Below are 144179 nucleotides of genomic sequence, written 5' to 3'. Positions count from 1 at the left end.
TATGTGAAAGCAAAGACAGGATATTTGGGATTATGCAGCCAGGAAGACAAGATGTTTGAGCAGGAGCGGAAGATGGATTATGCAGCCAGGAGGAAGATGGGACCCGTTCAGGTAGTGTGTGTGTGTGTGTGTGTGTGTGTGAAATGCCCTTAGACAGGTGTACATGGAGAGAATAAGGCTTGAACTCTGTACCTTGGGCCCAAGTGGCAAGAGCCTGAATTCCCTACCCACCACCATTTGTAAAAATATTTCAGGATTTTCCTCATACCTTTTCTGTTCCTCATAAAATCTGTGGTTTCTGCATTTGTGTCCTTGTTGCCTGACAGCTAAGTGTTATTATTTGGTTATATTCTTGGATGTCTGGAGTGTTTCTCCTGGGCCTCTGCTAAAAAAATTGCTTTTTTGTTTTCAAAGTCAGACTTTCCTGGTTAATAAATGTAAATGGACACATTTCAATATTGGACTTCTTTTCTTCAGAAAGTGTATGGTAACAAAAGCAAGCTTTTATTCTAGCAATTTTCTAAGTGTACAAGATGGATATTTGAAATGTATCCCTGTGTTTGGGACTGTATTCCCATTATTTGCTTCATCCAGGGTTTGTGCTAGGGTTGAGAGTTATGGTAAGAATTGAATTCACTGAATATGTTTGGGGCTGTATTCACCCAGTATTGACTTTGTTCAGGTATTTATTGGCTTCATCCAGGTATTTATTGGCTTCATCCAGGTTTTTGCTAATGTTGAGAGCTATGGTAAGAACTGATTTCACTGAAAATGTTTGGGGCTATATTCTCTCATTACTGGCTTTGTCCGGTGTTATTTGCTAAGAGGTTGAGAGCTATGGTGAGAACTGAATTCACTGAATGTTTGGTGGTTGTAGTCACCCATTATTGGCTTTGTTCAGGTCTTTTGTGCTAAGAGGTTGACAGCTGTGCTATGGTGACAACTGAATTCACTAAATGGTAAAGTTTCAGTCTTCCTCTTTCACAAAACAGCTGATTTGGCGTAGTGGTATGTTGCTTTGACCCTGGGTTCAAGTCGTGGCAGTGAAATGTATGGTGGTAATGCAGCATTTTATTCTAGCAATTTTCGAACATTATACAAGCAATGTTTAAAATGTGTCCCTGTTGTTTGGCCTTTAACCCCCCCCCCAATAAATTTCGACTTTTTCCAGATTTCTTGTGCTGCAAAGTTCAGAGATACAGCTGAGTGTTTACAAGGAGCTGAGAGCTGCAGGGGAGCAAAAGTTTAGTGCTGATTATGTTTAGTCTGCTTACATTAATAGCACAACAGATAGTGTACTTAGATGCTGAAGGCTGTGGGTTCTAAGGTAAATGCATTGCTGATGCTGTATTGTGTTGTAAAGGGGTGGATGCTGCAGTCTTTTTTGGCATACCTAGTAGTACTATGAACCCTGTTACAGTTTGCTATCCATTCTCTATGCGGTATTACTAGCTTTTCATTTTACTGCATGCAACAAAGGCAATTTATTCTCTTTATTTGTAGATTAAACAATGACATATAAAGTGTTTGCTAGCAGCAACCTCTATTAGTTACAAATTTCTTCAATGTGGATTTTACTACAGAGATTGTGTATTTTGACTTTATGATGGAAATGTTTTGTCATTGGTGGTGTTTTGTTTACTAAATTTAAAATGCCCTTTAACAACTGTATTGTACAAGAATATAATGTAATACAGTCAGGAAGGTGTATCAAAGAGCATGTGTATGTTATGTTCGAGGGCCTATGATTTTGAAGCCCAGAGTTAAAATGTATTTTCTCTGAAAGTGGGTTTCTGTTTCAATGCATGTGAGTTTCTATTAATGTTAGTCTATTCATTGAGACTGCATTGCTTTAACAGATGTGTATTAGGGTTTGTGCTGAAATGCAAAATAACTTTCAAATGAAATCCTAAATCATCATTAGTGTTTATGGTAAATGGCAAAATAAAGGAATGGGACATTGGAATGGCTGCAGGGGAGGCTCCATTTGACCTTGATTTTGGGATAGCAAACTCAGACAGCCCGGTTGAACTATACCTCTCAGTTGTCCATATCTTTGTTTCTCAAAATTTGTGGTTTTCTAGCAAATCATTTAGGAATGAAGCCATTAAATGACAGACATTGAGTTTCAGATGTCATAACCTTCAGAAAAGCATGCTAATGCAAGACTATTATACAAGAGCAATTTTTCTATGTTCCCCATATTTGGCCTTGTTCAGATTTCCTGCATTAAGAGGTTGAGAGGCACGTACGCAAATCACTTTGTAGATTAGGAATATCCAAACATCTCAATTGTCCCCAATTCTGGCTCAAAATGTTGCTCTTGCTCTCCCTAATAATGCCTCCTCCAAAATGGCAATTTTGGAAGAAAATGTGGAGGGTTTACAATTATAACTGTAATGATCAGTTGTAGATTACCTTTATTTCAGAAATGCATGTGGATGCTCTTATTTTGTTAGCTGCTTCAAGTTAACTAAAGGTGTCCCTTTATTTTGCATCCCATTTCATAAAATTGTGGTTTCTGGCAAATTGGCAAGTCATTAAAGATTGAAGTTAGAAAATAATGGCAGACATTTGAGTTTCAGATTTTATACCCTTCAGAAAATTTGTACTAATGCAAGATCTACCTGTTCTAATATTTAAAATTGCTTGGCCTTTTTCTTCTAGTTCTATGTATTTGTCCAGATTTCTTGAGCCTTCAAATTATGACATACTTATTGCACCCCAGCCCCCATTGTAGTGGCTCGGGATGTGTCCAAGGAAGGCAAGATGCAGTTATGCAGTATGTGCAGAGTATTCCCCCATCCAAGGTAGATCACAAATATGACCGTGGCTTTTCATCTGTCCTTGATTTTGCAAAATGTTCTGGTTTTCTATCAGATTTTTATACTGTTGATTTATGCTTCTTATTATTCAGGAACTGCATGCTATCACTGTGTCCTGTTGCTCTGTTTAAGTAGCCATGGTTTAATGAACATCAGGTAAGCTTGTCGGAGATTGTAAGATGCAAGTAAGCTTTAGTAAGCATATTGTTAAAGAATTGCTAGCATTGAAAGCCATGCAGAGAATATTTACATAGCTAGATAATGTATAAGCCTTGGGTATTGAAATGCATATGACAGTATTTGTAATAAGGACAGGATTACAGTATTTTCAGAAGCTCATTACATTTTGGAGACCAGTGTCTTATAGCAGTGTGTGTTAGTACACTTGTAGTTGGGTGGCTTTAATGGTATATGGTAAATAAGCCCCTGCACAACTAGCTCCACAATGAAGTCAAAACACAATAGCTCTGGTGGGTAAATGTACTCTGTAGTAATCAAAAAAAAAATTGAAATGACTACAGCTTGCAAACACAATAGGTAGTGATGAAACAATGCTCTGCTAAAAATGCTTTAATGCTTGAGCTGCAATCACTAGCTACCAGGATTTCACCCACTTCAGATCAAGAGTGCAACCTTCCCAGAACTCTGACCAGGTGTGTATCCTCTTAAAAGGATTGAAGTTGCTAAATAATGAGACATTTCAGTTTTAGATGTCATGTCATTTAGACAAATCCTGTTACTCTTGCAATTTTCTGAGAGCTTTATTTTAGGCTTTGTCAAGATTTCTTGCACTATTTTCAAGACTGTGAGTTTTAAGGGAGCAAAGTTCACTGCTGCTCAAATACTTGCATCTTAATGTAAAGGCTTCCATGCTGCAGTCCTCAGGAACCTGTTTTTCAGCTTGTCATCCATTTTCTATTGCAATATACCAGCTTTAATTTTTTAATTTAACATAGGCAATTTATTCTTTGATGGCAGCAGGCAAATTTGTAGATGAAACACTGAAATATACAAGTGTTGCTGTATAATTCAATTATAACAGTTCAATTTGAATGTGGGTTTCAATGCCGTTTCATAGCTTTAATGCCAAGTCTGTTTTCATTTTATAATGTTTGAAATAAAAGTTGTAAATTTAAATCCAACTGCCTGTAATCATTGTAGAACTAACACAGTATGCACACCTACAGTAAATGGGGAGTGACCAGTACTACTGTACAGTACAGAAACCTGGGCAGTAAAGGCAGAGCAGATGAAGAAGCTAGAGGTGATGGAAATGAAGTGCCTGAGAAGGGTGGTAGGATGCACACTGTGGGACAGATGAAGAAATGAGGACATAAGAGCAAAAGCCAAAGTAGCTCCAATTGCAGAAAAGATCAAATAGAACAGATTCTGGTGGTTTGAATATGTGCAGAAATGCAGAAGACAATCTGGTGAAAAAGATGTGAGACAGACAGGTAGAAGGTAAGAGGAAGTGAGGACATCCAGCAAAGAGATGGATGGATTGTGTGAAAGAAGATCTACGACAGTCAGGCATGAGTGTTGAAGAAGGCAGGAGTATGGCACTGAATCAAGAGAGTTGGCAACAGTTGACATGATATCCCGACCCCCCTGTAGTAGAAAAACTGGGAAAAGGGGGGCTGATGATGATGTTGACATACTTAGATTAGAGAAAATTATAACAAGAAATTCAAATCAAGCAACAGCACAAAATGTTCTGGATTATTATTAGTACATGCCCTAGGATCAATAATTTTTCTACCAACATGGGAATTCTACTCATATGACTCTTGTAAAGATGATGTTGTTTAACTCTTATATGATAAATGGAATAAAGATCTACACAACAAATATACATAAAAGTTTTGATGTAACAAACAACACAAAATTGTCATCCAGGCTTAATATTAAAAGAATGTATGGGGAAATCCTATAATATGATGACATTTCTGTTTAAAATCTCAAGGGGAAGTTAATATCAGTTATGATGCCAATATACGTTATGTATACTAGCTTAAAAATACTGCATCTAGAATATGTAGCCTTTCTTTTATCTCCAACGAAAAAAATCATCTAGTTGAATTTATCCAAAGTAAGTAAACAAAACAAACTTAAAGTTTCTTTCATTTTTCATAGAAAAACAGGGCTTCAGAAGCTGAAGCTGTTCTCACGGTCCTACTGTAGAACATACTGAAGGTTGATCTTAATCTTCTTTGTAATGCAACATGGAGAAGCAGTTTTATTTTCAAAACAATAGTGATTGAAGCTCAATGAAGCAATCATTAGTGTGTGACCATTTGTCTTTTTCCCCTGAAAGGACAAATTTATGGTATACCGTGGATTACCCCTTTCCCAATGATGATGATGATGATGATGATGATGCAGCCTCACAGTTGATATATATACTTGTATATCTATTTTGAATTTATATGTCTCACATAGCTGATTGTAGCAAGACATCAAATTCCTTATTAGACTTCATCCTAGTATCATATCCTAGCAAATACAACATCACAGGTTCAGTGTCACTTTCTCAGTGACCATCTCCCAATCTATACAACTAGACATCCCAAATATCCACTTAAAAGCGTGTTCATAAAACAACACACAATCTGCCCAAGTTTAACTTAGAAATATTCATTACTGCCCTATCATCTATTAGCTGGAAAAACCTATAAACCGTCCCCTTAGATGATGCTGTAAATCAACTCAATACTATTTTCTTAAATATTTCAAACAACCTTGCACCTCCTAAAAGGAAGAGACTAAACCAAATAATGAAATTTGGCTATCCAAAAAGAGTAGAATGCTAATCCAGGATAGAGAAAAAAAGCATGGAAATAATGATAAAAAACATAAAACACCACAATGTCTCAAAAACATCAGAATGCTCCATAACAATACTTAAAAGTAAATAAATGAAGAACAAAAAGCTGTACTATAACATCATTCAGAACAGCAGTAAGCAAAATCGTAAAAAAAAAATCTGGTCAATCTGTGAAGATAGATGAAGGCTGCCAGCCTAGCCAGATATAATTTTGTAGATAATTCTGTCATTTGTAAATATTAATATAAGAAACATGCTTGTTCTCTTAAATGGGAAACTAGTGTTAAATATGGAACTGCAAAAATGTGACAACAGTGCACTGTAACAAAGCTGACAAGTCAATTCTTTGATGACAAAACTCTGAGCCGATATGTCTGGATGAAGGAATTCTGCCTATTGTTTTGAGGCCAGAGTTAATGGCTAGAATTTGCATGTATAATTTCTTATATTGCACTGGTTCCTGACCAGCTGCAAGATTAAAGGGGCTATTAACCTCTGAGAGTCAGTTAGCCTGAGAACCAGAAAGAAATGATGTAATCTGAAATGAGTCAGTAGTACTGTGTTAGCTTAAGGAGAGAAAGAATGAAAGCATTAGAGCAGTTGTCTTGAGAACATCCAACATCACCAGCACTGCCTGTATCTATATGCAAGTAAGATTTTAGAACTGTGTTTCTCTTAGATAAAGATAGGAAATAGGAAAATTAGACTAGTTTGTTTTTCAGTGATGTCAGAACTTTTCTACACTTTTATTTTAAACATTTCTCAGTGATCTCTGAACTCTTGACTAGCACTGTGTAGTAAGAAATATTATCTTGTGTTGTTAGTATTTATTATAAAATATTTTAAAACCTTTCAACTGCGTCTGTTTTGTGTAGCGATAATTTAATCTCTACAGTACATTGCACGTATATAGTGATACTGTACCAAGTCACTCCAAATAAGCTTTGATGTTCAGTCACACTTACCTTTTGGATAATAATATTGCACAGTAATAATTGGACACCATTTAATAAGGGTCTTTGAGTAGCTGATAAATATTAGCTGGGTGGTGGCAGTGATTTCTACTGTATAATCTGGGTAAAAGAGGCACAGCTGAAGAACTTGTGCCAGCCTTCCCCAGTAGTGTCTGTGTGGTTGTATATAACTCTTATCTCAAAGTGTGTGTGACAGCTTCTTTGGCAGGGACACGAAGCATTGGTTGGACAGAGAGGGTGATGGAGGTTTAAGCTTGCCCACTAGGTTGAGATCTGGACCCTATAGCTGTGCCAGTGGGGAGTCTTATTGGGGACCTGGAGAGAAAGGGAGAAACCAGCCCCAGACTGACTGTGACCACTGTGTGTTCATAGGGGAAATTGTACTTTACTGTGTCTGCATTTATTATCCTTTCCCTAAATGGACGCCCCTCACTGGTGTTAGTGGTGAGGATTGAGGCTCCTTGATTGCTGGGCCAGTGCACGGGCATCACACAGTCATTAAAGACATCTTACAACTCATCCAAACATTCAACCCTAACTACTCTCCTGATAACCCACCACTCAAAACTGCTTTATTATTCATTACTTATTTATATAGATACCCTATCCACTCTAACTGAGGATTCCCCAGCATCTAATCCCAACCCTGCAGAACAGCCACATATCTCCACATCCTCTTCCACCTTCAAACCTGTGTCCTCATCTAATATAAAACTACTCTTAATGCTCAAACCCTGCTCTACTTCAGCTGATGACCTTCCAAGTGAGTACCTTAATATAGCAGCCAAAAACTTTCCCTATCCTGTCTCAATCCTTACAGATCGGTCAATCTAGGAATTCCACATTTACTCTCTCAGAAAAAATCACACATTATCCTTCTACACAAATGAATAAATTCAACAGTCATTATTAACTTCAGACCTATAGCAATCTCACCCCCTCTCCTAAATACTTGAAAAATGTAAGAAACAATTGCTAAGATATGAATGCCTTGTGGTTGTCTTTGGAATCTTTGGCAATTTTATTTTCATAACTAGCTTTTGAGGATTTTATGAGGGATCTCAGCTTCTTACTGAGGCTGGTGAGGGAGTTTTTTGCATCCTGGGATTTTCTTCTTTTCTGCAACAGTTTCTTCCTTCTGTTGTATAGTTTGTTTATAGCAGGAGACCACCAGATTGGCTTCCTTTTTTTGGAGAAGAGCATCTTGGTTCTATTTGGGATGGCATGATTCATGCATGAGTGGATGTGCTTGTACAGTGCCTTAGTGTAGGATTCTGCAGTCGAACTTCCAGATCCCGTCTGTGTGGGTGTTGTGAAGTTTGTCACTTCTGACTTCAGTAGCATGAAGTTGGCTTTGGAGAAGTTTTTTAAGGAGGTTTCCTTACTGGAGGGTGGGGATGGGATGTGGATGTCAAAGTTGATTTGCTTATGGCCAGACCTGACCAATGAAGGAGAGACCACTGGTGTGGAGCATCTATCTCCCATGTTGGGAATGACCAGGTCTAGGCTATTGGCTCCCCTGGTGGGACAATGGATTAGTTGATCCAGGGCATTGGAATTTATGAATTCCAAGAACTGTTGGGAAAAAGAGTTGGTACCCGAGTAGTTTTCTCAATTAATGGCAGAGTAGTTGAAATTTCCCAGTATTAGGGTGTTTGGTTGTATCTCAATATTTTCCAGTATGTTTAGAAAGGTGTAGTGAGAATCTTGGGGCATGGTGGGGGACATGTAGCAAGCTACAATTTGGATTGCAATCTTACCTAGTGTTAGTTCCTTGGTGAATATGGACACTCCTCCACCTTTAGTGTTTCGGTCTTGGTTTTGTGGCCGAAAAGTGTGGTAAGAATTGTAGCCTGGTATTGCACGGTTGCTCTCTGGAGCCTTGAACCAGGTCTCAGTTACTGCACAGATATTGATGTTCTCCATTTTTAGGAGTGCCTCGAGAGAGTGCATTTTGAGGTTTAGACTTCTAGCATTGAGTAGCATTACCTTCAGATTTTACATGCTTGTATCTGTTACAGTAGTGGTTTTATCCTTTGAACCTTGCCTAAAAAAGGCACTATAGGGGTGGCAAGAGCTTTAGCCAGTAACCTGAATCCCAGGGGTGATAGGTGCAGACCATCTCTGGCAAAGCATTGTGGTTTGTCGATCATGTCTTCCCATGCAGACAAATACTGGATCCCTTTTGAATGACACCAGAAGCTTAGCCAATTCCAAAGACAACCACAAGGCATTCTATAGTTATGTCAAGAATCTAAATGGCAATGCTCAGATCTGCTCTGAGCTACAACAGAATGGAATTAAATATACTGATCCCAAGGATATTGCCAATATCCTGGCAGATCGATTTAGTGCCAACTTCACCACCCTCACCCCCTGAAGGGCCCATCTCATTACCAAAAGGTTGCCAAATTCTGATAATCACAGCCACACAGGTAGAAACCGCACTCTAAAGTGAAGAATACAGCATCCATGGGATCAGATGACATCCCAGGCTGTGTACTACATGAACTACAAAATGAACTGGCACCTCACCTAAGTGTCATGTTTAATCATAGCCTCACCTCAGGCTTCATGCCCACTGAGTGGCGCACATCTATAGTTATCCAGCTCCACAAGGGGAGATCCGCCTTGGATCCTGGGAACTACCGTCCCATCAGTCTGACAAGCCTGATCTGCAAGGGCATGGAACGCATTATCAAGGAACTTATAAACAAAGACATTGGCAACCTTTAAACACTGGACCCCACCCAGTTTGGGTTTGTGAAGGGCTGATCTTGTCTCCTGAATCTGATTGACTTTTTTGAATCAGTCTCCAGAGCTGTGGACGAGGGTAAGGTGGCCCACACAGCCTATCTGGACCTTGCCAAGGCCTTCAACACCATCCCCCACTCTGGAATCATAGATAAACTTACTAACCTGGGCATAAATCCCTACATCACTCGATGGGTTGCCAACTGGCTTACTGACAGAACCCAGACTGTAATAGTAGCCAACTCCAAATCCATCTCCAGACAAGTGACAAGTGGAGTACCTCAGGGTTCAGTCCTGGGACCACTCTTGTTGGCATCTATGTCTCTGAAGTACAGGCCAACACTAAGGGACTCTGGCTAACAAAGTTTGCAGATGACTGCAAACTGGGAGCCATTATTGAATCCCCAACTGATGTGGATATTCTACAAAAAGGCCTTACAGAAACAGATGCCTGGTGCCAGAGCCATGGGCTCAAGCTTAATGCCAAGAAATGTATAGTTATCCCCTTTGGAAAAAAACATGTACCCATGAATTACCACATAGGTGTCAGGATGCTAAACACTGAAAGTGTGATGAGAGACTTAGGGACACAGGTGGACAGTGGTCTCACTTTCGATAACCACATCACCACAACAGTCAGGAAATCCTTCTATGTGGCACACCTCATCACTAAGGGCTTTTCATCCAGAAAAAAGGAGGTCATTGTCCCACTGCACTCATCCCTCATTCGACCCATTATAGAGTATAATGCCCCATTTGGTATGTACCTCACAAGACATCTGCAAATGCTGGAAAGGTCACAGAAATACCTCACTAAAAGAGTCACATGCCTAAAGCAGATGCCATATGCTGACCGTCTAAAAAAACACCAGCTATACTCTGTGGTATATCGTCTACTCAGAGGCGATCTCTGCTTAACATGCAAGGCCATGTCAAACCCTGAGCTGTTGGACATGCTCCACTTAAAGAAATCCCAATCCCTCAGAGCCACACGCTCCAGGGATCTAAACCTTGTCATCACAATGAACAAAACATGCTGGAGGGATCGGTTCCTGACCCAGAGACTCCCCATAATCTGAAATAGACTACCAATACATGTCAAGCAGAGCGCCTCATTGGCCCTCTTCAAAAGGAACCTTGATGATTGGATGGGAGATTGGAAATTCACCCCGGGGATCATGTCAGTCACCCTGCTAGACAGGGGCCCAGAGAAGCAAATATTATGGGAAGAAATATCCAGGGAATTGTTATGGCTAGGCTTGCATAGGCCCTAGGGCCGATAGCCTAGTACCAACCTATGAACCTATGAACCTATATCATCTGCAGGAAGAGCTCCTGTCCTCCACACAACACAGCTTCCCTTTCTTCAATAATACTATCACTGCACTTCTAATCTTTATAGAGACTGTCTATAAAGATAGAACTAAACAAACTAATGTCCTTCTAATTTCTGGACTTGTCTAAATCTTTTGACACAGTTTGTGACAGCAAACGTTTACTTCAAATTTCTATACTAGGTCTATCTCAACCCAATGTTCTGTGGTTGGAAAGCTAATAGTCCAATAGGTATCAGTCATTAAAATCTCATTCCATATCTTCCACTCATAACCAGTGTAACACAAGGCTGTATTCTGGCTTCTTCTCTCTAGCATTCTCATCAACATCCTCCACACATCCAGACAGCATTTTTCCCTAGTACAATTCATATATGACTTCTCACTTATATGCATATCTGACAACATGGCATATTTCTAAAAAAATTACTCAGGAAGCTTTAACAGCCACAAAAGCATGGCTTTGTATCTCAAAACTCACACTCAAACCCTCAAAAATAACTGCTTATTTTTCCCCAAATCCCTCTGCAATGAAAAAACAAAATTTAAAATCCTCTCTCTTAATAGAACAACCATTGAAGTCAGTTCTCATAGCAAATTATTTGGAATGGTAATGAATGATAATCTTAAATTTGACCTGGATATATAAAATTGCATAACAAAAGCTTACCAAAAACTAGGGATGTTTTACAGAGCCAAAAACTTTCTCACAAATACAACCAAAACTACAGTTGCCACTACTTACCTCCTCCCCTCAACAAATTATGGCATTCTCATCCTTAATAACTTGCAGGCATCAAAAAATCAAAACTTGAACAATAAAGTGGTTAAATCTGTAGCAAACACCCCCTAAATTGATTAGAATTACACCAACTAACATATATACAGCTTCATACCACGCATAAAATTATCCAGCACCCATTTACATGTCCAGCACTAAATACAATTCTCACTGACTATATTCCCAGTCAAGTCATTAATATCTAATGACCAAAAGCTCCTATCTGTCCACAAAACTGTCAAATGTGCTGGGCATGGTCTGTAATTGTACCATGTTGCTAAGGCCTGAAACTCATTACTTGTATCCATCAGGTCAATACTCTCCCTACAGTCTTTTAAAACCACTCTGACAGACTTCCTAGCCAAAATCTGGTTCTGCTCTTGCTCAGCCCCAGGATAAACTATACCCCTAAATATGAACAAGTATCTATTAATACCTTACACCTCCTTACTCACCCATCTTCTCTCAGTTCCTTACTTCAATTAATTTCTCCTGACTCTAAATATCATATAACCATGTTTTTTCTTTCACTTCATATTGCAATTCCTGTTTGTATTACACTAACTTTTAATTTCTCTAAAAAATTATCAAAATTTGTCTAAATATTAAATCAATGTTATAGAAACTGTATTCTTATTCAATAAGCTCACATTATGTTTAATTTATTATAATTATTTAAAATGTAGATGGTGTTCTATTATTTTTGAAGATTGTAAAATCATTATCTTTAAAATGTTCTTGTAATACTTTGGAGCTCTTTTCCATCGGCCACAGCTGAAAATGGGCACCTACTCTGTCGGACTTTTCCAGTAATCAAATGTCAATAAATACATTAAGATATGTAGCAGGTACTGTGGGGATGCATCCCTTCTCATTGGGGGTGAAAGGGGACTTTCCCTCCTATAACACTGTTTTTATTCCTGAGTTTTTCTACTCCTTAATGCTGTTTAAATTCAGGAGCTTGCACTCATGTATGATCAGTCACACTTATGAGAGTCAATCACGGGTGAGTTGAATACTTAGTGATCTTGCAATATGAATTGTTTTACAACTTTTGGGGATATAAAGGGTTTCAATGGTAAAACATTTAAGAAGATTTTAAAAACCTTATGAAGAAATATCAGCAACACAATGTTAAGCTGCACCTCTCAGTTGTCTCTGATCTTACCTGATATTTTTTGCCCTGCCATAATAAAAGTTTTGACTTTCTGGTGAATCACTGAGGATTATAGTAATTTAGCAATGACAGACATAACAATTTCATACTTCTTAATGTTTGAAAAATGCATGTTAATACAAAACTTGTTCTATTAATGTTTTAAGTGAATTAGAGGGCTTCCCTATTCATGCTCAACAATCAGTAGACAGAACAAAAAAAGCTTTTTCCCAAAGGAAATCATTGCTGGTGGGATTTCTAATTGTGTTCCAGCAATCATTCACTTTTTTATGGAGATTTATCCCTTCTTTGAGTTGGTGAAACTGTGGAGTTGATACCTACACACACACACACACACACACACACACACACACACACACACACACACACACACACACACACACATATATGTTTACGTGCATCCCTAATGATGAGGGCATTCAAATGCTACAATCATATCTTAGGAGCCATTCTGAGTTTGATGATGACAGGATTGACTTTATATCATTGCTTATGGAGACAGTCCTAGAGAACAACATTTTTCTGTTTGAACGAACCTGTTACAAGCAGGTGAAAGGGGTCGCCATGGGCACTAGCTGTGCTAACAGCTATGCCAATTTAGTCATGGCGACCTTTGAAGAGGCTAATATCATTCATGATCCACACATCTTATTTTATAAGAGGTTTGTGGACGATCTTCTTTTTCTATGGGAAGGGAATATCGATCAGATTCAAGCCTTCCACAATAGTTTAAATTTCTGTAGCTCATTTTTAAAATTCACAATGAATTATGATATTGCAAGCATTGATTTCTTGGATGTCACCATATTCAAGACAGAGGGGATGATTAATACCAAAATACATCGGAAACCTTGTTACAAACCATCATTCCTTCATAGGGATAGCATGCATCCACCCCACATTTTTAAGAACATCATCAAGGGTCAGGCTATGAGAGTCTCCAGGCTATCTACCAGAGGGGATGACTATGATATAGGATTGAATGATTTATGTGAAGGCCTTATGACACGTGCATATACTCATGAGGAAATTCATAGCACATACAGAGAGATGCATGATCTGAGGAAGCACAGAGCCAAGCCATATCTACTAGGAGATACAATATTACCGGACAGGTCCATTGATCACTCTGATAACAAACCAATTAATTTTGTGTTACCGTATGGGCAAGGCACCCACAAGCTTCAATCAATAATTCAGAAGCATTGGAACATTCTCACTGTAGAAAACGACATCACTAATGTAGTGGGATGTAATCCAACTTTCGTATTCAGCAATATGTTAAATCTCAAGAGACTGCTGTGTGGTACCAAATGTAGCGTATTCCATGAGAGAACAGGTTTTGAGAGGACCAATAAATGTGGGAAGTGTGTACAGTGCAAATTTGTAGATGAGTCTCACTACTACAGACATCCGGTTTCGGGACATCTTTGGACACTAAATTGCAATAGTGACTGACATCTGCAAATGCTGGAAAGGTCACAGAAATACCTCACTAAAAGAATCACATGCCTAAAGCAGATGCCATATGCTGACCATCTAAAAAAACACCAGCTATACTCTGTGGTATATCGTCTACTCAGAGGCGATCTCTGCTTAACATGCAAGGCCATGTCAAACCCTGAGCTGTTGGACATGCACCACTTAAAGAAATCCCAATCCCTCAGAGCCACACGCTCCAGGGATCTAAACCTTGTCATCACAATGAACAAAACATGCTGGAGGGATAGGTTCCTGACCCAGAGACTCCCCATAATCTGAAATAGACTACCAATACATGTCAAGCAGAGCGCCTCATTGGCCCTCTTCAAAAGGAACCTTGATGATTGGATGGGAGATTGGAAATTCACCCTGGGGATCATGTCAGTCGCCCTGCTAGACAGGGGCCCAGAGAAGCAAATATTATGGGAAGAAATATCCAGGGAACTGTTATGGCTAGGCTTGCATAGGCCCTAGGGCCGATAGCCTAGTACCAACCTATGAACCTATGAACCTATATCATCTGCAGGAAGAGCTCCTGTCCTCCACACAACACAGCTTCCTTTTCTTCAATAATACTATCACTGCACTTCTAACCTTTATAGAGACTGTCTATAAAGATAGAACTAAACAAACTAATGTCCTTCTAATTTCTGGACTTGTCTAAATCTTTTGACACAGTTTGTGACAGCAAACTTTTACTTCAAATTTCTATACTAGGTCTATCTCAACCCAATGTTCTGTGGTTGAAAAGCTATCAGTCCAATAGGTATCAGTCATTAAAATCTCATTCCATATCTTCCACTCATCACCAGTGTAACACAAGGCTGTATTCTGGCTTCTTCTCTCTAGCATTCTCATCAGCATCCTCCACACATCCACACAGCATTTTTCCCTAGTACAATTCATATATGACTTCTCACTTATTATGCATATCTGACAACATGGCATATTTCTAAAAAAATTACTCAGGAAGCTTTAATGGCCACAAAAGCATGGCTTTGTATCTCAAAACTCACACTCAAACCCTCAAAAATAACTGCTTATTTTTCCCCAAATCCCTCTGCAATGAAAAAACAAAATTTAAAATCCTCTCTCTTAATAGAACAACCATTGAAGTCAGTTCTCATAGCAAATTATTTGGAATGGTAATGAATGATAATCTTAAATTTGACCTGGATATATAAAATTGCATAACAAAAGCTTACCAAAAACTAGGGATGTTTTACAGAGCCAAAAACTTTCTCACAAATACAACCAAAACTACAGTCGCCACTACTTACCTCCTCCCCTCAACAAATTATGGCATTCTCATCCTTAATAACTTGCAGGCATCAAAAAATCAAAACTTGAACAATAAAGTGGTTAAATCTGTAGCCAACACCCCCTAAATTGATTAGAATTACACCAACTAACATATATACAGCTTCGTACCACGCATAAAATTATCCAGCACCCATTTACATGTCCAGCACTAAATACAATTCTCACTGACTATATTCCCAGTCAAGTCATTAATATCTAATGACCAAAAGCTCCTATCTGTCCACAAAACTGTCAAATGTGCTGGGCATGGTCTGTAATTGTACCATGTTGCTAAGGCCTGAAACTCATTACTTGTATCCATTAGGTCAATACTCTCCCTACAGTCTTTTAAAACCACTCTGACAGACTTCCTAGCCAAAATCTGGTTCTGCTCTTGCTCAGCCCCAGGATAAACTATACCCCTAAATATGAACAAGTATATATTAATACCTTACACCTCCTTACTCACCCATCTTCTCTCAGTTCCTTACTTCAATTAATTTCTCCTGACTCTCTAAATATCATATAACCATGTTTTTTTCTCTCACTTCATATTGCAATTCCTGTTTGTATTACACTAACTTTTAATTTCTCTAAAAAACTATTAAAATTTGTCTAAATATTAAATCAATGTTATAGAAATGGTATTCTTATTCAATAAGCTCACATTATGTTTAATTTATTATAATTATTTAAAATGTAGATGGTGTTCTATTATTTTTGAAGATTGTAAAATCATTATCTTTAAAATGTTCTTGTAATACTTTGGAGCTCTTTTCCATCGGCCACAGCTGAAAATGGGCACCTACTCTGTCGGACTTTTCCAGTAATCAAATGTCAATAAATACATTAAGATATGTAGCAGGCACTGTGGGGATGCATCCCTTCTCATTGGGGGTGAAAGGGGACTTTCCCTCCTATAACACTGTTTTTATTCCTGAGTTTTTCTACTCCTTAATGCTGTTTAAATTCAGGAGCTTGCACTCATGTATGATCAGTCACACTTATGAGAGTCAATCACAGGTGAGTTGAATACTTAGTGATCTTGCAATATGAATTGTTTTACAACTTTTGGGGATATATAGGGTTTCAATGGTAAAACATTTAAGAAGACTTTAAAAACCTTATGAAGAAACATCAGCAACACAATGTTAAGCTGCACCTCTCAGTTGTCTCTGATCTTACCTGATATTTTTTGCCCTGCCATAATAAAAGTTTTGACTTTCTGGTGAATCACTGAGGATTATAGTAATTTAGCAATGCCAGACATAACAATTTCATACTTCTTAATGTTTGAAAAATGCATGTTAATACAAAACTTGTTGTTCTATTAATGTTTTAAGTGAATTAGAGGGCTTCCCTATTCATGCTCAACAATCAGTAGACAGAACAAAAAAAGCTTTTTCCCAAAGGAAATCATTGCTGGTGGGATTTCTAATTGTGTTCCAGCATCTTTGAGTTGGTGAAACTGTGGAGTTGATACCTACACACACACACACACACACACACACACATATATATATATATATATATATATATATATATATATATATATATATATATATATATATATATAAGTCTAGGAGTGCAGGGGCTTGTTCCCCTGCAAAAAATACAAAAAAGGAGTTTTTCAGACTTTTGGTTTTCGGGCATTTTTTTTTTCTTTATTCTTTTGAAAAGCTGATGTTCAGGAAGTCGATGTTTCATAGTAGAACTGAATTAGAGCATTATTTAAAAACTGTCCCTCATTTTAAGCCTTTGACTCCCTATTATTTTTGGCTTTGTCCAGAACTGTTGAACAAACAAGTAGAGAAGTCTGATAAGATGCACTGGTTTTCTTTGTTTGTTTTTTGTTATTTCGTTTTGTGTTTTGAAAAGAAAGTTTCCATGTGAAACGTCCTGCCCATGAATATAAGGGATTCTTTGGAATTGAAGCTTTTTAAGCCAAGTTTGATAACTATTTTGGCAAGTAGATATTACTAAATGCAATAAGTCTGGCATTGCATACTGACTTCAGGCCCCTGATACTATTCAGTTTATTTGTATGCATGTATAGATGGATGTATATATATATATATATATATATATATATATATATATATATATATATATATATATATATATATATATATATATATATATATATATACAGTTTTTTAAACTTAAAACATATATGCACTGTAAAAATAATACGCCCTGGTAGACCACGAAGCCCTGTAATCCAAACTGCCAACCACAGTCCCAAATCCCTAACATATATATATATATATATATGGACTATGAGTTCTACAGATGTGTTATTTATTTATTTATATTTCTTGACTGAGTAATCCAATAAGCAGGTACACTCTGCAATATATACAGCATTAGCCCCACTTTCTTCCAGCTTTGGTTTAGATTCCACAATATTAGGCAAGACTACTGATCACTAGAGAACTGTGCATTTGTTCCCAGGATCCAGACTGGAATTTGTGCTGCTGTTTTGTCCCAGTGACAGTAGGAACAGAGGGACATTGATTCTTACCTGAGTGCAGCTTCAGTGACACCAGTAGCAGTAGCTGAAGTAGTAGCCATTTAGTAGTCAATTGACAAATCATTGTTCAATTCAGTGTTTCTGCAATTCTATCCATTGGTTAGTTCAGCATTTTAAGTTGTTAGCAATTTATTTAATCCCTGTTGACATGGGTTCACAGTCTCTGTCCCCTTTGATTGCCAGAATGATTGCACTTGGGATTCTGAGGCAGTGTGGCAACTGTCTCTTGCTTGTTGACAACTATTTACTGCCAGTCTGCATGTATATAGCTTGTGGGAGGTGTAGATTATTACTGAACCAGGATGCTATCTGCTCACGCATGACCTTGACACCAAATCATAGCCACCGAAAGTAAACCTACTTATGCTGAAATTGTAAAGATATTACTGCTTCGGCCTCCCAGACACTGCTTAGACAAACTTCAACCACATAATACCATACCTACAAATACATCCTCACATGTACCCTTACCTGCATCTGAGAGGAGTTGCTCTGGCTCCAAGCCCATACCCATAAGATCTCCAGAAATGATGGTCACATGTGCCAGTGTAAAAAGAATAAGTGATTGCATCATCAGACACACTGATGTTCCACTTAACAGGCTGAGCAAAGATAGGGTTCCAGCCAGCCATCTGTCTGCTGTCAGAATTTGTAACTTAATCAAAGCCCTTAATTCTCACATTGGGCAAACAATCTTAGATTCTCAACCCCAAGGGAGATGCATGGAGACATGGTTGAGCTCTCTATACATGTGCCCAAAACAAGAAAGACACTTGTCTTGAGTGACATCTTGCAATGTACAAGAATGATTACAGAACAACAGAACTGAATTTCCTCCCACATTCCAAAGACATGCAGTAGGTGGACTGGACACGCTAAATCGGTCGTGGGTGTGAGTGTGTGTGCGAGTGAGTAGTACGGATGATGTACTGCGGCAGGGTTACCCACTCTGCAGTGTAAACCTTGGCTTGAGATGATTGTTGCTATTGCAGTGACACCCAGACCCCATGTGCGTAATGGGAAAAAGGGGTTAAGAATGGATGTACAACTGACTTCAACAGATGGCTTATTAACTGATGTCCTTCTAGGGCTAACTAATGTGAGTCAACACTGGAAGGGATGGTCAGAAGATCAGCATGTTTCACCAGGAGTGTACTGTTTCTCTCTTCTTAGGGCCTGTTCATATTGACCAATACTTTTATTCTGCCCACATTGTGCCCTTCTTTGGGTATGGTCCATATCTTGGACATTCCAACATAGTAAATTCCGGTTCACCTAACATTAAGGATACTACTCAATGCTAGGAGTTTGAACAAAACATTTCTTGATCATGAAGCTGTCCTAATACTTGAACATGTAACTATATGCATAGTTGCTGAAACTTGGTGATGTTGTACTGACAGCCCTCCCTTCATATCAGGATACTGCACCTATCACTCATTCAGACCACCTAAGAATGATGTTGAATATCCATATTTCATCACTTCCATATTACCTCATGTCAAATCCCTTACAAAGTTGATTTGAAATGCCTGTACATCTTAATCACACTAAACAAAGACAGTTTTCACATTATTGACAACTACTGATTCCCTTCATGGTTTCCTGACGCCCATGGTAACTACCTTGAAAAGCTAAAGTCTACTCCTATTAATCCCAAGACACTAATATTGATTGACTTTAACTGCCCATCTGTTAACTGGAAATCTTATACAACAAATAATCAATTTTCTCAGCAATTCACTGATTTTATCATCACTAATTCCCCAAATCAAGTAGTCAATGTTCATATCAGAGGTGGCAACATACTTGGATTCACCTTTAAAACTGTTGCCTCTGCCAACATCCCTAGTAAAGTCATTTTTGCCAAAGAAATCTGACCATCTAACTGTCATTCCCTTGCACAGAAATAGCACCAACCTGCCCAATTACTCTGCCATATTCACAAATTACCATATTTAGAGATTACTCCAAATTTAACCTGATATCCCTGACTGATGGCCTGAAGAAATTCAAAAGGACTCCTAAACATTGACCTAGTCACTAAGCCTTCCATATATACCATTGACTTTTGCATTAATTTAAACCAAAGCATAGAGAGCTCATCTCCATTTCATATAAGTTTAATGAGAAATTCAAAACTAAACCCTTATGTTAGAAATCCAGAAGAAACAAACTCATTTATAAGAGAAAAATAAACCACTGTTTTCATTTTCCATATGACATAAGGGGCAATGTTGTAGTTAGGGCCTTCCATATTGGGTGCTAACCCTAACCCTAATGCTGCCCCTTTTCCCAAACCTAACCCTAACCCTAAATCTTACCTTAATAAAAACCTTCATGTAACATTACAATTACATAAGACACACTCACACACACAAACTTGCACAAACAGACACTAACAGTCCTAAATCTATCCCCTTACTACCTAACTTACTCACCTGTAACCAACTTCTCACTCTTCACACTCTTATCCACCAACCAGAAAAAATCCCCACCCTTCAGAATCTAGTGCAACCTTATAGTACCACTCGCTTTCTGTGCTCTGGTAACAAGGCTCTTTTAACAATTACCAAAGTAAACAACATATCTGGCTAGTCACTCTATTTGTCAAGTACTGCTAAGCTTTGGAACATCCTTCTCCCTGACATACTATCAATTACTGATAAACATCACTTTAAAAAAGAACTTAAATCATTCTTGCTTAACTCTAGACTCTGTAACTGTCATATTTCCCCCTTAGCATTTCACACTCTCACCTTTCTCACTACATCTCCACTGCTTCTTTGGGTTTTATTCAACTAACTCTTGCTGTAAATGCCTTACCATATTATTGCTTCACCACAGAGATATAATGTAGAAAGTTTTGTATTCTCACAGTATATCATTGATATGCTATAATCGTGATGTACTATGTGATTGCTGCCTTTGGTAGACGTTGTTGTCTTATTGTGGAGCTTTTCTCCCCGGAAAAGGACCTGTGTCCAGTCGGACTTTCCCAGTAAACAAGTGCTAAATAAATAAATAAATAAATTACCTATCCCCTTACCTAACCCAAGCCCTAACCCTAAAGCACACACACACACTCATAGAGAAACATACAACATCTATCCCTCACCTATCCCCGGCCCTAACCCTAACTCACAAACACACATGCAAATACTCTCACCCCCTCCAACCCTACTCACCTGTCTAGACAAAACATAACATCAACATTTGCACCACTTGGATATCTGTAAAACTGAAATTAAACAACACCTCCTCCATTTGTCAATCGAGTTGATGTTAGACAAAATGCAGGGGAACTATATATGTGTGTGTGCGTGTGTGTGTGTGTGTGTGTGTGTGTGTGTGTGTGTGTGTGTGTGTGTGTGTGTGTGTGTGTGTGTGTGTGTGTGTGTGTGTGTGTGTGTGTGTGTGTGTGTGTGTGTGTGTGTGTGTGTGTGTGTGTGTGTATGTATCTGTTTATAGGTTTACATTGAAATTTCCGAAGTGCAAGGTATCAAGTGACAGCTAGTTGAATCACTGGTTTCAAAATGGCAGTGAAATTAACCAAAAGTGCTCGGCTTTGAATGATCATGGGGGGTGCAGGGGGGTGTAGCCCTCCTGAAAATTAGTCGCACTAACATACCATTGACTGTGAAGTGTAACATTATGTTAAGGTGCATAGCATGAGTGACTGACATCAACTCCTGCTATGTCAAATACATTGAACCACAGTTGTTGAGGTATTCATTTTTGGATTGGATTAATTTTCGACTTTCTGATTCAGCATTTCAGGTCGACATTCTAAATGGTGGACCAAAGTGGATTCAGAATGTCAATAGTAAACCCGACATTGTCGAAGTACGAATCTTGCCCCCATCTCAACCCATGTTAAAGCCTGTTCCACGGTCGAGTCATATTTTGACAATATTGAAATTTTACATTGTTGCTTTCAGGGACGTGGGTCAATGGTCCTATCATTCGATGGGATCTGGTTCGTCCTTATGATGGTAAACATATATATATATATATATATATATATATATATATATATATATATATATATGGGTCTACTTCATATGACTTAAATTTCATTTGACTGAAATTCATTTGACTGAGACCATAATACCGAAATTTCAAAATACTGAAAACTCACTTGACTGAAACTCATAAGACTGAAACCTTACAATGCTAAATTTCAGCATTGTAGTGGCAGCATATAGACTACTGTAAGGTAAGTGAAAGGTATATGCCCTTTTCCCCACTGTATTACGATTCTGGAGTTAGTATATATAGTTAGGGGGTGTCATGGGCACAGCCCCACATTGGGGTTGGGGGAGTAGCCCCCCCACCTAGTTTGGTTTTATATCACCCAGTTTCTGTTAAGAGGGTACGTAAGTAGTTTTTAAGTTCTTTAAATAGTTAGTCATTGGTGTTGTAAGTGTGCATGTCTATAGTTTACAATTTGGTATGTTGAAATTTAGCATATACATATATGTGTGTGTATATGTATATGTATGTATGCATATATATATATATATATATATATATATATATATATATATATATATATATATATATCTGTGTATGTATATATACATATATATATATATATATATATATATATATATATATATATATATATATATATATATATATATATATATATATATATATATATATATATATATATATATATATGGATTCACTTCATAATCTCGAAATACTAAAATCTCAAATTTCAGTTTTTCAAGACCATGAAATCGAATCCACACAACTGAAACAGCAAAACCACAAATCCTAAAACTACAAAATTCAAAACATCTAAAACACAGCACACACCAGACCACACGTATACCACAACACCCACACTACAACATAAACAAACAAAACAACACACATCCACAAACCTACAACACAAATAAGTAGGGGGGCAAGCCCCCCTGCACCCCCCATGTGAGGGCTGCACCTCCCACACACCCCCTATTTATATATACTAAAACCGAGATTGCACAAACTGCAAACAAAAGCAAACGTACACACATATTCGACAATCCCTCACACAAACATCACAAGTCAGCACACTCACATACACTCAAACTCTCACCCAAAACCCTTACAAAACACTCACTTACCTGACATAACACCTAAATCCACACACAGCACAGCACTCCATCCACATACAATCCCAGACATTACGTAGTGTAAAGCCATAACCGTGAATTCGAGATATTCGAATTTGTGATTATGCACTTTTGCTATTTGAAAATTTCGACTTTATAGTCTTGAGATACTGAAATTCGACATTTCAGTTTTTCGAGATTATAAAGTGTTTATATATATATATATATATATATATATATATATATATATATATATATATACACACACACATGAATGATAAATATATAGCATCATCATCATCATCATCAAGCCCCTTTTTTCTATTTTTTACATGTGATCCAGGTATCGTGTCAACTGTTGTCATCTCTCTCTCTCTCTCTCGGTATAATGCCACTCTTCTATCTTTTTTGACAGATGTGCCAGACTACTGTCACAAGTCGTATCTCCATCCATGTCCTAGCTGGGTGCCTCATTTCCTCTTGCCTTGTTCCTGTCTGTCCCCAGTCTTCTTTACCAGATTGTCTTCTGCATTTTTGCACATGTTCCCGAACCACCATAATCTGTCCTCTGACTTTCTCTGCGATGGAGCTACTTTGGATGCTGATCTGATGTCTTCATTTCTTCTTCTTTGCCACAGTGTGCATCTTACCCCCATCTAGACACTTCATCTCCATCACTTTTAGCTTACTCATCTGCTCTGTCTTTACTGCCCAGGTTTCTGTACCATACAAAAGTACTGGTCGTGTTACTGTTTTGTATACCTTACTCTGCAACTTCTTTGAGATTCTTCTGTCATACATGACCCCTGATACTCTGTACCACTTGGTTGCAGCCCTTCTGATTCTATCTTAAACCCCCTCATTCAAACTTCCCTTCTCCTCAACCAACCCTCCCAAATACTTGAAGCTGTTAACCTGCTCCACTATTGTCTCTTCTTTCTCAATTCTGATTTCCCCCATTTGCTGCTTCTGTAATTATTTCATCTGTACTCATTTTTATCCCGTGTGTTTCAGATTTGCAATCCATTCCCTTATCCTTTGCCGAAATTGTTGTTCAAAGTCTGTTTATAATGCCACATCATGTGCTTACAGCAACTTTGTTGATCTGTCCTCTCTAAGTGTTTGCCATTGTTGTCTAGCAACAGTATGAACAACAGTGGGCTAAGAGCTAAACCCTGATGTACGCCCACTCATAACTGGAAACCCCTCTGTGAGTGTGAACACTGTTTGTATTTGATTTGCTGGGTCCTTGTAGATAGCCTGCACTAATTCTACCAATATTTCAGGAGTTCGAACCACCACAGGACTGCCCAAGTCAGCTTCCTTGGGAACTTGTCGTATGCTTTCTCCAAGTCTAGGAATAACCAGTTGGACCCTTTCCTCATTAATACCTTCTTCTCAATTATCTGTCTCACTGCAAAGGTCAGGTCAGTTGTGCCACATGTTGATGTGAATCCAAAGTGCTCATCTTCCATCTTACTTTTTACTACTTTGCATATTCGTTTATCAGTCGCCTTCTCCAGAACTTTCATGCAGTATGATAGGAATTTGATATGTCTATGCTGCCCACAGCTGTGAATGTCCCTTTTGTTCTTGAACAGTGGCACTAGTGTGCTTACTCTCCAGTCATCTTGCGTATGTCTTTCTCTCCACACTGCTATGAATATGTGCTGTGACCTGATTTGGGCCTGCTGCTTTCTTTGACTTGATTTTCCTTGGTGCTGTTCTTGCTTCTTCTGCGGTGAGATCCTCTTCTGATTCTTTCATCATAGTCTGTGTCTCTGGCGGTACAGCATTTGTGGGGTTTTCATCATTCTGAAGTTGCTGAAAGTGCTCCTTCCATTTGCTTTCATTTCCCATGGACTGCTGAGCAGGTCGTTGCTCGGATCCCTTATGAAGAGCTGATTATCTTCGTTATCTTTCTGCCTTTTTGTCTTTGCCTTGCATTTTGATGGAGTTTTTTAGTGCCATATATTACATCACTTTCTGGAAGCTGCTAGAGTGCCTCTGATGCCTTGTTCTTATGCAGTTCTCCTTTTACCCCTTTGTTACCCAACCAGTATTCCTTCTTAGCCCGGTTCAACTTTTCTGTCTCCCACTTTTTTATGCATTCCTTCTTTCTTTTGATGACTTCCTGGTCTTCTGCATTCCCCCACCAGTTTTCCTTAGGTACGTTGCTTCTGCATCTGGCCTGCCCATACATCTGCACTACATTCCTTGCCCATGGTGTTTTGAAGTACTGCCATTCTTCCTCATCTTCACCTATTTGCCCTTAATTCCTGGGGTGCTAGAACTAATTCCTTGAACTCTTCTGCTTTGTTTCCAGTAAACTTACATGTCTTCAGCCTGGTTTCTGTTGATTTAGAGCCTGCTCTGTGCACTGCTTGCAGGTGATTGTGGCAAACAGTGGTGGTGTGAGATGGCTCTCATTGGTGATGACTTTGCAATCCCTGCTTTTATCCCAGTGCCTTTTTCTTACTAGGAGGAAGTTGACCTGAGTTGCATGTAGGCCACTCTTGCATGTGACATTGTGACTGTTTCTCTTGCTTAACCATGTGTCGGTCACCATCAAGACATTTGCCTGTCAGAGGTTTAGAATGTACTCCCCTTCTTTATTCCTTTTGCCCCACTCATGTGGATCCAGCTCGTCCTCATATCTTGCTCTCTGTCCTGATATATGCATTCAGGTCACCCATTATTATTAACAACAATTCATGCTGTCCTGCTTTATCTACTATGTCCTGCAACTGCTGTCAGAATGCACTCTTTTCCTCACTGTTGCAGCCTGCTGTGGGGCACAGGCTGAGATTATGAATAGTGATCTATCGTTACCCTGGAGTCTGATTGCCATGAGTCTGACATTAATTCAAATGATATCCATTACTGTCTTCCAAAACCTCTCCTTCACCACACTACTTCTAGTTTGTCTTCCCCCTGAATAGTAAAATCTGGATCCAAAGCAAGCACAAACACCCTTCCCACTGCTGGCATGGGTTCTTGGCATCGTTTGAAGTAGGTCAGGTTCTTAACCCACTTATCACCAGCAAATGCCAATGCCCATTTTTGGCACATTAATTAACACAACCAAATCACGTAGATCCAATTTTTACACCATTGAGTGGCTAGCCCTGACAAGGTGCACAGTTTGTGATCTGTGTCCTACTATCTAGAAGACACTGAGCACTACAGTTTATGCCTTGAATGGTTAATCTATAGAACTCGTATACCTATAGGGCACCATCTAAAGCCTGTGCTGCTCCACAACTCCGTTCTTGGGTGAATTTGAGGTAGAAACACTCAGCATGTTTTTTGAGAGGTGAGAGGAACCTCAAAGAGATGCAGGGAGAACATGCAAACTGCATATAGACATTGGCCAAGGTCAGGATTTAACTTTATACCTTGTGCATGGGAGGTAAAGTCCTTAACCATTATGCCAACTGGTCTCCCTAGCATGGGTGCATTTTGCTTTATTGAAAAAGCAACATATTGATCTGGAGCTCTTCACGCACAAATTCTTGAAAAACAACCTATTAAAACAAAACAAAACAAAAAACTAACCAACCCCCCCCCCCTTCGCACCACCCATGTGGTGGGCTGCACCCCTTCTTATCTCCTTCTAATTTTGTGCACTGACTCCAGGGTTGCATTACAGTGGGGAAAGGGCAAATGTTGTTATTCCCACTGCACAATGTTCTTTCACAGAAATGAAAGTCAGCAGCATGTGTGATAAGCTAATTTTCAATCACTCAAGCCAGCTTTTCATTCATTTGATAAAAAAAGAAAAGTTTGACAACTAAAACAAAACAAAAAAGCCCTAGAAATCATTGATCTAAAAAATCAATACTGAGCCAATTACAATTAAAATAAATACAAAAAATAATTTTTTTGCAGCCCCACGCCATCCCCCATGCTCCTTTCTCAATAGATATGACAACTCCAAGATTGTACTACACTGGAGAAAGGCAAATTTCCTCCTTCCTGTTATACCACAATACCACAATCAAAAACAGAAGAAAAACGGTATTTACAATAATTTGTGTTTCAGTCAGCTGTGCCATCTTCTAACAAATGCACATTCAATTAAATGTAAGTATCACATATATCTCTGTGTGTGTATATAATTACATTTCTGTGAGCACTCCCCATAACAGCACAGGCATGAACAACAGGATTACTGATAGAGAATTCAGTATGTGAAACACATGTCTGTGTAAGATGGATAGTTGTCCTTGGTCAGATTTTTTCAGCAGTCAAATAATCCCTAACACATGGGACTGCATTCTCAAGCAATGCCCACCAACACTTAGCCCAGCTATAAGGAGAGCACTACACATGCCCTCTCATGTTCATTTTGTTGTAATTTTTCCAAATTTTTGGGGTTTCTAATACCATGACAGGAATGGACCCCATTCCTAAGTCAAAGTACAATTAAAGTTCATGAAATTAGTATTGTTTCAGTCTTTGATGTCAGTCAAAAGTGCTCTTCAGAGCACCCGCAATGTGCCCAGTAATGAGTCCTTCGGCAGTTCATACAGTTACATGTATTGGTAGCATATCTAAATATGACTGTAGATTCTTTTGTAGAAGACACGTTGCTCCTTCTACTATTGGAACCATCTGGGTATCTTTCTTCCACATTACTCTCGTTTCTGTCAGCAAATCCTGATATTTTATGACTTTGCATCTCTCTGTACACAAGACAGTGTAGTCATTGGGTGTGGCAATTTCAATGATCAATGCCACTTTTGTCTTCCTTTCTTGGACCACTATATCTGGTTTTCTAGCATCTATCTTTTGAACTGTTGGTAATGGATGATCCCATGTGATGTAAACTTCATCATTTCTATGATGCTTTGTGGCGCATGTTTCCAGTATTTTTCAGCCATTTCAGTTCCATAATGTTTGCACAATTTCCAGTGTAACAGTCTTGCCACACTGTTATGCCTTTCAGTATGAAGTCCTTCTGCCATTAGTATGTCGCAACCAGCAATGAGGTGTGCAACTGTTTCCAATTCTGTTTTACAAAACCTACATTTGTCTGTTTCTCCCACATGTTTTATCTGCTACTCCCCCCCTTTTCCCTTTTTGCCCATGGTGTTTTAGTACTGCCATTCTTCCTCATCTTCTACTATTTGCTCTTCTCCCTGGGGTGCTAGAACTAATTCCTTGAACCTCTGCTTTGTTTCCAGTGTAAACTTACATGTCTTCAGCCTGGTTTCTGGATTTCAGAGCTCTTTCTGTGCACTGCTCTGTGGCAGTGGCTGTGGCAAACAGTGGTGGTGTGAGGGTGGCCCTCACAGATGACTTTGCAATCCCTGCTTTTTACCCCAGTTTTTCTTACTAGGAGGAAGCTGACCTGAGTTGGCATGTAGCCACCTTGCATGCAGACGTGACTGTTTTCGGTTTAACCATGCCGGTCATCATCAAGACATTTGCCTGTCAGAGGTTTAGAATGTACTCCCTTCTTATTCCTTTTGGGTTCCCCACTCATGTGAATCCAGCTCGTCCTCATATCTTGCTCTTCTGTCCCGATATATGCATTTCACAGGGTCACCCATTATTATTAGCAACAATTCATGTTGTCCTGCTTTATCTATTGTCCGCAACTGCTGCTGTATCGTAATTTTTCCTCACTGTTGCAGCCTGCTGTAAGCACAGGCTGAGATTATGAATAGTGATCTATCGTTACTCCTGGAGTCTGATTGCTGCGAGTCTGACATTAATTCAAATGATATCCACATTGTCTTCCAAAACCTCCTTCACCACAATTACCTTCTAGCTTTGTCTTCCTGAATAAAATCTGGATCCAAAGTGTTAATAAACACCCTTCCCACTGCTGGCATGTGGGTTCTGGGTATCGTTTGAAGTAGGTCAGGTTCTGAACCCACTTATCACCAGCAAATGCTACATGCCCATTTTGGCACATTAATTAACACAACCAAACTATCTAGATCCACTTTACACCATTGAGTGGCTAGCCCTGACAAGGTGCACACAGTTTGTGATCTGTGTCCTACTATCTAGGAGGACACTGAGCACTTTACAGTTTATGCCTTGAATGGTTAATCTATACAACTCAGATACCTATAGGGCACCATCTAAAGCCTGTGCTGCTCCACAACTCGCTTCTTGGGTGAATTTGAGTAGAAAAACACTCAGCATGTTTTTTGAGAGGAGAGAACCTCAAAGAGTATGCAGGGAGAACATGCAAATCGCATATAGACATTGGCCAAGGTCAGGATTTAACTTTATACCTTTGTGCATGGGAGGTAAAGTCCTTAACCATTATGCCAACTGGTCTCCTAGCATGGGTGCATTTTGCTTTATTGAAAAGCAACATATTGATCTGGAGCCTTCATGCACAAATTCTTGAAAACAACCTATTAAAACAAAACAAAACAAAAAACTAACCAACCCCCTTCTATTTCGGCACTACCCATGTGGTGGGCTGCACCCTCTCTTATCTCCTTCTAATTTTTTGTGCACTGACTCCAGGGTTGCATTACAGTGGGGAAAGGGCAAATATGTTGTTATTCCACTGCACAACAAGCTGTTCTTTCACAGAAATGAAAGTCAGCAGCATGTGTGATAAGCTAATTTTCAATCACTCAAGCCAGCTTTTCATTCATTTGATAAAAAAAGAAAAGTTTGACAACTAAAAACAAAACAAAAAAGCCCTAGAAATCATTGATCTAAAAAATCAATACTGAGCCAATTACAATTAAAATAAATACAAAAAATACTTTTTTGCAGCCCCACCCTCATCCCCCATGCTACTTTCTCAATAGATATGACAACTCCAAGATTGTACTACACTGGAGAAAGGCAAATTTCCTCCTTCCTGTTATACCACAATACCACAATCAAAAACAGAAGAAAAACGGTATTTACAATAATTTGTGTTTCAGTCAGCTGTGCCATCTTCTAACAAATGCACATTCAATTAAATGTAAGTATCACATATATCTGTGTGTGTGTATATAATTACATTTCTGTGAGCACTCACCATAACAGCACAGGCATGAACAACAGATTACTGATAGAGAATTAGTATGTGAAACACATGTCTGTCGTGTAAGATGGATAGTTGTCCTTGGACAGACTTTTCAGCAGTCAAATAATCCCTAACACATGGGACTGCATTCTCAAGCAATGCCCACCAACACTTAGCCCAGCTATAAGGAGAGCACCACATGCCCTCTCATGTTCATTTTGTTGTAATTTTTCCAAATTTTGGGGTTTCTAATACCATGACAGGAATGGACCCCATTCCTAAAGTCAAAGTGTCAATTAAAGTTCATGAAATGAGTATTGTTTCAGTCTTTGATGTCAGTCAAAGTGCTCTTCAGAGCACCCGCAATGTGCCCAGTAATGTAGTCCTTCAGCCGGCCAGTTCATACAGTTACATGTATTGGTAGCATATCTAAATATGACTGTAGATTCTTTTGTAGAAGACTTCAAGGTTGTAACCATCTTCTCTACTATTGGAACCATCTCTGGGTATCATTCTTCTTCCACATTACTCTCGCTTTCTGTCAGCAAATCCTGGATATTTTATGACTTCATGCATCTCTCTCTGTACACAAGACAGTGTAGTCATTGGGTGTGGCAATTTCAATGATCAATGCCACTTTGTCTTCCTTTCTTGGACCACTATATCTGGTTTTCTAGCATCTATCTTTTTGAACTGTTGGTAATGGATGATCCCATGGTGATGTAAACTTCATCATTTCTATGATGCTTTGTAGTGCGCTTGTATGTTTCAGTATTTTCAGCCATTTCAGTTCCATAATGTTTGCACACTTCCAGTGTAACAGTCTTCTGCACACACTGTTATGCCTTTCAGTATGAAGTCCTTCTGCCATTAGTATGTCGCAACCAGCAATGAGGTGTGCAACTGTTTCCAATTCTGTTTTACAAAACCTACATTTGTCTGTTTCTCCCACATGTTCAATGGACTTTGTAAACCAATGTGTATGTAGACCACTATCTTGGTCCACCAGTATTAGCATTTCATCTCTTGGTTTGAATTTGCCTCCCCTTAACCATTCCTGCATTCATTCCTGATCAACATAAGGTTCTTCCAGAGGTTTTGTATACTTGCAACTATATTTATGTATTTTCCACATTCCTTGCCTTCTCATCTGGTCTTTCACCTTATATTCTTTCTTTTGTTTTTTTGGCACATTCAGTTGCTTCGTGATTTTTATCTACTTGTGGTTTGATTTCAATTCCTGCTTGACGCTGATATGCTTCTGATAGCCTAAACAGGGAAGTCATCTTAGATTTATTCTTATCGTGTTTCAAAACTTTCACTCATTTACAAGGAAGGTAAGACGGTGTACCAGTAAATGCCCTTGTGGTACACTAAAATCCAGAAAATGCAAATTAGAATAGTAAAGTCAATAGAAAGCAATGCTAATATAAAAGTATGCCAAGAGTATAAAGTATACAATATTCAACTACTTCTTATGTATAGAATAACAGATTTCAGATATATACATGAAGAATAATCTAACTAGAAAAGGTCTCAAAATACAAATAGACATTCTGCTAGTATTGTGGTTTACAGGGATACAGCCTTGACTAACTCTGGTTAGTGACTGGGGAACTTGAGGTGCTGGCAGGTGATGGATGTAGATAGGCCCATTCCAGGGAGAAGGGATAGTTGTGTAGGCATTGGTACAGCATAGTCCAAAGGGGGGATAAGGGTAGCAACATGGGTGTGCTTCTGATGAGGAGAGGAAATTCATTGCATCTTCCATTTGCATACCTGCTCCTTAGGTCATAACCACACCTGGAGGAAGAAGAAACTGTGGTAAACCATAAAGATACCCCTCAATAGATGTTAAACAGCACTGGTCCCCCCATGCTCTAAGATTCCTGGTCATAATTTGGTCATAGTCCAGAGGAAGAATGGAGTGACCAGTAGACTTAGTGATGAACACAATGCACTGGAAATAACTATTGGAATGAATCAGAAGAGCAGTACAGCTAGACTAACAAGAAGTCCAATAAAAGCTATAGTGTTTACTACACCAAATAAACATTCTGAAAGGAGCAGTGAGTTAACCTGTCCAGGAGCAATGGTCCTTCTAGTTGTACATATGCTATTGTGAGGTATCATAATACTTTACTATGCTCATCGTAAGTATCACAGCAATGCACAAATTCCACAAGGGTGGTTTATGGAGCATGCAAATTGCTTGATAAACATGCTCATGCTCCATAAGTGTGATTTATCTATATCATCTGAAGTTCTGGAGAAGCCTACTATAACCCCGGTCTAGGTATCCAACCTGTAATGCTTTGACAATGTGTGAATGGATGACTATATGGCAGTCTTACAAATACTCTTGAGTTGAAACATTCCTACAGAAGGCTGTTGTGAGAATTAATGATCTGGACAAGTAAGCCAGGTATAAGTCTCTCCTAAGAAGTCTATACGATACTGAGAATAGTGACAGGGACTTTAGTTGGTCTGTGTAAGCCATGTGTTGGAGTCCCTTGATCTTCTTTGTTAGAAACCTCTGAGGTCTCTGCAATTGCTGCAGATGGTTTGTATGGTACATGCCAAAAGGGCATTATACTCAATTATGGGCCTGATTAGTGATGAGTATAGAGGAGTTATAACCTCCTTTGCTCTAGAGGTGATGACTTTGCTAATCAATTGTGCTAAGCAGAAAGCCTTCTTTACTACAGTAGACACATGGTGGTCAAAGTTAAGGTCCCTGTCTACTTGTGATCCCAGATCCCTTACCACTTCATAGGTACATAGGGTATTGTTAATTTGATAGTGTGAAGGTACCATGTTTTTACCACAGGGAATGATAATGCATTTCTTTGCATTTAGTTTGAGACGTGATTAAGACGCCAGTCGTTGGTTTGTGTAAGACCCTCCTGAAGTATATTGATATCATTTGGGGATTTGATAGCTGCATCCAGTTTGCAGTCGTCCACAAAGCTGTCAACTGTGGCCCCTTAGTTTTGGCCTGAACATCTGAGAAGTTACTGAATTATCTTGTTTCCCTTCATGTGTGTAACATATAGTGAGTCGTCTGACTAATGCATTCAGTCCTTGACATATAATAATTTAGAGTCCTGCATTCATCCATGCAGTGAAATGCTCAATATTTACTGCTTTAGTCAGAAAACTGGAATGTGAATAGACTGTTTCAAGATTAATTCAAACACCATTTTAGGTGCAAAGAATGTTTTTCTTTTAAAGACACACTTTCTTTTTTGAAGATTTTATAAGATTCCTTATGAATTAGAGACTGGTACTCTTTTTATGTCAGCTACTAGAAAGAAAAATATTTCAAGACACATATCTCAAATCAGACTTGACTAATTCAAAAACAGATAAAGTCAATGTCGCTAGAACAAAATTTAGATACCAAGCTGGATTCAGTAGCTGTCAATGAGGTATTAAATGTACTTAAACTTTTAGAGGTATTTAACAAGTAAGATACATGGCAAAAGAGTGACCAATAGCCTAACAGTCAGAAATAGCCGAAAGGTGTATTTTAACAAATGACTAAGCCAGCAATATGCCAGAGACAACAAATATAGCGATACCTAGATACAAACAAACAAAAGTAGTATTGACATGTTTTACATAGGACTAAAAATCTGATGTACTTAAAAACGATAGGATTTTGTAGCACTAGGTCTTTGCTTCTTTTAAAATAGACAAGACCACATAAGATAACAAATGACTTTTGCAGACTAGCTGGAGATCCTCCCTGGTGTTAAGAGTAAAAGCTCTGTGGTTGGGGCAGAAGACTTGCACTGCACAGACAGAAGGTTGCTCATGAGAGGTAATGTCAAGTTCTCTGTTAATGCCATTTGAATAGCAGAAATAGAAAAAAGTTATGGAGGTCTTGATTTGCATTGCTCACAACAGATCAGCAAGAGTTATGTTTGATTTTTCCCGTTTTCACCATGTGTAGAACTTCTGGCATAAGGAAAGTAAATGAAGGAATATAGAGAACCACAATTACAATGAACTGAGAGTGTATTTACTGCAGCTAGTAAAGAATGAAGCATCCTGAATCAAAACTCTGGCAGTTGATTGTTCAGGTGTGGAGCAGACAGGTCTCTTGCTTGATAGTCCAACTTCCTCACTGTGTCCAGGGGAAGCCTGTTAAGAAACCAGTCATAAAACACTGACATCTTTCTATTTATACTCTCTGCTGTTTGGTTCTGCTAACCTGGAATGTAAATTGCTTGTACAACTAGGTCTAATTAAATCATCTGTTACTAAAGCATCACTGCTAACCTGTACAGTGAGTAACAGTAACAATGAATACTCCCTTGTTTGTTTACTACCTCATCATAGCACATTACTATGTTTGTTAACAACCTTATCATAGTATTGTCTGTTATTATCTGTAGGGTACATCACTGACGTATCATCTAAAAGGACAGCAATGCCAGTAGAGTAGTTAATGTCTCTTTTATACACGTGCTTCTTTGAGGTGAGGACCAAACTTTCTCTATTTGAAGTGTATGTAAATACCCCCTACCAAGGATAATTTGTGGTATCTTTGGCTAACTTGTGATTTTGTAGAGGAGAAAGGAGGAGGGGCACAGGTTTAGAGACAGTAGCTAAAACCACTGTTGTAACGCCTTGATTCAGGATTACAGAAAAGGAAGGCTGACGTCTGTTAGCTGGACCTTCTGATTCTGGAAGTTACTTAAATACCACTGGATTTTCTTCATGTGGAGTCTCTCCAGAGGAACTACTAGAATAAAGAGAGGCATGAATCATAGTGTCTTCAGAAATGTCTTGGCCATGAAATGGCTTTCTTTCATAATTAGACTAAAAACTTTCTAATCATTTGAATGCTGTCTTGATGACACATAATACAGCACTTATTTTCCATAACTGTTCCTGAAAACCTCTTTGTCTGAGATGGAAATAGACTGAGCTTATGTTTATTGAAGACAATGCCTTATTGATGAAAACAATGAGAAGTTTATTCTGAAGATAAACTGCAGCATTTGCAGAGGTTGCTAAAATAAGTCATATCGTTAAAGATGAAGCTTAACATCTGTCGGTCTCATGTGTGGATATACTATGCTAAACATTTTGTTAATGTCCTGAGTGGGTTTCCCTAAATTTTGAAAAGATTTCTGTTTTCATATGTTGTTTCACTGATTTTGTTTTATTGACACAACATTTCTTGTTTGTGAAAAGCTTTATAGTGCTATGATGTATAGAGTTTTAGAGTAATGTTTTTTTTTATCAAATTTGATTTTATATCTTTTGGAGGCTAGAGTTGTCATCCCAGTAGGACATTAGTTTATTCTAGACTGGAACAGGAGTTAATGAGAATATTTAGGTCAAATTTAGATAATGTAGATAAAATTTACTCACATTAATTAAATAAAATAGCTCTACTGGTGACTGTCTCTATTCCTCCAACATTTCTAAAATCTGGAACTCCATCCCCCTTGCCCTTATAACTATCACTTATCCCAGCCCCTTTTAATAAAACACATTGACACAAATGGACATTTGATGATCTTTATTAAGTTCAACAAAACCAAACTTTATTCAAGAACAGTAACCAATAAGTGTAATTCAATCATCCTTTAAAATTCACCAGGGCAGTGTACCCACTCATCCTGTCCAAGTAAGCAGCTCCATACCCACATGCTTATTCTTATCAAGCAGCATTCTCCAGCTCATTTGATCCCAAACTCAATAACAAAAATACCATTACCAGGAGGGGGAACAGAAGAGGACAATCCTGTCCCTCTTCTCCATACTTCTCACACTTATCATTTGATAATCTAATTAATTAATTACAAAGAAAGAAGAGGAGGGAGGAAGGGTTGCAAACTCATGCAAAATGCGACACTACTCCTTCCCTTCACAATTATAAAACCTAGCCACATCCCGAACCTACATCACTTCCTTTACTCCCCATAATTAACCCATTACCACCCAAAACCTAACTAACTTAACTTAGACCTATCCTGAAACTCTATACCATTCCATACACCCCCCAACCCCAACACACTTACTCTACCCCTTAAAATGGTCCTGGACAAATGAGTTTGTCCCAAACCTCATTTGTCCCGGCCCCCTTTAATAAAACACATTGACACAAATGGACATTTGATGACCTTTTTAAATTCAACAAAACCAATAACTTTATTCAAGAACAGTAACTAATAAGTATAATTCGACCTTGCTTTAAAATTCAACAGGGCAGCATACCCACTCACCCTATTTGAATAAGCAGCATCCATGCCCACTCACTTATTCTTATCAAGTAGCGTCCTCCAGCTCACTTGATCCCAAACTCAATATCAACAACACCATCACCAAGAGAGGGAACAGAAGAGGACAATCCTGTCCCTCTTTTCCACCAACCAGCCTGACCACAGGCTGTTTCCCATCTTTTACCCAAGCATATAATTATTTCCTCAAAAAATAATCTCAAATGGACATTAAATAAATCTAGGCTAATGTCACTCAAATGTACAGGATCAGATCTAAACCAAACCAAATCTGTCATCAAAATCATGATGTTCAATCATGCATACATCAATGTTCTAATTGTAATGTCAACCTATGATTAACCTCCACCCCGAGTCCACTCCAAAGCATAGAGGAAACATATCATTATTCTCCAAGTCAAGTGTGGCTTTATCTTCAACTGTACTTTACATACACATGCCAGGCATAATGTTTGCAACATATACAAATCATCCCTTATCTTATCCATCAACTTCCAGCTTCTTATTAATTATTCCTAAATCATTACCACCTAAATGTATCACCAGTATTCATGGAGAACCTAACCACCACTTTAACATACCAACTTCTGCATCAATTAAGACCCTGTAAGGCCTCTAATCCCATGCCAAGTAACTGACCCAATCACCTAAACGATATAATCCCAAATTCTTTCCATCTGTCCTCTGCCCTTTTCTCTGCCCAGTAGACATAGGAATGGCCCAAGATGAAGATCTGGTTTCCTGAAAGACAAAAAAATATTATTATTATTATTACCATTAAATCATTATCTAATATAAGCTAAAAAAGCATTAGAAGACCATTTCCCCACCCATCTAATAGCTTCAGTGGATCTGTCCTCCCTGGCCAAATCTGAAGTCCTACCAATACGAAAAGAAGAAGCTGCAAGCCTCTCAGCTGGAAAACCCATACAATGAAAAGTCCTCCTTATAACCTGTATAAACGGACTACTTGTTACACTCCCTCCACCCCTCAAACAAAAAAACAAATCTTGGGACTCCCAACCTGCATCCACATCAGCTATAGAGCCTAAGCTACCAGACAAAGCCCTTCATTCCTATCTTTCCTCAAAACTATTAATGCACCTTTCCCAAACTGACCTGCTTTAGATCTCTGTAACCCAATGTGAACTGCCCCAGGACGTATTATTACATCAACTCAAACTATTGATCCTAACAACTCTGACATCCGAAGTGCATAGAAATACATCCAAAAACTCATAGTAACCCATACGACTTAATCAACTGAATCCTCCTCTACTAATGCCAAGCCCTTCATCAAGATTTTCAACATTTGTCTCATCAATGATCAGTGCATAACTACATTCACTACAGCCACTCTTCCTCTCAACATCCGGCCCATTAGTCAAGACTTTGTGAAGTCATGCAACCTAGCCACCTGTGTGAATATACTAATTGCCACCAAATCAGTCTTAACTGTCTGCAAAGCCTTCACTGCTTTGCCCCTAAAATGTGTGAAGCAACAGCTGCTCCATTCAAACCCCTTCTTCCTCTGGTAACTGCAATACAAATTTATCAGATTCATAAAGTGCCCTACCATATGCCTTCCTGGTGGACACCACCCATGATTTCTGCACCAACCTTCTGGTTATATCAACCCAAGATACCATACTTCCTCTGGCAGAACTGCTGGCACCTCCTCCACCCCTGGAGCCAACTGTCAAAAATCTAGAAAACTAGACCATTGAGACAAACTGTCAGCTATTGCATTTCACACGCCTGCCACATGCACTCTTGTAAATGAAAGCTAATAATCAAACTCTGCAAACCATCTTACGTAAAACCATGAACAATATTTCAGATCTTTGCAACCTTCATCTGCAAAACCCCTTTACCACTGCCATGTTAGCTGAATAGAAATGACAACTACTATTCCTTTTCAATTTCTCCCCTCCAAACTACCAAAGCTACCCAAATTGGCATACACTCCAAAAAGTGACATCCCTCTTCCACTCCTCCTTCCAGTCCAGTGGCCATCATGTTGCAAACTATTCACCTGTAAAAATGCTCCCATTCCAGTACCTCCCGCTGAATCCATTTATTCAAACATAAAAAATAATTTTTACCATTACCAGGAGGGGGAACAGAAGAGGACAATCCTGTCCCTCTTCTCCATACTTCTCACACTTATCATTTGATAATCTAATTAATTAATTACAAAGACAGAAGAGGAGGGAGGAAGGGTTGCAAACTCATGCAAAATGCGACACTACTCCTTCCCTTCACAATTATAAAACCTAACCACATCCCGAACCTACATCACTTCCTTTACTCCCCATAATTAACCCATTACCACCCAAAACCTAACTAACTTAACTTAGACCTATCCTGAAACTCTATACCATTCCATACACCCCCCACCCCAACACACTTACTCTACCCCTTAAAATGGTCCTGGACAAATTAGTTTGTCCAAAACCTCATTTGTCCCGGCCCCTTTTAATAAAACACATTGACACAAATGGACATTTGATGACCTTTTTAAATTCAACAAAACCAATACATTTATTCAAGAACAGTAACCAATAAGTATAATTCGACCTTGCTTTAAAATTCAACAGGGCAGCGTACCCACTCACCCTATCTGAATAAGCAGCATCCATGCCCACTCACTTATTCTTATCAAGTAGCATCCTCCAGCTCACTTGATCCCAAACTGAATATCAACAACACCATCACCAAGAGAGGGAACAGAAGAGGACAATCCTGTCCCTCTTCTCCACCAACCAGCCTGACCACAGGCTGTTTCCCATCTTTTACCCAAGCATATAACTATTTCCTCAAAAAATAATCTCAAATGGACATTAAATAAATCTAGGCTAATGTCACTCAAAGGTACAGGATCAGATCTAAACCAAACCAAATCCCTGTCATCAAAATCATGGTGTTCAATCATGTACATGCCCAATGCTCCTAATTGTAATGTCAACCTATGATTAACCCACCCCCCGAGTCCACTTCAAAGCATGAAAACTATCAGTATCCCTCCAAGTCAAGTGTGGCTTTATCTTTGACTGTACTATACACATGCCAGGGCATAATGTTTGCAACATATACAAATCATCCCTTATCTTATCCATCAACTGCTTCTTATTAATTATTCCTAAATCATTACCACCTAAATGTATCACCAGTATTCATGGAGAACCTAACCACCACTTTAACATACCAACCTCTGCATCAATTAAGACCCTCTAAGGCCTCTAATCCCATGCCAAGTAACTGACCACCCTAAACGATATAATCCCAAATTCTTTCCATCTGTCCTCTGCCCTTTTCTCTGCCAGTAGATATAGGAATGGCCCAAGATGAAGATCTGGTTTCCTGAAAGACAAAAAAAAAAAATATTATTATTATTACCATTAAATCATTATCTAATATAAGCTAAAAAAGCATTAGAAGACCATTTCCCCACCCTTCTAATAACTTCAGTGGATCTGCCCTCCCTGGCCAAATCTGAAGCCCTACCAACACGAAAAGAAGAAGCTGCAAGCCTCTTAGCTGGAAAACCCATACAATGAAAAGCCCTCCTTATAACCTGTATAAACAGACCCCTCAAACAAAAAAACAAATCTTGGGACTCCCAACCTGCATCCACATGAGCTATAGAGCCTGAGCTACTGGACAAAGCCCTTCATTCCTATCTTTCCTCAAAACTATTAATGCACCTTTCCCGAACTGACCTACTTTAGATCTCTGTAACCCAATGTGAACTGCCCCAGGACGTATTATTACATCAACTCAAACTATTGATCCTAACAACTCTGACATCCGAAGTGCATAGAAATACATCCAAAAACTCATAGTAACCCATACGACTTAATCAACTGAATCCTCCTCTACTAATGCCAAGCCCTTCATCAAGATTTTCAACATTTGTCTCATCAATGATCAGTGCATAACTACATTCACTGGCTAGCCACTCTTCCTCTCAACATCCGGCCCATTAGTCAAGACTTTGTGAAGTCATGCAACCTAGCCACCTGTGTGAATATACTAATTGCCACCAAATCAGTCTTAACTGTCTGCAAAGTCTTACCTTGCCCCCAAATGTGTGAAGCAACAGCTGCTCCATTCAAACCCCTTCTTCCTCTGGTAACTGCAATACAAATTTATCAGATTCATAAGGGTCACCCTCACCATATGCCTTCCTGAGGTGGACACCACCCATGATTTCCTGCACCAACCTTCTTGGTTATATCAAACTCAAGATACCACTACTTCCTCTGGCAGAACTGCTGGCACCTCCTCCACCCCTGGAGCCAACTGTCAAAATCTAGAAAACCCTAATTGAGACAAACTGTCAGCTATCGCATTTCACACCCCTGCCACATGCACTCTTGTAAATGAAAAGCTAATAATCAAACTCTGCAAAACCATCTTACGTAAAACCATGAACAGTATTTCAGATCTTGCAACCTTCATCTGCAAAACCTTTACCACTGCCATGTTAGCTGAATAGAAAATTACCTTATTTCCTTTCAATTTCTCCCTCCAAACTACCAAAGCTACCCAAATTGGCATTAACTCCAAAAAAGTGACATCCCTCTTCCACTTCTCCTTCCAGTCCAGTGGTCATCGTGTTGCAAACTATTCACCTGTAAAAAATGCCCCCATTTCCAGCGGTACCTCCCTACCGAATCCAATAAACAGCTGCAGTTTCCACTTGACCAACCCAGTCCGACTGCCAAAAAGAGACCTCACTGAACTGCTCCAAAAAGGATAACCAAGACCCAGGTCAGCCCATGCCAACTTGCTAATCCTAACCCGATGGTGTTTACTCTTCCTTCCTTTCAATAAAAGGGCCACTGGACCTGCAAAAGTACACACCCCTAGATGAACTACCTGGACATGTAAAATTTAAAAGCCATAGGAGCTCCTTTGACCATTCAAATGCGACTTTTGCCTTACACATCAGTGCCCCACCTTCTCCTTCAATCTGTCTGTCTTATCCATGGACAAGCAAAATAGCCCATGCCCTGCATCCACTAACAAAGCCAAAAAATCCAAAGCTTTAGCTGGCGTTCCAATTTGTGCCAGGCTAATGGAACCCCCTAACTCATCACACATACCCAGAATTCCTGTAATCCCTCATATGCTCCTTTTCCAAACCTCTCAAATTCTTACTCAACAAGGCAATTCTGTCTAAGTAATCCACCGCCTCTGGGTACCTTAAATTCCACTGCTGCCAGACCCAATGAAGAGCTTCGCTACTAAATTTCTCAAACGTATACAAGCTACAGAGCAACCCTGTCAGCATAGCCTTATACTGAAATAAAATTTCTCTCCTACTACCATGCCCAGTAATGGCCACTCTTCCTCTCTCTTACTGGGTAACAGGGAAAAAAGCAGAGTCAATATCCACCTTCATTAAATCCAAGCGATCCTTAAAACCCCTGGTGATAATCCTTCTTACCATATCATTAAAAGATGAATAAACCGGGACTCTAGCAACCTCCATTGAAACAAAGTCATCTGCTACCAAATTCCCCTGCCTGCTGGTAATTTATAAATGATGAATCAACCTAAATTCACTCCAGCCAATGCCCCAAATGTCACTTTTAAATGCCTGCTGTTGTGAATGACTTTTCTTTTTTTTCCTTTCACCACTGTTGTGATCATATGTTAGATTTTATTACATGACTTGCATGAACGCTTCTGTTTACCATTGACATGTTCTGCTGTCTTTTGTAAAAAAACCCTTCGTTGATACTTTTGCTATGCAAATCTGCATTTGAATCCATTCTTCTGTTACAAATTCGCTTAATGTCATTGTGTAATCTTTCTACTGCTTTTGCACTTCTTTGTACATGTATTTATGCTTCTCAGCTTTTCTCCTCAGACCTCCTCTGAAAAGGGGCAACTTTATGCAACAGATGGGTAAGCCTAGTAAACAGAATGCTAATAAAATAAAATAAAATAATTAAATAAATACAATGTGTCTGTGTTTGTGTGGAGGTAATGTAAAGCAAATTACTGCAACCCCTTCTGGAGCTGATCACTGTTAACTTGAAGACTGGTACAGCAAAAAGAATGTGTTATTTCTGGAGTAAATGGGATGGGGTTTGGTAGCAGTTTGCTGCAAACTTTGATTGTCTCCTTACTCTGTATGACACACTTATCTGAGATATCAGATGTCTATATAAAGACAAAAATCTGCCTAGTAATTTGAAACTAAATGAGAAAGGTCAGAGGGCAATCATGATATTCTCAGGACTGTCTCCTCATAATTAGTCTTGAAACTATTTCTGTTCTGCTATAAGGAGCTACTGGGCTGCCTCTGCCAGTGTTGTCTTGGTTTCCTAGCATGCATGTCTTCTTTCTTTAGACTCTGCCTTTTATTTGAGTCAACTGTTGTCAAATTCTATTTCCTGCAAATATGGCAAGATTTCTGTAAGGGTATCTATTTAATATTCTTGCATGGTTGTATTCTTTTATTCTAGATGTAGCAACAACTTTTTTTTAAGATGACGAATTAAAAAAGTAATAAAACAAAGTAACAAACAGAGAAAGCTTTATCAGGACTAATCATACAAGACAATGATGATCATTAACCATCAAAAAAGACAAGAGGCCTTCTCTGTATTGCATTATTTTCAATAACAGTACCATAGATGCAAGCAGCTCTAAAACATGTTCCATGGCAATATCATAAGTTATTATCTGGACTATGTGGAAATTGGGTCTACATCACTTTGTCGAATCACTTATGATCTAACCCCTATTTTGCCAAATGACACCAAGCGTATTATATATATAGGCGGCATAACACATCAATATGCACTTTCACTAAAAGAAAGTAAAAAACGAAAAACATGGTAGCAGTTTGCATTAGCTTGTTAGTTGTACATCAACATATTCTGATGATGTACAAACGTAAAAAATCGCAGAGATTGTGGTACAGTGGATAAGGGAATATTCCCTTTTCCCCACTGTAGTGTGATCTCGGAGTTAGAATATTAAACCAGGGAGGGTGTGGGGTGCAGCATGTGTATTTTTACTTTTTTGTTTACTTTAGTGAAAGTGCATGTTTGATGTTATGCACTTTCGCTTAAAGTAATTTTGTGAAAGTGCAGTTTCATGTTTTAACATAGACCCATATATATATATATATATATATATATATATATATATATATATATATATATATATATATTTGTAAACATCTTGCTATATAAGCAGTATGTGTATTTGCCTATGTTTGTCTTAAGCTCTGCTTATGATAGAAAACTTTAAACAAATATGATTGACAGCTCAGATCTGAGAAGAAGCTGAAGACTGCCAGGCACTTGTGTAAAGTAAGAAATGATTATGATAGAATGAGTACAGAGTAAATCAAATTTAAAAAGCTAAAATGTGTTTTATTTATTCTATTTGAGGTGGGTTATGGACCTAAAGGCCCACATCTACTCATGACTTGTTATAAAATAATACATTCACAAACTACAGAGTGTATTACAATAGTTGACCAGTGGTCTTCGCCTACAGTGCAGTGCTGGGATGAGCATGTTGAATGATTAAACAATGTCGTGGATTATATAAGGTCACAACAAGGCAACTAGAATGCAGTCAGGAATTGTATCAATCCATTATCAAGAATCATGCACCACATTCTGTAGAAGCTAGTATATTTACAGAAAATGATAGTATCCGTGAGGGTAGTAGTTTGGATAATCATAAGCAGAAAACATTCCTATATCCAGAAAAGGTATGCATGTGGATCGAAGTTTACAAGATAATCGTGATGTGGTGCCCTTTTGATAATACTGGAAGGTAGTTCCATGGTTATAGTCATGTCTTTAGAGAAGGCCCCATGAGAATATTGAAGAGTAGTGAGAGAGCAGATAGCAGACGAGAAGCCAAGTATTTAATCTGCATATTTGTTACTAATGACTACAGTCCAGCTATTGGCATACCAGTAAGTAAGGTTATCTTGTGTATCACCGGGAGATGCCTCATTTTTGTTGCTCTATACTGTAGGAGCTGGCATAACTGTACAATGTGTCTAATTGCAAAGCAGAAGCTTTTGGCATTTTAAGGGTATAGCTGGACTGAAATGACTGTAAGAACTTAACCAATAAGGCATAAAAATTCCTTTGTCAAGTGAGAAACTGATCTCAGTAGTTATATATTGCGGAGATTTTATGCTAGGCTGCAAAATCCCATTTGTTTTTGTGATAACTTTATCAATATGAAGGAAAAGGGACATGAACAACATGAAAGTCCACCACATACTTAGATGTTGAAATGAGTGACTAATATGGAAGGGAATCTCTCTCTCCATTTCAAAGAAGGAATCCTCAAGTTAATTGGTGTCATTTTTGCTATTTAAGTATGCTAGCACGCGGGTTAGTAGTTTTTCAGGTAAGTTTGACTGCATGCCTTGCTGTGGAGCAGAGGTAAATCACTTTTGATAGTGATACTTCCTGACAACAGCAGGGCCAGCAACCTTGTCTTTATGTTTTTGTTGACATTTATGTCAAGGACATATATTGAATCGTTAATTATAGATATGTCACCAGTCCTTCAGAAACAAAAACACTAAAAAGTAAAGTATAGTTGATTTACAGAAAATTATAGCCATTTGCCCTGAATAAGCAAAAATACTGTAGGAGTCATCAGTTATGGTTCAGCAAGTTGTCATGACCGCATAATGTGGGGATTTCATCAGATATTTGCTTCCAGGAAATATTACGTATTTAAATAATTACAAAAAATAATTATGCATGAAAACCTCAAAGAATTAAATTTACCCATGACTGATATGCCTAAATATATAGTAATTACATTGCTATTTATACACCGCTAAATTTCCTGAGCATGGGGATAAAATATTGACTTTTTTTTGTACTTATTCAGTGTTTTGGTCTCGCGGTAATACAAGGACTGTGCAAAGCAGATATCAACTTAAATTAAAAATAAACCAGCAATGCAAGTTGCTGTATTGATACAATTAGGTAAATGCCTACTAGTTTTCTTTTGTATGAAATATTTTTATCTTGTTTGTTTATAACCTTTTTCAATACTATGAGGATAAGAATTTAAAACTGAACCATTCATCTACTTTTTATTTCTGTCTTCTGTTACTTATGATAGCCACACACTGGCAATCAGGTCAAAATATTCTGCTTCTGTTACCACATTTAAGGGATAATATTTAGGTTTCTACAAATCAGCAATGAAATGTTACAATGAAATGAATTAGCAATGCTGAACATATAATTGTATTAAGTATGTATTCATTTGAGCTCTGCATTCATAATGGTCACCGCTTCTACATTATGAAAATAAACTGAAATAACCTTCAACAGTGGCTAGGCTCTGAATGACTTTATTGCTTTTTTTCTGAGAGTAGTCTCATATTAAAACTAGTAGGATTAATAGTTCGAAAACACTTGCTACATGCTGGTGAATAGTGTATCTCCATAGCAACCTCTTTTTAAGTGTGTTATTTGTAGTGTTTAAAGCTCTCCACTGTCAACCTGTAGATATCTAATGTAAATCCACAGAAAAGATATTAAAACAAAATGTATATAAGTAATTTTCATTACAAAGAATGAGAAGCACTTGCAAGACCAATATACTTCAAATGTATTTAGTCCTGGAACAAAGTAATAGGAAATTGGATTTGTCTGAATAGTTGCTAAAGACAGACTAATTAATGAAAATGAATCAGTAAATTGCAACATGCAATTAAACACCATAAATGAGCATAGCTGAGGACATGACCCAACAAGCCTGGTGCAAAGTTTCTTTTTTTTTTTCAACTAAAGCCTATGATAATCTTTTGATAGCATACTGGAGTAATGAATAACACTCTCCCCAGCAGCAAAAAGTTTCTCTGGCTTGTCTTCAGTTGGCTATCTTCTGTGTGATGATTGCATGTCCTGTCTACTAATTTGCTCTCAAGTTGTCAGTTTCTCCCCATCCCAAACTCAATATCAACAACACCATCACCAAGAGAGGGAACAGAAGAGGACAATCCTGTCCCTCTTTTCCACCAACCAGCCTGACCACAGGCTGTTTCCCATCTTTTACCCAAGCATATAATTATTTCCTCAAAAAATAATCTCAAATGGACATTAAATAAATCTAGGCTAATGTCACTCAAATGTACAGGATCAGATCTAAACCAAACCAAATCTGTCATCAAAATCATGATGTTCAATCATGTACATGCCCAATGCTCCTAATTGTAATGTCAACCTATGATTAACCACCCCCCGAGTCCACTCCAAAGCATGAAACATATCATTATTCCTCCAAGTCAAGTGTGGCTTTATCTTCAACTGTACTATACACATGCCCGGGCATAATGTTTGCAACATATACAAATCATCCCTTATCTTATCCATCAACTGCTTCTTATTAATTATTCCTAAATCATTACCACCTAAATGTATCACCAGTATTCATGGAGAACCTAACCACCACTTTAACATACCAACTTCTGCATCAATTAAGACCCTGTAAGGCCTCTAATCCCATGCCAAGTAACTGACCACCCTAAACGATATAATCCCAAATTCTTTCCATCTGTCCTCTGCCCTTTTCTCTGCCCAGTAGACATAGGAATGGCCCAAGATGAAGATCTGGTTTCCTGAAAGACAAAAAAATATTATTATTATTATTACCATTAAATCATTATCTAATATAAGCTAAAAAAGCATTAGAAGACCATTTCCCCACCCATCTAATAACTTCAGTGGATCTGTCCTCCCTGGCCAAATCTGAAGTCCTACCAATACGAAAAGAAGAAGCTGCAAGCCTCTCAGCTGGAAAACCCATACAATGAAAAGTCCTCCTTATAACCTGTATAAACGGACTACTTGTTACACTCCCTCCACCCCTCAAACAAAAAAACAAATCTTGGGACTCCCAACCTGCATCCACATCAGCTATAGAGCCTAAGCTACCAGACAAAGCCCTTCATTCCTATCTTTCCTCAAAACTATTAATGCACCTTTCCCAAACTGACCTGCTTTAGATCTCTGTAACCCAATGTGAACTGCCCCGGGACATATTATTACATCACCCCAAACTATTGATCCTAACATCTCTGACATCCGAAGTGCATGGAAATTCAACCAAAAACTCATAGTAACCCATACGATTTAATCAACTGAATCCTTCTCTACTAATGCCAAGCCCTTCATCAAATTTTCAACATCTGTCTCATCAATGACTAGTGCATAACTACATTCATTACAGCCACTCTTCCTCTCAACATCCACCCCATTAGTCAAGACTTTGTGAAGTCATGCAACCCAGCCACCTGTGTGAATATACTAATTGCCACCAAATCAGTCTTAACTGTCTGCAAAGCCTTACCTTGCCCCTAAATGTGTGAAGCAACAGCTGCTCCATCCAAACCCCTTCTTCCTCTGGTAACTGCAATACAAATTTATCACACTCATAAAGTGCCCTACCATATGCCTTCCTGGTGGACACTACCCATGATTTCTGCACTAACCTTCTGGTTACATCAACCCAAGATACCATACTTCCTCTGGCAGAACTGCTGGCACCTCCTCCACCCCTGGAGCCAACTGTCAAAATCTAGAAAACTAATTGAGACAAACTGTCAGCTATTGCATTTCACACGCCTGCCACATGCACTCTTGTAAATGAAAAGCTAATAATCAAACTCTGCAAAACCATCTTACGTAAAACCATGAACAATATTTCAGATCTTGCAACCTTCATCTGCAAAACCCTTACCACTGCCATGTTAGCTGAATAGAAAATGACCTTCTTTCCTTTCAATTTCTCCCTCCAAACTACCAAAGCTACCCAAATTGGCATTAACTCCAAAAAAGTGACATCCCTCTTCCACTCCTCCTTCCAGTCCAGTGGCCATCATGTTGCAAACTATTCACCTGTAAAAAATGCCCCCATTCCAGTACCTCCCGCCGAATCCATAAACAGCTGCAGTTTCACTTGACCAACCCAGTCCGACTGCCAAAAAGAGACCCCATTGAACTGCTCCAAAAAGGATAACCAAGACCCAGGTCAGCCCATGCCAACTTGCTAATCCTAACCCAATGGTGTTTACTCTTCCTTCCTTTCAATAAAAGGGCCACTGACCTGCAAAAAGTACACCCCAGATGAACTGCATGACATGTAAAATTTAAAAGCCATAGGAGCTCCTTGACCATTCAAATGCGTACTTTTGCCTTACACATCAGTGCCCCAATCTTCTCCTTCAATCTGTCTGTCTTATCCATGGGCAAGCAAAATAGCCCATGCCCTGCATCCACTAACAAAGCCAAAAAATCCAAAGCTTTAGCTGGCCTTCCAATTTGTGCCAGGCTAATGGAACCCCCTAACTCATCACACATACCCAGAATTCCTGTAATCCCTCATATGCTCCTTCAAACCTCTCACCCACTAACAAAAAATTGTCTAAGTAATCCACTGCCTCTGGGTACCCACCCACTGCTGCCAGACCCAATGAAGAGCCATACTAAATTTCTCAAACGTAGCACAAGCTACAGAGCAACCTGTCAGCATAGCCTTATCAAAATAAAATTTCTCTCCTACTACCATGCCCAGTAATGGCCACTCTTCCTCTCTTACTGGTAACAGGAAAAAAGCAGAGTCAATATCCACCTTCATTAACCAAGGATCCTTAAACGCCCAGATAACCTTCACCATATCATTAAAAGATGAATAACTGACTCTAGCAACCTCCATTGAAACAAAGTCATTCACCAAATTCCCCGTCGGGTACGATAAATGATGAATCAACCTAAATTCACCAGCCTCAAATGTCACTTTTAAAATGCCTGCTGTTGTGAATGACTTTCTCTTTTTTTCCTTTCACCACTGTTGTGATCATATGTTAGATTTTATTCATGACTTAACAATCTGTTTACCTATTGACATGTTCTGTTGTCTTTTGTAAAACCCTGTTGATACTTTGCTATGCACCGTATTTGAATCCATTCTGTTACAAATTGCTTAATGTCATTGTAACTTTCTACTGCTTTTTGCACTTCTTGTACATGTATTTATGCTTCTAGCTTTTCTCCTCAGACCTCCTCTGAAAAGGGGCAACTTATGCACAGATGGGTAAGCCTAGTAAACAAATGCTAATAAATAAATAAAATAATTAAATAAATACAATGTCTGTGTTTGTGTGAGGTAATGCAAGCAAATTACTGCAACCCTCTGGAGCTGATACTGTTAACTTGAAGACTGGTACAGCAAAAGAATGTGTTATTTCTGGAGTAAATGGGATGGGGTTCGGTAGCAGTTTGCTGCAAACTTTGATTGTCTCCTTACCTGTCTGACACACTTATCTGATATCAGATGTCTATATAAAGACAAAAATCTGCCTAGTAATTTGAACTAAATGAGAAAGGTCAGAGGGCAATCAGTGATATCTCAGGACTGTCTCTCATAATTGTCTTGAAACTACTCTGTTCTGCTATAAGGAGCTACTGGGCTGCCTCTGCCAGTGTTGTCTTGGTTTCCTACATGCATGTCTTTTCTTTAGACTCTGCCTTTTATTTGAGTCAACTGTTGTCAAATTTACTTCCTGCAAAATGGCAAGATTTCTAAAGGGTATCTATTTAATATTCTGCATGGTTGTATTCTTTTATTCTAGATGTAGCACAACTTTTTTTTAAGATGACGAATTAAAAAAAAAAAAAACAAACAAAGTAACAAACAGAGAAAGCTTTATCAGGAGATCATACAAGACAATGATGATCATTACCATCAAAAAAAGACAAGAGTTCTCTGTATTGCATTATTTTCAATAACAGTACCATAGACAGCAACTCTAAAACACCCATGGCAATATCATAAGTACATCTGACTATGTGGAAATTGGGTCTACATCACTTTGTCGAATCACTTATGATCGAACCCCTATTTGCCAATGACACTGCGGTACATATATATAGTGCATAACATCGAATATGCACTTTCACTAAAAGAAAGTAAAAAACGAAAAAACATGCAGTTTGCATGTTTTGTTAGTTGTACATCAACATATTCTGATGATGTACAACCAAAAAAATCTTTTGTGGAGATTGTGGTACAGTGGGGATAAGGGAATATTCCCTTTTCCCCACTGTAGTGTGATCTCGGAGTTAGAATATTAAACCAGGGAGGGTGTGGGGGGGTGCAGCATGTGTATTTTTTACTTTTTTTGTTTACTTTAGTGAAAGTGCATGTTCGATGTTATGCACTTTCGCTAAAGTGGGTTCGTGAAAGTGCACTTTCGATGTTTTAACATAGACCCATATATATATATATATATATATATATATATATATATATATATATATATATATATATTTGTAAACATCTTGCTATATACATTATGTGTATTTAAGCCTATAAGCTTGTCTTAAGCTCTGCTTATGATAGAAAACTTTAAAACAAACATGATTGACAGCTTCAGATCTGAGAAGAGCTGAAGACTGCCAGGCACTTTGTGTAAAGTGGGAAATGATTATGATAGAATGAGTACAGAGTAACCTAAATTTAAAAAGCTAAAATGTTTTATTTATTCTATTTGAGGTGGGTTAAGTGGACCTAAAGGCCCACATCTACTCATGACTTGTTATAAAATAATACATTCACAAACTACAGAGTGTATTACAATAGTTGACCATAGTCTTCTGCCTACAGTGCAGTGCTGGGATGAGCATGTTGAATGAGATTAAACAATGTCGTGATTATATAAGGTCACAACAAGGCAACTAGAATGCAGTCAGGAATTGTAGTCAATCCATTATCAAGAATCATGCACCACATTCTTGTAGAAGCTAGTATATTTACAGAAAATGATAGTATCCTTAGGTAGTAGTTTGGATAATCGTTAAGCAGAAACATTCCGATATCCAGAAAAGGTATGCATGTGATCGAGTTTACAAGATAATCGTATGTGGTGCTCCTTTGATATCACTGGGAAGGTAGTTCCATGGTTATAGTCATGTCTTTAGAGAAGGCCTCCATGAGAATATTGAAGAGTAGTGAGAGAGCAGATAGCAGACGTAGAGAAGCCGCAGCTTAATCTGCATATTTGTTACTAATGACTACAGTCCAGTTATTGGCATACCAGTAAGTAAGGTTATCTTGTGTATCACTGGGAGATGCCTCATTTTAAGGTTGCTCTATACTGTAGGAGCTGGCATAACTACAATGTGTCTTAATTGCAAAGCAGAAGCTTTTGGCATTTGCTGGTATAGCTGGACTGAAATGACTGTAAGAACTTAATCCAATAAGGCATACAAATTCCTTTGTCAAGTGAGAAACTGATCTCAGTAGTTAAGAGACAGGAGATTTTATGCTAGGTTGCAAGAATCCCATTTGTTTTTGTGATAACTTTATCAATATGAAGGAAAAGGGACATGAACAACATGAAAGTCCAACTACACATACTTAGATGTTGAAAATGAGTGACTAATATGAAGGAATCCTCTCTCCATTTCAAAGAAGGAATCCTCAAGTTAATTGGTGTCATTTTAAGCTATTTAAGTAGGCTGAAGTACGCGGTTAGTAGTTTTTCAGGTAAGTTTGACTGCATGCCTTGCTGTGGAGCAGAGGTAAATCACTTTGATAGTGATACTTCCTGGACAACAGCAGGGCCACAACCTTGTCTTTTATGTTTTTGTTGACATTTATGTCAAGGACATATTGAATCGTTAATTATAGATATGTCACCAGTCCTTCAGAAACAAAAACACTAAAAGCAAGTATAGTTGATTTACAGGAAAATTATAGCTATTTTCCCTGAATAAGCAAAAATACTGTAGGGAGTCATCAGTTATGGTTCAGCAAGTTGTCATGACCGATAATGTGGGGATTTCATCAGATATTTTGCTTCCAGGAAGACATGTATTTAAATAATTGCTAAAAAATAATTATGCATGAAAAACCTCAAAGAATTAAATTTACCCATGACTGATATGCCTTAAATATAGTAATTACATTGCTATTTATACACCAAGAATTTCCTGAGCATGGGGATAAAATATTGACTTTTTTTGTACTTATTCAGTGTTTTGGTCTTCGTGCACACAAGGACTGTGCAAAGCAGATATCAACTTAAATTAAAATAAACCAGCAATGCAAGTTGCTGTATTGATACAATTAGGTAAATGCCTACTAGTTTTCTTGTATGAAATATTTTTTATCTTGTTTGTTTATAACCTTTTCAATACTACAGAGGATAAGAATTTAAAACTGAACCATTCATCTACTTTTATTTCTGTCTTCTGTTACTTTCATAGATAGCCACACTGGCACCGTGTCAAAATATTCTTGCTTTTCTGTTACCACATTTAAGGGATAATATTTAGGTTTCTAAGCAAATCAGCAATGAAATGTTAAAATGAAATGAATTAGCAATGCTGAACATATAATTGTATTAAGTATGTATTCATTTGAGCTCTGCATTCATAATGATCACCGCTCTACATTATGAAAATAAAACTGAAATAACCTTCAACAGTGGCTAGGTCAGAATGACTTTATTGCTTTTTTTTCTGAGAGTAGCTCTGTTATTGAAACTAGTAGGGATTAATAATAGTTCGAAAACACTTGCTACATGCTGGTGAATAGTGTATCTCCATAGCAACCTCTTTTTAAGTGTGTTATTTGTAGTGTTTAAAGCTCTCCACTGTCAACCTGTAGATATCTAATGTAACCACAGAAAAGATATTAAAACAAAAATGTATATAAGTAATTTTCATTACAAAGAATGAGAAGCACTTAGGGGTAAGACCAATATACTTCAAATGTATTTAGTCCTGGAACAAAGTAATAGGAAATTGGATTTGTCTGAATAGTTGCTAAAGACAGACTAGTTAATGAAAATGAATCAGTAAATTGCAACATGCAATTAAACACCATAAATGAGCATAGCTGAGGACATGACCTAACAAGCTTCAGTAAAGTTTTTCTTTTTTTTTTTCAACCAAAGCCTATGATAATCTTTTGATAGCATACTGGAGTAATGAATAACACTCTCTCCTAGCAGCAAAAGTTTCTCTGGTTTGGTTCTCAGTTGGGCTATCTTCTGTGTGATGATTGCATGTCCTGTCTACTAATTTGGGTTTTCCCCAAGTTGTCAGGTTTCTCTTACATCCCCAAGACATATGGTAGGAAGATTGGCAATTCAAAATTGTCCATAGGAGTGTATGTAGTATGTGCATATGGTATAGAAAAAAAGTGTGGCAATCTGATTCCAACTCCTACATCCACAGTAAACTCCACAGATGGTGACAGCAGTTCATAGGTAACTATAGGAGTCAGATGTGGCTCAACAGCAATGAATGGTTGATAATAATGATTCATTCACTCATTCACTCATTAATTAATGAATTCATTCATTCATTCATTCTTTTTCTGATACCAACTTTTTTCTATTCAAGGCTGTGGGGCAGAAATTGCTTTTCTCAGCATATTTCAAATGACTACTGAAGGACATTGACTGACTTATTCTGACTCATAGGAGAAGCTTATTCTGTAATTATGTAAGTGTTGAGTAATGTATGTCTCCTTTTTTATTACATGTATTTATTTTTATGTATTAGATTCCACAAGCTGTTGCTTCCTCCTCAGTGGTGTATTCTAACCACAGACTTAATGGTGAAATAGGACAGGATCCACCATTGCCTTGTAGTCCATGAAAAGGTCACTTCTTTGTTACCTAAAAGAAACAGCATATAACAGTTTCTTACATTTTTGTAAATAAGTAAAGTTTTCTGGTCCTATAATTTTTCTAGTAAAGAATCAATATAACTTTTCAAATTGTTTCAAGTGGAGTATTTGGATAGCTACAGAATGCATAATTGTATTTATTAATGGATCAGACCAATGATATATAAACTGGTAAAAATGTGAACATATTTATATGTTTCTAGCACTTTTTTGCAAATTACAATTAATCCCAGCCAGTCCATTAAAAGAAATTAGTTAACAGCATTATTCTACATTCTACATTAGTCTAAGCATGTGTGAACTCATTACTATTACTACTGGCGATTCTGAAGTTCTTATCTGGGTAATGAGTAAAAAGAAAAACGGTGTTTGTCGTATGCATCGTACGTCCTGGTGTTATGTGGATTAAACTTGTGGTTTAAAGAACTAGAGTGGAGTCTATTGGAACTTTTAGATTGGTTGGCACTGTTATAAAATTTTTTGTACTGTTTTACTGCATTTTTAACTGTTTTGTACTGTTGTAGTCAGGTAGTTTGTACTGTTTTATACCATTTTAACTGTATTTTCATTGCTAGATAGTGTTTCATTACTGTAATTGCATTTTATTGAATTACTTAACTGTAAACTGCTTTTTCATACCGACAGTTGTATGTTCTGTTTGTGAGTGCTCTATCTGTGCTTTTCTTTTAGATTCTTTCATCCAGAATTCCTGTGTAACTGATGACCTGGGATCCTGAGACAGTATATCAACTGCACACAATAAGTGAGAGATACAATTACATTAAGAACCTAGAATCCTTGCTTTCTCAACCACAAGTCAGTACAAGAGACATGGTTGAGGTCACTGAATATGTGTCCCAGGCAAGTATGTCCCTAGCCTTAAGCAGCATCCTACCATCACTCAGAATGATGCCTCAGTGCAAACAGAAAATGATGGACTTTAACAATTGGCTTAGTTTCTGGTGTCATTCCAAGGGGATCCAGTACCTGAAAGCCTGGAGGACATGATTGCAGACTATGATGCTTTACCAGAGATGGCCTTCATCTGTCTCCCCTGGACTTCAGGCTTCTGGCAAAGGCTCTTGCCACCCCCATAGTGCCTTTTTTAGGCAAAGTCATGAGGACGAAAGGACCAATGTGAAAAATTCTTCTAAATGAAATTTAAAAGTCATGCTGTTAAATGTTAAGAGTCTTAACATGAGACTGCACTCAGTGCAAGCATTCCCCACCCTAGAAGATGCTGACATTTGTGCAGTCACTGAAACCTGATTCAAAGCTGTGGAGAGCACCCCAGCCTTTCCAGGTTATTTGTCCAAAGCCAAAGGAGGTGGAGTTTCAATATTTATCAAAGGCATACACACCTCCAGGCTGGTCAAACAGTATGATGCACAAGAAACACTCAAGGTGCAGTTAACTATTGACAAAACACCTATTTAAATCATAGTTAGCTACAGACCCTCAACCATGACTCAGGAGGTCCACTCCACATATCCTGGACTTACTTAAATCCATCAAGATTCAACCCTCTACTCTGATCCTGGGTGACTTTAACTACCCAGCCATAGAGTGGAAGACCTATTCTAGCTCAAACACGAATACCCAGAGATTCCTCAACTTCATCGATGCCACTGCATTGGATCAGCTGGATGACACCTCACAAGAGGTGAAAATATCCTGGACCTGGTACTAACCAACATGAGTAGCCACTGTAGCACCCCTACAGTAAGGGTAAGATCTGACCATATAGCAATCACTTTCGAAGTCACCATCTCCACTGAACCCCCCCTCCCCCTTGCCAGGGTCTAACAAAAACATTTTTTCCAAAGCAGACTACAACTTCCTGAGAGCAGATATAGGCAGCTTCACAGCAACCATCCCTTCAGTTGAATCAACCCATATGTTACCAGATGGGTAGCTAACTGGTTCACTGATAGAACCCACTCAGTCAAAATAGGGGAAGCCACCTCTAGTAGGTGGCCTGTAACAAGCAGTGTACCCCAAGGATTGGTCTTGGAGCCTCTACTGTTTGGGATATACCTTTCTGATGTGCAAGCCAAAACCAGTGGTCTGTGGCTGACCATGTTTGCAGATGACTACAAGCTGGGCATTGTCATAAATTCCTCCAGTGATGTTAACTTCCTCCAAGAGGACCTTAACCAAACTAATGACTGGTGCCAGATGCATGGCCTCAAGCTAAATGCTAAGAAATGCATCATTATTCACTTTGGGGAAAATGGTGTCCCCACTAATTATAACATTAATAACAATGTACTAAGCACTGAATCAATCATGAGGGACTTGGGCACCCAGGTTGATAGCAACCTGATTTTGACCACCATGTTGCCTCCGTTGTAAGGAAGGCTTTCTACATGGCCCACATTATAAGTAAGGATATTTCATCCAGGAACAAGGAGGTCATAACATCTCTGTACTCCTCTGTTATCAGACCCATTGTTGAGTGCAATACCCTCTTAGGCATGTACCTTGCCAAGCACATGCAGCATTTGGAGAGATCTCAAAGGTTCCTGAGCAGGAAAATCCAGGGTCTCAAATATCTATCCTATATAGATAGGCTAAAAGCCCTGTCCCTCTACTCAGTCTCATACAGACTGCTCAGAGGTGACCTGTATCTGGCATACAAGGTTGTCTCAGTCTCAGCCTTGATGGAGTTGCTGCATATCCGTAAGTCAAACTCCACTCATGCATCCCATACACAAGGTCTCAACCTGGACTGTGACATTACTAGAACTTGGTGGGACAGATCTGTGTCCCAGCGACTCCCCCATCTGTGGAATAGACTTCCTCTCCATGCCAAGCAGAGTACCTCACTAGCCCTCTTTAAGAGGAACCTGGACAACTGGGTGGGAAACAGAAAATATGCCCTTGGGATCCCACCTGTGTCCCTACTGGACAGGGAAAACTGGTGCTGACTTTGTGAGAACATGGGTGAAACTCTTGGCTAGGTGTATAAGGGCCAATAGTCTGTTATCATCCTATAAACCTATGAACCTATACAAAGGATTACCAGTAATAGAAAGCAGTACAAGTCTAATATTTATTATTTTATCTAGTAATTTATATCTTTACATTTGTCATATTATTCAAAAGGCAATACCTTTCCTTAAGAACCCCCCATTGTTCTAGTTCTCACAGAAACAGGTACTCATGATTATCTCCAGAATTTGACAGAGTACTGGTCAGGCTTATGTATCTAAAATGTTTTTAAGTCTGATATGACTCTACTCCTTGTGAACTGGCACCAGTACAGCTTATTGCTACAGGTCAAGGACTTGTCCACATATTAACATATCAATTAACATGATAAATGGAGGTTTATATAGGTTTTCCTTAATTCTGTATCAGAAAGTAACATGTATGATATCTTTACCTATGGAATTTGAACTATTAGTTTTATCTGCAGCAGCACTTTTCATATCTGTATATATATAACAAGGTCATTTATCTGTGTCTGTAGCATTTTGTTATTGTGAAGTTTACACAAAGTGGTTCTGCAAGTATGATGGCTGTGTTCTGTGACTGGATGACCAACTAACTGTCTATTGACAACATACTGAATTCACAGTTCTTCAGTTTTCTGCTGTAGTTATACAATCCCTTAATACAGCATCAACCCACCACACCTAGCTGATGTCACAGATTTAGGAGCATTAAAACGATAAGTCAAGTTGTTTCTGTACTATATGTAATCTAGACTTGTTTTACAACTAGGGCAATTTTTCTGCATATTTTGTTTATTTTGTGATGCCTACACGTGTGTAGATACAGATTGACAGATAGATATGTAAAACAATATTAATAAAACTCAAACATTATCCTAAGCAGATTTATTTGAGTCATTAAGTGGAGTATCCCAGTCTATTTTTATAAGTATGTCATCTACTGATGACCTCTTGATAATGTCAAAGAAGAATGATTTACTTATGACAGTTTGATTTTGCTTTTATGTTAAAGATAATGGGATCATGAGTTGTGTTATTTAAAAGGATATAACCATTTGATGGTGAACAAAATGTTAATAGGTTTGTCAATGAAATTTCAAATTATATGCAATTACAAATTAGCATAGCAGGGGTGTGGCCAAGATGACTAAGTGAGAGCAGCAACTGGTGAAAGCTCTGTGACTGAAAACTTTTCTCTGAAAGAAAATATAATAAAAAATAAAATTTGGAGATACTTCTTGACTAATTTTATTCAGTAATTGTCAGAGAAAAGATGTATACATTCAAATTCTTCAAAATCTGTACTTTTCCTGTCAGAATTTCAACTGCTTGGTTAACAGGGAACAGACTTCAACATGAGCCACTTAAGAAATTGTACTCAGGATTCTTGTGCTAAAAATTATGTATTATTTAAAATAGACAAACTGGATACAAAAATAGAAAGTTTCAAAGAACAGGCCAGAAAGAAGTTTGAACATTTAGAAATTCTTATGAAACAAAAAAAGTGTACAAAGATAAGTCAAGTCAAGTCAAGAAGCTTTAAATGATCATGAAGGGAGAATACCTGAAGGTGAGTCTCAGACTGAATTTCTTTTAAAACAAAATAACTGGCTCATTGATAAAGTTGATGATTTGGAAAATATACTAAGATGAACTAACAATATAATTTATGGTATATCTGAAGGATATGAGGGAAACAGTATTAACAAACTTCTTAACAACCTGGCTACATAAAACATTAAATCTACCTAGCTTTATCTTTTGGAATTGAAAGGGGACATAGATCCATGAGAGCACCTTCAAAAAAAAAAAAAAAACTCACCACCACATTCAATTATAGTTAAGTTTATGTCTAGCCTAGAAAAAAAGATTAACTATTAAAAACAGCATGGTCCAGCCCACCTATTAAAATAGGTGAACATGTCATTAGATTTGATAATGATTATTTCAGTAAAGTAATGGGTAAAAGAAAATCCTGTTTGCCACTGATAAAGGAACTTAAAAAGAATGATATTAAAGCCACTTTGGTGTTTCCTGCAAAGATCAAATGATTTCTTTCTGAAGGAAACAAAGTATTTAAAAAGCTGGAGGAGGTATCCACTTTTGTTAACAACAATAAAATCCTTAATCATACCGAAGAAATGGAGTGGAATAGTAAATTCCTCAAGAAACAGAGTGATCTGAATTCCTGCAAAACTGCTTCTAAAATTAAAAAGCTTAAAAAATAAGTGACTTTTATTCTCTGATTGCAGGACTTTTCATAGGTTCATAGATTAGTACAAAGCTAACTGCCCTTGCGAGTCATTTTAAGCATAGCCAACTGTCCCTTGTGAGACTCAAACTCTGCACCTTGTATTTGCAAGGCAAAATCCTTAACCATTAGGCCACCCTCCCAACCCTTACTTTCTGAAACAATAGATTTGTCCTTTGAGTAAAATGTCTGCACTGGACCTTAAGCTTCAAAACATATATAAGTATGTATTAATATTTTAAGCTAAAACATTTTTCATGATGAAGAATATAAATGGTTAGTGTTATTGTTTTACTATATTTACAGTGAAAGACAATGTATTTCATTTAACTAAACATATATGTCTATTTCTAAATGTTAGACAACTACTTTCTGTAAAAAATTGTCATTAAATTATAAGCAATAGAACTGGAAATTTTAAGACTATATAAGTTAAGAATTTTACTTTATTTGTTTAACTTTGCTTAGTATGTGCATTGCTGAGTAAATTGAATGTCATCTAACTAATATGCTAATTAGAAATGTTAAAGTGCTGGTGATTTTGTTTTCTTGGTTCCAGTGTAACAGCTTCCATTGACAGGTCATTTATGAAGAAGGTAACACTTAAAGAAAGCTTGAGAACAAAAGAATGTTCCAGTTGTGTCAGAATACTGGATTCCTGCTTGCCTTGCTTCCCATCTTGAGCTGTTCTGAAGAAAATCTAGGTGAAAGTTCATCATTGATGTCTGTGAAAACAGAAAGGAACTTTCTTTTTCTTTCTTTTTTCAAGTATAGATGTAATAAATCTACTCAAAAATAACATATTTTCTCCTTTCTTAGAAGTGAAGAATTGTTAAAACAAAAGCTATAGCAATGTTTTATATTGAGCTGTTGCTGACATATAATTTGCTTACATTTTGCTGAATGTTAATAGCTTATGTTGAAGCGTTATTAACTCTAACTGTACATATTAATGGAAAGAGGTAAAGTTAGATGTTTGTTACTGATTAGAGCAGAGTTTAAAAGAATTAAGAATAATGAGAAACTTACAGAGGAAATTAGCAGCTGCTGTGTGTTATGAGTTGTCTTTTTTACACGCTGTAATCAATTTCTAATGTCAGAATATGAAGCTTAGATCAGAATAGCAGTTCACAATGGCTAAAATACACATTCAAATTAAACAAGGAGGAATTACTTTTTATAATGTCAAGCTTACTTGTAATACTATAATTAATAATAAGAGTAAATATCTTATGAGTACTATACAAATCTTTAGAATGAAATATCTAATGTGCAAGATTAATAAAATATCAGAATCAGTAAGTTAAGAAATATATATACTCATATTATCATCTCTAATATAGAGCTAATGATTAAATAGTTCTTTGATGCAAGATTTTAGAAAAAAAAGTTATATCAAATAAGGTAGAATATTAATGGGAAAATAAGACAGAAAAAAATGTATTTAAATAACAAACTACTTATAAGAAAGATATGTATTACATATACCTGCATATGGCAGAAATGTGAATATACAAGATCTCATATAATTTACATGGAAAATCATATAAATATTTGAAAATAATCTGAAAGCTGACATTTGAAGCTTGGTTATGTTAAGTTTGAGGCTTTTTGCATATTGTATGCTAGTAGGTTCATTAAGATTACATGAATAACTCATTTCGTAAGTCATAGCTGAATTGTTGAATCAGTACATCCATTTTGGTAGAAAGTAAAGTACTTTTCTAATATGTCTAAACCCGGATAGGAGAACGAGATTTGAATTAAGTACACTATAACTTTTGAGTACAATATAGACTGCATTTTTTACTCCATAGAAATAGCAAGACATTCTCTTTGATCTCAGTAATGTATATATTTTTTATGAAGTAACTTAATAAGCTAAAGTATTTTTAAATATGTTAATACTTATCTTGTTAAGAGTGTTATACAATTTTGAGATATAGACACTTGCAGTTTAAAAATTAATTCAGAGCTTTTATTAGATCTAGAAACTATGTATATATATATATATATATATATATATATATATATATATATATATATATATGTGTGTTAGCATGATAAATATATATGTGCATTGATTTCCCTTTTGTATAATAGATTAGTATAATAAGATTACCTGTCACCTGTTTGTTTACAGCTATCCTTATCTCTTCAGGTCCCTCTCTATTCTATTTATATATTTAGAGATTTAGTTATAATAATGTTAAACAAGTGAATAATTTAGGAATATTTAATGAATAATTTATACTACTATTACATAAATAGGAATACCAATAAGAGTGAAAGGGAAGGTCTACAAGAGGGTAGTGAGACCAGCTATGTTATATGGGTTGGAGACGGTAGCATTGTCGAAAAGGCAGGAATCAGAGCTGGATATGGCAGAGTTAAAGATGTTATGATTTGCACTGGGTGTGACTAAGATGGACAGGATTAGGAATCAGTATATTAGAGGGTCAGCTCAGGTTGGACAGTTTGGAGACAAAGCAAGAGAGGCGAGATTGCTTTAGTTTGGACATGTGCTGAGGAGGGATGCTGGGTATATTGGGAAAAGGATGCTAAGGATGGAGCTGCCAGGTAAGAGGAAAAGAGGAAGGTGCATAGATGAGGTTTATGGATGTGGTGAGAGAGGACATGTAGGCGGTCAGTGTGAAAGATCATGATGCAGAGGACAGGAAGAAATGGAAACAGATGATCCGCTGTGGCGACCCCTAACGAGAACAGCCAAAAGAAGATGATGATGATGACATAAATAGGAATATAGTACACTATTTGTTGGATTATTTAATACTTGTGATTAACAGAAGAGGATTACTAAACTTTTATGTAGTAACGGGGAAATAGTTTTAAATGGCAAAATATATAACTACATTATTAGTTTCTTATTATTTTTGGCATCTATAATGTTATATTAATTATTTGTAAGTCACTGTAGCTTTGACTAGTTTTTGATGAGTTTTTAGATATTGGTAGGTTGGCAGATAGTACACTATTTTTTCTATTCAATAGGCAAACTAGAAACTTTAGTATCCATGACAGGTTGTGTTTTATTAGAAATTTATACAGTTATAGTTGTCAACTTGTCTTTGTTTTTGTTTTTTACGAATTTTAGTAGTTTGGTATGTAGAAAGTAAGAATTAAAAAAATGTAAAATATTAACACAGTGTTGGAGAGATGCATTAGAGTCTTATATACAATTAAATTAACATGGTGGATAAATGTGTCATACCATCTTTTAAAAGAAATAATTTTAATACACAGTATGGATAGTTTTAATCTATTATCTATTAATGTAATTGGATTTAATAATGGCAAAAAAGGAAATCATTAATGAGATATCTAAAATTAAATAGAGGAGACATAATATTCTTGGAAAAGACTCACTTGGTAGATAAAGATATTCAATATTTAAATAACTTAGGTTGCAAAATGTTATCATCTGCCTCTTGTAACAAAAACAGGAGAGGTACTGCTATACTTTGGAGAAAATATACTGTAATGACTAAGGTCAGGGAATCCATTAATGATCCCAAATGAATGTATACATTTGTAATAAATAAATATAATGGGAAACTATAGACTGGCTATTTTTTTACTGGATCCCTGAAATAGTACAAGAGTGGCTAAAGATCACTTAAATGTAGTACAAAGTCATTGGAATGGTAGTTTAATTTTAGCAGGTGATTTTAACTGCATATCTAGTATAGAAGAAAAAAGTAAACAAAAGAAAGCTGAAATATCGACACCAGCTAAAACACTAAACTGATGGATTATTAATAGTAATTTAATTGATTTAATAGTAAAAGCAGAAGATAAGTTATTGTTCTTCACTCATTATTCATCTGCAAGTGGGACACAAACTAAAATTGATAATATTTATACCTTTAAAGATTTACTTAATAAAATAATTTATTTTAAAATATTCCTTATCCTTTATCTGATCATAATGCATTAAGTATTAATATATTAATGGATATAATAAAATTTGAGATTTATAGACTCCTAGTATATATGATGAAATTAAAATAATTTAAGAGTTACTTTAAGGAGCAAATCAATATTTTTTTACCTTTGAAAGATAATGGTCAGGTTAGTAAAGTCATAATATGGGACTCCTTAAAACATATATATTGAAGATAGAATGAGAAGATGGACTAGTGATAAAATAAAAGAGTGGGATAAAGAGTTGTTAGAAATACAAGATGAATTATATAAAGTGAGGTTTGAACAAAGAAATTAGATGATACTGAAGTCATTAACAATTTAATGACAAAATATCAAATAGTTTTGATGCATTAAAGTGAAGATGGCTTTAGAAAAAATTAAAATTGTACAGTTATGCAATGACTTAAAAATCCACATAGATTGGCTACTAGAAGTAAGATGTTAAGAAAAAAGGCACAAATCAATAATATCCAAAATTCTCACACTAATAAGCTTACTTCAGAAATAGAGGAACTGCTTTTTTTTTTTTAAATCATGAGGATCTTAACAAAGATAACAGTAATAATCCTGATGATTGCAAAATGTACAAGTATTTAAAGAAAAAATTTTACTAAAAACTTAATAACCAACAAATATCTTTAACTTCTATTACCCTAATAGATGTTAAAGTAGCTTTAAAACAAGAGAAAATAGTAAAGCTCTAGTGTTATATGGTTTACATATGGAAGTATAAAGTCTGCTTCCATTAAATATTTTAGAATTACTGAGTGACATTTTCAGGATAATTCAGAGTGACATAATATTTCATCTGTCATGGTAATTTCCTCTAATCTCACCTTTACTTAAACAAGGAAAGGATAATAAGTTAGTTTCTTTATACAAGCCTATTTCATCATTAAGTGTAGACTATAAAATATTTGCATATATCTTTACTACAAGATTAAGAGATATAGTAGACAAATTAATTGATAAAGATCAAACAGGATTTATAGTCAATAGATTAATGTATGATAATATAAAGAGGGTACGAACTATCTTAGATTTAGCAATAGAAAGAAATGAACAGGAAATCAGTCCTAATTAGCTCAGATATCTAGAGAGCTTTTGATTCTGTAGACTGGAACTACTTGTTTAAAACATTAAAAGCATTTGTATTTCCAGAACAATTTATTGGAATATTTAAAAACCTGTATAAAGACTCCAAAGCATATGTTAAAATTGCATTGACAATTTCTCAAGGATTCACTTTAAACAAAGGTTGTCCCTTGTCTCCTCTACTGTTTATCTTAGTTATCAAACCCTTAGCTAATAGTACAAGAAGTAATGAAAAAAATTATGTATTCTCAATTGACAAGAATTGTCAATCTAAGCTACAACTTTTTGCAGGTGATATTTTACTAACTATAGGATATTTAAAATGTTCAGTTGAAGAAATAGATGGGGAAATTGAAAAGTTTCAAGAAGTATCGCTGCTAAAATTTTATAATAATAAAACTGAAAATTTACTGTTAAATCAATTGCTAGATAGTAAGTTTAAAGATAAAGAGGAACATAACTGGGGAGGAAAAGCACTAAACACTTAGGAATAAAAATCTTTGAAGATGTGAATAAGATTATTAATAATAATTTTGAAACGAATTAAAGATAAGTGTTACGTCTTATTAATAAATGGAATGAATGATTTTTTTTACTTTTGAGAATAGGTAAATGCTCGTTAAATTATTGTATTACCAAAGCTTTAATACCTAACAAAAAACTTTTAAAGAAAATAGAAAAATAGAAAAATGTTAACTTAATTCTTATAGTTTCATAGAAAGCTGAGAATTGCTTAATGAAATCATATATAATTATGGAAGTGTAGTGGTATTAGCTTCCAGCTGTAGAATCTTTCTACTGTTGTAAATTTTAACTCTATTATACTCTGCATAGACACAACCTACACTAGTCAATGGAAAACCATGAAGGAGCAGATTATGCTAAATTATTATAAGTTTATTAAATATAATAAATTAGAAATATCTAACAGTCCTTTTATCTGGTTTATTAAAATTTACCTTAGAAGGAAATTAATTTCAATCTTTATACTCTGCATATATGAAATTGATTCTTAAAACAGTTAAGAAATATGTTTTTAAAACTCTATTAATATCAAAATGAAAATTTTGTGCTTTTCCATTGCACACAAATTTAGATTTAAGAAAAATCAAAACAACATTAAAATGAATTTATTAAAAAGGAATGGGTTAGTATTAGGGTCTGATTTCTTTGAAAAAAGAAAAGTTATGTCACCAGAATATTTAATGAACAATTATGACCTGCCTGAATCTGTTAAACAGTTAATATTATCCATCAGTAAGAAATTAAAGGAATTTGTAGATAATACGAGTGAAGAAGAACAGAACACTATTCCCCCATTACATGAATATATGAACACTATCATTGAATGTAAATTGACCTACAAAGGAAACATATCCAAGTTATATAAGTTAATTATAAATAACAACAATAATAATAATAATAATAATTTTGATGCAAAATTCTGCAACTTTTGGTATGATAGTGAACTGAGTGACTCAATAAATGGTAAGGATAAAACCTTGTTACTTAACTTAGTTAGTCAAGCTTCTTCAAATTTATACTGGCATTTTTTATGATGAAATAGATACATAGAATGTCTGTTACTCCCTATAAAATATCTGAGTTTAGTAAAATGACTTCTGTAGTTTGTCAGAGATGTAGTAAAGTTGCAAAATCTGGTTGGATGCACATATTTATGGATTGTGAAAAATTAAATTTAAGTTGACAGGAGATATGTATGTTTTTAAGGGGTTATGGTCTGATAATTGTTCTTTAACTAGATGAATAATACTAATGACTGTTCCACTTCCTTTATCTGTGAAAGCCAAACAACAAAAAATCTTATTTAGTTTACTGGCAGTAGCTAGAAAACTTACTACAAAAAAAATTGGAAATTGAACTCAGTTCCTACATTCAAAAATGTTTAAATTTAACAATAATGCTATACAAAACTGAAAAAGAAGTATTCAGAATAAGGTCTACAAATCATACCAAGATTTTTAGTGGTAGGGATAGCCTATAATCATTGCTATTGAAATACCAAGACTCTTAATTTGTTAATTATATAAGATTGCCTTGATAATTCAATGTATTCCTAACACTGCATAATAGTATTTGATGTTGAATTTCTTCCTTTCAGTGTATATATTGTAAATATGTTAAATTATTAAAAGTTTTCTTTAAAAATAACATGGCCCTAGCACAGTAGTCTTTGAAACAAAATACTGTAGAATTCAAATCACAGAAAATATGTTTGTAAAATGTGAAATGAACTGCAAATTGTATAGAGTTCATAGATTCATAGTCAAGAGATTACAATTAAAACCAATATTTTATTTGTTTTTATTTATTGCATGTGTTTAATGAGATTGTCCAGCTTGGCATGTAAAGTGTCCCTTTTCAGTAGAGGCCCAGGAAGAAAAGCTGCAATGGTATGAGAGACACAGACATGTTCAGTAATTATACATGGTCTACATTCATGAAACGTAATGTTCAGCAGTTGTAAGTAGGTTAAAAATGAAAGAAAAGGTCAGATCAATTTAACATAATGCTACAGTTATATATTTTTCAGTGGGAGAGCTTAGTGAGGGATTGGAGGAGAATGAGTACACTGATAGGGGTGAGAAGGTAGGAAAAATGGGAGAGTAAGGGCTAATGGAAGGAAAGAAAGAGGAGGTGGTGGATAAAGGAAAGTGATGTGAAGTAGATAATGGCTAGTTTAATGTTGGTTGAAAAGACTGAGAAATAAGTAGGAGCTAGAAGAAAAGGAAGAGGGGTAGAGAGAATGTGATGTAGAGATAAAGTAGTTCCTAGATTAGAGGAGGGAATTTTTAAGTGTATATGGATTTGGGGTTGCTGTATGAGTGTATATGGGGTAGACATTTAGGCAAGGGTAGTACATGAGAAAATCCATGTTTTAAAGAGGTATTGCTTAAGCATAGTTGTAAGGATCTGGGGATTAGGCTGATAGCTTGAGGTATAGAAAGCCATACTTTAGCTGGATGTGTGGAGTATAGAAATACTTAAAGGTGATTTCCTAAACAGTTTTCTACAGGTAATTGTGCTGAATACAATCAATTATTATGTAGTAAGAATTTAAATTCATGCCAAGCCATCAGTAATGGAACTCCTTTTACTCATCTCATGGCAATTGCAATTGCATCTGTGTCAATCTATATGCCTGCATATAAACCTGAGTAGTAGATGTAGTGCTTGTTTGTATTGTTATAGTGTTAAAATACCTTTGCTGTGTGTATTTCTTACTTGTTCTACTTCTTGTGCAAAAGTCAGGTATGTACCAGATAGCTGTTCTCATCATCTGCTACTCTACCATGAAATCGTTGTTGAGTTCTATTTACTTTATATTGAAAAAATGTTCTTTGTTAGAGCCACAGTTGTTTGCTAGTGACATAGCATATATTCTGCTGGCATTTGGTTTGAATATTTTCTTTCTAATCCCCTTGCAAATAAGGTAAACTGTAGTGGACTTTGACTAGATACCAAAACTGTAAATTAAAAAAAAAATATATATATATATATATATATATATATATATATATATATATATATATATATATATATATATATATATATATATATATATATACATACATACATATATGTGTGTGTGTGTGTGCATGCATGTGTATAAAATTTAGGAGTGTAATGCAATGTCGATAGTAAGAATGACCAAACTGTGGGTATGTCAATAGTATGGAATGTCAATACAAATAAGAGGGGTTGGGGAATAAGAACGTGTGTACGTGTGTATGTTTGCTCTCAATACTACCTGAACTAATTTATAATACCACTGAGAGTCAACCTTTAGGAAAGAGGGAATACTTGTAATTCCTTGCAGCCATGGTCTAGCAGTCTCAGAGGTGGTATAAATGGTTTACTATCACATGTCCAAGTGTAAATTAGTCGGAAGATGATATGGCCGACACGTTTGTACAGAACACAGATGACCGAACAATAAAATTGTCGAATGGTGTTTCTTGTGGACATCGAATCGACATTTTTGAACAGCCATAGTCAAAACAGGAAAGACCACATAGTACTTCTTCAAATCTGCTCAACATTCTACAACAGTTTTTGCAGGGGGGACAAGCCCCCCTGCAACCCCCACACCTCCCTACTTATATATACAAACTCCGAGATTGCACTACACTGAGGAAAGGGTACATTTCCAATCCCCAATATAGTGTGATCTGCACTACATTGTTGAACCTTGCTATAGTGAATGTTTGCTATTGTAAGGTTCGACAATGCAGTAATCACAATTTGGTTCTACTATCTGAGTTTCGCACATTGGTTGATCGTACATAGTTCGATAATCAATGTGATAGTAAACAGGTATAAATATATAGGTGCACACACACACACACACACACACACACACACACACACACACACACACACACACACACACACACACACACACACACACACACACACACACACACATATATATACTTACTGTGGATGTAAGTAAAGATATGGATATATAGATAAAGATGTAGAAATCTAGACATACATATATACATACACGTGTGCACACACACACACACACACACACACACACACACACACACACACACACACACACACACACACACGCACTTACATGTATATGTTTGTGGGTCTACTTCAACCCATTGAAATTACACTTTATTGAATCTTACTTGACTCCACTTCTCTGAAACAGCTTTAAACCGAAAGCATGGACTGCCAAAATCCTTTCTCTGCGAAAGGAACCACTTGGACATCGTGGTGAACTTTGCCCTTTTTCAGTGAAGTGCAATCTCAGAGTTGGTATATTTAAGTAGGGTGTGTGTGGGGGGCATGTGGGGCAAAGATCCCCACTTTGGTGGGTTTAGTTTTGGTCCATTGAGGTTTTTTCCATGGTGGCCAAGTGGTTCCTTTCACAGGGAGAGGATTGTGGCAGTCCAAGCTTTTGGTTTGAAGCCGTTTCAGAGAAGTGGAGTAAGGTAAGTAACATTCTATAAAATGTAATTTTGGTGGATCAAAGTAGGCCCATATAGTTATATATAGATATATAAATATATATGTATATATATATATATATATATATATATATATATATAAGTGTACATATATATATATATATATATATGTGTGTGTGTGTATATGTATATGTGTGTGTTTATATATATATATATATATATATATATATATATATATATATATATACATACATGGGTTCACTTTATAATTTCAAAATACTGAAATCCCGAGTTTCAGTATCCTGAAATTATAAAGTTGAACCTTTAAAATCACGAAAGCGCATAATCGTGAATCCGAATATCTCAAATTCGTGGTTATGGCTTTACAGTACATTACTTGTGGTGTTGTGAGTGTATGGTGTCTGGTGTTCTGTGTGGATTTAGGTGTAATTTAGGGTAAGTGAGTGTTTTGTAAGGGTTTTATGTTGGAGTTTGAATGTGTGTGAAAGTGTTTGTCAGTTGTACGTGTGGGTTATGGTAAACAGGTTAAAGTATGGGTGTGTAAGCTTTGGATGTTTTAGTGTTTGTATATGTGTGATGTTTGCATGTGTGCGAGGGACTGTAGAATGTGTTGGTGTGAGTTTCCTTTCTGTGTCTGTGCGATCACGGAGTTAGTATATATAAGAAGGGGGTGCTTATATGTAGTGTAGGTTTATTTGTGTTTTTGTGTTTGTGTGTGTGTTTTGTCTGTTGTAGTGTGGGTTGGATGATGTATGTGTTGTGTTGTGTATGGTTTGTTTCTGTTTGTGATTATGTGTTTCGTGATTTTGTAGTTTCGGGATTTGGGACATTCGACTTTATGGTTTTGCAATACTGAAATTCAGGATTTCAGTATTTCGAGATTATAAAGTGAACCTATATATATAGGTTCATAGGTTCATAGGTAGGTACTAGGCTATCTGCTCGAGGGCATCTATAAGCCTAGCCAGAGTGTGTCGGCTTTCGCCGCCCCATTGATTAATTAACTGATCCTCTGTCGAGCAGAGCCAATGAAGTGATCCCAGGGGTGTATTTTCTGTTACCCATCCACTCGTCAAGGTTTCTCTTGAAGAGTGTTAGTGAGGGGCTCTGCCTGATGTAATTTGGAATTTTGTTCCAAAGCATGGGGAGTCTCTGTGACAGGAATCTATCCCACCAGCATGTTCTATTTATTGTTGTGGCGAGGTTTCGCTCACTAGAGTGTGTGGCTCATAGTGACTTGGATTTTTTTAGGTGGAGCATGTCCATCAATTCTGAGTTGGATATGGCTTTGTAAATCAGGCAGAGATCACCTCTGAGTAAGCGATATGCCACTGAGTACAGCCGGAGTTTTTTCAGTCGGGCTGCATAGGACATATGTTTGAGGCCAATAATCCTCTTAGTGAGGTACTTTTGTGGTCTTTCCAGCTGTTGGAAGTGTCTTGTGAGGTACATCCCAAATGGAGCATTGTACTCTCTGATGGGTCTAATGAGTGACGACTAGAGGGGTACTATAACCTCTTTATTTCTAGATGCGAACCCTTTAGTAATTAGATGGGCCACATAGAAGGATTTCCTAACTACTTTGGCAATATGATTTTCAAAGGAGATTACTATCTACTTGGGCATATTATATATATATATATATATATATATATATATATATATATATATATATATATACACACACACACACACACACACACACACACACACACACACACACACACACACACATATATATATGTGTGTGTGTGTGTGTGTGTGTGTGTGTGTGTGCATGTTTGTGTGTATCTGTGAGTGGCTGCACCTTTACGATTAAGAATATAACGTACAAGATTAGAAGTAAATTTAATTGTAGCAGTAAACAGATTGTCTACAAAGCAAAATGTGTGAAGTGTGCGGCCTTCTATATAGGTAAAACTGACAGGAGACTACAAGAGAGAATTTATGAACATAACTACTGTATTAGTAGAAACAAAGTAGAAAATGCCCTAGCTAGACATTGCTTGGAAAATGAGGGTCATAGTTTTAAATTTAAAGCTATTGACCAAATAAATGAGGACCCTAGAAGTAGGTATGAGCCATTAAAACTAGAGAGGAAAGAACTAGTTTGACAGTTAAGAACAAACGCAAACCAGTACCCAGGAATTAACGAAACGTCCTCGATTAAATGTATTTTGAGGTTGAAAAATATGGAAAGATAATAGTAAATTACCAGAGGGCAGGCCCTTAAGTTAAAAGACTCTACCAAAGGGCAATTTAGAAGACAGATTGGTCTTACTTGGTTCTACAATACAATATTTTATATAAGTAGTAAATCTGTTTTTCACTCCTGTTGTTTTTATGTGTTCGCTGTTTGTATGTTCTCATTGTTTTTGCACACATATTTTACATTTTATATCTTCACGATTTGGTCCCTTAAGAAAAATCATACAAGGTTTAATAAAATAAAATAATAAAATTTTAACATGGTTGATGTATAGGAGGTTAGAAATACAGAAAGCTAGGTTCAGATTTTTGAACCCAGATCTGTGTATAAAATAGTTATTCTACTCTTAATTTTTATAAAACATGTATTTTATTCTATTTTATGACACAAGTGTTATTATTTAATATATCCTTTATAAAATGGGACTTCAGGGTTACCACTAAGAGGTATAAAATTAACACTAGTGTCATTTACATTACGTACATTCTTAACATTTGGATATTTTAGTAGCATTTCATAGACGTTGATGGGGGAACAGAGTGAGGCTTGGCCAATCTAAACATGCACCACTAGTTTACTTTAAAGTTAATATTTCAATGGAAAGATTATACATATAAAAAAGGACATATAAAATGTTTACCAGAATAGCCCCGACTAGTACAAAGAGAGTACAAGAGATTTAAGATACTTAAGTTATTAGAATTCACACCACTTTAGAAATAGGCAACTAGGTCTTTTTATTTTTTTATTTTTTTAGTACTTACTACAGCCAATAGACATCGTACAATTTCATATAATATAATTTATGCATCTATTTCAAAAACCATAAGAGTAAAGTAAGTACAATTCTACTTGTATAATATATTTATTTACACATCTTTACAATACACATTTTTTAAACATTTTAAATATTTTGTATGTACATATTTATGTACGTTTAAAAGTCTTCAGGTACCAGTTACCTTTAAGGAATTCACCATGGATAGATTCTTTAATTGAAAAATTAAAAAATGTTTTTAATTTAAGGAATTAGGTCGACTGTCCTAATTGTCTTCTGAGGAAGTTGTGTTATGGTACAGCGACGAAAAGTGTATTGTAATTTAGCGCTTAAAGAAAGTTGTTTATAACTCTAAATAACCGAGGTTGTTTTAGAAGTTGAAGCCCCACGGAATCTTGGTCCTTCTTTTGCTGATATATATATATATATATATATATATATATATATATATATATATATATATATATATATATATATTTATATATATATATATATATATATATATATATATATATATATCACACACACACACACACACACACACACACACACACACACATGTGTGTGTGTGTGTGTGTGTGTGTGTGTGTGTGTGTGTGTGTGCATGTTTGTGTGTATCTGTGAGTGTGTACACCAAAATGTTGCTAACATTGCTACAAAAACATTAGAAAAAAAAGGTCGACACATTACTGCTCATGTTCCTAAATGAACCTCAAAGCATATAAAAAAAAAAATTAAAAAAAACACTTTTTTTTTTTTTCAAGGTACAATTCTCCCTCCAACCCCATGTGTGTGGGGGGGGATGTTGCACCCCCCCACATTCACTGCTAATTATATATTCTCACACCAAGATGGCACAATATTGAAGAAAAGGGAATGTTCCCCAATATCACTAATAAAGCGATCTTGCATGATTGTTTTCCATCTGTCTTGTCAACCAAGCGCATTAACAAAACAGATGTTTATTTATTTATTTGTCTTTGTTTACCGGGAAAGTTCAACTGGATAATACCTGTTTTTGGCAGAGGCCCAGGGGGAAAAAAGCTCAATTTGCTTACATTACATTATACTAAGTTCCAGTTAAATACATAGCAGTTACATTTCTATTTAGATTTATAGACACACAGTAGTTACATTTATACATTCAGATTTTACAGAGGTGAAAGTTACTAAAGAGAAAGCCCTCATGCAACTTGGTGGATTGTATAAACAGCAGTTATGTATAAAATTGTTTTGTCATTTTATTGAGAGGTACAGAGTATTCTGTTTAGGGAGAGTATTTGGGGATTATCATAAGGAGAACACAATGTCCTAAACTTGTGCTGAGAATGAGAAGGATCATGATTGGTTAAAATGTTTAAGCAGTGATTTAAAACTAGAGTTTGTTGGAGAATTTTGTTTGTGTGGGGATACTATTCCAGAGTGTAGCAACATATTGGGAGCACAGTATGTCTCCTGCAACATTATATGACTTATTTGTAAGTAATAGAATTTGTTACTAGGGTTCCTTACTGGACAGTAGGGCCGTAAAATGTTTTGTAGTGCAGGGCATTTTTGTGGATGCTGAATGAGTTTGTGTGCTGTAGTTAGTTGTGAGTAAGTTAGGTAGTTGTTCAGTTTAAGCCAGTTTAATTGCTTTATTCTATGACAATGGTGGGTCCTATGAGGGGGATTGGTAGCAAATTTAGCTATTTTATTGTAGCAGGAGGCAAGTTTCTTCCTTTGGGTAGTGTTTAAGTTTGTTAGGCTAGGAGCACCATGTAAGAGAGCTGACAATAAGAAGATGGCAGCTAGATTGATCCTATAAAGGAAGGCTAGTTTCTGGTGTGTAGATTTAATGGTCTGCAGTGTATGCTGGTCATATCTGAGATTGTCATCTATTATAAAATTTAGAAGTTTACTGTGAATTACAGTTTCAATGACAGTTGTATTTGCTTGCTTTATGGTAAAAGACTGCTTTTGATTTTGACAACTTTTTTCAGGAAAACACTAACTTATGTTAATGTTAATGCTGACTTTAAAGACACTTGACTTTATTAAGCATGGGCTTCCAAGATAACCACATACTGATCAACAGCTTAATTTCAACTTTTCCAGTGTGAAAAAAAAGAAATTGAGAGGTAAGGGCCAATAACTCTGCCAGGTTTAGTAAATTCAGTTACTGACTAGTAAGTACTCTCCCTGGATGCCAGCAAAGAAAAAACTTATTGAGTCTCAAAGAATATCAACTAGGAAAGGTGACTAGAAAACACTGACTATGAATATTTTTATTTATTTATTTATTTGCATTTGTTTACTGGAAAAGTCAAACTGAGCCAAAAGTCCATTTTTAGTAGAGGCCCAGGGAGAAAAACTCTAGATGCTTGCTTGAGAAACATAGGTAAAAATAAACAGTAATAAAACATAAGTAAAAATAAGGCTCTAGTTATGAAGCATGATTTCAAGAGAGTTCATAAACTTGAGAAAGAACTGTGAATATTTGTTGAGATGAAAAAAGCAACATTCATCATAAATGTTATACTAAGAGACATGGGGGTGATGAGAAGAAGTGGTGAAATAGTATGGTGGGTATAGTAGGGAGGTAAGGCAAAGAAGTGGGCTAGAAAAAAGAAGAGGGATAGAGAAGTTTGGTGGTGAGAAGTTGTGGAGAGCGATTATGATAGAAGGAGAAAATGAAAGAAGGATGGGTGAGATAAAGAAAAGAGGAAAGAAAGAAGATACTACATTGAAGTGAGAGATAAGTGAAAGAAGGAAAGGGAAAAAGGGGAATTTAGGATAAAAATCCTACATATGTTCAGCAAAATTATTTCAAGTTCCAGTTTTGGTAGAAGACATGGCTTCCAGTAATCTAGAAGAAAAAATAAATCAGATGTGCTCAGAGCTAATTGAAGTAAACAAAACATTGAATGACTATATCAACTCTAAAAATGGAAGAAGCTATAAACAGCTTTTCAGATGAACTTAAAAAAAAATGCAAAAATCAGAGGCTGAAATAAAGAAATATATTGGCTGAATATGACTGCTCAAAAACAGTTGTTTAAAAAAATGGTAGAGTTAGATGACAGGGGATGCAGGGAAAACCTGAGATTTAATGCTGTTCCAGAGAAACTGGAAGGAGCAGACTGGATTACTATTATGAAAGCACAAATAAGGAACTGGACTGGTATTTCACAGCAGGAGTTGTTCATAGGTTCATAGGAGATTACTAGGCAGACGGCTCAAGAGCCCTTACAAGTCTAGCCAGTTTTACCCATATTTTAACTAATTCTGTGTCCCATGGGGAAAGATAATAAGGGCCAGCAAGCAGGGTTTGACTATTTTTATAAACTACATCTATCCATAAGGGACATGGGTGCCATCCCAGAAGTGAATTTATGATTTGCCATCCAATAGTCCAGATTTCACTTGAAGATAGTCATGAAATGGCTCTGCTTCATGTGAATAGGAAACCGATCCAGAGGAGGGGCAATCTGTGGGACACATATCTGTCTCTTCAGCATGATCTATTCATGCCAGAGATCAGGTTTAGATCTTTAGAGTGTGTTAAAAAATAAGTTCCTAGGTGAATACTAGGCCAACTGTTTTGTAGGGCCATTTTAAGCCTTTCTAATAACCCAAGATCAGAATCAAACCTATACCTTGTGTCTTTGAAGCAAAGACCATAAGCATTATTACAAACCCACATTGTTAACTGAAAGAACACATTGTGTGTATGCTCTAAACCTGGCCATGGCAAAGCAGTCAAGACCTGTATTAGTAAAGATACAATCATATTAGCAGAAAGAGTTGATCCTGACAAAACTGTGGCAGACTGGCAAAGTATTAAACATTGGAGACAGTAGAGTGTTCATGGAAAATGATTATTCACTGCACACCAGGCAGATGAGAAGCAACATTTTCCCAGCAGTTAAGAAATGCAGAGAGGCAGGTGTGAAATTCAAGATTCTGTATAATGCTGTCTTCAGAGTATTTTTCCTGGAGGAACAAATTCTTTGATGCAGAACAGGCTAATGAGGAAATACAAAAGTTTGCCCAACAAAAAGTGAGACATCTAACAAAAGGGGATTCTGCTTCTTATTCTTCTCAAAATAAAGGTTATAGAGAGACTCTGCCAGTGAAATCTTTTCCAATGTTTCAAAGTAAAATGCTTGAGAGAGACAGAAAAAGTACAGGACTTAACTAGAAGAATCTGGAGTACCTTGGAATTGGACCAGAGTCTGGAGATGGCAGATGGAGATGAACACAAAGACCAGCACTGAAATTAGGGAATGCATGTGAGATTATAAAGCATCAGTCACATTTGTGAAATATACAAGAAAAAGTGAAATGATTGAACTTTTGTTGACTTTGTTAAACTTGTTGGGGACTGAAAAGCATATATCCCAGTTCATCTCATTAATGTTTGGAAGGACAATAAAAGGAAAGAATAAAAGTAACTGCAAGTAAAGCAATGTTTGTTCTTAACAGTGTTTGTATCAAATGGTTCATGATATAAATTGCATATTAAACAGCAAAGCATTTTAAATTTTTGTTGTATGTGATTAAGATACTAAAGTAAACACATAGCCTTTTGTCTTCTTTTTTAGCGTTAAGAAATGTAGGTATTACAATGCAAAAAGAGATGAAAGGCTGGGCAAAAGCATGTTTAAGTTAATAAAATGAGTAGAAAAACTGCAAGGAACCACCACCAAAACGATGTATTTTATAATTTATTTTAAATAAGCTTACAAGACGCACCACCATACCGCTTCATCAGGTTACAATCAATAATATTAAAATTACCCTTATATACATTATATAATTCAATCAATCAATCAAATCATTCAATCATCAATTAAAATTATCTAATGGATTTTAAAAAAAAACAAAAGCATTTTTAGTATGAGGTTTTTAAAAAGCAACTTATGAATGGTTCATGAAAAACCTTTTGTAGTGTACTAAAGAAAAAGAAAAAAGAATCAAACCAATAATTGGAACATTGGATAAATAAGGAAAACTGTTTTAATATATAATATAATATTTAATCATTATATCATTTATTCATATCTTTTTTTTTTTAATAAAATAAAAAATATCAATAAATATATATTAGTTTTATTAGTTATACTATAAAAATTCAAATATATATAATATAGCCTATATATGTATGTTATAAATATATATCTAAAATATATATATAAAATGGAAATTATACACAGAATATAACCAGCATGATAAATCATATATAAGCACATGAAAAACTATGACACAATTGATTAAAGAAATAAAAAGTTAATCTAAAAATATATTTCCTAATAAAAATTTATTAACTAAACAAATGTAAAAACTAAGATATTCATAAAAAAAATCAAATAAAAAAAAACTGATTCAATAAATAACTAAATAAATAAATTATATTAAATACTTAAACTATATAAAATATTCAAATGTATTCATAATAAAAATAAAAAAAATAAAAAAAAATAAATAAAATAATAAAAAATATAAAAAAACAGATCAAACATAAAAATAAATAAAATAAATAAAATAAAATAGACCACTGTGTATATAAACTTAATATATAAAAAAAAAAAAATAAAAGCAAAAATATAGATGTTAAATCATTAACTATCCATTCCTAGTAGATATGGTTCTAGTGTTGCTAATAAGTTTTATTCTATATGGGCTCATAGTATTCTAAAAAATTAACATATCATTATTCTTCTGGGTAGTTTAGTTCACTCTAAATCACCTTTCTTTTTATTCTGATCACCATTTGGATCACTTTTAAATATTAGTACAAACTGCTGGCAATGTTCAGCCGTTTATAGTAGTAGTATTTAGTATTCCGTCATCCTAATGTGATAGATTGCTATACCTCTTTAAGCCTCATCCAATACTCATATATGATATTTATACTTCATTTTCATCTATCCAATATGTATATATTTATTTATTTGTATCACAAGTGGCGTTTATTGACAATTTAAAAACTATATTTACAATTTACACTCAAATGTTTTGAATTTTGGATATATATTTACATATATAACATTTTTTACAGGGTATATATATTTTTTCTTATATCTTACTCTAATATCCAATTGCTGGAACTTCATTTTTTACATACAATAGTATTAAAATTTAGCTATTGAGCTAAATAAAAACCTTGTTTCCACTTGTCCCCACTATTTGTGACAAATCATCAAAAAGCTTCAGTTGTTTAGTTCAATATTCATATATTTCCTTCCAGATAGATCTAATCATCCATATTAAAAGGTAATTTCATCTTGTTCTTTCCAATCACAAATTTAGGGCTTAGTTTTTTTTTTCCCCGGGGTCTCAGTTGCAGTCAGGTTTAAATCACTCATCACTGGTTAAGGGGATACCCATCCTCAATGCACAACTCAAAGCCTTTAAAATCAACACTGCCTCACAATTGCTACATAGTTTGCTAAAAGCCTTGAGATTTGTGACTATTGACCTTTACTACATATTTTAAAAAAAATATATAGCAAGCTGGCATGCATAATGAAGGACCATTCCTCAATATCAATGCTTCCTGTATATCAAAAACATAGTGAGTTTATTCATTACATCCTTAGTAATAGTGATATCCCAAAAAATTAACACTATGAATTAAAAAAGAAGTCAAAAATTCAGTGGTAATTCCATGTATGCACAGTATGTCTGCATCAAAATTCTGCACAATCTCCTTCACAAGAAGGATGTCATAGGATGTCATCCTGTATAAAATGATCATTTCAAAAACAAAATAAATCAGTCTTCATGGTTTAAAATAAAAAATGTGCATATTTGGTATATTAGATTTGTATGCATTGAGCACAGCAGATTATATTTTGATCATTATGTTTGCATATACCATGTCATATCATAAAAAAGCAGTACATGTCATAACATTGACAGTTAAGAATGATGTACCATGTGCATGCAGGCATTCCTTGTGGCAATGTGCTAAATGGCAATTTATATGGTGTAAGGCCATTCTTGTATCTTATGTTACACCAAATTTGTTCAAGATTCTAAATTTTTTTAAGTAAATTTTTTTGTATTATATCTGTATAGAATTTTGTTTGTTTTTGTTGATTGTTGCCTGCAAGATCTTTCAAGATTGCATGACACTAGATTCACCAACGTTTTTTGGAGCCCTTTGTGTGCCTGCAAGACACTCTAGACGTAAGTGAGCGTAGCCATTTTATATATGCTTTAGGAGGGCCCTTGATTATACATATCAAAAGGAGAAATCTATTAGCAATATCAATCAAAGGGGCATTAGAGAATATACACCTACACATTTCACAATATTATCAACTCTATCATGCACTCCATTAGCTACATATACTACTTGCACTCCATTGATTATACTTCTTAAAGCTTTTTATCAATTAAACTCACATTTTGAATCATTGAGGCTTGCAGTCACATTAGCTCCACATATAAGGAAGTTATAATATATACTTTTCCCTCCTCCTTTGTTGAATGTTTTCAATGCAATGTTAGGCAATTACAATAAATTTTTCTATTGCAAACCTCATAAATATATATAAATCACAATTTGTAGAATCTGAAATAGTATATAAAGTAGTAATAGGCAAAAAGTAAAAAGCGCAATTTTTTTTCAAAAGCTAGCCTCTCTCATAAAACTACTTTCAAATTTTGTAGAATCAAATTTGTAAGCTAACTCATTATTCTCTCAAGTCTGGTTAAAAAACAAAGCCTAAAGTTTCCTTCTTTTCCATGTTCCGAAAGAATTAAAAAATTTCCTTTTCCCTGGAAAGTTGCTTTCCGGAGCATTGGCGCGAAGTTTTGTGTGGCAGCCAGATTTCAAGTTCTTTCTCCTTGGTTTTAAAAAGTCTCGAACTTTATTCTCAGAACCTTTCCTTTGCTTGTAAGCCTTCAATCTTTTTTTATTGCTTCTGCCTCTGGTTTAAAAATTAATTTTTAAATGTAATTAAGCCTGTAAATGTGTGCGGGCGGGAGGTGGGAGATTTTCGGTACCCTTCATTTAATGAGTGCTTTTGATTGCTTTTGATTTTGGGCTTTTAAGCCCTTTATACGGTCTTTTTCAATTTCCCCATGATTTCTTTACACAAAAAATAGTAAGAGTAATTCTCTGTATTGATCACCTAACCTCCAGGCGCTTTATTTGCTCAAGTCTTAATGCTCAGGTTTTGTCTATGGGGAGCTGCCGTCTATTTTATACCGGCCAGTTAAGTTTTGACTTTAATTTGAAACCCTGAGCAATCTCAGCTTAAAAAATTTAGCCCAACATTTGCTACTGCCCTGTGCAAAATTAAGCTTTATGGCTTAAAATCACATATTCAATTGTTTTAAAACACAAACTGCCATTTTATTATTTAGTTAGCAAACAATGCTCACACCCTGGGAATCCTATTAAAAGTTTAAATGCTCACCCTCCACCATGCATTCAAGTCCTGCCATACTTGGCTCCAAATGTGTTATTCATGATTAACATACTTATGGAGTATGTCAGTGAAAGCTGTCCCCATTCTTATCTTGCACACGGAGCTGTCGCCATTGTCCATGTGATAAAATGTGCAAGCAAGCCTCGATGTCTTTTGCTCAAATGAGCGAGTAGAGTTTGTCAAATCCATTTTTCAAATCCTAGGATGTCCAAATGACATCCTGTATCGATCATGGACTAATTGCAATAATGTAGATTCTAAGCACAAAAAGTCAAAAATGGTGAAGCATTGCATCCTAATAACAAATTAAACCGCTCCTCTTTCTACAGCAACCTGCCTTAAATAAATCAGTCAATGTTGAGTGACGTACGGAACCATTAACAGCAAAAAAAAAGGGAGTAAATAGTAGCAGCAACAAGCAGAAAGGTTCCATCAACCATAAACTTCTTCATATAAAAACAAAATATGAAAACAATCACAAAGAATAACGCAATCATAAGAATAAAATGTAATGAGTAGAAAACTAACAAAATTTTCCACGATATTTTACGATTTTATATTTTTTGCTCTTTGATAAAACCTTCTCAATATTAAAACCACCCCCTATATCTACATTCAATCAGTAATCATTTAAAAATAAAAATATCAATAAAAAATCTAATGGATTATTAATTAAAAGGGAAACAGCATTTAATTTAATACTGAGGCATTTTTTTAAAAACTATTGTTCATAAAAAACCTTTTGTAAAGCAACTATAAACACAGAAAAAAACCATAATTAATCTTTTAAAGGCTATCTAATAAAATAATAAATTCATTATATTATATAAATTTATTTAACAAAGAATCCTAAATTTTAAATATATACTATTTTCCTAAATCATAAATATGAATAATCTGAATACATTCATAAAAATACTATTAAAAAATAATATTTAGATCATATAATATAGTAAATATAAAAAATATATAAAAATAATATAAATAACTAAAAATAATACAATAAAAAAGAAAAAATATAAAAACTAAACATCATAAATACAAAATTTAAATAAAACAAAAAAAAAAAACTAAATAAACCAAATAAATTAAAGAATGAATATATAATCTCAATGCCTACAGCATCTGTAATAAGATATCAGATCTTCAAGTATGGAATGAATTCCATCAACCTCGCACCTAGTTCATTGAAATCTGGTTAAGACCTGAAATTAAAGATGAAGAAATCTTTCATCCCTATTACACCATCATTAGGAAATACTGAATAGTTAAATGGGCTGGTGGCATGTAAATCCTCATTCTAGCCACCTTACAAACCCATACCCACCTTCCAACTATTCCACAATACAGCAATGAATAAATACTAATAGCCAAAATCCACTTAAGCAATCAGAAATCTATAATCATTGTAGTCACCTACATTGCCTTCCACAAAAATGCCAAGACTACCAAAACATACTTAGCTATTCATGATCTACTTTCAGCCAAGAAACTTTCCTGCTTGGTGACTTTAACATAGATTGGACATCTAACAAACCTAACTCTACCCCCATAATATTAACCTCTATCATTTCAGTCAACTGATCCAACAACCAACCCAACTTGTTAAATCATCCAAAAAGAAATCAATACTAGACTTCATACTCCCAACCAACTATGAAAACAAGTAATCTATCTAGCACCCACCCAGATTCTCTCAGTTATCATCACCCCACTTTATATAAAGAAAGAATATCACAAGTCCCACCAAACACCTATATTTCAACTCTGAGAAACATAATACTTATCAAGCCACATTTAATGACACACTTAAACAATGTGACTGGGAACCCCTCAAAAATCTGCCTGGATATGAAATTTTCTGTAATTTCAGTTACTCCTTCTTAACCATACTAAACCAACAAGCCCAACTGAGATGTAAAAGAGTGAAAATAAATTCTGCCCCATGGCTAACCCATCAAACTAAACAACTCATGAAAGACAGAGACAAAGGCTAGAAGCAATGGCACAAAAACAAGAAGCCAAGCCTACCTAGATAGATATATGTGCCTCAGAAACTGCAGAAAGGCACAATTTTGTTATGATAAGAAAAAAACGACTCAACAAACCAGACACCACATTAAAAAAAAATGTATTTGGCAAAATTTAAATTTAGACAACTTTCTAAAACCAAGCTGAAAACCCACCCCAAATCCCTTCCCATCTGAAATCAGCAGGGACATTAAAGACAAATTCAGATGATTCCTATCCAGTACTCTACTAAACATAAACAATAAGAACCTATACCTATCTCATCTAACCCTCTCATCATACCTCTACAGCCCAGCCTAATCTAACAACTATCCAGACAAATACCATCAAAAATGCATTAAAAAAACTGAAACCCACAGCACTAGGTCCTGACAACCTGCCATCCAAATACCTCAGTATTGTTACTGGCACCATTTGTTACCCTGTATCTATCCTAATTAATAGAGCCATTACAAAAAATACCTCCCAGCCCTATGGAAAGCTTCCTTCATAATCCCATTATACAAAGGTGGCACACCTCTGAAATGTAAAATTATCTCCCTATAGCAATGCCCCCTCCAAAGTACTTGAAGTATATATAAATCAGCAACTCCTAGCCCTTCTACTTCATAACCAATTACTTTCTCCAATCCAAAATGACTCACAACCCCAATACAGCACCAAAACTGCCTGCTACATTTCCTATATACAATGAATCAAAAAAAAATGTTTTCTCTACCATTTTTCTGGACTTGTTAGAAGCCTTCAGTATGGTCTCATGTCAACTATGCCTCCAAAGATTAAATCTTATAGGCCTCACAACTCACTCAACTAGCTGGTTCACCAGCTACCTAAACAATTGCATGCAGTCTGCAAAATGGAATGACTCCTCCTCCATATTCCTTCCAGTCACTACAGGACGCCCCCAGGGCTCCATACTTGGGAAAATACTTTTCAATATTGTCATTAATGATATGCACAATGAATTGAAGCTTGTCACAATAGTGCACTATGCTAATGACTCAACTTCAATTTGTTCAGCCCCAAATCTTCCCAACTTAGAAACCATCATACAGGAAGTTTTCACCTCTATAGAAAACTGGTTAATTGACTGACAACTCTCTTAAACCCCAACAAAAACAAACTTATTATATTCCTTCCTAAAAACATAACTGAAAACAACACTGACCTTAATATTATCTCGTTAAACAACACAAAAATTGAAAATGTCACAAAGCACAATTGCTAGGAGTTATCATTGAGAACAAGTTAAAATTTGATCTGCACATTGACAGTGAAGTCAAAAAGATGCACTGTAAACTAGGCAGTCTATCATAGTAAAAAATAGCTGTGACCTCCCTTTTGCTTCCTACCCTCCTATATGCCTCAAGAATATTCGGAAATCATAACTCTTACACCAAACACAAACTTAAAGCACCTACAACAAAACTGTCAAATTTGCCTGCAACCTACCAAACCACTCCTATCACTGCACAGTATTCAATATCTGCAACTGGGTTGAACTTCCTCAACACATCCCTTCTCCACTTAAAACACCCTGGCTGAGAAATCTCAACCAATGGCATTTGCCAAATAGAAACACAAGATCCTCGCACCTTAAACTAACTTTTGCTAATAAATCTAATAATTAGTATAGTGAATCCCTCTTCTCTGTCACCATCTCCAATGTATGTTCAAAGCCACATCAGGCTTTTAAATAATCTTCACCAATTCAAATCTGCCATAAAATATTACATGGCAACTAATTAACTATGTTACTGTACCACACCTACAGTCTGAAGTATGTTAGCCTGTGTTCACTATGGATACTATACAATTGTATTAATATATAATTTTTAATTCTTCTCACAGTATCTTAAAAACATGTATTTCATTAATCTGACATGCTTTGTAAAATAATATTAATTGACTGATTACTTAAAATACTTTGTAAATAATGTTTGTTGTCGTTTTTACTTTAGAAATGTATTTCTATCCTTGTTTTTGGAGCTTTTCTCTCTGGGCCTCCTCTGAAAATGGACATATCAGTTTCCAGACAGACTTTCCTGGTAAACAAAAGCAGATAAATACATAAATGTGCTATAATCTTGGTTGTTGAGGTGAGGGATGGGGTGCAAAGGTACACAGATTATAATATATGTAGAGATGATATATTTTCTCTTACATTTGCATAGGTGAATGTTTGGATTAAGACTCTTTGATGTAATCTAATAAAAAGTTTTTCTGTGTAAGCTAATAAACAAATAAAAGAAAACTGAGTGTAAAGAAAAGTTTCCCTTTAGCAAATAGGAGGGGAGCTTTGAGCAACCTATCTGTCCCTAGAGGTGTGGTTCCAGCCCAGAAGTTAGTAGTTTATTGGCCATTTTGGGCTAATTTCTATCTCTTTCATTTCCCTACTATAAAAACTGTGTTAGCACTGTTTTGCACATCGGGCAGTGCTGGTTAGCTATGGTTAAATTATTCCTGGCTCCACTGTCAACTCTTCAGTTTTTCCCTTAAAACTAGTCAAACTCTCAACCTAAGCACGCAAAAAGCATGTTACAGCCCAGCACTTGCTCAGACCTAATAGCAAGCACTGATATACCCTGACACTGATTGCCCAGCAGGGCAAGGCTCTTTATTCACCCCTCACCAACAAAGTGACTAAGCAGCTCACCCTACTATTCAGTCATGAACAAAGGGCAACTTCAGGTGCACTCTCCAGTCCAGCTGGTGAATCTGGGTATCCTGAGTCAATGTTACAACTGCCTCATGTACACAGACAACCCTCTCCTCCTACCACAAAACCCTGACATATGTGAGAGATGCAATTATACAACCAAACTGGAAGCTAAGCTGTCTCCACCCAAGACTGGAACAGACAGTCAAGAGGAGAAGGTTAACATTTGCACCACACCTCTAGCCACACACAGACCTACTAAAACAGTACTGGCAAAAAATACACGTAAATACACAAAATCATACTTGGAGGCTCTAAATAAAAACCTGCAAAAGCATCAGAAACCTCTAAAGCAGACAACCAAACAACTTGCACTTCCCGTCACAAGCCAGACAACACATAAAACACAAAATCAGTGTGCCGCACAATCACAGCCCTTAAGGCGAAATAACATACCTAACACACTAGTAGTAGGTGACTCTATAGTCAGGCACACTGATGTCCCACTCACTAGGCTGGACAAGCAGAAGGTTACTGTTAGCTGCCTGTTGGGAGCCAGAATCCGCCACATAACACAAGCACTCAGGTTACTCCAGAACAAGTACATATATGACTCTGTCAGTGTTCATGTCGGTGTGAATGACCTGAGACGTACCTCCCTGGACTGCATGAAAAGAGACATGGAAGAGCTCTCTGATCATGCAGCCCAGGCTGGTATGACCCTGACCCTGAGTAGCATCCTCCGCTCACCAAGAATGATACCTCAGTATAAAGAAAAATTATAAATTTCAACAATTGACTAAGCTTCTGGTGTCATTCAAAGGGGACCCAGTGTCTGTCAGCCTGGAACGACATGCTCAACATGCCACATTGCTTTGCAAGAGACGGCTTGCACCTGTCACCCCTAGGCTTTCGAATACTGGCCAAGGCTCCTGCTGCCCCCATAGTGCCGTTTTTAGGCAAGGATCAAAAGTCAAACCCACCTCCGTAAACAGCACAATTAACAAAAAACTGAGGGTTATGCTACACAACTCCAGGAGTTTACATTTCAAAATGCACGTGCTTGAAGCACTCCTCAATATGGAGAACATCGATATCTGTGCAGTAACTGAAACTTGATTCAAGTCTCCAGAGAGCACCCCAGTATTACCAGGCTAAAACTCATACCACATGTTTCAGCCACAGAACACGGACCGAAACACAAAAGGAGGGGGTGTATCCATATTCATCAAGGATACCTACACCTCCAGGTTAGTGGCACAGCATGATACCTCTGAGATCATCTATGTGCAACTATGATCGGGCAAATCTGCAATGGAAATTGTGGCCTGCTACAGATCACCTCCATGACCCAGGAACACCGCTCCACCTTTCTGGAGACACTGGAAAACATGAAGATCCTACTGAACACTGTGATATTGGGTGATTTCAATTACCCTACCATTCACTGGGAAAACTACTCGAGTACAAACTCCCAGGCCCAGCACTTCCAGGAATTCATCAACTCAAAAGCCCTGGATCAGCTGGTAAACTCCCCTACCAGAGGTGAAAACGTATTGGACCTGGTCATCACCAACATGAGCGACAGGTGTTCCACACTAGAGGTCAGCCCATCACTGGTTAGATCAAACCATAAACCTATCACTCTGGATGTCCACACCCCACCACCACCCCCAACTAAGGAAACTACATTAAAAACTTTTTTAAAGCAAACTTCACCTTACTTAAGACAGAGGTGGTAAGTTTTGCAGCCCCCATGCTAAAGGATAACGCTGCCCAAGATGCAGAAACCTTTACAAATGCACTCTATGAGCTCCTACAAGGATGCATGGATCGTGCAATCCCTAGCAAAACCAAGACTCACTCCTCTAAAAGAAGGAAGCCAGTTTGGTGGACCCCTGCAATAAATAGGCTATACAACAGAAGGAGGAAACTAGTTCAGAAAAAAAGCAAATCCCAAGAAAGAAAGACATCCCTGATCAGTATCAGTAAAAAACTAAGGTCTCTCATGAAATCATCCAAGGCTAACTTTGAAAGAAAAATAGCCAAGGATTCAAAAGATAACCACAAAGCCTTCTTTAACTATATTAAGAATCTAAGTGGCAACTCACAGATATGCACTGAACTAGTGCAAAATAGCACAAAATATTCTGAACCTACTGATATTGCCAACATCCTGGCAGACAGATTCAGTGCAAACTTCACCCCCCTCTCACCTCCAAAAGGGCCCACAACAATACCAGAAAAGTATAGTGTCCCAAAAATCATAGATGCACAGGTGAAAACAGCCCTTTCAAAAGCCAAAAACACAGCGCCAGTGGGATCAGATGGTGTCCCAGGCTGCGTCTTGCATGGACTACAGAATGAACTAACCCCCCACCTAAACATGCTGTTCAGCCTCAGCCTCTCCATAGGCTACATGCCCATAGAATGGCACACAGCAATGGTTATTCCTCTCCACAAAGGAGGGGCCACAACTGACCCTGGTAACTATCGCCCCATGAGCCTGACTAGACTGATCTGCAAGGCTATGGAGTGCATCATCATGGAACTCATTAACAAAGACATTGGGAACCTCCAAACACTTGACCTGACCCAGTTCAGCTTTGTTAATGGCGGATCATGCCTACTAAACCTGGTTGACTTCTTCAAGACAGTCACCAAGGCCATAGATGAGGGAAATGTGGTTCACACAGCCTACCTTGACCTCACCAAGGCTTTTGACACCATTCCCCACTTGGGTATTATAGAAAAACTCACCAGCCTGAAAATAAACCCCTACATCATGAGATGGGTTGCCAACTGGCTTACAGACAGAACTTACACAGTAAAAATAGTGGGCTCCAGATCCAACTCTAAACCAGTCACAAGTGGTGTCCCGCAAGGCTCGGTCCTGGGACCCCTATTGTTCGGCATATACTTCCTCAGAAGTACAAGCAAACACAGTAGGACTATGGCTAACCAAGTTTACTGATGACTGCAAACTGGGACCATAATTGACTCTCTAGCTGACATGGACATCCGCCAAAAGGGCCTTACTGAGACAGACACCTGGTGTCAAAGTCATGGCCTCAAGCTAAATGCCAAAAAATGCATAGTCATCCTATTTGGGAAAAACAAAACACCCATGAATTACCACATAGGTGGCAGCCCCCTTAATACAGAAGAGATAATAAGAGATCTGGAGACCCAGGTAGATAGTAATCTCTCCTTTGACAATCATATTGCCAAAGTAGTTAGGAAATCCTTCTATGTGGCCCATCTAATTACTAAAGGGTTTGCATCTAGAAGTAAAGAGGTTATAGAGCCCCTTTACTCATCACTCATTAGACCCATCATAGAGTATAATACCCATTTGGGATGTACCTCACAAGACACTTCCAACAGCTGGAAAGACCACAAAAGTACCTCACCAAGAGGATTACTGGCCTCAAACATATGTCCTATGCAGCCCAGCTGAAAAAACTCTGGCTGCACTCAGTGGCATATCGCTTACTCAGAAGTGATCTCTGCCTGACTTAAAAAGTCATGTCCAACTCAGAATTGATGGACGTGCTCCACCTAAAGATATCCAAGTCACTGTGAGCCAAGTGCTCTAGTGAGCTAAACCTCACCACAACAATAAATAGAACATGTTGGAGGGATAGATTCCTGTCACAGAGACTCCCCATGCTTTGGAACAAAATTCCAAATTACATCAGGCAGAGCCCCTCACTAACACTCTTCAAGAGAAACCTTGACGAGTGGCTGGGTAACAGAAAATACACCCCTGGGATCACTTCATTGGCTCCGCGTGACAGAGGATCAGTTAATTAATCAATGGGGCAGCCTACCTATAAACCTATGAACCTATAAATAAATGCTCAATGTGAGTTAAGAAGTCTGCAGTCTGAGGGCAGCTGTATATTTTGTTCTTATGTTTCCATGAAAATAAGTTGACTAAAGTGGCAGACAATAAAAGCCAGAGCACATTTAAGGCTAAAAGTTAATATCTTCTTAAAGAAACAAGCTGTTTTTCACATCAGGGATGGGAGGAAAGATAAGATATGAAGATATGAACAGACAGCAATTAATGTAACTAGGAGCATAGGCTGTAACATGTGTGTTAGCATGGATAATCTTAATTTTAGTTTAGGGAATGCCTGTGGACACAGCTGCCAGTGTGTGACATTTGGTCCTATCAGAATGGTTAAGCTTCATTATCTATGGATGTACATAGTTTTGTGTGTATGCTTTAAGCTAATAGGTTCTAGGAGTTTGTTTGCTTTTTTGTTTTGGAGTTTTCACTAAAACAAAATCTCTTGTAAAATGTGACATGAGGTTGAATGGAAATGACAAGAAACAACCATATGAAAGATAAGTCGACCAAACATTAGTGGGTGCATGTAACACAAAAACTGGAAATAGACATTTAAAAAAAGCTGTCATATATAAAAAGTGTGAATAATAACTTTTTATCATAATGGCTACACTATCCATATTATTTTGGAATGTGAATGACCTCACAGGTATAGAAAAAAGGAAAGAGTAGAGTGAAAATAGTAATGCTACAGAAAACACATCTGGAAAGAAATGAGCATGCAAATTTGATAAAGAAAGGATTTCAGGATGGATATTCAGCAGAATACCAGGGACAAAGTAAAGGAAACAAATGTATATTAATTGCTAGAGGAGCACCAATAGTAATAGAAGAGGAAAAATGTAATAATGGTAGATTTGTGGTACGATACTGCCAAGGGAGGAGGATTGCACTGGCATGTATTTACATTCCACCTAAAACTGCCATTTTGCAGCTTAAGAAAATCTTTGGAGAAATAATCAGCTTTCAGCAGAGTATATTACTTATATTTTTGGACTGTAACTTGATTTGCAACAGTGAGGATGTATCTGGGGACCTAGAAGGGAAAATATAACAAAAGAGGGCAGATTCTGAAGAACGTTATGAAAATATTTGGTATGGAAGAAGTGAATTCAGTAGCAGGAACTCTAAGAGAATTTATATATTATTCCCTAAGGTACAATACGTGCAGTGGTGGTGCTGCGGTAGCATTGTTGCCTCATAGTAAGACGCTGTCTGGTTCTAATCTCAGCTAGAGCGTCTTCTGTGTGGAGACATGCGTGAATGGGCGTACCTTTGTTGAACGATGTGCATCAGGGCTGGTAACTCGTCATGTAAAAATCAACTACCAATCATTAGCGGACCGGAGTTCCGCTGTAGCGACCCCTAACTGGGAAAAGCCGAAAGAAGACTACATTCCCTAAGGTACAATAGCTGGGCTAGGCTAGACAAGAAATTATAGTTCACAAGAATATGCACCAGTAACAACTAAGATAATGCAAGGTAATGAAGTAAAAATTAGATCCTGGCACTTACCCACCTACCTGATAAAAAGAGAAGAGTTTAAGGAATGGGTAGTGGAAATTATTGGTGAGTTATTAGGGAAGATAGAAACTTCTTCAGAAGTTATAGCTAGTGAGTAGGATAAAATGAAAGTGGAGTTTGAAAATATGGCAGAAAAGAAAACAGGATATAGTTAAGAAGCAACAGGAACTATTTAGAGGAGCTGAGAAAAGGTTAAAGTATTACAGAATAAGGGGAATCTCTCAGAACAAGAAGAGGCACAACTACAGTATGTTAAGAACAACATAAAAGAATACATGGATAATATGCATTTGCAAATATTGCTTTTAAGCAACTGTTTTTTTTGTTGTTGTTTTTGTTGTTTAATAATAACTCCAATCACAAACACGTTTAACACCACAATGTACACAACAGAAAGTAGAAAGCACTGTTGTCAAACATAGTGAGCCTATAACAAGAAAAATAACCACAGATCTTGTAGAAGTATTGGAGATATTTTGGAAATGTTATGAAAATTTGTATAAAGCAGAAAAAAGTAGAAATCAAGAAGATGGAAATATTCATGGAAAACCTAAGTATGTCAAGGTTAGAAGCAGATGAGGCTCAGCAACTAATAGTTAAGACAGGAGGAGTTTAGATAAAAATGTTGATGTACAATCAATCTGCAGGAAAGTCTCTAGAAATTGATGGTATTTCTGTGAAAGTTTGGAAGAGGGAAGAAAGTGATGAAGACCTGTATTTTAAATGAAGGTGAGACACCAGGATCCTGAAAGCTGTGATGTCTGTGGTAAAGACCCCTCAGACCCAGCTTCATATAGGTGCATTTTAATTTTAAACCATGATTATAAAGCATTTATGTCTATAATAGCTAAAAGAATGCAAAGGTGTTGCCAAAATCAATAGATATGGATAAATGTGGTTTTGTGGTGGGGTGGGAGCACTTGACAGCATTAAAAGAACAATGATGATCCAGAGGGAAGTAAAGTGTAAGAAAATAACATATTTGCTGGTGGGTCTTGATGCAAAGAAAGCATTCAACAGAGTAAGGTGGGATTTTATGAGTAGAGCAATAGAAGCATTTGCATTCCCTGACACTATAATAAGGTTAATAAGGGTGATATATGAGGGACTGAAGGCAAAACTTAAAGTGGGAGGGTTCCTCTCTGACAAGTTATGTCTGAATAGAGGAACAAGGCAGGGGTGTACATTTTCCCTTTGTTATTTGCTTTATATTTTGAGCCATTTGCAAAGAAAATAAGGGACTCAGAAATTCAAGGGTATAATTGGTATGGTAATCAACAAAAGTCAGCTTTATTTACAGATTATATGATTTTGAACCTGATAAAGCCATAAAGGACATCTCAGTGTTGTGGAACATCCTAAGACAGTTTCAGGTCTGTCTGGGATATAAAATTAAGGAAGATAAAGCAAAGGCTATTCCTGCAATCTATGTATCCATACACTAATTGGTCCAGCAATGCCTATATTTATGGGGACACAATAAAATTAAGTATTTAGGACTATGGATTAAAAAGGATGCTATTAAGGCAGCAAAGGATATGTGGGAAGAGACTAAACAAAAAATAATACAAAAACTGGGAAAATGGAAGACTTGTTAATGAATATGGATAACAAGATACAAGCAGTGAAAATATGTTTAGCCTTTTTAGGTTTATATACACATCAGGCATATTTTTTATCAACCAGAGGAGAAGTCGTGGACAGTAATTAATAAATAGTTGAAGTCATTTATTTGGGAGGGGAAGATAGCAATGGTTAAGTGGGATAAGTTGGTCCTTCCAGCAGTACAAGGTAGTTTAGGATTATTTGATTTGAAGGGATGTTTTAGAGCTACACAGTTAAGGCTCATATACATAACACAAGCAGAACGCTATAATTCAAAGTGGAAAGCAATAATGATAAAACAGGTGGGGGATTCAAGAAATAAGGAAAAGGTAGGATTTTGCATGCAGATCATTAAGTAGAATAACAGCAGCCATACAAAATATTGCATTCATAAAGCACCGGAAAGTATTCTAGGAACTAAACCACACAAAAATGGAGAAAGGAGATTTTTCGGATAGGGATGACTGTAATTAGGGGTACAGAGAATAGGCAAGAGTGGGCTGGAATTTATTGGAAAAAACTGGCAAAGGAACAAAAATATTGGGAGAAAATAACAACAGATGTGTAAGTAATAGAAAGGGAAAATGCCATTAAGACATTTGGACTGCAGGCTAGAAACTGCATTCCCTATCAGTGATTAATAAAAAAGTATAGACAAAGAGAAAGGGATAGGGGAATCTTAAGTGAAATACCTGCTCTGGTACAGTTTACAGGTGAATCTAGAACAGAAACTGCTGTTAAAAGTGACAATTAGTAAGGCATATAACATATTGCAAAGTAACTGTAGGAATCAATCGGAGGAGGTTAGAAAAGATTGGGAAGAGAAATTAGATAAGCAATTCACAAAGAAACAATGGAAGGACACATGTATAGCTCTCAAGTATGCAGCAAAGTCTAGAAGACTTAAGATTTTTGCTTGGAAGTGTTTGCATAGGTATTTTTACAACCCAAGCAGACTTCAAATAATTTTTCCTCCGGTAAATAGCAAATGCTAGAGGTATGATGGGGAAGAAAGAGATAATTTGGAACATATGTTTCTGGAATGAAATGAGTTGGTAGACTTCGAAAATTTCCTACAAATCACTTTGACAGAAATGTTGGGTGAGCAAATGAGTGTAACTACAAAAATTATTTTTTTGAACTGGGATACAGGGTTGGAATTGCCTAGACTCACTAAGGCCTTGCTAAGTTTAATTATGGTAGCTGCCAAAAAAACAATTACTAGAAAATGGAAGTGGACGTCTAAACCAACTGTAATTGAAAATTAAATGGTGTAATAGTGATAAAATAATTGACAGTTGGATGTTCAGAAAAGAGTAGAAGTAAATTACATATGAAAAATAAAAATTGTGGGAACAATACACGCAGAATAATGTTTTTGAGGAGGACTGAAATTTAAGAGAAGGCAAAAACAGAACAATGTATATGATGTTCGACTGATGAAAAAATAAATGTGATTTATAATGCATGTAAGTGGGGATATGTTAATATGGTTTGCTTTCTTTTATATAAATGCATGTTTGCCTATGTCTTATGTGATAATTCAATGAAGGTGTTAAAAACAAGTTAGAGATTCTGTAAAATAAATAAACAAACAAACAAATAAATAAATTTATGTGTATATTTCCACATTTAAGTTCACATATCCACTCCAGAAAACAAGAAAGATATGTCTGATGCAGACATATGTTTGGAAATTTACAGTGTAGCATATTGCATTGAAATGTAACTGATCAGGTCAATTTATTGAAAGTATATTAGGCTAAGCTATGTATTTTTTCACAGCAGTTGCTGTTAGCCTGAAGTTAATTATTTATGTTAAGAATTAAACTCTCCAGAGCATGAGGTGAGATGATTTTTGCTGCTTGCATATATCTGTAACTCTCTTCTGTCTGAGCATAGTCAATGAATAGTTTTAAGTGGCTTGTAATTCAGAAATTTTCTTTTAATTGAATCAATTCAATCATACAAAACTTTCTGCAAATGCATCCTGCCCTATCATTCCATTCTGTGCTGCACTGTGTGTATAACTCTCTGATACCTGAAGTATGTGTTAGTATATAATCCTACAATGTCATAACATGCTATATGATAGCACACTAAATCCTGCTCTGCTGAAATGCCCTTATTCCCCTCTCTCAGCACTTTCCAGATGATGAGACTAAAATCCCCGACATTGTTTTATGTGGGATCACGCTAAAAAAGAATATAGTCAATGAATACATGCATCAGATTAAAACTGATTAAAAAGTATAATGTACTAAGCCAAACCTTACATTTCATGTGTCTATGTGTTTATGAGTTTGTAGCTCTTTATTTTTCATATTAGGAGGGGCAGAGCATGTTTTTGTTGACTTGGGGATCATTAAGGACTTTTCTGTATTCCAACAGGGGATCACTGTGACATTCAGAGAACTTATATTTCATTGTATAACCGAATGCTTCCAGAAGATATGATGTACTTCTCTTTTTGTTATTCAAGACTTTCCTAACCATATTACTCTTCGACACTCCTTAGAAAAATACATTCACTTGTGCCTCACTGCAAATTTCCTCTTCCCAAATTTCGTATTGATCACTTGTATTTTAAAAGTATACACCCAAGAGGGAGCTGCCCATCAAATATTCCCCACATTGCTACAAACATTTGTGCTTTAGTGTTTGCTGGAGGATGGCACAGTGACTCAGTGGTTAGTGTTGCTCCCTTGCAGCACTTGTTACTCCAGTATGGTTTCTGCCTGTGGTGCATTTTATGTGAAATCCACATGTTCTGTTAATGTCAGTATGAGCTGTTGTTGGATGCTTTGGTTTCCTTCTTCATCCAAAAGATTAGCCATAAGTGGAGTGGAGTTACTCCAAATTGCCCACTGGTTTCAGAGAGAGAGACAGAAAGTGTGTGTGTGTGTGTGTGTGTGTGTGTGTGTGTGTGTGTGTGTGTGTGTGTGTGTGTGTGTGTGTGTGTGTGTGTGTGTGTGTGTGTGTGCGTATATATTTGTACTGCTGACAAGTGACCCATGGGCTAATTAATTATGAATATCAGGAGTTTTGACTCCATCACTTATACTGATACATGAAAAAGGACAATATTCCTTTAAAAATGTTAATGATAAGGTGTCAGAAAGTTACATGATCTGACAGTGAACCCCATTTTCCAGTAAAGAAGCATCTCAGTGTGTACACTAATTGTTTTGGCCATTGTTTTTAATAAATATAGTTTATTCAAGCACTTTTCTTTTTCCTTTATAACCGAAAAATAGAAACAACTTCAAGTACAGAAGCCACATTAACAACATTCAGCACAATATTGGTGCTGAAACCTGAAGACACATCTAAAGATCAGGCTTTATCCTAATCCATTCTGAACATGATGGCCATAGGTAAAATTGTAAAGACAAAGAGCAATTATCACATGTGCATTTTGAACTTTGGAACAACAGAAAGCATATACAAGAAGGCACAGTTGTGAAGCTGCATCCAGATCCTTCTAAATACCAAACTGTTAGGATCAACACAGATTAAAATCTTTGTTTGGAAATGCAAATAATGTTCAGCTAAGATCATAAATAAGGAAATGTTTAGCTAAGCTGGAAGAATTTTGATGTAAAGCTGAATGAGAAGAGGGAAGTCTTGACATGTAAATGCTGTTTTTAAGTGTAATATCCTAAACTTCAAGAGATTATAATAAATATCTACATATCCTTTAATGCAGTGATATTTCTAATAAGTGTATCAATAAGATGTTTATACCATTTCAGTTTATCATTTATTACCTTAAGTTCTTCAAGATTGTAAACAAGTCTAAGCATATAAGTCAAACAATTTTTCAGGTCTGCTACATAAGCTCATATACCATTAGCTTGAAATTTCTGAGACCTTTATAAGCCTAAAATTCCCCTCCACCCCCTAATCCTAATCCCCTATCCTATTCACTCACTTGCTAAGCCTAAAATTCCCCTCCCCTCCCTAACCCTAAGCCTAAATGTCCAATCAGTTCTTAACCTTAAAATCCCCTGAACACTATTGTTAATCCTGCACTAAGTCCCATTCATTCCATAAACCTAAAATCCCTCTCACTCCTGGTAACTCCCTGAACCTAAAATTTCTCTCATTTCCTTAAGCCTTGCCCTGTACTAACTCCCAGTAACTCCCCAAGCCTAAAGTCTAACTCTCCTTCCTAACCCTAACTCTGTGCTAACTCTCAGTCATTCCCTAAACCTAAAATTCCCACCTTCCCTAACCCTTAGCCTAACTCCTGATCACTCCCTAAACCTAAAATCCCCATCATCATCATCATCATCATCTTTCGGCTTTTCCCATTAGGGGTCGCCACAGCAGATCATCTCTTTCCATTTCTTCCTATCCTCTGCATCTTGCTCTGTCACACCAACCGCCTGCATGTCCTCTCTCACTGCATCCATAAACCTTATCTTAGACCTTCCTCTTTTCCTCTTACCTGGCAGCTCCATCCTTAGCATCTTTTTCCCAATATACCCATCATTCCTCCTCAGCACATGTCCAAACCAACGCAATCTCGTCTCTCTTGTTTTGTGTCCAAACTGTCCAACATGAGCTGACCCTCTAATATACTGATTCCTAATCCTATCCATCCTAGTCACACCGAGTGCAAATCTTAACATCTTTAACTCTGCCACATCCAGCTCTGACTCCTGCCTTTTTGTCACTGCCACTGTCTCCAACCCATATAACATAGCTAGTCTCACTACTGTCTTGGTAGACCTTCTCTTTCACTCTTACTGGTACCCATCTGTCACAAATCACTCCTGACACTCATCTCCACCCATTCCACCCTGCCTGTACTCTCTTCTTCACCTCTCTTCCACATTCACCATTACTCTGAACTGTTGATCCCAAGTACTTAAACTCGTCCACCTTTACCAACTCTACTCCCTGCATCCGCACCATTTCTCTACCCTCCCTCTCATTTACAGACATATATTCTGTCTTAGCCCTGCTGACCTTCATTCCTCTGCACTCTAGAGCATATCTCCACCTCTCCAGAGTCTCTTCAACCTGATTCCTACTCTCACTACAGATCACAATGTCATCTGCAAACATCATAGTCTACGGGGCCTCCTGTCTGATCTCATTTGTCAACCTGTCCATCACCACTGCAAATAAGAAAGGACTCAGAGCTGATCCTTGATGTAATCCCACCTCCACCTTAAACGGATCTGTCACTCCCACTGCAGTCCTCACCACTGTCACACTACCCTCGTACATATCCTGTACCACTCTTACATACTTCTCTGACACTCTCGACTTCCTCATACAATACCACAACTCTTCTCTAGGCACCCTGTCATATGCTTTCTCCAAGTCTACAAAGACACAATGCAACTCCTTCTGACCTTCTCTGTATTTCTCCAATAAAACTCTCAGAGCAAACATTGCATCTGTAGTGCTCTTTCCTGGCATGAAACCATACTGCTGATCACTAATCATCACCTCCCTTCTTAACCTAGCTTCTACTACTCTCTCCCATAACTTCAAGCTGTGACTGATCAATTTTATCCCTCTGTAGTTACTGCAGCTCTGCACATCACCCTTATTCTTAAAGATAGGTACCAAAACACTTTTTCTCCACTCCTCAGGCATCCTCTGACTTTCCAAAATTTCATTAAACAATCTAGTCAAAAATTCCACTGCCATTTCTCCTAAGCACCTCCATGCTTCCATTGAGATGTCATCTGGGCCAACAGCCTTTCCATTCTTCATCCTCTTCATAGCTGTCCTTACTTCCTCCTTGCTAATCTGTTTCACTTCCTGATTCACTATCCTCACATCATCCAACCTTCTCTCTCTCTCATTCTCTTCATTCATCAGCCTCTCAAAATACTCTTTCCATCTACTCAACACACTCTCCTCTCTTGTGAGTACCTTTCCCTCACTATCCTTTATCACCCTTACTTGCTGCACATCTTTCCCAGCTCTGTCCTTCTGTCTAGCCAATTGGTACAGGTCTTTTTCTCCTTCTTTAGTGTCCAATCTCTAATACAACTCTCCATATGCCTTATCCTTAGCTTTCGCCACCTCCCTCTTTGCCATGTGCCTCATCTCCTTATACTCATGTCTACTTTCTTCATCTCTTTGACAATCCCACTTTTTCTTCGCCAGCCACTTCCTCTGTATACTCTCCTGTACTTCCTCATTCCACCACCAGGTCTCCTTGTCCTCCTTCCTCTGTCCAGATGTCACACCAAGCACCTTTCTAGCAGTCTCCCTTACTAGTTCTGCTGTAGTTACCCAGCTATTCGGTAACTCTCCACTGCCCCCCAGTGCCTGTCTTAACTCTTCCCTAAACTCCACTTCACAATCACCCTTTTTTAACTTCCACCATTTAATCCTTGGCACTGCTTTCACACTCCTCCTCCTCTTCTTGATCACCAACATCATCCTACAGACCACCATTCTGTGCTGTTTAACTACACTTTCCCCTGCCACCACTTTACAGTCTCCAATCTCCTTCAGACTGGCCCTCCTACACAGGATATAATCCACCTGTGTGCATCTTCCTCCACTCTTGTACGTCACCCTATGCTTCTCCCTCTTCTTAAAATACGTATTCACCACATCCATGTCCATCCTTTTCGCAAAATCCACAATCATCTGACCTTCTGCATTCCTCTCCTTAACACCATACCTACCCATCACTTCCTCATCCCCTCTGTTCACTTCACCAACATGCCCATTAAAGTCCACTCCAATCACTAGTTTCTCACCCTTGAGTACACTCACCACAACTTCATCCAACTCACTCCAAAATTTCTCTTTCTCATCTCTTGCACACCCAACTTGTGGAGCATATGCACTAACAACATTCATCATCACACCATCAAGTTCGAGCTTCATAAACATCACTCTGTCAGACACTCTCTTCACATCTAAAACACTCTTGGCATATTGTTCCTTTAGTATAACCCCTACTCCATTTCTCCTGCCATCCACACCATGATAGAACAATTTGAACCCGTTTCCTAAACACCTGGCCTTACTCCCCTTCCATCTGGTCTCTTGCACGCACAATATATCAACCTTCCTTCTCTCCATCATATCAGCTAGCACTCTTCCTATACCAGTCATACTGCCAACATTCAAAGTTCCTACCCTCACTGCTACACTCCTAACCTATCTCCTCTCTTCCTGCCTTCTGGGATGCCTTCACCCTCCTCTTCTCCTTCGGCCAACAGTAGCCCAATTTCCGCCAGCACCCTGTTGGCTAACAGTACTGGTGGCGGACGTTGTTAACCCGGGTCTTGACCGATCCGGTATGGAAATATGAAATTTTTGCGCCATGTCCTTCTTAATTCTAACCCTCTGCTAACTGTGAGTAGCTCCCTAAACTTAAATTTCCCCTGTCCTCCCTAATCCTAACGCTCCCCTTTCCTTTTCATTTCCACTCTTACCAGTTCCAAGATGAGACCGTGATGGCATCTGACCTTTGCAACAGCTGTGTTTCTGAACTCATGTTTGAGTTCAAACCACTAATTGGCCAGGTGGGCAGATGGGGAAACAGTCACTCAAGCCCCTGGCCACTAGTTAGCAGGTGCTCAAATGGCTGTAAAGGTCCCCAGTTTTATGAATCACTAGCACCAATTTTACAAAACCAAAAAAGTATGTAAAGTATCTGCAGCAGTGTAACCCTCACATATGGAGAAATTTGGTGAATCAGTTTTATCCTCAGCAACCAGTTTATAAAAAGTCAAGTAGGCATTATGAGGCAACATAAATAGTTAATGTATAAATTTAGTAAATGGCAAGCATTCCTACTTTCTAACCTGAGTCCCCGCTCCCCAAAGTAGTTTCAATATTGTTCTGTGTAGTGACAGCCAACCGAAGAATGCATTGATGAGAATTTTGTATAATTACAGTTGAATTATAAAAAATGAGCAATAGTATTTATTTGTAACACATAAACCATGATGATTCTAGCGTTAATTTATTATATTTATCATTTACCTTGACAAGTGGAATTTTTTTTTTCTTTTTCTTTTTTTATTTTGATTTTATATTTTACATGGATTTAACTGCATTAAGTTATTAATTGATTTCTTGTCCAATTTTTTCAATTCAGTGGCTGACTAAAGACCCCTGTGCAGACCAAGTGCATTCTGTGTCTATTTAATGAAGTATGTTGCAAACTACAGAAAACATACCTACACTATGTATACAAGAACTATAAACGTAAGTGTATTAAATGAAATACATAAAGTTCCACTGAAGTAACTAAAATAAACACTACATACTTTAGAATAATAAAAAAAACACTTTACATACTGTGAGCATAATTATGGTAAAATAAAATGACAAAATAATTTACATATCATCTGAATTTTCCCAGTTTATGCATGAAAACACTATGAAAGCAGGATTATTTGCTACAGTAGGCACGGTAGACCAGGTACAGGGGGACAGAGAACTACTAGAAAATAGTGTCATATGCTACAGCACAATTCATTTTCAATACATATGAAGCAAAACGAAATTCAGACAGCAAAGCAGATTGTATGGGGTTGCAGCAGTGAAATAAAGTATGACTGGTGAGATAGCCTTACAATAGTATAGACCAGAAATCAACAAAGGCAGTAAAAAGGCTACAGATTAAAGGACAGAAATTAAAGAAGGTTATGGAGGGCAATGAAGAAGGACTTCAAAAGAGGTATGTTAGCACGGTATTATCTGAAATGAAAGTGTTGACTGATTTGCTCTAACCTTTCATTTTCAACTGAGATTTTCTCATTTGATTTCTTACTAATCTAAATTTTATTAACTTTTGAATTTATTACTTAAAACATTAGGTCACTTTTCTAGGTACTATTGAGCAGAGACATATGAGTGGCTGTTATGCATTATTTGTGATACCTTTTCTAAGTATGGGGGTTTCTTTCTACATGGGTCAAATGGCTGATGGATTAGACTCTGAAGGTTATATTGAAGGGGATTAGAAATAAGTTGTTAGGGGAGTAAGTTAATGTAGGATGGGCTTGTGGTGGAGTTCTTATTTAGCCATTGTATGTTTGTCTGCATCTTAATTTAATAAGATGAAGGCTGGTTTGTTGTCAGTGGCACTGAAGGCTAAGCCATACTCCATTAAACTACTCCTAATACTAACAACGACTTTTGGCAAAGACTGACACTACAATTTTATTTTCATTGAGATAATTATGTATGTTGTGTCATTTGTTGAGTTTAGAAGAGTAAGAGCGATGTGTTTGACAGAATAAAGTCAACATGTAGTGTGAAATGAAGTTTGGAACAGACAAATTTGTCATGGGACATCTTTGGGGGGGTCGATATGGGTGATTAAAGGAAGGGAGGTAGTTAGGATGTTTAGCTAAATAAGTTAGAAGAGGAGTAGGCAAGAAAGGGTTAAGTAGTGTAGGGTGATGGGAGGAAGTGAGGTAAGGATGGGGAGGGTCTTTAGGACTTTTGAGGTGGGGAATTGACTGTTGAGATCCACATGTTGGCGTGATTTTGTTGCAACAGGATCACGTCCCAGATGACCTGAGGTGGTGGTAAGGTAGGCCTTGGGTGATTATAGTGAACGTAAGGTGAGTACAGTCCCTGGGTAGAGGATGAATAATGTATGTATCTGTGTATATATATATATATATATATATATATATATATATATATATATATATATATATGTTTTTTTTTCTTCTTACTTCTTCTTCTTCTTGAGGGAAAGGCGGTTGCCGTTTAAGGAGGTTATAGCATGGCTGTGACATAGGGTTTAGTAACTGTGTGGGTCAGGGCTGCATATGACAGTACCAAAAACTGGGCAGAAAGGGGTCTCTATTGCTTCATATTTTTTATTGTTCTGATAACTTGTGAACTGCTGAACACTCTTTTGGGAGGCCGTGGAGCTTGAGTAGTTGATCTTGTTGGCTTAGGGTACTCTTCATGGGGGGAGCACCTTTCACAGTTCTGAAAATAAAATGTTACTAGCTGCACTTACCAGGGCTGTGTCTGTTGAGGTATGTTTGCTGGTTACTGTGTTTGCCTTGGTTGATTCATCCTCTCCGCAGGAGCTTTGATTTCAGTTCTCGTATTGGTGTTTGTGATTGAGGTGGTTGATGGTCAGCCAATCCGGTGTAGGCTTTTCTGCTCATGGTAGTGGAGTTCGTGGTGTCCACATTTCCGTGGTATTGGTCAGACCCAGGATGTTCCGTTGTGTTGGTACACGACCTTATATATATTTTTTCCTTTGACTAGTAGGGTGGTTGGCCCTGGCTTGACACACACACACACACACACCATGTGGCTTGCTTGAGGTTTGTTGGTGGCAGTGGGCTGAGCAGGGATGCCGCAATGGTTTTCATGGGCTTGTCACGGGCCGGTAATGGTGTGGCCACACATGTGTGATAGCTCCTGTGCTGCCTCAGCCTGGGTGAAATAAATTAAAAAAAAAAAATGAGTTGCAGTTCACGAGAGAGGGGTGTAGTGAGTGAGGTGCCTTGTGGTCGGGCTCCACTGTGCTCCACTGGAGGAGGGTCTCTGGTGGGAGGCAATATCAATTATAAAAAAAAAGAAAGAAAGAAAATGGAAAAAGTAAACACGGTGCAGGGTGTTGGAGTCTGAGGAACACCTTCAGGGCACCGCAGTATTAATTAATATAAAAAAAAAAAAGAAAGAGAGTAACCATGATGTGGGGTAACCAGGTACCTGGTGTGTCATGCTTGATGGCAAGGAGGCAATTTTGTCCATGACAAAAGGTATAACTGTTGCACCATTGCTCAGTATGCACCATCGCACAATATGAGGTAGACTTCTGAGTAATATCAGAAATCAACTATTTTATCAATCGGGCAATCAGGCCAGGGAACACAAGGAAGGGCACTTCAGAGGTTTATTCTGGGTTAAAGTGGCAGATTGGTGTGTTGCTCTGCAGTTTAGGGTTCTGGGTTCGACACTTGGCAGGGCTTGTCTGGTTGAGAGTGTTCTGTGTGTTGATGGCCTTGTGACACCCATGCCCTGGCCCAGCAATCAAGGAGCCCCAATCCTCACCACTAGCACCAGTGAGGGGTGTACACATTGGGAAGGATAACAAGTGCATACACAATAAAGTACAATTTCCCTCAAGAGCACACAGAGATCACAGTCAGTCTGGGGCTGGTTTCTCCCTTTCTCTCCAGATCCCCAATAAGACTCCCCACTGGCACAGCTATATGGTACAGTTCTCAGCCTAGTGGTTAAGCCACTAGCACCCTCTCTGTCCAGCCAGTGCCTTGTGACCCTGCTCAAGTAACTGACACACACACACACACACACACACACACACACACACACACACACACACACACACACACACACACACACACACACACACACACACACACTTTGTGATATGAGTTATATACAGCACACAGACACTAATGGGGAAGGCTGGCACAGGTTCTCCAGCTATGCCATCTTCTCTCTAGACTATAAGGTAGAAATCACTGCCAACAACCACTAACCTCAGCCACTATAAAGCCCTTCCCAAAAGGTGACCAAGTTCACTATACAATATTACTTTTATCCAAATAAGAAGTGTGACCCAGGGCTAAAGCTATTGGAGTGGCTTGGACAGTATCACTGAATACATGCAATGCACTCTAAGAGCTTAAATAATCTCTGCACAAAACAGCTACTGTCAAAAGGTCTAAAAACATTCAATAACAAACAATACAAACACAAAACAATACTCATTACTTCAACACAAGGACATTACAGAGTTCAGAAATCACAGGAAAATGCTTTAAAATAATACTGTAGAATGGCCTGACACAAATATAGAAAACAGCTAGACTAATCCGGCTATTTCTATCTATCTCTAAGAGAAATCATTGTTCTAAATAAATATCTTAATTACAGGCCAAAGGCAGAGTCTTGTTGAGTTGATGTCTTCAGACAAAATCCAAAATGCTTAATTCGCTTTCTCTCTGAGAAAGTCTTAAATTGATAAGACAGTACTGCTGAGTCATTTCACATTACATCATTATTGACACTTTTCTTGTTCCCAGGCTAACAGAAACTCAAAATTTGCATTTCGTAGTAAGCTGCACCTGGCCAGGATGCCACAGCAATAAAAGACATTATGCATGTAAAACCTTATTAATTATGTCTTAAATCAAGACAATAGAAATAATTTCCTGGCCCAGACATCCTGTCTCTGAGCTTGACATCAAACAGTCATACAATGCTTAAATTATCAGCTTTCTTCTAGCAAAGTGCACTGTGTTTACATTTTTGAAGCTCAGTACAACATATAGTTTAATCATAACATATAGGTCTCTTTACATTTGTAAACCAAGCCTGTGGATTATATTAATATTTAGAAATGACAAAAAATTATCTACAAAATTCTATCTAGCAAGGCTGGCATCCTTCACATATCCCCCCCCACCCAGAGAACTTAAGCTAGTTTTCTAAGTGACCCTTGAGAAACGTTGCTTGAGAGGTTTGGGTCTATCTGGGTATACCTTACCCCATTCCCTGTCTTGAGATCCCATCTGCATTGCCGTTGCTAACCCCACTGTAGTGCTGTACTGATATATCATATGCTTGCAACCCTAGACTCCATCTTAGCAACTTAGCATTTTGCTGTGTGACTCAGTGCAACCATGTTATGGGACTGTGATCTATCACTACAGTGAATCTTCTTCCATACAGATAAGGTTGAAGTTTCTGCAGTGCCCACACTATGGCTAGACATTCCTTTGCTACAGCTGCATAGCATTCCTCCCTGGCTTGGAGCCTATGACTGAAATAAACCACTGGGTCATTTCTCCCTCTGAAGAAATCTGGCTAAGTACAGCCCTCAACCTATAGTTTGAAGCATCCACTTACACAACTTCTTTGCTGTAATCTGGACTGGCTAAGACAGGAGGTCCTCCTAAAGCTTCTTTAAGCCTCTGGAATGCCTGATCACATGCTGTGGTCCACACTACCTTATCTGGCCTGTTTTTCCTTATCAGGTCTGTGAGGGTAGCAGCTATGGTACTATAACTGGGGATGCACTTTCTGTAGTACTCTACCTTCCCTAGGAATGCCCTCACCTGCTTTTTGGTAACAGGTGCAGGCCATGCCCGAATGGCTTCCACTTTGGCAGGTTCTGGCCTGATCTTACCACTCCCCACTCTATGTCCCAGGTAGGAGACCTCTGCCATACTCATCTGACATTTGCTTGGCTTAATGGTCAACCCTGCCCTCTGTAGTCTTCCCAGCACCTCCCTGACATGTTGAAGGTGCTCTTGCTAGGAATGGCTGTAGATGGAAATATCATCTAGGTAAGCAAAGGCAAACCCTCCTGCTCCTGCTAGGATATGATCTACCAGCCTCTGAAAAGTCACTAGGGCATTTTTCATCCCAAAGGGCATCTTTATGAACTCATACAAGCCAAAAGGAGTCACAAAGGCTGACCTCTCTCTATTACTGAGAGTTAAGGGCACCTGCCAGTATCCCCTGGTAAGATCAATGGTGTTAAGATACTTAGCCTCATCCAGCTGCTTTAGGGCCTCGTTTATCCTAGGCATGGGGTAAGCATCTGACTCTGTGTGGCTATTTAATTTCCTGTAGTCCACACAGAATCTGGTGCTGCCATCCTTCTTTGGCACCAGCACCACTGGGGAGGCCCAGGGACTGTTGGTCTCTTGAATTACCCCTAGTTCCAACATTTCCTGTATCTCCTCCCTCAGAGTCTGTTTGACTCTCTCAGGCACCCTATAAGGGGCCTGACTAATAGCCCTTTGGGGTCCAGTATTTACCTGGTGCTGCACCAGGTGGGTGCAACCTGGTTTCCCAGTGAACATGTCCCCAAACTCCTGTAAAACTGCTCAGATTTCTTGAACCTGGGTAGAAGATAGCTGCTGGAACATTGCTATCCCTTCCACTGAGGTGTCAGTCTGAGCCTCACTGAGGAGTTCAGTCAGCAGATCTCCCTCAGACTCCTCCTGCAATCTACTGCAAATACTCATCACAAGAGCCTCTTTATCATGGTAAGGTTTCATCATGTTAACATGGTACAGTTTGTGCCCCTGCCTCCTGCCTAGCAGTTCTACCATGCAGATGAGATCTTTGACCTTCCTTACCACCTTGTAGGGACCCTCCCAGGCTGCTTGCAGCTTGTTGTGTCTGGCAGGAATGAGAACCATTACCTGCTGCCCTACAGCATAATCTCTAGCTCAAGCATTCCTGTCATACCAGACCTTTTCTGCTGTTGGGCTTCTGCCAGGTTCTCCTGGGCCAAGCCCATGAGTTCCCTGAGCCTTATCCTGAGGTTTAGGATATATGCCACAGCAGACTCCTTGTGAGATTCACACTCACCTTCCCACTCATCTCAAATTAAATCTAGAGGTCGGCTCACCCTATGCCCATACAACTCAAAGGGTGAAAAACCCATGGATTCCTGTGGGAACTCTCTGTAAGCAAACAACAGATGGGGAAATATTTGTCCCACTCCCTCTTAGACTGGTCTGCAAATACTCATATCATGGACTTGATTGTAGAGTTTAAACTCTCAACAAGACCATTAGTCTGCGGATGATATGGGATAGACTCTAGGTGCTTCACCCCGCAGTACTTCCACAGACAAGTCAGCAGGTTGGACATGAAATTGGCACCTCTGTCAGTCAGCATTTCTTTTGGGAAACCTACCCTGCTGAAAATCTCTAACAAAACATTTGCCACCTTTTCTGCCTCAATGGAGGACAAAGCTACTGCCTCAAGGTATCGTGTAGCATAATCTACTACCACTAGGATATACTTTTACCCTGTAGAACTTGGGGTACTCAGAGGCCCCACCAATATCCATAGCTAATCTGAAATGGCTCCTCAATCACAGGCAAAGGCATCAAAGGAGCGCTCATCTTGTCTCCTGCCTTGCTTATCTTTTGGCACTGCTCACAGGTTCAACAATAACCTGTTACATCTCTGGAAATTCCAGGCCAATAGAAGTTCTGCATAATACAGCTCTTTGTACATTTTATGCCCATATGACCTGCAAAGGGAATATCATGGGCTATGCCTAGACACGCCAAAGGGTAGGCACTATGCACTAACAACTGCCATATTCTCTCAACTTCTAGCCCTTCCTCAGGGGTCCACTCTCTATACAGTAACCCTTTGTCCCAGTATACAGATTCCCCCTTCCCTTGAGAATCAGGTGCCTAACTAGCTACCTGCCTCAGGCCTTGTAATGTAGGGTCTGAGAGCTCAACCTGTCTCAACTCTCTCTTTGTAACCCTTCCCAGCTCCCCTTCCACAGGAAATCTGGCATCCTCTGACAGCGGTGCCTCACTGTCAGCCTGGGTGCTACTACTCACCTCTACCTTTCCAGTCACTCTGTCTAAGGGACCATTAGTACCCACAAGCAGCTGTGGCTCACCTTCAGTCTCACTGTTATAGAGTAGCTCCCTTCCTGAAGTAATCACCTCACCAATCCTGGCTGCAAGCATGAGGTCTGACTGGGTCTCGCCCAGGCTACCAGACCCACATGCTTACCTCCAAGCCTGACTGCATATAACTGCATTAACACATTGTACTTCCTCATCAAAATCCTTCCCTATAAGGACATCTGCAAGATGGTAGTTTGGTACCCCTGTTGTTGCAAGACAGCCTACTATTGGCATTTTGTCTTTACCACTTACTGGCTCTCCCACCTTTTGTTCCCCAATTTGCTTCCATGGAGATATCTGTGCTACATGGCCCCACTGGTTGCATTCAAACATTTATCCCTAGGTCCCGGATGTGTCCCTGGACTAGTGGCTTCCCCTGCTACTGTCAGATTCTGTTAGGGCAGTCTGGGCTCACCACCATGGGTTCCTTTAGACCCATGAGCAGCACTAGGTGTCCCTTTACTGTGCAGTGATGCCCTGCTTGCTAGGAATAGGTCTCCCTTCTTCTCCAACTCATCCGAAGTAGCACCTTGGCTATCAGCTAACCAGATCCTCATGTCCTTAGGCAAAGTGCTAAGGGCTTGTTCCCTCACCAAAATGTCTGCCAGCCCTTCAAAAGTGGTGACCTGACATCCACTCACCCACCTATGAAACTGAGTGCTTAGTTCAGCAACATATTCACACACATTTTCATCTGCCTTGCATCTATGCTCACAAAATCTTTTCTATAAGCCTCAGGCATTAGTTTAACAAATTCTAGCAAACAATTCATAACAGCAGTATAATTATAAAATTCACAATCAGATATCTTAGACAACACAGTGACAGCTTTACCATGGAGTAAGGGGGTAAGGAACTGTACCCAGAGTCTTTGGTCAACATCATACTGTTTACATATCCTCTCAAACATATGAATGAAACTATCAAAATTATCCCCCCTCTGTAAACTGTGGAAGAAATGTACTGACCTTTTGTGCTTCTGGAGTCCAGTTACTCCCTTCCCCATTACCTCCATTACTCTGGTGAAGAGTCAGCATTTCCTTTTCTTGCTGCCTTTACCTTTCCTTCTCCTCAGCTTCCAGGTGTAGCAGTTTCTCATTCTCCTCAGCCTATAGACATCTCAGTCTCTCTGCTGCTTTTGTTTCCAAATGCTTGGCCTCCAACTCAAGTATCTTTAGCTCCAGATGGATTTTTAAGTCCTCTGAAGAAAGGTTGAGCTATCCATTCTCTGGGTGTTGTACATCTCCATGGCCAGTCTGATCATCCTCCTGGTTGCTATTATCTGATGCAGTTGTGACCAAAGCTACAATCATGTCTGCTTTAGTCAAGTTTCCATGCACCATTCATTTAGCCTGGCACATCTCAGCCAACTGACTCCTTGGCAGCTTACTGTACTCCTTTGCTGACATGCTTGCCTGCTCTCCCTAACAAAAGGAATAAAACAATTGTGATCTGAACTCTGAATATTCACTGTGTGGCTGATTTAGAGTACAAAATCACCTTCAGTGATCACTGTACACAAGCTACAGGAATTCACTATCCACACCACTACAAGCCAATTAATACGTGATGTGGCTAACTCACCACTATCAACCAATTAATATTTGATGTGGATATCCCACCGCTGCCAAATAATTAATATGTGATGCCTGTGCACTGGCCCAGCAATCAAGGACACCCAATCCTCACCACTAGCACTAGTGAGGGACGTACATCTTGGGAAGGATAACAAGTACACACATAGTAAAGTACAATTTCCCTCAAGAGCACACAGTGATCACAGTCAGTCTGGGGCTGGTTTCTCCCTTTCTCTCCTGATCCCCAATAAGACTCCCCACTAGCACAGCTATAAGGTACAGATCTCAAACTACTGTTCAAGCCAAAACCTCCAGCACCCTCTCTGTCCAGCCAGTGCCTCATGTCCCTGCCCAAAGTAGCTGACACATACACACACACACTTTGAGATATGAGTTATATACAACACACAGACACTCCTGGGGAAGGCTGGCACAGGTTCTCCAGCTATGCCCCCTTCTCTGCTATAAGGTAGAAATCACTGCCACCAACCACTAATATCAGCCACTATAAGGTTCTTCCTAAAGGGTGACCAATTTCACTGTGCAATATTACTGTTATCCAAATTTTAAGGGTGACCCAGGGCTAAAGCTATTGGAGTGGCTTGGACAGTATCACCGAATACATGCAATGTACTCTAAGAGCTTAAATTATCTCTACACAAAACAGCCACAGTTGAAAGGTCTAAAAACATTCAATAACAAACAATAAAAACACAAAACAATACTCATCACTTCAACACAATGAAATTACAGAGTTCAGAAATCACAAGAAAATGCTTAAAAATAATACTGTCGAATAGTCAGACATAAATACAGAAAACAGCTAGACTAATCTGGATATTTATATCTATCTCTAAGAGAAATCACTGTTCCAAATAAATATCTGACTTACAGAGAAAAGTCAGAGTGCTGGTGAGCTGATGTATTCAGACAAAATCCAAAATGCTTAATTCTCTCTATTTGAGAAAGTCTTAAATTGATAACACAGTACTGCTGAGTCATTTCACATTTCATCATTATTGACACTTCTCTTGTTCCCAGGCTAATATAAACTCAAAATTTACATTTCTTAGTAAACTGCACCTGGCCAGGAAGCCACAACAAAAGACATTATACATGTAAAACATTAGTAATTATCTCTTAAATCAAGACAATAGTAAAAATTTTCAGGCCCAGACATCCTGTCTCTGAGCTTGACATCAAACAGTCATACAATGCTTGACTTACTAGCTTTCTTCAAGTAGAGTACACTGTGGTTACATTTTTGAACCTCAGTACAACATATAGTTTAATCATAACATATAGTTCTCTTTACATTTGTAAACCAAGCCTGTGGATTGTATCAATATTTACAAATGACATAGAATTATCTACAAAATTCTATCTAGCTAGGCTGACAGCCTTCGCAGGACTGACCAGGTCCTGGTTCAATACTTGGCAGGGCTACGCACATTTTTTCAGCAAGGACATGGCAGGTAAAGGTGGGAGGTTTCCAAACAAAAAAAAAAAGATATGCATGTGGCTCTGCATGGGTTGGAGCTACTAGCAGGACAGGAGGCCCCAGGGGTGCAGGATTAGTGTAGGGCAATTTCAGTATAGTCTAATAGTGTGTGTGTGTGTTTTTCTCTCTCTATTGTTGAGCTTACAGTTCCTCTGTCATTTCAGGTTCCAGGGTTCAACATGGTAGATATCCAGGCATCGCAGCAAAGGTGGGCTGCATCATAGCCCAAGCAAAGGACTTGTTCCAGGAGATGCCGAATAGGGACACTGAGACGACCAGCACACAGGACCTCAACACTCAGAAAAGACCACAAATGGTGAAGGGAAAACAAGAAACCAGAGGCAAGAGAGCACACCAGATGCAGCCAGCTGAGGAGAAGTCAACAGATGTCATGACACCTGCAGCAACGCTTGCTGCTCCGACAGGTAATGATCCTACCGTCCCTGAAGTTGATGTAGCAGAGAGGGGTGGCCAGAGATTGTGTGACAGAATTAGTGGACTGGCTATGTTTTCACAGGATTCCAGGGATGGCAGTGGAGGTTTGAAGGCCTTGGTGGGACAGGATTTTAGCATGGAGTGTAGTCTTTCATCACTAGAGGAAGAGATTGACCCCTGTTTAGAGGAGGTATGGTCAGACTTTGGGACATGACCAGGGGATTAGTTGGCTATGCAGGTACTGGGAAAGGAGGGTGCTGCAGTCCTCTTGACTCCCCACATACCTCTTACAGTGAAGGAAAAGATTTGGAAGTGCGAGTATGTGGGCATTTTCAAGTTAGTCAATGCATATGGTGTTCAGTGCCTGCTGGAAACTGAGACGGCAAACAGGAAAGACCTGCTGGCAGCCTTGGCTGCTCTAGGTCACAGGCATGTGGGGAAGCTTCAGCAGACAATGTGGAAGAATTGGGTTTTGAGGTTTGTATATTATATGGTGGTATGGTTGGAAAAGGATAGTACTTTGGCCCTTCCGTTTTTGCCTTATTTCCTGACAATTCGGGAGGAGCAAAGGTTACTGCTAGGTAACTCTTCATTTTGATATGATCAGAAATTCTGCAAGAGTAAGGCAGTCAATAGGGCTATGCGATGGGAGGTAAGACACCCTGATATCTGGCTGTCCACCATGATGGACAGTTTTGGTGGGGGCAATAGAGGTAATAAAGTCATAGAAGGGGTTGTCAGACTATGATGGGCTTTCAACATGGGGAGATGTGCTAGGACAGAGTGCAGATTCTCCCATGCTTGTTCAAAGTGTATGGGTGGGCACTCAGCAGTGCACTGCAGTAGGGGTGAAAGTCCATTTGGGGGTCGGACATCATCTTTCCCCAGGCAGAGAGGATTAGGTGGTCCTTCGGGGGGGGGGGTTGCAAGAGTTATGGCGTAGGGCCAATTTTTGGGGCCAGCAGGGAGGGTTCTTTCAGGAGACAAGGGGACGCCCAGAGGACTCATTCACCTATTAAACTGAATGTCCTGTGGGATCTGCTGTTGCAGTATCTGCAGCCAGCAGTGGTCCGGGAAATGAGTGAGGGCTTTACAAGGGGGTTTTCGATTAAGTCGGGCTTGGTAGGGGATGATAAGGTGGGAAAGAATTTGAAGTCAGTGCAAGGGAGGGAAGACATTTTGATGTCTTTGGTTGAGAAGGAGCATCAGGTGCGCAGGCCTGTTTGATTGTCTTCCGTTTACCCATTTCAAGGTGGCCCCTTGGGCTTGGTTCCAAAAAAAAGAGACCAGGTGAGTTCCACTTGATACACCATTTATTTTATCCAGAAATGAATTCTGTCAATGACTTTATCCCAGGGGTGGAGGTTAGGATTACTTATGCTTCATTGGATGATGCGGTCTGCATCATTAGGAATTTTGAGGACCCTTGGCTGGTGAAGGTGGACATTGAGACTGCCTTTCACCTTTTATTGATGCGGAAGGAAGATTGGCTTTTGTTGGGCATGCTAGTGGGTGATAAGTTTTATTTTGACATGGCTATGCCAATGGGATGTGCAGTGGTCTGTTCCACTTTTGAGAAGTTTAGTTCAGCCTTACACTGGATATCACAACATCAGGTGAAGTAGCAAAGAGCAGTACATTACTTAGATGACTTCTTACTAATGGGTGAAGGGAAAGAGGGGGTGGCTGTGGCATTGTGTGAGTTTTAGGGGATGTGTGAGGAGTTAGGAGTACTGTTGGCTACTCATAAGTTGGAGGTCTCTGTGAAGGTTTTAGACTTTTTGGTGTTGAGCGTAGATGTGGGTCTAGGATTATTTTGCCCACTGAGAGAGAAGGTTCATATGTTCATAGGTTCATAGGTAGGTACCTAGGGTACAAGAGAGAATAGTATGGATGAAGTCTAGGGATAAGGTTCAGGTGAGGGATGCTATGGAGCTGATGGGGTTGTTGAATTTTGCTTGTAGGGCACTGCATCTGGGTCAAATGCTTTGCAGATTGGTCGCATTTCTTTTGAAAGGGAGTAAGGGTAAGCACTATTGGGTGACAGTAAGTTAACACGTGAGGACTTAACCTTGTGGCTACAGTTCTTACAGCAGTTTAATGGAGTCACGTTTTGGCAGACAGATTGGGTTGGTCAGGATGAGTTGCAGCTGTTTACAGATGGAGCCAGGGGCCTGGGTATGGGAGCATTCTTTGTGGGCCAGGCAGTGCCATGGCCACCTCAGTGGCCAGAGGAATGGAAGCGGAATGTTTCTTTTCTGGAACTTAGACCAATCTGGGTGGTATCAGTGGTGTGGCAGGATTGTTTGAGGGGTAGCAAGGCTGTGTTTAACTTGGACAATATTGCAGTTGTGACAGTTTTACAAGCTAAGATGGCTAAATCTGAATGTTTGTTGAGGGTATTGTGTAAACTAGTGCTGCAGAGCTTGTTGATTATTTTTTCTTTTCCAGGGGTACATGTCCTGTGGGTGAAGAATGAGATTGCTGACAGCCTGTCTTGTTTTCAGTTTTCTATATTTTGGCAGGTAGCTGCAATGGCAGCAGGAGACCCCATGGTGGTACCAGAGGAAGTTTGGCAGATTAGTCAGCAGTGATTGGCAGGTTGGTTCAGCAGTCATGGGTGGTGTCAACCAGGAAAGCTTACGGTAGGGCTTTACATGATTTTGGCAGCTTTGGTAGTCAGCTACCAAAGGAGGTATGTGTGTGGTCAGAAGAGTTGCTGTTGTGATATTTAGCAGTGATGAGGGCTTAGAGCAGGGTGGTGAGAGTGGTTTTGGCAGCAGTATGGGTGTTTGCCTGGATGGCAAGTCTGGAGGATTTTACTAAATCCTGGACAGATGGTCAAGTATTGAAAGGATGGGGCAGGAAGGAAGGCCAGAATATGGATAGGTGATGGCCATTGACGAGAAGAATTTTAAAGGTATTGTTGCAGGCTTTGGGTAGGATTTTTGGTGATTCAGAAGATTATGTTGCATGGGGAATGCTGACTGTTTGGATGTACTTTGGGGATTTTTGGGTGCTGGAGTTGTTGGGGTCATTGGTATGGAATGATGTTATGTTGGTGCCAGGGGCAGCTCATATTAAGTTAAGGTAATCTAAGTCTGATCAAGTGGGGAAAGGGGCAACAATAGTTCTGGGGGAAGATAGGCAGGAGCTGATGTGCCCGGTTGCATGGGGAAGGAGATTGTGTGTGATTCAAGAAGGGTGATCACATGATCTAATTTTCAGGTCTGTAGGATGCAGGGCGTTAACTGGGGGGCAGTTGAATTTAGTCATGAGAAGGGCCTTTTTAGTATGGGCCTGGAGGGAGATAAATTTTCTACTCATTCTTTTCGTATGGGTAGAGCATCAGATCTGGCAAAGGGGGTGTAGCTTGATCGAGGTTATTAAAAGGGTGGGGAACTGGTCTTCCAATGCTTTTTTGGATTATGTTAGATGAGGGTGGTTGTTTCTTATTCCATTTTTTTTTTTTAGGGAGAAGGATTATCATCTTGGGCCACTCTTACGTGTATTGTGCAGCAAGGCAGGCTGCAGTTAGGTCTAATGGCATTGATTTGGGATTACATCAATTCAGTTGGAAGGTCATCTGGCATGGCATTAGAGGGCTGAAGTGGAATCAGTTGCTGCAGGTATTTACGATGTTACAGAGTTAACTGGGGTTGTTTCAAATTTTGTTGGTGCACTTAGCAGGTAATGATTTGGGCATGATACTGAAGCAGCAGTAAGTATATCAAATATGTGCGGACTTTTTGGCTTTAAGGAAGCTTTATCCATCGGTATGTTTGGTGTGGTCAGAGATTATTCCTCAGTTAGTGTGGGGGAAGGCTAGAAAGTTTTCTGCAGTTGAGAGGGTGCGGAAATTTGTAAACTTTATACTGTCAAAACAGATGGGGGGATGGGGGGTGAGTACTGTACGGCACACTGAGTTTGCTGATAGGGATCCTATGTGGTTCAGGGCAGATGGAATTATCTTAGTGATTTTGGGCTTGACTTATTTAACTTAAATCGGGTTGTTTTTGGAGGGTTTGGTTAGGGTTTGGAGGGAGTGAAGGGAAAGAGCCTTTAGGCTGGTGGGCAGAGAATAGGGACGGGCTTGCCCCTCTTGTGTTCCCCATCTGGTGGGTAATTTGTGGAAGGATTTTGGAGTCGTGGAAGAGTGTCAGTGGATGCTATTTGGACTTGGTGGTTTGGCTTGGAAAAGAAGTGTTGGCAGAAGGTGAGCAGTGGAATGCTGCCTTGAAAGGGTGAGGATAAGTGAGCAAATGAGGGACGTTGTTTATTCCCAAGGGTTTCTGGTAGTAGGCTGCCTTTACAGATGATCATTTAATGTTTTCACCCTCTATTGAAATGAAGTTATGTTTAATAAAGTTGATGCATTTATAATTATGTTCAGTAGTGCAGTGGTAGCGTTGTCACCTCACAACAAGAGGTTCTCCAGTTCCATTCTCGGCTGGAGCACCTTTTGTGTGGAGTCTGCATGTCCTCCCCACAGTCAAGTAGTGTTTGAAAGACATATGTAGGGCGTGCCTTCATTGAAGGTTGGGCATCGAGCTGGCACCTCAGCACCGTAAAAAATCTACTGCCAATCATTAGCGGACCAGAGTTCCGCTGTGGCGACCCCTAACCGGGAAAAGCCGAACGAAGAAGAAGAATAAAAGTCATCAAAAATCTTTTTTGGTGTTTGGTTGCTTTATTAAAGTGGAATGTGACAAATGACTTTTTAGCCTTAATACATACTGGTTCTGTTTTATTACTCCTTGAAGGCTTTTAACAAGGTGCTAGAGTTCAATAAAAGTCATTGTGGGTCAGTATCCTTTTGTTGTTTATTCACATTTTACTATCTTTACTTTGTGCTTTTTATAGTGTTTAATACACAAAGGTATTGTGTGCTTACTCTGAGTTTGAGAACAACTAGAGGAATAAGTGGAGAATGCGCTTGAATAAGGCTACTTGGTATGTGATGTTATGGAATAAGCACTTGGTGAGAAAAGAAAAGTAATTGTAATTAACTAAGTCATCATTAGAATTTTTTTTTATTTTAGTGCAGTTTGTTCACTATCACTTAGAGGTGGAGTTTCCTACCATATTGTTTTCTCTGTGTTTTAGGAGAATGTTATTGCATTCAGTATGAAGAGGGATATCATATACCAAGAGGAGTAAATCAGAATAGTGAATGCTTCAGCTAGTTATAAATATGTATTCCAATTTGTGATATATCTTTTTGATTCATGGAGTTTGGGAGACATATCATTGCTTAATAAGTCTCTCACTTTTTTCTCCACTATGAAGATGGAAGAGAATGTGAGAAAAGACTGTCTGACCACAGGCAGTCATCATACAAATTAGGTCTTATAATTATAGTTGTGGTTTGGGTAAGATACAGAGATCATGTTGTGTATTTTATGATAAGATGGTATACTTTGGGGTGGGAGCACTCCCTTTAGGAGGATGTTTGTTTCAGGGCAGGATGTTTCCACACATTAGGTATAATACTCTGGGTAAGTATGTAATTGGTTAAATTATAAACAGTTGTGGACATACTCTCCATTCACATAAAACAAAGCTCATTCCTGTATATATTTATGTGTTACCTGCATCTATAGATGGACAGAGGTAGCTCCCAAATGCTTTATCACAGTCATAAGGTCTCTTTAAATATTTTATTGTATAATCCCAGGGGTAATATATAATTATCAACCATGGAATGGATAAGGCCAGTCTCTAACCAAATGGGACAGGTTAATTCAAGCATAAAAAGGGAAACTGGCTGGTCTTAAAATGGCCCACAAAGGCAGCTAGATTAGGATTTATTTATGAGCCTTTGAACGTATGAGAGTGAGTTGGGTGCAGGAAGGAAAGGAAGTGAAGATAATGGCGCAGGACATGAAGTACCGTGCATTTTGTTAGTGTGTATGTATGAGACCATTTTGTGATATTCTGCAGTTAGCCATGGGGGCAGAGAAGATGAAAGGTGCAGCCTTTACTTTTTTTTTTTTTTTTTTTTTTTGGAGAAGAGACAAAGATCCTTCTTTGGAGAGCTGGTGTACATAGTATTTGGATATGATTTTTATATTGACATCCAAGGGTGCATAGAGAGAAATAACTACATTTACTCTTAATAATATTGTATAAAAACAAGGAGAGATTTAGCAGAACACTAGAGTAAATTAGGAAGCTCAATTGTAAATAAAAAAAGTCTTTGGATTAAAAATGATGTATGTGTTTTTGAAGAATTTGCAATTTTATGTAATTGACTATTCTTTGAGCCTTTTATGGATATTTGCAAAGTTAAAGATGATTCCACAGATATGTACATCTATGCTGTATATTTGTTTACCTGTTGATTAAAATGGGGTGTCCCTTGTCATGGGATCTTTCACATCTACCTGAATGAACACCATCCCAGGTAGATAGGACCACAGTTTAAAATCTTTGTGAATGAACACTAGCTCAGACAGGTGGCAGAACACTTTAATACCGCTTTCTGAGACTGATGTTGCAGTCTATATTACTGGTAATTAATAAAAGTAATTTGAAAATCCTTAAAAGACATCTTAAAGATTTTAATAGACTAGTTCTCCTTGAGCTGCCTGGTTGATGAAAAGACAACTGACAAACTGTGTAATCTTGACTGAAGCTATTTCTCACAATGAGAAGCATTTTTTTTTTCAAATATTCTACTGTCTATAGAATAAACATACTAAGCTCACTCTGGAAAACACATAAGAGATTGAGAATCAGAGCGATTCACAATGCCGCAGTACCGCACTAAATATCAAGGATGTCGTATCTCCATGTAACTGATAATGCTTAGCTGTCTAGTAGTATCCATACAGCACTAGTACCCCAAGAAAAGGGCTGTTTAGTATATTAGGGCAGCTGTGTTACCAGAAGTAAGTGCACTACTGAACTGTAGCAAAGCAACCATTCTATGACTGGTCACATGATCAGTGTGACAAGAATGGTAAGCAGGATCTCTGAGACTAATCATGTTCACATGCATAACAAAATGCCTCCGAACTGCAATGTAAGTACTGTGACCAGGACATACAGGTCCAGAGTAGCAAAGTGCCAATATCGATCATCAAATAAATGTGTAGCAACAGGAGGAAAAGACAAAAACAGGCAGAAAAGAATCAAGATAAGGGTAACCAGAAGAAAAGATAGGTGTTGGAGAGAAAGAATATTTTTTTTCTTTTGGACATGTGCCCATTTTACCTTTTTGAAGAACACAGGTAGATCGGTACAGTACCAAATAGCTAGTGTGAGGCAGAAGAGTAGCTGGTTCAGTTAGTGTCCTGTGCTGGCATGGTGAACTAGCACTCCACCCCTCAGCTCTTCAAACGAAGAGCAAAACAAAAAAAAAAAAACACTTCATTGTAATAAGCCATAAGTGATTACTTTATTGCAGTTAGATCCATGCATCCACCTCCAACAGCCAGGTGGCAAGATGCATGGCACGGCCTCACTTCCCTCCAGTCCCTGCCATTCAGATCCTGTTTCTGTGCCCTGCCCCCAACCCTCCATTAACATATTTTATTAAAAATAAAAGCATTTCTTCTTTTAAACTGTAGCAAACTATTTGCTACAAATGTAGCAAACAGTTGCTACAGTTTATACCAGCCTGCATGGAACTCTTCAGTGCTCATGTTCGAGTTTAAAAAAATAACAAATTATTTTTAAATTGTAGCAAAGTGCTAGCTACAAATGGAGCAAACAGGTGTTACAGTTTGTACCCTGCCTGCATGGAGCACTGCAGCGCTCAGATTTTAGTTAACAAAAAAATATTTTTTTTGCTTTTAAAACATAGCAAACTGTTTGCTACAATATAGCAAGCAATTGCTACAGTTTAGAATACACATGGAGTGTTATAGCACTCACGTTTGACCGCAAATAAAATATCAGCTTTTAAAAGCTAGTATTACATTAAAGAGTGATACAAATTGGCTGCTCACACCCCCTAACAATTTGCACCCGTGTCTGTTGCCCCTCTTGCCCCACATTAGCTATGGTACTAGTGTGAGACAAAAAGAGGGAGCTGGGTAGGAAGCAGGGACCTGACAAACAAACACAAAATATAGACAACAACAGACAGAGTTGATATGGACAAAATGGGAGACAACATTGGAGGGACAGAGACATACAGAGGAAGCTCACTTGGGGAAGGGATTGGAGTACAAACTGGGTAATAGGCATGATCCATAAATAATATAAACAGAATAATAGGGGATAGACCAGGGAACAGTGTACTTGTCTGACTGTCCAAGAGGATAGATATGAACATAGTATACATACCCTGCCACCTTGACTATCAGTAGTCTTTCAATAGGTCTCCCTGTTGAAGGTTGTCTCCTTTGCTGCTGTAATAGGAAGTGGAAACTATTTGGCACAATGTGACACGGCCAACAGAAGACAAAAAAAAAAAAAAAACAACAAACAATTGCCAAAAAAATATTTATCAAACTTATATATAGTTCTTACTGGAAAATGCTATCTAACTCTCCCAAACCTCTGTATAGTACTGGCAGAGCACATCAGGGTGTGACTTCTACAGGTTACTATAGTAATACCTGCACTGCTTGCCATAGCAGGTGATGCTAATGGCATCACTCACCATCCTGGCAATCTGTTACTAGGTATCAGCCTTATAGAAAGGGCCATCATAATGGCCACGCATACACTGTTAATAGACCCTGTGAAGCAGATACAGAAAGATTTTACTTTCTTGGCTGATACAAGTAGAGGTTCTACTTTACCCCAAGCCTGATGAGGTCATGAGTATTTAATATTTTTGGATGAGGAGAAAAATGGTAGCTTATAGTTGCATGCTATTGACACCACATGATGCGTGTCGCTGGGAATCAATGGTGCAGTGTCAAAATCAGCAGTAGCACAAAGAGTTGATGCTACAGGCTTTCATATCTTTCAAATGCCAAATTTTTTGTAGAATATCTAGATTTTTGCCTCATATTTTTGGTTTGTTCCTCAAAACAATAAGGTTTGTAGTCATTAAAAAATACTTAAATTTGAGTTTCAGACTTCATGCCATTCAGGAAATGCATACTAATGCAAATCCTGTTATTCTAGCATCTTTCTAAGTTTATGTGAAATACTTAAATATATCTCTATTTTTGGTCCTTTGATCCCAATTAATTTAGGCTTTGTCCAGTTTTCTTGCACTAAGAGGTTGAAAGGTATGAGGGCTTTGCACTTTCTGTGCACATCCGTAAGCAAGCACATGACATATAACCTCATAATGGGTGCTGATAAGCATGTTAGAGGCAGACCATGTTAGGATGAATATGCCAAGAATAGGAAGGAATTCAGTGTAATAGAGTTAGTACTTAAAATATGAGCAAAGTGAAAGAAAACAAGAAAACTGGTAATGCAGATCAGTACTGCACTTAGCACCCATAATGTACAGCAGCAAAAGGACGGATAAGAAATAAACTAGGTGAGGAAACATAGCACAAGGACATGACAGGTTACTGTTCAGCTGAAGGAAATAATCCTGACAGAGAGCATAGCACAAGGACATGGCAAACTACTGTCTGGCTGGAAAGAAATAATCCTGACAGAGAGCATAGCACAAAGACATGACAGGCTACTGTTCAGCTGGAAGGAAATTGTCCTGATGGAGAACATAGTACAGGGCAGAACAGATGAATGTCTCACTGAGGTGCCACACTGTGGGCTCTGTGCACAGACTGCAAAGCACCAATTTAGCTCACAGTATTAGCGGTAGCACTACTGCCCACTTCGTGATATGACCAAATGCCTAGAAAGAAACACTCACTGATCTCAAGAATTGGTGCATCTCATGAAACATGCCACAAATCCAGCCAAATGGGATGACCAGTCTCTTCTTCATGCTACCTGAATAGCCCACGGGGTTCATTTGTAGACACAATGCAGACACTGTCACCTCAAACACCCAGCATGGTAAACATATATAATTATAGTGGAAAATTATGGCCAGAATGCAAAACAAGTCAACAGTGGTAACTGAAAAATTAACCCTGTATGACCTTATAAAAAATGGTAAAACCTTATTTCTTAACTGATTAGTCACAGGTATTTGCTGTTGCTCGATGTTGCAGGCCTGTGTAGTTTTAAGAAATGCTGATATACCCAGCAAAGTCTCAGGCTGATTTAAGGTACAGTGAGTATCGCTAATTTTGGCTGATTCATAGTCATTCATAGTTCAGGTTTTATTTTTTTTGCTGTTCATGGTGAGCTTTAAATATGTCATATAAACACTACCTATGTAACATGTACACATTGTACGAGAAGCAGACAAGAGCATCATGGCATCATATAGACAGAATTTGCAGACTTTAATTACTCTTGATGTAAGCATGCATAATATTGTCTACTTTTAAAATACATTTGAAAGCACTGGTGCTATGGTAATCAAATTGGCACAAAATATGTAATGTTTATGCTTACCTTACCAATGGCCACATTATAAGTTTATGATATGTAATGCATCAGCAACTGAGAACTTAACTATGCATATGGTTACTATATTGTATAACACTGCATAATAGTATAGTATTATGTATATTAAGAATTCAGTAGGATGTTATGGTAGGCAAAGATGGTCACTGCAGGGAAAAGACATGTTTCTCTGAAACACTATTGAATGCACTCATACTGAGTTATTGCCAGAAGCATCATTGAGATGAAATGGCACTTTGCTTGAGAAGTACACAACATACTGCTAAAAGCTTATAGTAGTGGGTTACACACTGATATTGCATTCCTTCCACTTATGTACATCACAGCATAGCACAGCAAACCTGCACAAATACTTGGCAGTGACAAGAAAAAGATAAACAGTACTAGAATTGAGGAGAAGGTCATGATCCTGCAGATTACGTGTTTAGCCAATTAGTGGGATGTAAAAATGGCAGTCAACCTTTTTTCCTGTTTTATTAACCTCAGTGTTCTGTAGTTCCACTCAGCACCAGACTCATTTGTATGAGTCATACAGGCTACAGTGATTGCTAAGTCCAGTCAGTGTTTATGTTTTGGAACATGAAGGGCCTATTACTATAATACCTCCCAACCCTGTTGTGGCAGCAGTGCAGGTCTGAGCCTGTCACTGGATAACACCTCACATCTCTATCATGGCAGCACTGAAGTACTGGGCCTATCACAATATAACACCTCACATCTCTGTCATGACAGCACTGAAGTACTGGGCCTATCACAATATAACACCTCACATCTCTATCATGGCAGCACTGAAGTACTGGGCCTATCACAATATAACACCTCACATCTCTGTCATGACAGCACTGAAGTACTGGGCCTATCACAATATAACACCTCACATCTCTATCATGGCAGCACTGAAGTACTGGGCCTATCACAATATAACACCTCACATCTCTGTCATGATAGCACTGAAGTACTGGGCCTATCACAATATAACACCTCACATCTCTGGCATGGTAGCAGTGCAGGGCTGTATATCCTCTTACTGTCTGCACTGACAGGTACATTAGAGAACACCCGTTACATATACTGCATTTGCATTGACCACATATTACACTGCATGTGGTCCACCAGTGCTGGCAGCACGCCATAGCACTCTGTCATCATCATGTTACAGTTATCGGTGGTGGTAATTCATCTGTATCTTTCCTTTATCTCCCTGCTGTGCACTCCAATTAGTCTCTACCTGTACTGAATCGTACGTGCAGTATCACACTCACATGGTGCAGATCAGGAACACCTGTAGTGCTTTCCTTGCTGCACAATGCAACATAGCCCTGCAATCATGCAGAGACCTGAATCACTGTTTCAGGATACCAGGCATTCCACTCACAACCCTGCTTGGCTATGTTCCTGATTTGGCCTCTCATCATCATCCCACTGAGAGTACCATATAAGGGTTATCAACTGGAATAGCAGTACATAGTCAACATTATTTGTATAACCCAAAAATATCATGGTTTAGATACTATGTCATCCTTGCTGTCCCCTGTGTCACTTTCATTAGTACTCAAGTACATAAACTTGTGGTGTAGTGTATATACTTCCCTAATAAATGCCCTGGCTGTGTGTGGCTCATGGCGAATGGCAGGTACAGCCCACTTGTTTGTCATATACGAACATTTTGACCACTCCTAAAATACTTGGACACATTAGCAATCATGCCATCTGCACTGCAACTTACCTGGCAGTTTATGGAACAACCTTACCTCCTATTAATAGCTATTTGTTTGTTAGTCATGTAAGTGAGCTAGTCCAATAACCATTTTCAACAATGGCTCAGGCAAAAAGTAGAGACATTTCAAGTAATTGTTAATTAGACAATTGAACATCTGTGGAGCATTCCTTATATATCTTCTCTTTAGGTATGCAATTCTAACACTCTTCCTCTGTCTTACCCTTTCTTATATATACGAATTTCTCTCATGCACTGTAGCACAACAATGTTTCCTCACTCCTCACTTATTTCCTATAATCTAACCATACTATATGCTGTTAGTATTACTTCTCAAATGTAAATGTTGTGAACAGAAATATGTTAGAATGCTTTATATATGTCATATTTGAATGTTACATTATTGTATTGACTAAACTTGTTTTTTGTAAGTGGAGCTTTTCTCCCCGGGCCTCCGCTGAAGAAGGGCTTTGGCTCAGTTGGACTTTCCCGGTCAACAAATGTCAAATGAATAAATAAATAAATAAATGCCCATGCATTGAAGACATTTGGCAATAAATAATTGTTCGTGAATTACTGCATTCTTAAGCAGCATGTACAGTAAGTTATATCCAAACAAACTTCTCCAGCGTTGACAACAGGAATACAAATACAGTTATGTAGCCTACAACTGCTCAGTTATTAATTTTTGAATGCCACTACCTACTGCAATCATTTAATAAGAGATAAAATTAAATTAATTCAAAGTATGTTTCTAAAACCTATAGCAATGTTTCTATAACCTATACCAGCAAATATATTCAGTTATTCCTTACAGTCAAAATTAGCCAGTGCTAATAGCTGCTACTAAATTATTACAGTTACATAATGATAAGTAAGCATATGGCCCATACAGATTAGTAATCCTGACTCTTTCTTGCTGGGAAGTGAGTGTCTGGCTTGACCTTCCTTATTGGTTTGGTTGCTATTCAAGGCATAGGTTAATAGTTTCATAGGTGTGTAGGTGCAGCTGCTTGGGAAGCATTATTATAAACAGTGAAATCAGTCATTTTCTGTGTAGCAGGCATTTGCAATAGTCAGTTAAGAGTGCATGCAGTTTAAACAGTGACAGATTTTACACAACTCTGTCTGGTAATTGATTCCATGTAGAAGGATGTTTTTACATGAAATGATTTTTCCACTACTACCAGGCCAAAGGCTAAACGTTTTAATTTGAGGGAACTGATTCTTTCTGGATCCTAGGATTGTAGCGATCGGTGATAGTACCCATTCCGTATGCCAGCAGGAAGCAGTATCAAAATTGCAAAAGTTCAAATATTCGAGAAGCAGGGAGGAGAGGGTTGGAAGCCAAATTAATTTCTGAACAGTGTGTTAATGATGTTCTCTGGGTTCAGATATGAAGAAAAACAATTAGATTTTTTAAGGGTAATTTGAAAGGTATTGGCCATTGGGATGAGTGGAGAGGAACAACTGGAAGACCTTATTCTAACTTGGAAATATCTATCCCAGGCTTTATCACTATTTTGTTTCTAAAAGAAAGCAAATTAATAATTTTATAGCATATCTTAAGTTATTTCAACACCTTGTCCTAAATGTAAGGGATTTACCACACCCATAAATATTTCTATTCTTTGACTATGCCAATTGGTTTGTTGTAGATAGCAAACAGTCTGATGATGGCAGCTTCATCATCATTCGATGAGTACTGAAGAATGGTAGCATCTGTTTCCCTTAGGTTTACCACTAGTTTATTTAGCCAGAAATATAGGCCATAAAAGCTATCCTGAAGGTATTTCTGCAAATTCAAGCAACATCTAGTTCCTTCAAGCAAAATCTTCTTATCCATGTGCACGATGGCAGTCAGTTTAGGATGGTCTTCAGCTATGTTGTTAATAAATATAGGAAACAAGAGAGACCCACCCCCCACTACTGATTTATGTAGCATGAGTAGATCTTGTATCAGTTATTGTGTCTTACCTCCAAATCCTGCAGACTCATGTTTTAAAGAAGCGTAGTTTAATTTGATTGATGCAAATGTCCTTTAAGGTCCATAGAGGTTTCAACATTTATAAGACCATATTTGATATTGCTACCGATGGTAATGCTTACAGAGCAGATGTCAGCAAGTATTGTAACCCCATCTCCTAAAATAATGTTGAATGTTGGAGACAAAACCACCCTTATTAATGTATTCCATAACCTGGAAGTATACATTTTTTTTATAATATTAGCCAATGACCACAGATTAGAAATGGGGTGGCAATCCTGAAACATGTTAGGTGTAGTGATGTTTGGGATTGGTATTATCAGGGCATAATTAAACAATAAAGGGAAAGTTAGGAAATGAAGGAAGGTTGAAAATGTGTGATAGTGGTTTAGCAATACTAAGATTTAACATTTTAATAAAGAATGAAGATGGTATTGTGCAGATATATTTGAGTTACATTTGGGGTTTATGTGGGCCACGGGTTTTCTCACAGTCCTTGTAGATGCCTTCTGAAAATGGAAAGAGGACCAATGGAATATGAAGCCAGAAGATTTACGAGCACAGACTCCTTAATGTACCTAAGTTCTTAAGTTTTAGTAGCCCTGTATTATTTACAAAGACATTCCATGAGCACAGACTACTTAATGTCAGAACATAACAGAACAGAACTTTCTGACTAATACCATGGCGCACAGACTACTTAATGTCAGAACATAACAGAACAGAACTTTCTGACTAATACCATGTGTCCAATCCAGCCTTAAGCTGAGAAAAGCTTTTAGGGGCCTCTTCATATCTCACAACCTCAGAGCATTAAAAATCATATCACTGACATTTAAAAATTGATCAGAAAGAGGAGCACATTTTCATTTTTCACAATATAAAGTCTTTATATACCAAACCGTATATAGTTGGTAATATGGAGTCTTTATACTGGTTTAGTTTGTTTATTTAATAAGGTAGTTATCCATAAAATGGTCTTGCTTTATGAGGAACAACACTAAATCTAGGAGGATCAAAGCTAAATCTGGGGGCCAAAACATAGTGCTATGCCTAAATCATAGCAACTGAGAGACATAGGTCCCCTAACAGGAAAAACATTTATTCCTCAAGTTAATTATTGTTTGCCTACATGACATACCCCTTGTGTTAGTATAATTTAATATAATCTTAGACACTGCACTTTCATAACAAATAGATAATAAGTTGTTACATCTTTGAGAAGCAGATGCCAAGAAATTAATCTTTTATGTAGAGTGAACTGAAGCACAAGAGGTGAATCAATATCTATTTTGAGAACATAAGACTATTAATGATTGGAGGGACCCACTCATAATTCATTGTAGTACATGCAGTTTTGCCTTCTCCCAGTTCTACCAGTAAGAAAGGCACAACAAACAGAGGACTAAGTGTCTTACAGTTTTGAAGGCTGTAATACTCAGTGTTCTTACACAATTCTTTGAAGTACATGGATATTTAGCTGCTCTAAATAATACAAGATGAAGAAGAAAAAAAGAAAAAAGTGAGCTACAGTTTTAAGCAATGACACACAGTGTTGTCTCAAAAACAGTGGCCAGAATGACACACAGTGTTGTCTCAGAAACAGTGGCCAGAATGACACACAGTGTTGTCTCAGAAACAGTATATCTGCTGTTGTAACAGCTTTTAAAAGTTGTGATGCAGTTCAAGCTACTTGACATAAAAAAGAATTACGAGAAAGTGAAATGTATTACAGCTTTTGCAGCTGCATTATCTTTTGTCCACTGTTGGGCATAGTTAGGGTGGAGCCAAGATGGCCATCTGAATGCAGTACAGTTTTAAAGCTCTGTAAAGCTATTTATTTACACAGGAATTTAGTTAAAGATTGCGAATCATTTTTATAAGGACTTATCAGTAATAGTTTATACTTCAAGATTACAAAATTTGGTGGATCTACTCAATGAAATTCCTGCCAAATTATTGGAGACTTTATATGTACAAGCATGAACAGCTCCAAGCATTCTCAAACAGACTCAGCACTGAGAAAAGAAATACAACTGGTGACTTCAACTCTATACACACTGTCCTTAAAAATAGATAATTATCAACAAAACTTCGAAAACCTCAGGGAAAATGGTCTAAAACAAACTGAAGTATTCAAAGAACTACTTCAACAACACCAAAATAAATTAAAGGGCATAGAAACTGCATTAACTGACATTGATGGGAGACTTAAAGAACAGGAACTACAAACTGAAGTTCTCCTCATACAAAACACCATGCTCCAGAATAAGCTTGATGACCTAGAAAACAGAGAAAGAAGTCTCCCTGAAAAAATGAAGGGGAGGACATTATTTCTTTTCTAAACCATTGGATTCTTGAAATTTTAGATCTAAAAGAAGGTTTTTCTTATGGAACTGAGAGAGCCCACAGAGCAGCAGGGAAGCCAGCACCAACCTCTTCCTCATCCCTATCAAGATCTTGATTGCTTTTATATGAATGTAAACTTGCCTATGTCACAAGTGATAATTTAATAAAGGTGTCTGAAAAAAAGATCTATAGTTATAAAATTTCTGTCACTTATAGATAAAGAACTTGTTTTAAAGACTCCTTCGAGAAAAGTCCCTTTAAAATTCAATCAAAATCACATCAGATTTGACAATGATTACTCCACTAAGGTTCTTGAAATGAGGCAAAATGCTGGCCCCTTGTTAAACTTTTAAAGCACAACTATATTAAGGCTCAAATCATATAGCCTGCAAGAATCAATGTACACTGTTTCAATGGAATAAGACCCTTTAACAATCTAGATGAAACATCGGCCTGTATGAAAAACAACAACATAATTTCCATTCCTGAATATATTGACTGTTCTTCCACTTCATTAAAGATATATTTGGAAAAAAAAACAGTGGTCAGATATAAAAAAAAAGAAACAAAAGACTGATATTTCAACTGTAAATTCTAACAAATCTCTCAAAGCATCTACTGATAAATGACTCTGATCTCCATTTGATAACAGAACAGCCATTCTTTTGGACATACTGCAATTTTATTTTAACTAGGATCTTTCAATCAAAACACATATTGCCTTTACCATTCAACTATAATCTTATGGCATTGTCATAACAACAAACAATGCTAAATGTTAATAATAACTAATCACACTACTCACTACGGGTAACTTTGATCTAATTTTATTCATATGTCAATGAAAACTGAGCATCTGACATGTGCAGCATGGTGGGGGATGCCTTCTGTTATTTTTTTTTAATTAATTATAGGTTCATAGATTCATGGGTAAGTACTAGGCTATCTGCCAGAGGGCATCTGTAAGCCTAGCCAGAATGTGTTGGCTTTTGCCGCCCCCTTAGATTAGTTCCCTGTGCCTCTGTCCAGCAGAGCCATTAGTTCCCTGTGCCTCTGTCCAGCAGAGCCACTGCAGTGATCCCTGGGTAAATTTTCTGTTTCCCATCCACTCGTCAAGGTTTCTCTTGAAGAGTGTTAGTGGGGGGCTCTGCCTAATGTAGATTGGAATCCTTTTCCAAAGCATGGGGAGTCTGTGGAACAGGAATCTATCCCTCCAGCAAGTCCTATTTATCGTTGTAGTGAGGTTTAAATCCCTATTTATATAATATAACTTTATTAGTTAGCATAATTCAACCCTAAATGATTGAAATGTGGTTATTTATTAGTTCATTTAATTTTTTTCAAGTAAAAAATGGCTTGGGACTGTGATTTATCTGCTTGATATGTTTTATTAGATGCAAATAGTTGGGAAACGGATGTGAATATTCGCAACATTTTTTTTTAAACTTAACACTTTCAAACTGAAGTTTTACAGTTAAGAATCATCTCCTTAGCCTAACGTGAAGCTTTGCTTACCTTGAGGAACCTTGCAAGCTGTTTAAACTGCACAAGTACATCCATGTTATCTGAGAAACTCCCTGGCTTTTTTTTTTTTTTTATGTAACACACAAGAAGAGAGGGGAATCATTTCAGTGATGCACCCCCTGCTTCAAATATTTTTTTTTTTAGATGTGATTGCCTACAATTACAGAAATCATTAAGGTACGCTTTTATTTGTTTAGAAAGGTCTTTAAATACTTTTTTGATGTTAAATATATGTAGATTATTTCTGCTTAATTTAAGTTGTTGAATTAGTTTCTGAATCTAAAGTACCAGAATTACTCTACATAAATATCAACATTATTTTTTATTTGACTTAATTAGACTGCTGCCACAAGTCATTCCCCTGGATTCAGCAAGCCCTGCACAGCGTGCAGGAACAGTGCAGGAGCTCCAGGAGGCAATATGTTCACCGTGCGATCCAGGAATAAGCTGCAGGGATGTGCACGAGCACTCCTGTACTATTCCTGCACAGACACAGCTCCTGTATGCAAATTACCCCTTTTGCAGGTGTAAACAATGCAAATGAGGTGAATTTGTGATCCGGGAAGCTGGCAGCCGGCAGTGCAGGACTAGTGAAATCTGCAGAAATGTACTCGGTTAGTAACCGAGTGCATTTCTGCAAAGTACAAAACGGAGCCATGACAGCTCCAAATAAAGGATGTATATAACATGTAAAGCATGCCAGTGGCCAAATATAAGGCCACTGGCATGGAAAACAGATTTAAAAAAAAAACTTTTATTTTTTTAGCCGATTTTGGCTGTTTAAGCATAGGGCAGCAGCACGCAAACAGGATCGGGCCAAAAATATAAAAAAATTACCTGAAATAAGCATTCTAACCAAAATCACTATTTTGCCATTATACGGAATGGCAGGCAGAAGACAACATGGCCATTGAATAGTGATTGTTAAGGTGGGGGGGTTCAGTGTGGGACCTGTAACTATACATTAGCAGGCAATCCTATGCAAATGAGGGGAATGATACTGAATCCCAGATTTCCCCTCAATGCTAGCCAGCACCCAACAGTGTAAGTGCAGGAATAGCTTGGTGCAAGCCTAGGAGTTAGCTGCCATAATGGGGGGGTGTCAGGCATACTGTTAACAGATTGCAGCCCTGTGGCTTAGGTTTGCCCTTAGCTTAGCAAAGCTAAGCAAGGGGATGTGTCTGAGGCTGCCTAGCACTCTTTACATTGCTTAGGCAGGTGGGCGCGCCACGCACCGGGTTTTAAAGGAAAAAAAAAAGTAAACCAGGAAATAGCAGCTCTGTGCACATTTGAGCACTGTGTTTGCATGACGCCCCTGGGCTTAAACAGGAAGGCAATGGGAAGGGAAAACAGTAGTAGGAAGTTAATCAAGGCAAACTAGCATAGCTGGCAGGTAAAATGTATCAGAATCAGCCAATTACACAGGCAGCAGACCAGCCCAGCCCAGAACACTACTATAAACTAAGCAAACACCTTTCCCTCTGGTCTTTCCCACATACTCTACACCACCGGTGTATACAAGTGGGGAAATTTTAACAAAAAAAAAACAAAATGATAGGGGCTGCAGTAGCTATCATACATCAACATGTGGAAGAGGCTGAGGGTGGTGAGGATGAGAATGCTGTCAACCAACCCACAGTGAGGAGATGGAGAAGAGTGTACAGACCCAGGGTAACCTACCAGGGGCTACATGAGCTGGAGATAGCAGACCGCTATAGGGTGGACAGGGACTTCCTACAGCAAATTGTTGAGCTGTTCCAGCCACACCTGACACACAGAACTAACATAGGGAAACCCATCCCAGTGGATACCAAGGTATGTGTAGGCCTAAGAATATTAGCCACAGGTACCTTCCAAAAGCCAACTGGTGATATCATGGGGATCTTACAGGCATCAGCATCCAGGGTACTCCACCAGTTCCTGGATGCCATGTCAGCACATGCCGGTGAGCACGTATATTTGCCCAACACTCATGAGGCGTTGGCCAGCAATATGCATCTCTTCCACCAAATATCAGAATAACCTGAGGTAATGGGTGCTATAGACTGCATGCACATACGCATCAAAGCACCACCTGGTGAGCGGAGTAGGGTCTACATCAACCGCAAGGGCTTCCCCTTCATTAACTGCCAGGTCATGTGCGATGCCCAGGGCATTATAATGAATGTGTGCACTGGCTGCCTTGGAAGCTATCACGATTCCCAAATCTGGCATCTGACGCAGCTGTACTAGAGATTTGCCAATGGGGACATCCCTTACGGTCACTGAGTGAGGGATGCTGGTTACACACTGGAGCCATGGCTGATGGCACCCATCAGAAATGCACACAAACCCGAACAAGAACTTCATAATGAGGCACACGCACAGACCAGAATTATAATACAGCATGTGTTTGGGATGCTCAAGTCACGGTTCCAGTGCCTGGACACATCTGGTGGAGCCTTGCAGTACTCACCAGCTACATGTACTCAAATTGTCATCATATGTGCCATGCTACACAACATGATCCTGTGGAAACAGCTGGAGCAGGAACAGCATGGGCAGGGCCACACAGCCCCCCCCCCCACCATTGCCAAGGCCTGCACAGGCACAGAGTGACTCAGGGGTGGAAAAACATGGGCCTGCCTTAATAGGCAGAAGGAGATATGCCCAGTATGCCCTGGCCTTGGCAAAGAGGCAACGCATAGCACATACACTGACACAGTAGAGACTCACGGACTGACACCTCTATCTGACTCGCACATACAGTAAAAGGGATGCCAAACATGACACTACCTGTGCTCACCCATGTATAGGGTGTGTACTATGTGCATCTGACATAGGCAGCCATTCAGCACCATCCTCAATACTGGCACAGCCACAAGGCAAGTCACTCTTCTTTCCAATTGCCAAATGGAGAAGTATTTTTTGTTACTTGTATCTATAGTATGGATGTGAGCATGTAAGGGAATCGGGTGGCTGAATGGGATGCCAGCAGATAGTAGACACCTATAGTGGTAGCATGAGATCTGTAACAAATACTGGTGTCACCATAGTAGCCAGTACTACACATGGTGACAAAACCCACTGCAGGAAATGTGCTGGGCCACATGTGTGTCCATATGACGCACACATGCCAGTCAGGAAGGCTCACATAACCAACAACAGTCTCAGTCAGCAGGACAGGTGTAGACAAACACAAAAAAAGGCTGTGCTAAGGCCTCTGAATGATGGCTATGGGTAACCTCCCCCAGGCTTACACAGACAGACTACATCAAATCAGACAGTGGGATGTTAGTTCTGAAGTGTAAGAAGTCAGAAACTGATATGTAGGTCAGTCAAACCTAAGACCTGTAGTACACTGATATGCCTCTAGTCAGCATGATAGGTTAGAATACAGAATGAAATGGAGTACCTGACATACCAGTACAGTCATAGCAAATGTGTACAAGTGTCAGGTGTGCCCCCCCAGTCCGATTTAGAAATGTAGTAACAGTCTGGTGTGCCCCTCCAATCCGATGTAGAAACATTGTAACAGTCAGGTGTGCCCCCACAATCCTATGTAGCAATGTAAAAACAGTTAGGTGTGCCCCCCAATCCTATGTAGAAATGTAGTAACAGTCTGGTGTGCCCCCCCAATCTGATGTAGACATGTAGTAACAGTCAGGTGTGCCCCCCCCAAATCCTATGTAGAAATGTAGTAACAGTCAGGTGTGCCCCCATGCCTATGTAAACACATAGAAACAGTCAGGTGTGCCCCCCCCATCCTATGTAGAAATGTAGTAACAGTCTGGTGTGCCCCCCCCAATCCGATGTAGAAATGTAGTAACATGTATGTGTAGGTATAATACTACTTGAGCATATATTACCTGAGGTGGCCAAGGCAGCAGGATAGATTGTAGCATTTGTACAATATGCAGGTATGCATGTGTTAGGTTGGTGTGTGTTTCATATTGTGTGAGAGTGGTCCGTATGTATGCATGGTGAGGTTTGTCCTGATGGTCATTGCCCAGTACTGCCGATGACAGGGCCAAGTCCTCACAACTGCAGTGCCATACACAATGCTGCTCAGTATAACACATTCTAGTAGTAAGCCATTGTAAATGTATGGAAGGTAATATGTGTCACCATCTGAAAGATGAACATGGCATGACTGTTAGGCCAGATATACAAGCAGTACACAGGGGAAACTACCCCAGACAGACAGTGTATAATGTGTAACCATTAAATGGACACACCCTTGAAATTGTACATACAGGTTTGTAGCACATTATTTGGGCTTGTAGTAGGGAATACCAATGTCATCTGGCCAAACACTCGCAGATCAGAAAGGTCATAGGAATGATGTATTGAGAAACAGCTGCTGTCCCTGCACAAGCCAGCATAAGTGGAATGCCCCATACATATCTGTGAGTCAGATGCAAGTAGTGTCCATAGCACACATGCACCCAGCTCACCCAACCACCACCCACAGGTACCTCTCCATTCTTATCCCTGCTGTTGGGAATGGGAACAATATGACCCCCACATGTGTATGGCAATAGCAAAAGAATGCAGCATGCTGTGCAAGTGTCCCATACAGGTGTGCCCTAGCTGTAAGCAGCACCCTGCCAGCATCCACACCACTTGATCAATGCTGACAAAAAGTATTGGCATGAACACCTAGCACACCTACCCTGTCACCCCGGGGAATATACTGTATGGCGGTCTGGTACTGTAGGACTGACAGAGTGCAATGGCCTACTACAGCTGGCCTGCATCACTACCAAATGGCCTACAGTCCTCTGCCAAAGGCCTGTGTCTCACCTGTACTGCCAATGTATGTTATGTCATGGACTCCCAAACAGTAACATAACACAGTCCACAGAACTCATATGCAAGGCCATGTGGACAAACCACAGTAACATGTCCACCATGTCCCACTGCATGAACTGTGGCTCAACACCAGTACACTGCTGTGATGAGGTGATAACTATAGGGAAAGTATCAGAGAATGTTTGCATAATGTATAGAAGAGGATAGACTAATAGACGGGGGTGGGGTGGGAGCATGGGCAGCATGGAATGTGCGAAGTCCGAAACACAACCATGTGCACATACTATCCCTGGCTGCAAACACAAAAATGGGTGGCTACAAACCTGCTCGTAAACCACAATAGAGGTAATGTCCTGACTTATGACCCCTGCCTCTGGGTAACCTGTGTGAATCTGTACAGCTCTGAGGTATTGCCACAGCAAGATAAGGCCATACTGTCATGTTGATGGATGTACAAGTATGAGATCCTCTGCCACCACTGTACTAAGGTGCTGAACCAGGTACACAGACACAGCACCAAGTGTCTGCAGCTCCCCCTCCAGAATGGCATTAGTTTGCAAGAATAAGTAGGTGTTTGACCACAATATTGGACACAACTGCATTCACCCTGCGCTCCCCAGGACATGACTGCGAGCAAAAATGTCTACCAGACAGTACTTGATGACATAAAACATCACAGTGTATAACACTACATATGTCTGAATATCTCTGCTAATACCAGGACCATGTAACAGATGCAGCACAGACATAATTATCTACAGTACTCACTATCCCTTACTCAGTTTGACACCATATTGTCAACCGATCTACAGATATCCTGCAGAAACAGTTTGCTAGCTGTAGGTGTAGAACAGAAAAGTATGCACTGGAGTACAATCTACCTGGAATGGATCCACACATGCAATACAGAAGGGCATACTGGGCATGCTCACACACTTAAACAAATGAAACCCATGTCTGCCAACAACAGTGGACCATACATATCTGACAGTTGCAGATGTTAGTGCATACACTCCTCAGTATGCACCAGTCATGCTTTGCACATACATTGGATAGGAATACACACATATATCCAAGAACAACACACTGTAATATGCCAAAAGTACACATACATAGATGTGTGGAAGAGAGTGAGAGTGACAAAAAGCCTTCCATCATGAGGCCTGTCCCACACAGCACACAGCCAAATGGCTACAACCACATGATGTGTAAATATCACTCACTGTAGAAATTAGCCTCTGGAATCCCTCAGCATTATAGACTCTGTGGTGCTAGTGCTAACTGTGCAACATGACTGTACAAGGCAGTAGTCATCTAGCAGTTGTATATACCTACCTGCAGAATATAAACCTGTGTGTGCCTGAGTGTGGTGTGTCTACCTCTAGATGAATGGGTTATGGCCCATGCACACACACTGCCCTCCCCATTGCCCTACTATGACAAGCCTGCTGATGTCAGTCACTTTGAAATGCACCTTTGGGAAAAAAATAGCCCGTTAATCTCTGTGGAGCATCCTATAACTGCATAATGCTGTAGTGTGCTAAATTAGTTAGATAAGAGTCCCAATCTCAGATGTGGCAACTGTGTCTGCATAGGGATCAATGCTTTTTAGGCTAGTCACACTCACTACAATTCAAATGCCCTACTTTGACAAGCCTGCTGATATCAGTCACTTTGAAATACACCTTTGGGGAAAGAGTAGCCCAGTAATCTCTGTGTTGTGTCCTGTAACTGTGTAATGGTGTAGCGTGATAAACTAGTTAGGCAGGAGTTCTAATCCCAGAGGTGGCAAGTGTGTGTGTGTATTTGTCTGTGTAGGGATCAATGCTTTTTAGGCTAGTCACACTCACTACAATTCAAATGTCCTACTTTGGCAAGTCTGTTAATATCATTCACTTTGAAATACACCTTTGGGGAAAGAGTATCCCAGTAATCTCTGTGGCATGTCCTATAACTGTGTGATGCTATAGTGTGAAAAACTAGTTAGGTAGGAGTTCTATTCCCTGACATGGCATGTGTGGATGTTTGTGTTTGTCTGTGTAGGAAGCAATGCTTTTGAGGCCATTCACAGTCAATACAACCTCCATTGCCCTTCTTTGGCAAGCCTGCTGATGTCATTCATTTTGAAATACACTTTTGGGGAAGGAGTAGTCCAGTAATCTCTGTGGTGCGTCCTATGACAGTGTAATGCTGTAGTGTGATATAGCAGTTTGGTAGGGGTTTTATTCCCAGACATGGCAAGTGTGGATGTTTGTGTGTTTGTTTGTCTGTGTAGGGGGGAAGGCTTTTGAGGCCATTCACAGTCAATACAACCTCCACTGCCCTTTTTTAGCAAGCCCGCTGATGTCATTCATTCTGAAATACACTTTTGGGGAAGGAGTAGTCCAGTAATCTCATTGGTGTGTCCTATAACAGCATAATGCTGTAGTGTGATGTAGGGGTTCTATTCCCACACATGGCAAGTGTGTGTATTTGTTTGTCTGTGTAGGGAGCAATGCTTTTGATGCCATTATCAGTCATTACAACGCCATTGCCCTTCTTTGGCAAGCTTGCTGATGTCATTCCCAGTGAAATACACTTTTGAGGAAGGAGTAGTCTAGTTATCTCCATGGTGCATCCTATAACTGCATAATGCTGTAGTGTGATAAACTAGTTAGGATAGGATTTCTAATCCCAGACATGGCAACTCTGTGTGTGTTTGTGTTTGTCATTCATATCCTGTGTGGAGGTGGCTGTGAGTGTGTAACAACTGGACTCTTTGTGGAGTGGGTTTTGCAAATTTCTTATATGGTGGGCCTATTATATGTCACAATGTTCACCTTACAAGGATAACAAATGTGACATCAATGGCTGGTGAACAAATTAAGCAACCCTTGTATTACCCAGAGAACACTCTCAACCCATGTCTCATACACAAACACACTTGCCTAGGCAACAACTGCTTTGTTGGTAGTACCCTGCATATTGGCCACAGATAGTAACTATGGTGTGATTGCAATGGACTACAGAGGGCATGGCACCCTGTCCCATCATTACAATAGGCACATAATTGCAGACTGTGTGCCTTCACTATGTTCACCAATGGACACCTGAAACAACTGTGGTGCCATCAAATGTGACCCACAAAGAACATACCATGCCTTAAACACATGCCCTGTATGGACAGATGCCACTGACACCATAGAATACCTGTATCATGCTATCAATGTAGGTGCAGGTCAACCTGGTGTCCATTACCAGTTCCCGCCATGGGGCCAAGAATGGCACATCTGATGATAAAAATCTGTGTACACAACATGAGTCAGACACGCCAGGTACAGTTCCACATGTCACTAAACATGCATGTGGGATGTGTGCACATCCCAGTCACAGTCCATGTCATGGACTATAGAACACATACATGGCAAGCATTGCACAGCACTGGCCACACACAACAGTAACCCAGGTGACTGGATGGTGAATACAGTACCCACCTGTGTGGGCCAATCCAGACCACTGAGCCACACTGTAGACCATTGTCATGTGGTCTGATGCCAAGGTATACCCTTCACCTAGCCTTGTACAGCCTTCTGGCGCAGTCAACCACTTCACACCTGTGAAGCAATACACCCATGCATGTCAGTACTGGCATCCTATGTCTGTGTGTGAGGAGTATGATGGTTTTGACCACATTCATACTAACTACAGCTTAAATTGGCTTACTGATGCATGGTGTCTGAGGTCAGACACCTTCACATACCCTTTGCCCATATATCATCTGGATAACCCCTGTGGTGCATGTGATACCTGAGCATTACTGTATTGTGGCAAACTAGCTAGTTAGGAAGTCTATTCCTGACCCTGCCAACTGTGTCAATGTGTGTGAGTCCCTGAGAGAGTGTGGCTGTGTTGACGTTGACACCTGTTCATGTAGACAGGCACGTGTACTGCACCTACCTTATCGCTACTATATCACTGTTGCAGATGTAACTCACCATCAGATATACCTTTGGAAAGCTCCTCAACATGTAAGCTATGTGGTACATGCAATAACTGCATAGACATTTGATAGTAATACATAGTCAGTCAGGGGTTGGAAACCCCATACTGTTAGGTGTGTGACACAAACATGCTTAGGTTTTACTCTCCCACCCCCTCCCTGACTTACTTTGTCTCTGTCTGTCTCTCTCACTCCCTCTCTGGTAGATGTGGAGAAGTACACCTGCTTTGCTTAGCCAACAGCTTGTGTTTTGTGAGTGATGCTCATGATCAGCTGATGGCCTCTGCACGAATTGCAGTCCCCCTCTAGCTGATTGCATGTGGAACAGCTGTGGTAACATTCCCATAGCCAATTGCATGGAAACACTCCAATATCTAGGAACATCATGTTGGTGTTGGGCCTTTTCATTCACTGTGAGCAGGACCTCAATTTGGTGTTTGGCAAACAGCATCATAGATGGAATTGGGATTTACCTCTAACAACATACACTGTGGAGACAGGCCAATAGACAGGAGGGGGATGTGCCAAACATGACTACAGAATGTAAGTGTTGCTCTTTTGCATTTGGAGTAATGTTGGTTTAACAGGGTGCGTGTGGATATGGCTGGTCTACATGATCTAATACCTGTCATGACAGTGTTATGTGTTTGAAGAAACTCCCATATGTAGGGTTATCTGCAGACTGGGCAGTGTGTGGAGCCTTATGCTTCTTGTGTTACTCACAGAACACCTATCTGAGAACTGCAGAAGCACAGTGTGAGGATTGCAGTCAGTATGTGGTGACAGCCATGAGAGTTACTGACTTCATACCTCTCATAGGACATATGTCACAACAAACCCTGGTAATACAGTAGATGTATGAGGTTATTACAGCAGCATGCCAATATTGTAGCTCCAGCCACAAGTATGTCAACCTTTGTACATATGTCATGCAATAAGAGGTGCATATGTTCTGTACACCATTATTTATTGACATCATACCTGATAACAAGCCAGTCAGATATCAGACTGCTAGACATGTTATGTATAGTAGGGGTTATTTCTGAGAACATTACCTGGGCATTCTGTGGTTGTGTGTACAGTACTGGGGTCTGTGTACTTATGGTGATTATTGACAGTATGTGCATTGCGCATATGTACCTTGGGCTGTGCACAGACTATGGTAGATGCCATTGTTCTTGGACCTGTTCTATCTGATGTTACATACTGCTCCAGTGTATGGTACCCTATTGGCTCACATGTCTGTAGGGCCAGACACACACATGTCCCATACCACAGACAGGTATTGGACCACACTGTGTCGTGACCCAGTGTATATAGGGTTAGTGTGTGAGTGGCAGATATGAGGATGGTGTTTATCAGACAGTCCATATAGTGTCATATTAAGCTTCTGTACCATATGTGGCTGTGTTCACATTGGCTGTGAGTATGCACTTTCTCACAGGTGTCTGTTACTCTGTGCTGTGACATGTGTTTATAGCCTGCTATATTTGGAGATACATCTGTATTCCCCCATGCAAGATATACTCCAGTGTTGTGGCAGTCTGCCTGTAGTTTTCACACTGCTTTGTGACATGCCTAGCAACATAGTGTAATTACCCAGTGTGCTGTTATGTCCAGTTATTTGTAAGATATACTGCTGCCAGGCTACCATAACTGTTGTGCATTTCTGACAAAGCAGTGGGATTCTGTACAGATGTGTGTCACTAACTACTGGGTAGTATGTGGCCATGTGACCTCTGCACCACTAGGTATTATGTGTCAGGACAGACTGGCGTGTGTGAATACATAAACTGTGTGGGCATATGTAGTCTAGTATTTACGTGATATACCCATGTACATAGCTATTAGCAGCCACATTGTGAGGCGTGGTCCACGTCTCATATGAAGGGGATTTGTGTACACCTCTGAACTGACCACAGAGTACCAGACTGTCCACATATATTGGTCATATCTGTGCTGTAGTCCATAGGATCATTACTGTACTGTGTATAGTACTGTACTATGATGTCCTTAGGATGTCTGTAGGTAGCCAATGACGCACATGTCAAAAGCAGATGTGACCTCCCACACACAACATGTCTGTTAAGGCAACCCCTGTTACAGTAGCAGCAGTCTACATATATAGCTGCAATACATACATGACATCCCCTTGCACTAAGAGGTTGGGACTATTGGTGCTGAGGTAGGACTCCAGTCCATGTTCTGGGCATATGGTAAACATATATGTATATATATATATATATATATATATATATATATATATATATATATATATATATATATATATATCTATATAAATGAAAACTCAAATATATACATATACATAGCAGTATATGTCTACACATAGGTACATAGGTTCATAGGTTCATAGGTAGGTTCTAGGCTATCTGCCCGAGGTCATTTGAAAGCCTAGCCAGAGTGTGCCGGCTTTCGCCACCCCATTGATTAATTAACTGATCCTCTGTCAAGCAGATCCAATGAAGTGATCCCAGGGGTGTATTTTCTGTTCCCCTGCCACTCGTCAAGGTTTCTCTTGAATAGTGTTAGTAAGGGGCTCTGCCTGATGTAATTTGGAATTTTGTTCCAAAACATGGGGAGTCTCTGTGACAGGAATATATCCCTCCAGCATGTTCTATTTATTGTTGTGGTGAGGTTTAGCTCTCTAGAACGCGTGGCTCGCAGTGACTTGGATTTCTTTAGGGAGAGCATGTCCACCAATTTTGAGTTGGACATGGCTTTGTATGTCAGGCAGAGATCACCTCTGAGTAAGCGATATACCACTGAGTACAGCCGGAGTTTTTTCTGTCGGGCTGCATAGGACATATATTTGAGGCCAGTAAACCTCTTGGTGAGATACTGTTTTGGTCTTTCCAGCTGTTGGCAGTTTCTTGTGAGGTACATCCCAAATGGGGTATTGTACTCAATGATGGGTCTAATGAGTGATGGGTAGAGGAGCACTGTAATCTCTTTATTTCTAGATTTGAACCCTTTAGTAATTAGATGGGCCACATAGAAGGATTTCCTAACTACTTTGGCAATATCATTGTCAAAGGAGAGATTACTATCTACCTGGGTCCCCAGATCTCTTATTACCTCTTCTGTATTAAGGGACTGCCACCTATGTGGTAATTCGTGGGTATTTTGTTTTTTCCAAACGGGATGACTATGCATTTTTTGGCATTTAGCTTGAGGCCATGACTTTGACACCAGGTGTCCGTCTCAGTAAGGCCCTTTTGGAGGATGTCCGTGTCAGCCGGAGAGTCAATTATGGCTCCCAGTTTGCAGTCATTGGCAAACTTGGTTATCCATAGTCCTCCTGTGTTTGCCTGTACTTCTGAGAAGTATATGCCAAACAGTAGGGGTCCCAGGACCAAGCCTTGCAGGACACCACTTGTGACTGGTTTAGAGTTGGACCTGGAGCCCCCTATTCTTACCGTGTGAGTTCTGTCTGTAAGCCAGTTGGCAACCCATCTCGTGACGTAGGGGTTTATGTTCAGGCTGGTGAGTTTTTCTGTAATACCCGAGTGGGGAATGGTGTTAAAAGCCTTGGAGAGGTCAAGGTAGGCTGTGTGAACCACCTTTCCCTCATCTATGGCTTTGGTGACTGTCTCGAAGAAGTCAACCAGGTTTAATAGGCATGATCTGCCCTTAACAAAGCCGAACTGGGTCGGGTCAAGTGTTTGGAGGTTCCCAATGTCTTTGTTAATGAGTTCCATAATTATGCGCTCCATAACCTTGCAGACCAGGCTAGTCAGGCTTATGGGGCGATAGCTACCAGGGTCAGTTGTGGCCCCTCCTTTGTGGGGAGGAATAATCATTGCTGTTTGCCATTCTATGGGTACATAGCCTGTGGAGAGGCTGAGGTTGGACAGGGTGCTTAGGTGGGGGGGTTAGTTCATTCTGTAGTTCGTAAGACACAGCCTGGGACACCATATGGTCCCATTGACGTTGTGTCTTTGGCTTTTGAAAGGGCCGTTTTCACCTGTGCATCTGTGATTGTTGGGACACTACACTTTTCCGGTATTGTTATGGGCCCTTTTAGAGGCGAGAGGGGGGTGAAGTTTGCACTTAATCTATCTGCCAGGATGTTGGTAATATCAATAGGTTCAGTATATTTTGTGCTATTTTGTACTAGTTCAGTGCATATCTGCAAATTGCCACTTAGATGCTTAACATAGCTAAAGAAGGCTTTGTGGTTATCTTTTGAATCCTTGGCTATTTTTCTTTTGAAGTTAGCCTTGGATGATTTCTTGAGGGACCTTAGTTTCTTACTGATACTGATCAGGGATGTCTTTCCTTCTTGGGATTTGCTTTTTTTCTGAACTAGTTTCCTCCTTCTGTTGTATAGCCTGCTTATGGCAGGGGTCCACCAAACTGGTTTCCTTCTCTTAGAGGAGTGAGTCTTGGTGTTGCTAGGGATGGCATGACCCATGCATCCTTGTAGGTGCTCATAGAATACATTTGTAAAGGTTTCTGCATCTTGGGCAGCGTTAACCTTTAGCGTGGGGGCTGTGAAACTTACCACCTCTCTCTTAAGTAAGGTGAAGTTTGCTTTAGAAAAGTTTTTTACTGCGGTTTCCTTAGTTGGGGGTGGTGGTGGGGTGTGGACATCCAGAGTGATTGGTTTTTGGTCTGATCTAACCAGTGATGGGTTGACCTCCAGTGTGGAACACCTGTCGCCCATGTAGGTGATGACCAGATCAAATATGGTTTCACCTCTGGTAGGGGGGTTTACCAGCTGATCCAGGGTATTTGCGTTGATGAATTCCAGGAAGCGCTGGGCCTGGGAGTTTGTACTTGAGTAGTTTTCCCAGTGAATAGTAGGGTAATTGTAATTGCCCAGTATCAGGGTGTTTGGTAGGACCTTATTGTTTTCCAGTGTCTCCAGAAAGGTGGAGTGGTGGTCCTGGGTCATGGAGGGTGATCTGTAGCAGGCCACAATTTGCATTGCAGATTTGCCCAAAGTTAGTTGCACCTGGATGATCTCAGAGGTATCATGCTGCGCCACTAACCTGGAGGTGTAGGTATCCTTGATGAATATGGATACACCCCCTCCTTTTGTGTTTCAGTCCTTGTTCTGTGGCCGAAACGTGTGATATGCGTTGTAGCCCGATAGTGCTGCGGTGCTCTCTGAAGCCTTGAACCAGGTTTCTCTTACTGCACAGATGTCGACGCTCTCCATACTGAGGAGTGCTTTGAGCACGTGCATTTTGAGATTTAAACTCCTGGCACTGAGTAGCATAACCCGCAGTTTTTTGTTAATTGTGCTGTTTACAGAGGTGGGTTTGACTTTTTAGCATTGCCTAAAAAAAGGCACTATGGGGGCAGCAAGAGCCTTGGCCAGTATTTGAAAGCCTAGGCGTGACAGATGCAAGTTGTCTCTTGTGTAGTAATGCAGCTTGTCAAGCATGTTGTCCCAGGCTGACAGACACTGGATCCCCTTTGAATGACACCAGAAGCATAGCCAATTGTTGAAACTGATCATTTTTTTTCTTTATAATGAGATATCATTCTTGGTGAGGGCAGGATGCTACTCAGGGTCAGGGTCATACCAGCCTGGGTTACATGATCAGAGAGCTCTTCCATGTCTCTTTTCATGTTGTCCAGAGAGGTATGTCTCAGGCATTCACACCAACAAGAACAATGACAGAGTTATATTTGTACTTGTTCTGGAGTGACCTGAGTGCGTGTGTTATGTGGTGGATTCTGGCTCCCGACAGGCAGCTAACAATAACCTTCTGCTTGTCCAGCCTAGTGATTGGGACGTCAGTGTGCCTGACTATAGAGTCACCTATTACTAGTGTGTTACGATTGTTATTTTGCCTTAAGGGCTGTGATTGTGCGGCACACTGATTTTGTGTTTTATATGTTGTCTGGTTTGTGACGGGAGGTGCAGGTTGTTTGGGTGTCTGCTTTGGAGGTCTCTGATGCTTTTTCAGGTTTTTATTTAGAGCCTCCAAGTATGATTTTGTGTATTTATGTGTATTTTTTGCCAGTGCTGTTTTAGTAGGTCTGTGTGCGGCTGGAGGTGTGGTACAAGTGTTAACTTTCTCCTCTTGACTGTCTGTTC

This window comes from Protopterus annectens, chromosome 11.part0 (assembly GCF_019279795.1).
Source record: "Protopterus annectens isolate FY-2018-M chromosome 11.part0, PAN1.0, whole genome shotgun sequence".
Taxonomy (NCBI): domain Eukaryota; kingdom Metazoa; phylum Chordata; order Ceratodontiformes; family Protopteridae; genus Protopterus; species Protopterus annectens.
Note: the sequence above shows the minus strand (reverse complement) of the source record.